A 144,179-nucleotide genomic window follows, 5' to 3' on the forward strand; every position below is an offset into this window, starting at 1 on the left:
GTTTAACTGCCAAGGTTTCCCGAGCACATATCTGTGATTGCAAAGACTCTGCTCTCTACTTCTCTTTTTCCTGCCACCATCTTTGAACCAAAGCCTCAGAACCCTCACACACAGTAACACCTTGATCTCAGCAATGTCTACCACAAAATTCTGCAATGCCTTTGGCCCGACCTTGTTCTGTTCCAAAACAAGACTACTTTCCTTTAGAGGAGATCTTATCAAGACGGTCAGTTTGGGGTCAGTCTAATCTTGATGATGATAAGCAAGACTTTAAGAGGATCTGATGTCAGTTGTAACCTATACGATAACTCCAGACAAGCTGAGGTCTAGAAAGTTAAGATTAAGGGGGGAAGAAGACAACTTTTTAACAGAGAAAGATGAACACACACAAGCAGGCTTCTTAAATATTCCGTAAAAGAAGGTGGCAAATGAGAGGGTCACGCTGGTCACATTGTATGCACACCTAAGGAAGCCCGGAGTCAGGACACAACTCGAAGCAGTGCAGGAGACCCCCGAGCAAACAGAGAGACAGGATTCACATTTTGGATTTTGGCTAAAGGGGAAAAACTTGGAAACTCAAAGTTGGGTGCTTTTTCCCAGGTCACTCCCAGAAGTGCTCCCTTGAAAAACTGTCTTCACCTGTGCTAGTTCCCAGTCCTGAAGTAATGTTGGGTGCCTATGTATGCTAATGGATGAGAAAAATAAATGAAACGTAGAATCCCATGTCCTTGGTGATTTATCGGATAAAAATCTTATTTTAAATCTAGCTAAAGGAAGAAAAGCGGCATGTGTATTTTAAGACTGAGGAATTTGCTGAATTTGCTCCCCAACAATTCTTCCCAGCAATTTAGTTACGCTGTAAACAGTTTAAGAAAAGCTGTCTGGGCTTATGATGTGTTAGGACCGTTTATAGCATCCACGGAAAGAAACCAGACATTGCAATGCTATTGTGCCTGATGACAGGGAATTGAGTCCTCCGTGAGTGACATTGGGATAGGTTTTTCCAGATTGCTAAGAGGTGAAGTTAGCTTTAAATTATGGAGTTTGAGCAGGTCAGTGGTAGTGCACACCTTTAATCCCAGCACTTGGGAGGCAGAGGAAGGTGGATTTCTGAGGCCAGCCTGGTCTACAGAGTGAGTTCCAGGACAGCCAGGGCTACACAGAGAAACCCTGTCTCAAAAAACCAAAACCAAAACCAAAAAAAAAAAAAAAAAAAAAAAAAAAAAAAAAAGTTATGTAGCTTGGAGCAATGTAAGGATACAAGGCAGTATTAGGTGGATTTAGTAACCAAGAGAAAGTACAGGGAGCCAGGCTGATTGGGTCAGAAGTGCTGCTCTCTGTCCTTTACTGTTAAAACACTGTAGTAAGAGACCAGTCACAGCATGCTATTGCAGCAGACTGTGCAGAGGTTAGGGAGAACAGCTGATACTTACCTCAAAGCCTTACCTACCCTGTAACAAACTTCATATGTGTTCTCAGTGTGAGGATACACACAACTTGTTTGCCAGCTACTCTAAGCATCTTGAAGGGAAGTCCTACTTTTTCTGTTGTTGTTTTGTTTTGTTTTAAATTGACCACAGTGTTATTACTGGGTTTATCTTCTTATAGAACAGTCATTTGAGTAAACGTATTTCATAATTCAGAAGACTGTCAAGAATATTGTAGTTTGGAGGAGGGGGTAGATGGCACAGTTGGCGAAGGGCTGTCTGTGTGGGCATGAGGACCTGAGGGCAGTCCCCTGACACTGTGGGTGTCTAGGCATGGAGGCATTCTTGTAACCTGAGAGCCGGGGAGGCGGAGGCAAAACGCTCTTCTCCAGTTTGCTAGACAGCTAGTCTGGCTTACCTGGTAAGCTCCAGGCCAAAGAGCAAGATCTTACTTCAAATAAGTCAGTGTAGCTAGCTCCCAAGGGATGATGACACCTGAGGTTTGTCTCTGAGCAATGGTGTGTGGACACACATTTGTGGACATACACCTGCACACACACATATACCTGCACATATATGAATGTGCACATATGCATACAACCACACAAAAGGAATCCCTAGCACATAATAAATATATTACATGCATTTACTCAGAAAGGGGAAGAGTAATGAAGAAATGGAGGAAAGGGAGGAGGCTAAAAACACGCACTCAGTAAGGTTCGCTGGGATGTATGTATTCAGCAAGAACCATCTGAGTGACAGAAAGAAGAGTTCGTCTAGAATGGCATCATCTTTGACAACTAGGAGACTCCATAAACATCTGTGTTAGTCTGGGTTTCTGCTCCTGTGATAAAACACTGTGGCCAAAAGCAACTTGAGGAGGAAAGGGTTTATTTTAGATTACGATTCTCAGGTGACATTCCATCACTGAGGGAAAATGACAGGAACTCAAGGCAGGAACCTGGAGGCAGGAACTGAAGCAGAGGCCACAGCGTGCTGCTTACTGGCTTGATACTCATGGCTTACTCAGCCTGCTATCATATAACCTAGGACCACATGCCCAGGGCCCCACAGTGGACTAGGCTCTCTCACATCAATTTTTTTTCTCCAACATAATATTTTTGTTGACTCTTTGGGGATTTCACATCATATACCCCTATCACATTTGCTTAGCAGTCTTTTCCTATTCCCCGAACCTTATTACTTTCCTGCAGCAAAAAGTCAAACAACAACTACAAACAAACAAATAAGCAAAAACCCAACAAACAAACAAACAAACAAACAAACATTAACAAAGTCCAATTTGAGTCTATACACTCGATGGGGTGTAGTCAAACTCTCAGCGGCCTGCCCCTTAGATGGAGCCGAGTTCCTTCCTTCCTGCATCCCTGCTGGAAGTCACCTACTGTGGAGGACAATGCCCCAGCACCCTGTCCCAGTTTTTAAGAGTTCTATCCAATGGGTTTCTGTCTAGGAATGGGAGTTCCTTTTGGTGGGAATGGGGAGTAAGGTAGGGGGTATTGTTTGGGGTGGAGGTGGGGGCTGTCACTGAAGTCTTCCATGTATGTCCCTCTTTTTAAACTGTGCACCTGCAGTCATCAATATCACTGTGAAAATAGCTCACAGGTTCTTTATGGACCAAGGGAGCAGGATTTATGGGCTTCCATAATGGTTTCTGGTGTTAGCACAGATGATGAACAGGGCTCTGGTTGTTGTAGGGCCATGGACCCAGATAAGGCCATCAGGTGCAGCTGGGATTATGGACATCAGCATTCAGTGGACACAGACACAGTAAGACCGTGGACCTAGACATGGCCCTCTGCATCAACACAGACCCAGATATCATTGTGGCTTTGGGTGGACAGCTCAGGCCTCTCAGATCAATATGGCCCTTGGTGACAGCACAGCTCACAAACATCAACATGGCTCCCAGAGGCAGCACAGACTTTGGGCATCCACATGACCCCTCCTTGGTGGTAGCCTGGGACATGGACATCAACACGGTCCTGCTGGATACAGTAGGACCACCGACACAGATGTAGCTCTCAACAGCAGCACAGGCCTGCACATCACCATAGACCCAGGGGGCAGCAAAGACCACCCACATCCATGTGCCCCCCCCAATTGCCAGAGGGCATCAACATGGCTTCAGGGTATGGCACAGACTATGAACATCCATGCGGCCTTCAGTCTCACATCAGTTATTAATCAAGAAAATCCCCCCCCCCCAAATTGCTTACAGGTAATCTGATGAAGGCATTTTCTCAACTGATTTTTCTCTTTTGAGATAACTGTAGCTTGTGTCAAACTTCTAAAAACATCTAATGGAAGTACAACTGGGGCTATGAAGTCATGAGGCCTTTGCTTGCAGCCTGTGCTTTAGGCAGAACCTTTTTCCCCTCAAGATACTTCCCCAAACTGAATTATTCTGTAGTAATTTATTAAAGGACTCGAGGAATGTGTCTAACAACAGCATATGTTGCCTCCAAAATCTAAAGAGGTGTGTGTGTGTGTGTGTGTGTATGTGTGTGTGTGTGTGTATGTGTGTGTGTGTGTGTGTGTGTGTATGTGTGTGTGTGTGTGTGTGTCTGACAGAGGTCGTAAGGAGATTCTGGGTGCAACAACTTGTTTCCATCTTTAGAGAAGGTATATTAACACATTTTGACCATCATGCCTATGAGTTTGGCTCGTCTATCAGGCCCCTAATTTTTCTCAGAACTCATCTTCTATTTTTTAGTACATGTGTTTTATTAAGGCTTTTAGGGCGTTGTTTCTTCTAGCTCAACAAGTACACTTGTTATCATGTGACCAATGCCATGGACCAGGGTGACTTCTCGGCAGTCGATATCGATAATTTATCTTTAATTATTGATAATTTAACTTTATCGATAATTTCTTTGGATAAATCTAGATAAAATCTAGATGCTAGAATAATCATTTCTCCAGGAACTGTGTTATGAGAGAAAACAGACTCGATATAGTTGTTATATAAGACCAGGCTTGGATACTATGCTCCCTGAAATAGATGGAGAAATTACTTCTGATCGCAGTTGACAATAGGAAAATATATTCTTCTTTTTTTCTTTTTTGGAGGTTTTTCTTTTTCTTTTTTTTTTTTTTTCCAAGACAGGGTTTCTCTGTATAGCCCTGGCTGTCCTGGAACTCACTCTATAGACCAGGCTGGCCTCAAACTCAGAAATCTGCCTGCCTCTGCCTCCCAGAGTGCTGGGATTACAGGCGTGAGCCACCTCTGCCCGGCTACAGGAAAATATATTCTTTTTTTTTGTATTCGATATAATTTTTTATTTACATTTCAAATGATTTCCCCTTTTCTAGCCCCCACTCCCCGAAAGTCCCATAAGCCCCTTTCTCTTCCCCCGTCCTCCCACCCACCCCTTCCCACTTCCCCGTTCTAGTTTTGCCGAATACTGCTTCGCTGAGTCAGAAAATATATTCTTAAAGATTTATTTATTTATTTTATGTATGTGAGTACACACCATCGCTGTCTTCAGACACACCAGAAGAGGGCATCAGATCCCATTACAGATGGTTGTGAGCCACCATGTGGTTGCTAGGAATTAATCTCAGGACCTCTAGAAGAGCAGTCAGTGCTCTTAACCCCTGAGCCACCTCTCTAGCCTGGAAAACAAATTCTTTAGTTCAATATCTGCATACCAGGTTCTAGACTAAAAATGACTGTGTCCTAGTGAGTTTTCATTGTGAACTTGACACAGCCTGACAAAACTTAACTGGAGTTACCTGGGATGAGGCCTTTCTCTATGACTCCTGCCTCCAGGTTCCTGCCAAGAGTTCCTGTCCTGACTTCCTTCAGTGATGGACTGTTTGGTACCTGAAAGTATAAGTTGAAATAAACACTTTCCTCATCCAAGCTGCTTTCTGCAATGGTGTTTATCACAGCACCAGGAGGCAAACTGCACCAGAAGTCACCTCCTTCTGGTGTGTATAAATCTACATTCATTCTCCAAGAGCAGCCTTGCTTTTTGTCATCCGCCCAATGAAAAATATAAACAGAAATGTTTAGTTATTAGTACATTTTTATTCAGGGAATGTCTCATTTCCATACAGCAGGGTAGAGCAGATGTTGTACTAGCAAATTTTGTGTGGGATCCACTCCTATCTCTGCCTTAAGTTCCTACTCTTTCTCTATCAAAGCTTTAACATAGGACAAAGAACCTCCTTTGTCCTATGCATTTAGCTGACACTGAAACTCCACAGTCTGTGCTCTCAGGCTCTCTGATTAATCATGTTTTTCTCTGTACTTACAGGATCTATGAATTACTTTAAAAACAGCAACACACAGGGGATGGGGAGATGGCTCAGCTGGTGAGGGACTCGCCTAACACACCAAAGGACCTTGGATAATATCCCCATCATTCCACGAAAATGGCGCACAGCAGAATTGTAGCGCTGAGGAAGGAGAAACAGACAGATCCCTGGGGCTGGCTGGCCAAAACAGAGGATAAGTGAGAGATCTTGTCTTAGAAAACAAGGGTGGATAGCAACTGTGGAATACACTGATGTTGATCTCTGGCCTCTACATGTATACACACACACACACACACACACACACCTTTCTGATGTTTCAGAAACACTCCAAGTTGGGATTCAATGCTTTGTGTTTGGCCTTTTCTCTCTGCCCTCTGGGGTTTTTTTATAAGACTGGGTCATTCTAAGTCATGTGACTTTGCACTTAATCTTGTTGTCATAGTCACCAAATCTCATGACCATCTTCTAGGATGCTTCATCTGCATTCCATCTCATACTCATGGGTAATCTCAGACCCAGTCTTCCAGCTAGCAAGAAAGCTGTCCCTGGGATTTCTCTTCCCCCACCCCCACCCCAAGCCAATCCCCTCCCTTTTAAATTACATTAGTCAGGAGTCTTAGAGGAAAGAGATGAAACCCAAAGAAACCCAAAGAGGTAATTACAGTAGGTTGAATGAAAGTAAGGTTTCTATTAATGCAACAAGACATAGAGAAACTTGCAAAGAAAGACAGTGGAGCACCCTGGAGAGGCCACAGGAGGAATCCTTTGTCATTTCCAAGCAGGAGAGAAGCAGGGAAGACTGATTCAAACCAGTACACGAGGTAGTGCCTGGAGGGAGGGGGCGTGCCTGGAGGGAGGGGGCGTGCCTGGAGGGAGGGGGCGTGCCGGGAGGGAGGGGGAGTCCTGGAATGAGAATGTGGCCTTTGCTCTAGGAATTGGTAAGCTGTCACTAAACTGAGGTGTAACCAGGAGAACTTGTCAGTCAGACCTTCTCTGCACTTGGGTTTTCCAGGCTTGTGTCAGGGCTTCTCATTGGCCAGGTCCAATTGGCCAGGGGAAACCCAGTTAGCACTGGTGATGAAGGTCAAGCTACAGCGTTGAGCCGAGTGGAAAACGGAGAATAGACCTGAAGGTCAAATAAGGGCCAGAGAGCCTCATTCTTTGTTCCCCACTGCTGTCTCTTCTGCTCTGAATAAAATTTTATTTCTCTAATAGATACACAAAGCTCATTAGGAACTCCTAAAGCTTCTTGTGTTTTTCTACACGTTTTCTTTTCTTTTTTCTTTTTTTCTCTTTTTCTTTTTCTCTTTCTTTCTTTCTTTCTTTCTTTCTTCCTTCCTTCCTTCCTTCCTTCCTTCCTTCCTTCCTTCCTTCCTTCCTTCCTTCCTTTCTTTCTTTCTTTCTTTCTTTCTTTCTTTCTTTCTTTCTTTCTTTCTTTCTTTCTTTCTTTCTTTCTTTCTCTTTTTTGAGACAGGGTTTCTCTGTGTAGCCCTGGCTGTCCTGGAACTCACTCTGTAGACCAGGCTGGCCTCAAACTCAGAAATCTGCCTACCTTTGCCTCCCAAGTGCTGGGATTACAGGTGTGTGCCACCACTGCCTGGTTTCTACAAGTTTTCAATTCCACCACTTCAGTGCTGATCAGCGAGTGCTAGCCCATCTTGAGAGGCAGTCAGGAGCTAGCCCTAGCTACGTCCTAGGCAAAACTAGGTGATGTGGTCTTTAGCATGAAAGCTTGTTAGACTGATGTTGAGGGCTGAGATCCTATCTGGGAATCAAACAGAAGGTGAAGTAGGCAGGCCTTCTCCAGTGGTGATAGCACAGGCTGGGAGCTTCCCTCTCCTGCAAGTGACTCTCCAACCAAAGAGTGCTGTGCATCTCTGACAAGTACTGACTTGAAAACCGAAGGGCACGCACTGTTAAGAGAAAAAGAAGCAGCTAGATCCTTGTGGAACTTAGATGTGAGGAAACAGAAGTCAGATAAATTAATTCAAGGGATCTACTAACTATTACAGTAAAACACACAGTAGAGAAGGATGCTCAATAGCGAACTTAAAACAGGAGACCCTAGCGGGGAAGATTAGTTGGGGAAGATTTCTCAGTCAGACAAACTTATCTCTGGATCTTTGGTCAGCAGGTATGAGAGCCATGAAGCCTTGTAGGCACCACTCCTTTGAGGTGAGAGAGTTCTGCCTACCTCTCTATTAGAGGAGAGTCTGCCAGGTACCAGGCCTGGGCAGGACAGAACCATTTGAAAGGCTGCCATGCTGGAGCTGGGATCTGTTTCTGTGTTGGTTGCTAGGATTTATGTGTGTTTGTGTGACAATGACAGACTGACAGAGAAAGAAAACGTTTCTTTTTGATTCCACTGGTTTTGTGTTTTGTTTTGTGCCAAACTGTCTCTGGTTTCACTTGAGGTACTTTACACAACAATCATGGCACTTTAGGCGGCACGTGGGCAGACAATCTTTAGCAGTATGCAAGAACTTTTAGACTCCCTTCTTGTGGGGATCGTCAAAATCAGAAAGGCACTATAAAAGCTAACGACATCTTCATCTGATGTTCTACAGGGGAAAGCTGCGTCTGTGGTTGGCGGTCCACATTGGCTGCACTGTTTAATCACCGCTGACAGACTTTCAGGAAGAGAAATGAAAACAGCAGAATGATCCATCTGAAGGCCCACAATCTTTCAGAAAAGGAACCGCTGCTGTCTTGAGGGTTACCATTTCAAAGATGTCACTGCAAAGCCCTGGCTGCCTGGCACATGGGCAAAACTAGTTTTAGGGAGTCAGGTCTGGGCTGGATTCTGCTTTTATGGGAGTTAAGTAGATTTTATGGTAGAGATAGGAGAGGACAGAAAAATTAATTTGGAAAATTTCCACACCAACGAGGCATTGCGTGCCAAGGTGTGCACCTCAAGGGTTGGCTTCTTTCTGCGAGCCAAGAGGAAGTCTCTAAAAAGCAGGAGAAGGTGTTTTCTCTACACTGAGGCAGCTCTGGTGACATTTTGTGAGTAACATCTGTTCTTCCCTCCATAAAATAATGAGGCACTCTGTGGGCTAACAAGATAGGTTACAAAAGTAAAGCAAAATAACGCATTTTTGCAAAACTTGATGAAAAATATTATTTCAAACCGTTCAGTTCCCAGGAGCATTGGCTATGGAAGACACACACACTTTCCTTGGCATCTTTGGCTTTCTTTGCCTGGTCTGTTTTGACACCCCCGTTGCCGGCAAGGTTACCCGAATTCTTGCGAACATCAACTTTTCCTTTTGCCCAGTGGATACTCTCTCTCCCTTCTTTGCAGGGCCTTTTATAGGCTTGGGAGAAGACTGGTTAGCTGATAACCTCGCCGTGCCTTGTCTTTCTCTTTGGCTTTCTTGCCTTAGCCTGTCCTTCAGCCTTCCGTCTGGGCATGGCAGCAGAGCTGGGAGGGACAGTGAAAGTGCACGCTCAGAAGCACTCGATTATGGCCCTCACTTATTTTCCCTCCTTTGTTTTTTGATTTGTTTATTATTTTGTTCCAACATTTAAGCCTGGAATCCAATCTTAGCCAGTGAGAGCAGGTCTCAGGAAGGAAGCGTGTTGGGTCACGGCAGTAATCCCGCTACGCTACGTGGGAGGTAAAGGCGGGAGGAACGCTGTGAGTTGAGGCCACGCTGACAGCATTTCCAGGTAAGCTTGGGTACAGGGATCTGAAGCGTTCCAGACACATGCTAATCTCTCTTCGGTGCTCTCCTGTTCCTTGTTGGTACACGAGTCTGCTCAGAGTTTGCTAACTAAAGACTGAGAGCACAAACTCCGATGTAAATGTATTAATCATTAGTCGGGGTTCTTTAAAGAAGCAGGACATATAGATGTAGATGTGTATATGTATATGTATGTGTATGTGTATGTGTATGTGTGTGTGTACGTGTATATGTATATGTACATGTATATGTATATGTATATCAATGTGCCATTCAGTCTCTGCTTCCTCTGTAAGAGGGGAACTGAGTCAGGATACCAGTGATCAAAGGAGACCTCAGGCCGTGGTGAGTGCTTAGAGAACAGACTCTCAGGAGACAGTATCAGTGAGTCAGCTGATTTAATGAGGAGGAGCAAAACTACTTAAAACTTTGGAGAGTGAGTAGGGGCTTTGGGGGTGAGTGTATATCGTTGGCCAGGGTGCTGAGAATGTCTCATTTGCATAGGAGGAATTCCAGGTGCTGCTGGACATGACCTTATAAGGGGAGAGAAAGGTTAACTTGGCTACCAGGCTATGTGATCTGCTCTGGAGGACAAAGGTGGAAAGATTTCCAGGGTTTGGACATACCTTGACCCCCTCTTGTTCTGGCCCGCCTCATCATCCTTGCCCTCAGTCCCATAGCTCCCTGGATATGTGTGTGTGTGTGTGTGTGTGTGTGTGTGTGTGTATGTGTGTGTATAAAACACCAAAATCTACACACACACACACACACGCCTATATATATATACACACTCATATATATACATACATACACATGTGGGTAGCTGTTAGATTGGTTTACAGGATGCATGCAGGTCTGGTATTCCAACAATGGCAATCTCACACTGGAGAGACTGAAAATCCAATAGTTGCTCAGTCTAAGAGGCTGATTTCTTAGCAGTCCCAATCAGGCACAGAAGGACTGAGGATTTTGGGAGAGCTTCTGGTCTTCAGTCTTTATTGGAATCCCAAAGAAGTAGGAGCCCTTATCTGTGGAGGAATAATACCTCAGCAGCAGGAGAGATGGACTTGCCAGGGAGAGAGAGGGTAAGCAGGCCCAAAGCAGTTTCCTTTCTCTGTGATCTGTCACCTGCGCTGCTACCAGAAGGCGTGGCCCACTCAGGGTGGGTCTTCCTGCTTCAAATAACCTGATGAAGAAAGTCCCTTAGGAGTGTCCTGAAGCTTGTGGTTTAGATGTAGTCAAGATGACAACCGAGATAACCCACCACAGTCACCCACTCCTCAATTCCATTCCTGCCTTCCCTAATTACGATCGATCTGTGTGTGACTTGGGGTGAATTCCCTGATGTTTCTTAGCTTCACTTTCTAATTATAAAACGGAGGGCAATAGTAAGACTTGCCACTTCCGGCTTTTGTGAGGACAAAGCGAGATGTACCACCATAAATGGAGGCCCCGATGATTAGGTGCTCTCCCCTTTCACATTGTGCACCTGACAAGGAAATCTCACTCTGAATGTAACACCCATCATACTCTGCCACACAGAGCAGGGATTCTCCGAGTCTTCTCTCTCACGTCTGCCCCATGGCCGCAGTATCCACCCTCCTTCCCTCACTGTCTGTGATGATCAGCCGGGATCAGCGTCAACCCTCATCTGCCCATGAACTCCAGCAGCCTCTCCTCCCCTTCTTTATCCCTTGCCCTTTCTTTCTATGAAAAAGTTCCTAATAGGAATTAAATATTTTTTGTGGATTTTTTTTTTTGTATTTTTGGAACGAGTTTGTATGCCTTCTTTAGAACTTTAAAGTTATATGAGTATGACACTACACATTCTGACTCTGGAAAGAAGACAGAGAAAGATAACAAGTTGCTGTGTACTGACGATGATTAGATTTTTTTTTTTTTTATGGTTTGGTGGCCTAGACATGAAATGTTTTCCTAGCTTAGAATAACTTGTCTTTCGAGGTTCTTCCAGAGATACAAAAGATAAGCTAATTGACACACTAGCGACTTGTAACCTAACACAATTTGCCAGTTACCTTCACTGTTGATAGTCTTGAGATGACAGCCCAAGACTGATGTTCAACACAAAAAGGCACAATGATCTCTATTTCTATGTTCTAATTTTTAGAATTTATTTGCATTAGTTTTTTTTTTAAACTTAGGTTCTGGATCCAAAAATAAGGCTCTTGGTTATACGTAATATTTTATTGGGACTCTGAAGGCATGTTCTTTTAGTTGTTTCTTCTTGTTGTTTTGAGACAAGGCCTTACTATGTATTCCTGACTGGTATAGAGCTTGGTTTGTAGACCAGTTTAGCCTCAGACTCATTGGCTCTGTGTCCCAAGCACTGGAACTGCAGGTGTGTGCCGTCACACCCAGCCTACTGATGGCATTTTAATACATCTTTCTAACTTGATTTTGAGACTATTTTTAGATGTGCAGACAAACTGGAAAGCCATCATGGAGACTTCTCACACCCCTTTCACCTGGCTTCTGGTGACGTTAATGGTTCCAGAAGTTGACATTTGTGCATGACTGTTAACTAAAACACACTATTTAAATTTTCCATTTTTTTCCACTTGCATTTTTCTTTTGACTCCAGGACACAGCAGAATACTATATGCATCTGGTCCTGATGGTGACATATTCTCCTCCAATCTGCAACTATTTCTCAGGCTCATTTTTCTTTTTATTAACTTAACACTGCTTTAAAAAAAAAAAAAGCACTACTCAGATGTTTCATAGAAAAATCGCTCAGTTTGTGATTTACCTGAGTTAGGGAATTTTTCAGAATAGCACAGAGGGGAAGAACCTCTTTTCATTGTAGGGTGTCAGTGATACATGATAACAATTTGTAGCCATCAAGTTATTACCAGAAATGACAATCACTTGGTTAAAGCAGTGACTGCCAGATACCTCAGCCATAAAATGAGTACACTCTCTTCCTTTTCATACTTTGTATTCATTAGAAATGAGTTACTAAGTTTACTTAACATTTAAGCTCTGGGTTGTGTTTTAGATATGAAAGTATCACACAGAAAGGCCTCATTTTAAACACTTGGTCCTCAGGTAGTGGTGCCCTTAAGGTGATTAGATAAGGGTGCGGGCTAATCCATTGATGAATTCACAGCTGAAAGGACTCTAGCAGGGAGGGTTGACTCAGAGGAAGCCTGGAGGGAGACATTTTTGTCCCCAGAATCTTTCTCTTTGGCTTTTTTTTTTCCCATGAAGTGAGCAACTTTCTCACCAGGCCTATCGGCCAGGATAGGAACCAGAGAACCATGGCCTGCAACCTTTGAAACTGTGAGCTGAAGTAAATCTTTCCTCCAGGATGGTTGTCTGAAAGTATTCTCTCAGAGTGTCAACGTGTAATGAACACAAACTGTTTTATCTCCTGATGGGAAGGTATCAAAGAGTGTGTGGACTTGTGTTAAAATAAGCAAACCTTTTAATATAGACTTTGAGGCTATCTGTGCAACTGTTCTATTTCTTGATAAAGTTTGACTCACTCATTTTAGCATTTAGTCTTTAAGTCTTGTCCTTAATAATTAATGAGTTCCAATATGTTCAAATGCCAGACTTGGCTTGAGCATTTAAAACACTAACACTCACTCCTAGTGACACACTTCCTCAAATTAAGTCACACCTTCTCCAGCAAAGACACGCCTCCTAATCCTTCTTAAGTCATGCCACCCACTGATGACTAAGAATTCAAATATGTGAGCCTTTGGGGGCCATTCTTATTTGCACAATCACACCAATGCAGCTCCTTTGGAGTGACCGTCCTCTCTTTACCCCAAAGTTTATGAGAACAATTCCAAGCAATAAAGAGCGTGATGAATCAACTTATCTAACATGCTTATGTTTTATAATTTTATAATTTTAAAAACTGTATAAAAGTAATGCATACTTTTTTGTTTGATGGTAGAGAAATGTGTGGTATGGAATGTGAACCTTCCTCGGTGGTACTTGCGTATGAATATGTGAGAGCTTATCTGCTTTGATGCACACTGGTGAGTTCTTGTGCCTACTCTTGGGCTCATGAGATTTTTCCAGTAACCAAAGGTTCTAAGACTGACTCTGCGAAGTGACTGATAATGAGTACTTTCTGTCACATCTGGTACTGTTCAGAGTCAAAAAGTAAAGTCATACATTTTCTTGACAGCGGTGGATGTGGAACTCAGGATTTTCCAGGTACATGAGTCTTTCTACTTTGATGATTCAGGGCCTGCATTCAGATCAATCTGCAGAGCAATTATGGGTGGCTATGGAACCTACAAAACACCTACGAGCTGGTATATTACTTAGGGTTTTTATTGCTGTGACAAAACACCGTGACCAAAAAAGCAAGTTGGTGAGAAAATAGTTTATTCAGTTTACACTTCCAGATCATAATTATTCATCATTGGAAGACTTTAGGACAGGAACTCAAACAGGGATAAAACCCAAAGGTAGGAACTGAGTCAGAGGTCATGAAGGAGTGCTGCTTACTGGCTTGCTTCCCTTGGCTTGCTCAGTCTGTCATCTCATAGAACCCAGGACTATCAGCTGAGGGGTGGCACCATCCACAATGGACTGGTCCGTCCTCAATTGATCACTATTGAGAAAATGCCCTACATCATGCTTGTGTTGAATTGGCACATAAAATGATTTCATGCTTGTGTTGAACTGGCACGTAAAATCAGCTAGTACAGTTGTTAGTTGCTATAGGGTGATCTCAGCTGCTGTAGCCACAGAAGGAGGGCACTTATGTGTTAGAGGGAGACCATAATCCAGATGTTTTTACTGGACATGTTATACCGTAGAAGTAGAAAGCTCTTTAAAACCAGCATGCAAGCAAGCACAACAATAAAACAAAAACCGCAAACAAAGACAATCCCAAGTCCTGATACCAGCAAAACCCCTGTCCAATCAGGCTGCAGTAGAAATTTTGCAGGGACTAACAAGGAACCCTAGCAGCCAGAAGGACAAAGCAAAGATTTTCTTATGAATTTCCTAGCTTTACAAAGATTTGAGGACTAGAAAAAAAATCAGCATTCTAGAACCATAAAAGCAATATGAGGCTATGGAGAAAAGACTCAGAGGCAGATCACTGGCTGCTCTTGCAGCAGAGGTTCAAGTCCCAGCAGCCCATATCTCCAGTTCCAGATCTGACTCCCCCTTTTTGGCCTCTGAAGGCACTTGGCATGGTTACATGCAGGCAAAACATCCATATATATATATAAGTAATTTTTTTTTAAAACAAAAGAAGTATTGATAAGATGTGTGCCCTGAAGATGGGGCCTAGGGAGGAACTCCTGGATTTTTTTTTAGTAACTAACAACAAGAGGTGGCTCTGGGAGAAAGAGGAAGAGGAGCATCTGACATCAGAGGTGGAACTCCCACAGTATTAGGCAAGAGAGCAGCCAGGGCCTGTTAGTTTTCAGTTACTCAGCATCAAGAGGAGGACCTACTACTGCTGCCTATCAAGGTAGCCTATGGAGATGACCCAGGGTACTTTGAAATATAGCAGAGATGATCTTTTTTTTTTTTTTAAAGATGATTGTCAGCCACCATTTGGGTGTTGGAAACTGAACCTGGGTCGTCTAAAAGACCACAAGACCTGCTAAATTCCAAATCATATCTCAAGCCCCAACAGCACAGGCTGTAAGCACACACTATCATGTAGTTTTGTTTCTTTTAAATTAATCTTTTTATTGTTTGAGTAATACAAACTCCTTTCTGTACTGGTAAGGAGCCATACTTGAATAGAGTAGAACTTGCTAACATGTGTAGTCACAGCCCTGATGCCCAGTGTGGGCTGGCCCAGACAACTTGCATCCAGTGGTGCCCAAACAGGTCCCAGTTCTAGGAAGAGCTGTTACTCCTTATGTATAAAGCAAAATGACTGATTGCAGGTGTCTTTTTGGATTTGAAAGTGTTTTGATATTAACGATACATCCCACGGGACATTCTTAACTATTGTAAAGGTTGCTTGAAGAACATTTGAGATAGATTGCTTTTCTTTTCTTGTTTTCTTAAGATTATCCCTTCTCTTCCATATTTGTAAGTACTCTAGGTGATTCACAGAACACGAGCATATCAGCAGATGGTCTTAACACTGGGAACAGACTTCATGGCTGTTTGAGTGGATACAATTTGCTACGGATTTTTATTTACTCTAAGCTTTTTCCTTTTAGAAAACATGAATAGTGAGGTGGAGATACAGTTTTCTGGTAGGTCACTTACTGAGCATGTCTGAGGCCCTAGCTTCAATCTCCAAATCCTCAGCATTTTAATAGGTGATAAGTTATGAGTTACACATTATTAGCAAAAAATGGTTTGGGGTGGGGGTCAGGACATAGTCAACTTGATTATTCATTCATTACTTAGATAAAGTTATAGTTTGTGTACCATAAAAGACAGATCTTAGGCGCTCAGTTTGATGGCTTTGGTCAGTTACAAGCTGCCCTCCCCATGCAAAACAAAATAGAAAACATTTTCATCACTCCAGAAAGATCTGTCATGCTGCTTCTCAGAGGTTCTGACCCATCCCCCATAGGAACCGCCTTCTGACTTGTATTGTGCACTGATTTTGGGAGGTCTTGCGGTTCAGAGTCACCTAATCATGTTATAATTGTACAGACATACTGTAAAGTACCTGCTCCCTTGCTAATGGACCCTGGGGATGTTTCTCAGGTTAGACTGTTTTAAATAAAACTGTCACAAGGGCTCATTTTGGTTGTCAACTTGATTGGCTCTGTGATTAAGAGGTACTCCTTCACTGGATGAGTCTATGATAGTTTTTTAAGAAGGACTGACTGAAGAGGAAGATCCACCTTCAGATTATATAGCACCTTCCACGGGCAATGCAGTCCAAACAGGTCTGTTGGGAAAACAATACTTTTTTTTTTTTTTTAAATTATATCAGAGACTGGTTGGTTGGTTACCACCAAAGTGTGTGTGTGTGTGTGTGTGTGTGTGTGTGTGTGCTACAACCTAACCCGTAAGGTTATTGTGTCATGCTTATGGTTAATGTGGTTTAAGGTGTCAAAGCTGAGTTGGGCTGCCGGTCGCTTCCCTCCTTTGGAAGCTTGCATGGCTCCTTGTGATACCATGAAGCTAGTCCTCAGGGAGAGGGAATCCGGGTCAGTCCCAGCTCAGGGGAAATGCATGGTGTCATCAGTCATAGGAACTGACCTTTCACCTCTGGAAGAGGGGACCTAGGGCAACCCCAGTATAAACATCCTGCTTTTGCTTCTTGCTGGTAAGTGTATCTACTCTGTTGCTATCACTGCTGTTGCTATCCTTTGTAACACTGGTACCCAGTGACGACCTGTAGCTCTCTGGGCCTTCCACAGGCCTTTGGTGCCAGGCAGGGACTGCTGAGGCCTCCAGCCTCTTGGACTTTGTACTTGCCAAGTTCTAAGCCTCTTCAGTGTGTAGAATTTACATACATACATACATACATACATTTCATTCATTCAGCCGGTTCTGTTTCTCTAGAGAACTCTGATTCATTCATTCATCAGGGATGAATTGCTAAGGACATTCATCAATAACTCAAATTTCGCTCTCTCTTTACCAAAATCTATTTTGAAATTATTTATGATTTACTGAAAGTTTAAAAAACTAAAATATCATAAAACATATACTCTTGGTTAAATGACAGTACCGCTTTGTCATTTGTGTGTGTGTGTGTGTGTGTGTGTGTGTGTGTGTCTTCTTTTTATACTTGTGTGCTTGTCTCCCCTGAACTATTTGAAGACTTTAACTCTTAAATTATGGCCCCTTTATACCTGGATAGTTCAGAGTATATTTAATTAGAATATGAATCTTATAATACAATTATATACCAATTTTAGTAAATTTAAAGTTGACACAATACTCTGATCTACCCCATAGTATTTCGATTTTGTTGTCATTGACTCAATAATGTCCCCATGCTCATAGAGTCAACTATTAATTTGAACCGTCACCCTTTTTGGCTTATCTTAACCTGGGACACTTCCACAGCTTTTCTCTGTCTTTTATGATATTGGCTGTTTTGACAAACACAGTATCCTCTTCTCTTTCAACAACATGTTCCTCATTTTTAAGTTATCTTTATTCACGGACAGAATAAAGAGACTGAACTATTTATTTAAATAGTTCGGGGAACACAAGCACACGTGTATAAAAAGAAGGCATCCACACAAGAGTCTCTGTCTCAGGTCAGGGCCTGGGATAACCATCTGCCTTACGTCGGTGATGCTCATTGGAGCTACATTTGAATACATACTGCCCCACTTCCTTTCTTGCCTCCCAGCCACACCCACAGTGTTTAAGAGTAATGTTAATATGTTTTCAAATGTCTGTCAATGTTGTCAGTACAAAATGTACTGTAGTATAGGTTGACTTTATTTTTACATATTTTAAATAGTTTAAAGTTCATTGTCATGGGTGAAGCTGAATATCTTTTCAACATGTGTAAAAATCATTTTAATGTCTTTGTTTTTTTTTTGTAAATTGTTCTTGTATTTGGCCTTTTTTTTCTGTAGAAAGTTTTGTCTTTTTATGTAAGTTTAAAGTTCTTTTAAAATTAGAGATGTTAGGGGCTAGAGTGATGGCTCAGTGGTTAAGAGCACTGGTTGCTCTCCCAGAAGACCCAGGATCAATTCCCAGCACCTACATGACAGCTCACAACTTTCTGTAACTCATGGGCTAGGACATCTGACACCCTCACACAGACATACACACAGTCAAATCACTAATGTACATAAAATAAGGATAAGTTTTATTAAAAATTAGGGATGTTCACTTTTTTTCAATGTAGTAAGGAATAGATTTTTTTTTCCTTTTCAAATGGTTACCTAGCTGCCTCAATAGTTAAACAGATAACCAACAAGCAATTATCTTTGCTTAAATTGCAAGATATACACACTAACTTTACATACATTAAATATTAATATGTATTTTACTGTATTTCTATTCTTTCTAGTCTAGATTTGTTTATTTTAAGTGTATGAGTACACTGTAGCTGTACAGATGGTTGAGAACCACCATGTGGTTGCTGGGATTTGAACTCAGGACCTTTGGAAGAGTAGTCAAAGCTCTTAACTGCTGAGCTATCTCTCCAGCAGCCCTGGGCTGTCTATTCTTTATACCAGCTACAAAGGCTCTTCGCTGTGTTTTACTATCTGGTAGAACTAAGTCTTCCCTTTCTAAGTATTCTGGAATGTTCTTAATGTATAAGAAAATTATATGGACCTCATGATCAACTTTTTTCACATACATTAAAACAAAGCTCATTGAAGTGTGTGTGTGTGTGTGTGTGTGTGTGTGTGTGTGCTGGAAGGTGTGGGGTGGAATTGAGTCAGGGTCTGAGGTAGAACAATGTGGCCTCATACTAACTAGGAAGTGATGGGACAGCCTTGAACTCCTGGCACTCCTGGTTGGAAATTCTTATATTCTGAGATTCAAGATATGTGCCACCACATCCAGCAGCAGCTCACTGAATTTCTTCCAAAAAGTGCTTTAACTTTATAAATCAACATCGGGAGAACTGGCATGTGGATGATATTGAAACATCCCAGATAGGCACAAAAACAACCGGCTTGTTGTTGTTTTAAATCTCATTTTGTGTCTTTCAGGAATATTTTATAATTTTTTCAGATAGATTTTGAACATTTGTCATTTTTGAAAAAAATTGTTATTGAAAATGGGGGTTTGACATCTGTTGGGGTTTTAAACTTGTATATATATATACATATATATAATACATATATAATATATATACACATATACATATATTTGCACATTTATTTTATATCCTATTACTTTTCGTAACTCTTTGGTTAGTTTGGGTGATGTTATCATTGGTTTTCTAGGGCAGAGGTTAGCAAATGTTTTGTATAAAGGGTTTCTATTAAGTCAGCATTTTCCAGACAAACAAAACCAGGAAAATATAAATCTGAAACTATACATATGTATCATGTGTCAAGCTCTCTCTTAAAAGGAGGTAGGGTGTTTCTTGATTTTGAAGATAATGCAGGGGTCATGGTAAGCAATAAAGGTTCTGCTTTCATGGGTCCAGTAAGTCTTAAACACCTTATGAATATTAACTTATTCAGTCCCCAAGCCATGAGCAGATGAACACATTTGAAACAGTAGGAAGATAAAACATGCCACTAAGGACAGCCAGTGAGGGGTGCAGGGTACCAGACTAGGAAAGCCCTGGAAGCCTTGCTAAAGAGCTGAACTTTAGTCTAATTCAGGGTGGTGGTTTGAATATGCTTGGCCCAGGGATTGGCACTATTAGGAGGTGTGGCCTTGTTGGAGGAAGTGTGTCACCGTGGGGGTGGGCTTTGAGATACTCTCCTAGCTGTCCGGCAGACCATAGTCTTCCCCTAGCTGCCTTCTGATCAAGATATAAAACTCTCAGCTCCTTTGCCAGCACCAAACCTGCCTGGACACTGCCATGCCCCATTTTGATGCTAATGGGCTGAGCCTCTGAACCTAGAAGCCTGCTCCGATTAGATGTTGTCCTTTATAAGAGTTGCCTTGGTCATGGTGTCTCCTCACAGCAATGGAAATCGACAACCATAGAAAGGTTTTTAAGAAGAAGATGTGTGATCTGACTCATGCTTCCAGAATCTCCCTCTTCTCTGACAGAGTGAGATCTTAGATCGTGGATCTGAGGGAAGGGCTGTGCTGGCATGGCTAGTCATATGAGTAGAGACATAACATGGTACGGACTATTTAAAGCATGGGTCTCTTTGGAACAGAAAGTGCCCAGGGAGAGATGCTTTCTGAGAGGTACTATCAGTGAGAGGCAGGAAGCAGGTAGCCAGGTTAGATCAGTAAGCAGGAAAGATGGGAACCCAGGACAACATTGGCACACAGTGTTAGGAAAAGGAAGAAACTAGTGTTTTGAATATTAATATAAAATCAGGTTGCATTAAAGATTAGTCATTTTCCCTGACTTTAAGTGCATTCCTATCCCAGACACTCAAGATGTCTAAGTGAGGAGCCAAAACCTTGTCTGTCATCTCTGTGAAGGGAATCAGGGGACAGCTGAAGAGACTTCCCGCTGCTGGTGTGGGTGACATGGCGATGCCCACAGTGAAGAAAGGCGAACCAGAGCTCAGAGGAAAGGTCCGCCCTGCAGTGTAATTCAACAGCGAGAGTCACATCGAAGAACAGGTGGGTGTTTCTTGATTCTGAAGATAACGAAGGGGTCGTGGTAAGCAACAAAGGCAAGATGAAAGGTTCTGCTATCACAGGTCTAGTCGCAATCACAGGAGTGTGCAGACTTGTGGCCTAGGGTTGCACCCAGTGCAGGCAGCATTGCACGACTCCCCAGTGTATTTGTAAAATACTTTCATTAAAAACTCTTTGCTCTGAAAAACAACAAATGTATTCTTATTTGACTTTTACCCATCTCACATATTTTTTGAGTGTTTTTTATTCTTGTTTGCAAGTTTGTGTGTGCAGCACCTGTGTGTAGTACAAATAGAGGCAGAAGAGAGAGCATCAGATCCCCTGGAACTGGGGTGACAGAGGGTGCTGGGAACTGAATCCTGGTTCTCTGTATAAAGAGCAAGTGCATTTTAAGCAACAAGTCACCTTTCCAGCGTCACACATACTTTGATGTCTTCAGTGATCATTTATTTTCCCCTTAAGCAATTGCTTATTGGACAATTCCTCTCAACACTTTATTATATATTAGGAACACACTGAGGTTCTAACCTGGGGCAAGTAATTATCAAAGCATTAATGACAACTGCGGCTTTCTATGTGTCAATCACTGCTTGACTGTTGTACAGACTCGAGCATTTAATCCTAGTAACAGCTCTTGGAAATCAGCAGTATTTTATTGGTGAAGAAATAAGTACACAGACATATGTTTCCCAATATTATCCAGTCCATAAAAGTAGCACGTATGTGGCGAGGCTGAAAACAAATCTAGGTCAATGGTTGCTCCTGAGAGCAGGTTCTTACTCAGTTCATTCATGTCCCTAATGAAATAAGAAATTACTGCTGTCCAACCAAGTCTGGCCTCACCTCCTGTGTATATAGAGACTGTAAGCAAAGAATCATTTTGCAGTTCTCCCTCCCTCTTCCCTCCTCCCTTCTCCTTCTTCCCTCCTCCCTTCTCCCTCTTCCTTTCTCCCTTTTCCCTCCTTCTCCTCCCATTTCCAAGAAAGGGTCATATCCCCAGCAACTTTGAATTAGCTATGGCTTTGAATTTGTTATTGTTGTGTATGTAGCCAAGGCTGGCCTTGAACTCTTGACCCTCCTGCCCCCACCTCCCGAGTGGACCCCACATCCAGCTCTTCCTTTTTGTATTTTTTCAATCAACTTAAAACAACAGCGATAGAAGAAACAGTCTTTCGTCGTACATGAAAACTGTAACCGAATTCGAGGGTTTTGTGTGATCGAGTTTTGTCGTAGGCCAGCCTGTCCGTGTGCATTATTGCTCAGGGTTTCTTTCATTGTCCACTGAGAGCGGAGAAGCTGCAGCAGAGGCTCTCCGACCCAGACAGCCCCCTTTGTCCCTCTGTAGAAGAAAGAACCTGCAGCCCTCTCCCTGAAGGAATTCACTGAGGGAAACAAAGGTTAAGCAAAGATGTGAGTATGGTACTCAGACTTAGTACTCAAACTTAGTACTCATACTTAGTACTCAAACTCATATAAGAGCTATGATTGCTTTGTAGAAGAATCCAGTAGACTTCCATCTTGACAAGGATAGGAAAAGACAGAGAAAACACAGAACTGACTGACTCAAACACGGAAAGACAAACAGTATTGAGATGGGACAGGAGATTAAGTCTGAAGCTGTTGGATCACAATGCAAAGGTTGGCAGAGCCTGGGCTGCTGAGTAAGTAACCTGTGTGGCTGCAGGAAAAGAGGCGGTCAAGGGCCACACTAAACAAATACGTGTATGGGCAGGGCCTGTCACTCAGTGGCTAAGACGGCTGTATCATCATCATCTTCTTCTTCTTCTCCTCCTCCTCTTTTTCTTCTTCTTCTTCTTCTTCTTCTTCTTCTTCTTCTTCTTCTTCTTCTTCTTCTTCTTCTTCTTCTTCTTCTTCTTCTTCATCTTCTTCTTCTTCCTCCTCCTCCTTCCTCCTCCTCCTCCCCTCCTCCTCTTCCTCCCCTCCTCCTCTTCTTCTCTTCTTCTTCTTCTCCTCCTCCTCCTCTTCCTTCTCCTCCTCCTCCTCCTCTTCCTTCTCCTCCTCCTCCTTCTCCTCCTTCTCTTCCTTCTCCTCCTCTTCCTCCTCCTCCTCCTCCTCATCCTCTTTGTTCTCCTCCTCCTCCCCTTCCTTCTCCTCCTCCTCTTCCTTCTCCTCCTCCTCCTCCTCCTCCTCCTCCTCCTCCTCTTCCTTCTCCTCCTCCTCTTCCTCCTCCTCCTCCTCCTCCTCCTCCTCCTCCTCCTTCCTTTTCTGTTTTTGTTTGGTTGGCTTGGGTTTTGAGTTGAAAGTCACCCTGTTCTAGGCTGGCCCAATTCCCGGGCTCAAGCTTTTCTGTCCCCTCGTCCCACCAAGTAGCTACAACTGTAGGCGTGAGCCACCTTGCCCAGCTGTTTCTTCCTCCTTTTCAGAATCTTTGTGTGTGCATGTGTGTGAGAACCTTTGCTTGCCGTGGCACGCATGCGGAGGTTAGAGAGTCGCCTTGGGGATTGGTCCCTGCCTTCCACCTAGCGAGAGTCAGTTTGTGTTTTTTGTTTTGTTTTGTTTTCTCTTCTCTACTGTCTGTCAGGCTAGCTGGCTGGTGAGTTTCTGGATTTCTCCTGTCTCTATCTCCCATCCGGAAGTAAGAGTGCCCAGATTACAGGCGTGCTTTACCCGGGTCTGGGGATTCAAACTCAGGTCCTCATATGTGTACAACAAGCACTTCACTCATTGAGCCTTTTTCCAGCCTTGCATCATCATCATCATCATCATCATCATCATCATCATCATCATCACCATCATCATCTCCTCAGCCTCCTTCTCTTCCTCCTCCTTTTCCTCCTCCTCCTCTTTCCTTCTTCTTTTAAGTATATGAATCATCTGTCTTCACATATACCTAGAAGAGAGCATCAGATCCCATGACAGATGGCTGCTTGATAAAATGATTTCTTCTTAAATCAGAATATAACAGGACCGTGAGAGTGTCTGCTACTCCGCTCACCCTCAGATGTTCCGTGTCCTCTTCGTTGGCTGAGGACTTCTGTCTTTTCTCCCTAATGACAGTAACCACTAATAGGCCTATAAACATTTTATGACCTACACAAATTGGCTAGTTCAGTATGAGTTAATGTATCGGCACATGTCATCATAAGACAACTTACATGTTTCTTATCTCAAAATGTATCACTATAAAATGCAGTTATAGTGGCAAAACTATGGTTTATAGTTTTAAAAATATACAACAATGAAAATAACAGAGTCCATTGATCTTTGTATACATTTAACTTTAAAGCCACCTGGCATCTCCCCCCCAACCCCCAACCCCCCACCCCGACCCCTGCTGAGGCTGGGGTTGTGGCTCAGTGCTTGCCTCTGGTATGATCCTCAGCATAAACTGAGCTTGGTGGTGCAAGCCTGTAATTCCGGTCCTTCCAAGCCAGGAGGATCAGAGGGTCAAGGTCATCCCCAGCTGCTCAGTAAGTTAAAGGCCAGCCTGGAATGTATGAGACTCTGTTTTTAATTATGCAATTTTCCATTCTGGTGGGTGGTGGTGGAGAACATGGGGGCTGGATAGTGGGCCCATGCCTTATGAAGAGTGTGGAGGAGGACTTCAGCCTGAGGAGGGTATTGTGCCAAGTTCCCTGTCTAGGAAGGAGACCTGACAAGGCTCAGTGAAGAATCCAGTCATGGGTGGTTCACTGCAGCCATTGGGCCCCTTAAAAGAGAACGCTGATATTGAACTGAACGGAGCTGAGCATTATTGAGGTTTTGAAGGATTGTTTGGTTGGATCACTCAGAGAGATGACGGAGCATTGAGTTGCTGGAGGGAGCATTAAGACTGATGTCATTTTGCTCTGTACCTGACCAAGTTCACAATCAAGACGAACTAAGCACGCAAGGGCAGGCCTGGTGAAGTGAGATTACCGTGAGGATTACAGCAAACATCTGGCACCATGAACTGGTTTCCTGGAAAGCCCCTAGCTTAGACTAATTTTTCCCTCTTTAAGATTCATACATAATTTTGATTATACACCCAACACAGCTTTTATGGCATTTCCTTTTTGATTGTGTCTTTGTTCACGTCACTAATCATGAGAGGGTAGGGCTGTTTTATTTACTCGTAGGTGTGTTCTCAATGGCTGACTCATAAGGTAACTTCTTGAGATATCGAATTAGACATTTTTCTTCTTCCTTTTTCTCCTATTTGGAGAACAGGCTTTATACATCATCACCTTCACTGGGGGAAGGCTTGCTACCTTTGTCAAAACTCGAATTCAAAATGAAGTTTGAGATGACACAAAGGATCCTACCAGAGTCTGGAAGGGAGAGCTTTATCTGGAGAGTACACTGAGTTGGAAACAGGAACGTGAGGGAAGAAAGGGTCTGGTAATCTGAGGCAGAAAGAATAATACATTGCAGGAGGAAGTGACTGGGTGTCTGCTTATTTCCTGGGGTGGGAGGTTTGGAAAGGTAGCCCGGACTCTGTCGCAATCCAGCTTCATATGGATGTGAGGATCCTGGAGTTTATCTTGGTGATGAGAAAACGGTAATGGCTGTTCATTTGCATCTCATTATCCTTCACGACAAGTATGCATCACTCTGTGTCATAGACTTTGTGTAAATATTACTACCCTCTCAGACAGCCAGGAGACGGCACAGTCAGTTAAAAAGCTTTCTTCCTACTAATTAACAATATCGCCTACCCCTATACCAATTAAATCCACTCTTGCTATTTCCTTGGCATTGCCTGGACTCAGTTCTCATTACCTTTTACCTAGATATGTCACATGAGTGTGTAAACTGGTGTCAGCCTGATATTTCCTCCTTCAGTCTACCCTTCCTTCTCTCTAAGCATGTTCTGCCCTAAATCAAAGCTGATGTTCTAATCTTCCCCCAAACCTATGCATGATGGAGCCAATACTTATCCTTGCTTGCAGAATAAACCACACCTTGTTAACTTGGCGCTTTATGCCTTCCACAAGTTGACATTTTCTTAGTTAGGGTTTCCATTGCTGTGAAGAGACACTATGGCCAAGGCAACGCCTATAAAGGACAACATCTAATTGGCGCTGGCTTACAGGTTCAGAGGTTCAGTCCACTATCGTCATGGTGGGAAGCACGGCAGTGTCCAGGCAGGCCTGCCGCTGGAGGAGCCCAGAGTCCCACATCTTGTTCCAAAGGCTAACAGGAGAAGACTGTCTCCCACGCGGCTAGGAGCAGGGACTCAAAGCCCATTCCAATGGTGACACACTTCCTCCAACAAGGCCATGCCTCCTAATAGTACCCCTCCCTGGGCCAAGCGCATTCAAACCACAATACTAAGCATTTCAGTGTTCTCCCTCATTCCACACTCCTCTAGCCTCAGCCTTAGCCATCTTCCTCAATCTGCTTTGTTCCCACTACTTCCTCTAAATCTCTTCTGTCCCAGTTTTTTCTTTTTAATAGGGTTGACCTAAATCAATCAGCAGCAAAAAAGATCACACTCCAAATTTAGTTTACTTAACACAGTAAACATGCATTACTTCCACAGCATCTGTGAATCAGGAGTCTAGGAGCATCTCAGTTGTGTGGTGGGATCACTCATGAGAGTGCAGTTTTCTGAAGGTGTCACCAGAGAGAGGTCTGTTTCTCAAGAGACTGACAGTTGGTGTCTGGTTCTCTAAGGCTTCCAGAGCATTCCATGACAACTGGCTTCCTCTGGAGAAAGCAGTCCAGCAGATCAAGGCCAAAGTCTTAATATCAGGATCGTAGTTGAGGGTCACATACTATCAGATCACTCTTTGTACCAGCTCTGAAGTAGCGGAGAGAGACACAGACAAGGACATCAGGAGGCCAGGCTCAGGAGAATAATCGTGAGATTTGGCTGCTACATTTTTACTCGATTCTTTCTTCAATCTCTAACTCCATATGTTCCCTACATCCCCTGTTCTCAGTAGCTCAAATTCTTTAAATGTTGGATAGCCTGGAGACTGCTTAATAAAATCCTACTTTCTCTTTCCTATATTTATTTGGTATGATGAAATGACTCTGAAAATTGCATACCAAATGACATAGAGTTGAAGAACTTTTTTCCCTTCTAAAAATCCTAAACTTCGTTGCTGAGATGTGTGTCACTAAGAAGAGTGGATCCCCTTCTTGTTTGGAGGATTTGAGTAATCTGCATTTGACTTAGAGAAGTGGCCTTGTGCTGCATAATTTTATGTCAGTTTGTCACAAGCTAGAGTCATCTGAGAGGAGGGAATCTCAATTAACAAACCGCCTCCATAAGATCTGTAAGTTTGCTGGGTGGTGGTGGCACACGCCTTTAATCCCAGCACTTGGGAGGCAGAGGCAGGCAGATTTTTGAGTTCTAGGCCAAGCTGGTCTACAGTGTGTTCCAGGACAGCCAGGGCTATCCTGTCTCGAAAAAAACCATAAAAAAAAAAAAATCCATAAGTTCAGGCCTGTAGGGCATTTTAATTAGTGATTGATAGGGGAGGGTCTAGCCCATTGTGGGTGGGGTCATTTCTGGACTGGTGGTCCTGGGTTCTACAAGAAAGCAGGCTGAGCAAGCCAATAAGCAACACTCCTCCGTTGTCTTTGTGTCAGCCTCCTGCCTCCAGGTGCCTTCTCTGTTTGAGTTCCTGTCCTGGAGTCCTGTCCTTCAGTGAGGAACAGCTGATGTGAAGTATAAGTCAAATAAACTCTTTCTTCCCCAATCTGCCTTTTGGCCACGGTGTTTCATCACAGCAATAGAGGTCCAAACTAAGACAGGCTTCAATTTAGAGACCAGGGGTTTATAGACACAATTCTTTGCACTGATTTAAATTTGTGTTTCCAAAGAAATAGAACTTTGAGTCTACTTTTCAACTCAGGATCTGATTTGCTTTGAGCCTCTCAAGCACTACTTCATTTAGAGTTTATACTTCTTCTCTGAGTGCAGACATTTCTTCATCCTTTCTTAGTGATGAGGGCCACAGTCCTTCTCCTGTGTGCTGTTCCTTTTTGCATCAACTTGCTAAAGCTAAGGCTGTTAGACTAATCCTCAGTGGTTTTTATCAGATGGGCACATCAACAACTAGAAAACATTGCAGGTTGTATAACCTACCTAACTACCCCCTTCCTTCCTTCCTTCCTTCCTTCCTTCCTTCCTTCCTTCCTTCCTTCCTTCCTTCCTTCCTTCCTCTTCCTGCTCCTTAGACTCTTCCATGCTTCTTGAGTAAGGGTATTTTTGTAGAATTTTTTGTCAGCGGATTATTCTTCCCTTTTTTTTCATGAATGTTTTGAAATCTATTTTCTTCTTTTTTATTAAGATTTTATTTTATTTTATTTATATAAGTACACTGTCACTGTTTTCAGAAACCTGAAGAGGGCATATGGTCTCATTACATGGTGAACCACCATGTGGTTGCTGGGAATTGAACTCAGGACCGCTGGGAGAGCAGTCAGTGCTCTTAACTGCCGAGTTATCTCTCCAGCCGGAAATCTATTATCTTATTGATGATGTTTTCAATCAGTTTTTAGAAAGTCTCCTTTCATTATTACAAACTCTTCTCCCTCCAAGTTTCCAAGGCTTTTATATTACACCGCAGCTCAGTAGTGAAACAGTGCCCACCCAACTCCCCCAGCTGCTAGCAGACTCCTTTGGCTGTAGCTTTGAAATCATCCTATTTGTCAAGTGTTACTGAAAAGCTCTAGAAAAATTCTAAATTCTCTTATTGGTATTCTCATAGCATGTAGCTCATTTCTCTAATCTGACACTTAAACTCATCCATATTTTTCTTTGTGTTTTTCTTCTGTACCAGCCTCTGGAGAATAAGGGCTTGATTGTTCATACTTGTATTCTCTGTGCCAGGCATACCTAATTACTTAAGGGATTCCCAGGGTAATGGGAAAAATACACAAATGGCATATGGAGGATTTGGTACGGGCTCTATCTTTGAATAACTTAGATTCTGACTGGCTGTTGGGCACCTGTACACAGCACACACCACCGTGTCTGTGAGCACCACTGTGCCATTCTCATAACCATCTAACCATTCACACTGAGAAAACACCTAGGGCACCACTGTTTCTCATTAGTTACTTTTATGCGTGGGCAACACTTAGGTATTTTGTGAGGTTTTATAAGCTTCCTTTCTGACACTTGCTTCTCTACAGTTTCTTAAACTGAAAACAGCCATTCATTAAGTTATTGTGCATGCGCTAGACTAAATGCTAGGGATAACAGTTTCTGCATGATAGGGGCGGGACAGGAGAAGAATGCTGTCATCTGTAAAGCCAGTCTGCTTCTGGGAGTACGGCCAGCATTAACACAACGCACGATTGTTATTTCTGAATGTCCCTTTGCAAAGAACAGCGTTTCTCAAACTTTCTTTGACCAGACCTAACATAAAGAAATACATTTTTTATCGCCATCCTTGTACATATCTACAAAAAAGAATAATTTTTCTTAAAACTCTTTTGTCACACACTCTGAGCTTTTTTCCCCCCCACTACATTATTCTTATTAAGAAATTAATAGAATGGTGGACCCGTCTTCCTAAATCGATTTTTACAGAACTCCTAGAGACCACAATCCATGGCGGCTTGAAATAAGTTATCTAATTGTAGTCTTTTTTTTTTTTTTTCTTGGTCTCCCTTCACTCTTGTAAGTTGTAAATGTTGGCTCTGTGGCGGGGCCGTTCCCCGTCCTCCCCCCCCCCCCCGGTTTCTTTAAGAGGGTGGTGCCGACCCATCCAGGGGATGGCGGAGGGGCAGGGCCCACTGAGTCCGTGGCGCAGGCCTGGCCCGCTCTTCCAGTTCTTGTGAAAGCTAGGGTGTGTGCAAGCGGAGCTCGCAAGGCCGAAGCGGGGGCAGCTCCAGACCGACCCGGAGGACCAGCACTGTCCGCCCGCCGCGTTTCCGGCGAGTCCGCGGGGGTCCGCGCGTGCGCAGAGCGTCCCCCGGGGGAAGAACCTTTCGATCGCCCCGCGCCCGCGCGCGCGCCCGGGAAGCCAAAGTCCGCGGTGGGCTCGGCGCGGCGGCGCGCGCCAGGGGGCGTTCCCGCGCGGCCGGCCCCGCCTTCTCTCGGCGCCGAGCTATCCTCCCAGTCTCCCCCGCGGTTCCTGCACTGAGGTTGTCGCCGGCGCGTCCCCTATCCCGCGGCTCGCTCGCCCTGCCGGTGCCATGGCGGCCTTCAGCAAGTACTTGACGGCGCGGAACTCCTCGCTGGCGGGGGCCGCGTTCCTGCTGCTCTGCCTACTCCACAAGCGGCGTCGCGCCCTCGGCCTGCACGGGTGAGGCTCGCGGCCGCGCCGCCTTCCCGGGCCCGAGCCGGGTGCTCCGGGCGCGCGCCTTGCCCTTCTCTCCAGGTCCCGAGCTGCGCGGGTGCCCGCGGAACCGGGCCAGCGGTCCTCGAGCCCCGGGGCCCTCGGCCCGGCGGCCGCCGCGCTATTCCCAGACGGCGGGAGGGAGGAGGGCGCGCCGCGTCCCTGCGCCCCCTCACCACCTCCCCCTGTATGTCAACTTTATGGGTGCATTCCGGTTTTGCCATCTCATCGCCACGGAACGCTAAGGTTTGCGTTCGGGATGGGCACTTCTCGACTCCGGAGTAGTGGCGGTGGATAGTGGCCAGGGGCGTTCCTGGGGTTTTTCTGGGTCCAGTGGGCACGATTGTCTTCTAACGCGGTGCCCCGTTTTCCGGAATTGGTCAGTGAATGCCCTGACATCTCATTGGGAAAGGTTGAATTGACTCAGCGGTGTGCGGAGGACAAAGTTTCCTCCCACGGCTTTGTAGGTGAAAGGTGAAAGTGTGTTTTGGGTGAAGATCACTTGTTAATTCCACCGTACAGCTTTCTGCCTGCAGAGAATGTTAAAGTTTACTTTGAACTTTTGGGAGATTAGGAAAGAAGAGAGAATTGAGTGCTGCTGGTGGTATTACAGGCACAGTTTTATTTCTTGTTACACATTTGATTTCAGCGAGCCAAAGAGAGGTTACTTCCTAAGCATTGCTGTTAGTCTTTGGATATTTAATATTCAGTCTTAGAATAATGCTTTCAGGCATTTTATTTCATCAACCCTCTGGGCAGGTACTGTTGTCTCCTCCTTTCGATTTGCTCCAACTATCTTATTATTAGAATTTGGCCTAAAATACTAGCAGAGAATTCCAAGTACCCTTTAATGTAGGGTCTTAGCTACTTTATCGGCTTCAGCATTGGCCCCTTTCTTCCTAAATCAGCTTTACAAAATGATATTGCCTCCACACACTAACTTTTCGTCATTTTTAAAAAGAGTTCTTGGGTGGGGGGGCGATTAATACTAAATATTTTTCTGTTAGATTGTGTCCTTTCTGCACTCTCGTTTGGGATTAGAAGTTACCAGTTTTTTGGAGTATGCTGATAAAACATTTAATGCTTCCCTTCACTTTTAATTCCTTGAATTGCAGTCTTCGTAGGGAAGTGTTTCAGTGTCTAGAACAGGCATTTTCATAGGGAAGGAACTTGACTGCTAACAGCTCTGACTGATTTAAAAACAGTTCTCTTTACTGGGACATTGTATACATGCAGAAAACAATATACAGCATAAATGTCAGGTTTGCAAGATTTTTGCAAGTAAAAGACACCTGTGCAATCGATGCCCAGCATGAGCAGCAGAGTATTACCGGCACCCAGAAAACCTCTTACGCCCCTTTCCAGTGACAGTCCAAGCCAACAGCTCTACTGGGAAATAACAGCAGTGGAGGTGACATAGGATAATACAATTTCTCTTCCTAAATAATTGAAGCTGTTCATCTGCCATTCCAAAACTCCTTTTGAGAAGCAGTGTGAACTTTTTGAAGATATAATTACTCAACAGGTAGTTTACTGAGCAAAATAGAGTTGCTAATCTTTCACGTTGGGATGAGTAGCAAAATCTTTGTTTTGGGCATTAGATATTTTGAGAGGTGAAGATGCAGATTATGAACAGATAATATGAAACATACATTATTGCAATAAGATGATTGAACTTACACAAATCACTGTTATATAATTATATATTATATAGGCATATATCTAATAATATTAGAATGTATATTAATATATATTAGATACTGTGTACTTTCATGGCCCTATGCTCATCTTTGAACCCCTCTCTCTGGTTTCATGGTCTGGAGGTTATATCAGTCTGGCCTTCTGTCGCACTGGCCCTTTGGTCACAGAGCTAATTAGTTTTGATGCCTGGCACTCCCCAGAGGGTGAGTGGTCGCTGGGCTTCACTTTGTGCATCTTGTGAATAGTAAGTTTGTCTTAGAATGTATATTCTCTTGGGATTGGACAGCTAACAGAACTCGTAGACGCACTTCAGAGGTTATGTTGCAACACTATTCTAAATATTAGAGTAGATAAAATTCTGATACTTTAAAATTCTGTAAATGTAGCTTTATTACCCTATTAAATCACACACACACACACACACACACACGTTTATTATGGAATATTTTACATATAGACGTAGTAAATAGAATAAAAGAATAATAATCCCCTACTCACTTTACCCATACTGTTTCATCCATCTGTGTGATCCCTACTCCTTTTTATAGGTAAAACTTATATTTATCGAACTGTGCAATTCTTAGTTACTTGTCAAACGAATGGACACACTTGTAAATCCCTGTCTTATGAATTGGGACATTTTCGTCTCCCCAGAAAGTTCCTTTGTATTTCTTTCTAATCATTTCCTACCGCGGTTGTGCTAACTTTTCCCACTTTACTCTTCCTTAAGCAGTGGACTCTTTTACCTCATGGGCAAAAGTCACTAAAACAGGGTTGTTTGTTTAGGTTCTGCTGTTTCCGTGCTACATGCTGTGGAGACAGATCTGTGACATTTAACAATCAGTAAGCCCTCTTAAGGAAAGAGACTTAAACATGAAATGTTAAAGTGGAGATGGTGCAGTAGAGTGAGCGTGCAGGCTCTTTAACACTAGCTTACCTGTGTTAGTGGTGTGGTCCGTGCTTGAGGTTTGTTATTGAGCCACATGCAGTTAACCTGCAGTCTGTTGAGGGCACGACGCTGCCTTTCTTTGGGGTCTGATTGTGCTCTGTGTAGGCTCAGCCCCTCCTCCTCTCTGTTATTTTTTCTTTGGAGACTTAGCACAGGAAAGAGCTTTCTGATAGGTGCTTTCCACCATTTCTAACTCCAGACTGATGTACCCACCCTTTGCTTTCTGACACTAAGATTCCTCTTCTCTAGCACCCGTTTCTTAGTTTTGTGCAGGTCTATTTTCTTGGCCTCTGCTTACATCAGAATCTGAATTTCTAGAGTCTTTGGACTTAGTCAGTGCTTATTTTTCCAGTTTACTTAACCTTTATTTTTTGCTGTACCTACTAGGCCTTGTCCATGCTAGACAAGTAATTTACCACTGAGCTAGGGAGACCTTAAGTGATATTTAAATCTCTCATTTGGATATGTCCCAGGATAGGCAATAAATGTTACAGAGGAGATAAGTGATATAGAACTGTGGAAGAACTTTTTTAAAGAACAGTTGGCGGAAGTTGAAGAAGCAAATAGAGGCCTTATCTTCATAGAAGTCATGAGTGTACCCCAGAGCCTGTAATGTGATTGGAAGAATGGGAAATCAGTAAGGCTTTCCCGAATACAAGGGAAGGGACCAGTCTCCATGCCACAGAATTTTACTATCTAAATAAGTAAGCCATGAAAGACTGAGGAGGGAAGAAAGCAGTTTCCCTTCCCATCAGTGCTTGTGAAACAAAGTTCAGATTTCCCATCCGAGGTTTCAGAGCTTTCCTCCATCTGGTCTCGTCTTACCTGGCTAATCTTGCCTGCCAGTTGCTACTCTGTTCCAAATAGGCCAGTTTCTACACTGTTCTCTGAGCAGGCTCTCCTCAGTCCTGGCTTTAGAGCTTTTATCCACGTGATCAGTCTTATCTGTAATTTCTCTGTCTCCTTTGTTCTCCAGTTCTTTAACATTCTTAAAGGGCTAGAGAAGGGTCACCCTGACTTGAAGTATTGAGCTGCACTTGATGATCTAAGCAACCATGCACGAGTGCCTCGCCTCTGTACTCTGCTTCTCTGGGGGTGATCTAGCTGGGCGTGTCTTGTACACCTTCGCCTTTTGTCCCTTTAAAGCCTTAGTCTATACTTGGTGGTACAGTTTCCTCCCCAGATCTTTCTGCAGTTTCAGGAGCACATAGTTCTCTGACTCAGATCTTTGCTTCTGCTTTGTTTTGGGTCCCACCCGCTTCATCCTTTGAGCCTGTCTCATGTGTGTGTTGCTTTCTCTGCATCTAAGCCTGATCCCCAAAATAGCTATAATAGAAAAGTTCTGTTAGAAAGTTAGTAGAATTAGTAGCAAAGATTGCATCTCAGCTTAGTAGATATCTTAAGATTTTCTTACTTAGGACCTTTCTTGTATCTCCGCACTACTGGAAACTTCTTTGCCATTCCCCCACCTGAGGCCTAGACCTGAGCCAGGCCCTGCTGTAGCTCTGCATGCCCTCCTACCTAGCAGTTACTTCTTGCACCCCTCCCACTAACCCTTGGCAACTGTCCTGCAGACTAAATTGTCCTTTCCTTATTTCTGGCCGGCTTCACCTTTCTTTTACGAGTTCACTGAGGGTTCTGTGTGAGTCTAAGGCATGTGGGGGACTGGGTCTGGATCACACCCTTAGAGGGAACCGCTGAGCAGAGCTGTGTGGTTGGCCTTACTTGGGTTTCTAGAATAAAAGGAGATGCTTACAGGAAGCATACATTAAAAAAGCATTAAAAAAGCATAAAGCAGCAGCAGCAGCAACAGCAGCAGCTGTGTAGTGAGCCCAGTTGTAGTACCTCAGATGAGGGTTGTGAGAAGTGTGCCTGTGGTAGAAGCGGTCCAGTCAGTTGCCATTCTCAGGTTTTGGTCCGTTAGCCTCTGTGGGCAGTGCTCTGTGTCAGTGCACTCGCCTGTGCCGTTGCCTGCTTGGCATGTTGTTTCTGTGGCTGTCACACTGCTGTCACACTTGCTCCTCTTCAGTCACTGAGGGTTAGCTGACAGTTAGGCCTGTTGCCGTCCAGTTTCAGGAGCATCCTTTGCGAGCCTTCCTTCCCGGCTATACTTCTCTCCTTAGCGCTCACTATCACCAGCCTGCTGCACATTGTACTTATATATCTTGTTTACTGTAGGTCTGTGCTGCTGGGATGTCATTATGCTCCACAAAGGAAGAAATTTTTCTGTTTTGTTCATGGGTATAGTCCTAGTGTGTTGATTGGGTTTGACAAATTGTTCTCAGAAAATAATATTTAGTGATTGTACCACTGAGATGCTGATTTCTTAGCGCATGGTTACTGTTAATTTAAACAGTATAACTTTCTTGTTCTAACCCTAACCCTAGCCTTTTGGGAACTAGACCTCTTATGCCTTCTATTTGTAAGTTCAGAAACAATATAAGTGATAGAGTTAATGTATGATTTTTAAAAACCAACTTTTGACAGTTAAGGAGTAGAAATTAATATTAAAGATAAACTAAAAATTACTGATATGACCATAAATATAATAAACATGGCTTTATTTTTGCTTACTCTGTATTTATATGCCCTTTACAGTTATAATGACATGTTTTGCTATTTTCATTTAAGGCAAAATCCTGTTTTTCTTTAAGACCTTTATGATTATAGTTTTATGGCTTTATCATATTTTACTTTACCTTTTCTTGTAGTGTATTTTCACTGTGAAAGATTTGTTTTTTCTTGTAGTGCTGGGAATGGAATCCAGAGCCTTTCTTGTGCTAACGGGTTCTACAACTGATCCATCTCTATGAATTTTTATCGATAGTATTGTATATTTTTGTTTCTTTGAACTAAATTGTGGAAATAGGATTAATAAATGCAAGTCTATGGATGTCTTTATCATGATGGAAGGGGTGTGGACATTCTAAATCACACAAATTGATGTGACTTTTTAAAATGAGTCATGCATAATGGAAATGCTATGAATTCGTGTTAGTATAATTTACCATTATTGAGGGATTTTTCTCTTTTAGAGGTACAAAATAATATTGAAAAGTCAGTTTACATGTGTTTCATAGATTGGCAAGAATGAGGTTTTGTTTATTTTCATTCTGCAGCAGCATCTTGGCCATGAAGTAGCTTGGCATAGTTAAGGAGATGGCCTCTGGGGTTGGGGAAGGGTTCATAGGTTTAGTCAGCCATGCCTCCTTAGATCTGTGACTTCTTATAAGTTTCCACACCTCTTTGAGCCTCAGAAGAATAGGGATAAAAGTGTTTATTTAAGCCGTCAGTTATGTGAAGATTGAGTAAGAAAACATCTTAATCCAGTGCTCAACTCAGAAGCTATCATTGTGCCTACCAAAAGAAAACTAAAAAGATAACAAAATATCCCTTTGTTAACTTCCTAGAAATTATTGAGGCTTCTTAAAAATGTGTCTCAAGTGTATCAATGAAAATGTCCTTAAATAGTTTTTAAGTTGGCAAATCCATTTACTTTTAGGGAATTACATTGGTTTTAGAGACATAGTTTCAGGCCTTACATGTTTCCAGTTGGCATCTCCTAAATAGGATACTCTGTATTTCTCCACCTGATAAAAAGATGGCCTAAACTCATAGTATCCAAAATGTGGTCTTGCAGGTGCAGAATAGAACTATGACCTCCTTTGTAGACTATAAGCTTTAGTTAAAATAGCATGAAGTTGCATTCATTTTTATGACAACCAAATAGTTTTCACTGTCTACCATTTTCAAGTTGTTCCTTTGTTGTCACTACTGTTTTTGAACCTTGAGTATTGGTTGGGGATACACATCCTCTTTGGTGTATTACTGTTGGGGGAAATATTAAAAAAATGAACCTGCCAACTCCCCACCCCCCCTGCTTCTCTCAAACCAGGACACTGGGCCCCCACTGGGTGCTCTCAACTCAACAGTATCTCTGCCTGCCAACTCTTCAGGGGCCCCTCATCCCCACCCTAAGTTCCTCTCACTACCATACAACGCCCCACGCCACCCCATGGTCAACTATCACAACACCCAATTACCCAGCAGAATTAAAACTCTTAAAGCTTGTAGTTAATCAGATTTATGTATCAACAAAATCACAATTTACAAGATGCCAATACAATAATTTCAGAGCCAATTGATAATGATAAAAGCTTTATCCCAATTATTCTAACCTTATGATATCATAACTGTGGCTGGTTCAAGCCACGCTGGTTCCAGTCCACCTCCATTCTCCTTCCCCCTTCTCCACGAGACCCTCCATCTCTCCCACGCTTAGCTCCGCCTCCCTTTTCCCTGCCCAGTCACAGACTTCTTGCTTCCCTAATGCGATTGGACAGGGAAAATCCTGCAACATATCACACCATCTAAAACTTTTGATCCTTTAGTATTTGTTCTGTATATTTTCCTCATAAATTAAAAAAAAAATCCGATTAGAGTAAGTATAGGTAAGTCATAACCTTTTTGTTACTAGATATTCTTTGAGAATTGTTTTGGCTCTTGTAACTTCTGGTGACAGACCTGTTGTTTCTTACTGAGTGAGCAGAGTCTTTTAGAATAATTCTATTAGAACTGGAGGGCAGGTTCTTTCTGTCTGGGTCATGGAGCTGTCAGCATGAGGCCCAGAGCCAGAGGTTCCTTTTACATTACAGAAGCAGGAGAGACCCTGGTCTAGTCTAACTGTTAGTGCTAGAGTTGCCACCATCACTTCAGAGACCAGACTGACTCTAGTCTGACAGGTAAACTCATTTAATCCTAACATTTACTATGTTCTCAGGCCATACTATACCTTTAGAGAAATGCATTATAATACTGTCTCAGGATCCACACATCTAGGGCCTGACAAGTATTTTCCACCTCTAATCTTTCAGAGTAGAATACACACTGTAGCCATGTGGGAGGAAAAAAAATACATTTTTTGAGTTATATATAGCAGTTACATTCAAATTTATTCAAAATGTTATTTCTGTATTTCTTTTGTAAAGTTATAAGGACTGTTAGAGGTTGTTTAAAATGGAATTTGTACTGTGTCCCAGGGCATTGGACCCTTGGTTAAGAAAAATCAAACCATTCTTACTAGAGTCACTTTGGTTGTAGGCGTCCGTGCCAGCAGGTAAGCATAAGGACATAGTACTTGGACTGTTGCCTGTGTTCTCGAGTGGACACTGTAACACCTTATGGTATTTGGTTAGGAACAACTTGAATGTTTTGTTTTGATTTTGTTTTGCTAATTTTTTGAGATAGGATCTCATCTAGCCCAGGTTGGCTTTGAATCTAGGTAGCTGAGGATGACCTAGAACTTTTGATTTCTTGTCTCTGTCTCCTAAATTTTAGGATTACTGGCATATGTTACTATGGTTTTGTACTTTTTTAAAAAAAATAACATGTCTTAACCTTTTGCTACTATAGCAAACATGAGTGAATGCAATGGAATATATATATAAATGGCAAACGAAGCTCGTCAGAGCATCGTCAGAGCATGATGCCCATAGACAGGTGTAGCAGCCGCAGCACCGCACTGGCAGCACAAGGCAGACATTAAAGCCGACTGTGTGATTTACTGCACGTGTAAGTTACCTTGATGACGTCCTCGTTTTAGTCTTAAGTCATGCATAATGTTTTTTTTCAGACCACAATTTAATATACTTATTATTTATTCACATATTTTGAGACAAGATCTTACGGAACCCAGGCTGGCTTTGAACTCAGCTGTGCCATTAAGGATGACCTCAGTTCTTGAGCCTCTGCCTCCCATTTCTCAGGTGTTGAGATTGCAGGCACGCACTGTCAGCCCTATTGGGACGTGTCATGTCTGTTGGCATTAACACATTGATGCAGTGTGGAATGACGCAGCTTCTCAGGCCTGTAATGGCTTAGCTGCTGTGCTGTGTTTATTTGCCATCCACTGTATGCTCTCATTTAAAATGTCTGTGAAACTTAAGCCTGTGAAGTAAGGAACACGGTGTCTCTAAAGAAGAAAGTAATTATTTTAATGTAGTAAATAGCACTAGACTAGACATGGGAATAGTTTTAAAATTTTCTTTTAATGCTTCATTATCTCAAATATTAACCATTTTTGAATAACTAAAAGTTTTAATACACTTTAATTTTGAATACTAAACAAGAAAAGGAAAAAGCACCTATCATTTATCTGTTACATTACATTTCATTGATCCTAAAACTATTTTGTTTTACATTACAGCAAAAATACTATGTATCAGCTTATATGGAGGACTCTAAATTCAGACTTATTACTGTTCTTCAGTATATCATAAGCTTAGGAAAACAAATACTTGTAATAGCATCATGTCTTTTCCTCATTCCAGACCAAAGGTTGGAGATCAGTAGGTGGATGTAAACCAGCTTCTCAAAGGATACTGAGACTTTGTCCTCTTCCTGAGAATTGAGAGCTATGGGCCTGCTCTGAACCTTAGCATGTGAGAATATAGTGATGGAGCAAGACACTGACGCTAACCCTGGCCCTCACGCCCCAGCATACCACTGCACCCACACATTCACACACATGTAAATGTATCACACATGCATACATGCAATAAGAAAAAAGACCTTTCAAGAAGAGCCATGCAATGTAACATTTCAATACCATCTTTCTTTTCCTTTTTTTGAAGATAATTTTGTAATTATATTTATGTACAGAAAACATAGTGTACATTTAACCCAATTAATGGCAAGTTCTTTAGCTTTTGTCTTTTCCAGCGTGGCATCGTGAGCCACAGACTTAGGACCCAGGACGTTGCCTCCCCAGTGGTGGCGGATCTGACATTATAATTGGTCCTAATAGCTTCCACCAGCGTAGCCAGAGCACCTTGTCTTCCGAGTTAACCTGTGTGAAGGCAACAGTGGTGCGTGTCTTCCTGTGGACGCCCAGGACGTCCTGCCTGCACGCCCATCTTTCCACACAGGGCAGGCAGGAAAACCACCAGCTCAATGGGGTCTACACCATGGGCCATCACCACCAGCTGAACCTTCTTGTTCTCCACTGAGGTGGTGACTGTGGTGACTCCTGCTCGGAGGACAGGCGGTCTCTCAGTTGGGACGTCCCCTTTGCCAGCGGCTTTCTTCTCAGCATGACCCAGTAGCCATTGCTTCTTCTCCTGCTTTGTCTCTGGCCTGTACTTGTGGGCAAGCTTAAGCAGCTGGGTCGCTGTTTGCCTGTCCAGGGCCTGGGTGGACTGGTTAATGGCAGGGGGGACTTTGCGTGGCTCATAGAGGATGGCTCTTTGCCGCTGCAGCCTGATGCAGCGGGGCCATTTGACGAAGCGTGTTAGGTCTCTTTTGGGCTGGATGTCCTGCTCAATGCCTTTTAAAGTTCTTTTTTAAAGTTTTTTAAAGTTCTTGGGCCTTTTCTCAAAGGATTGACCACCTTTTTTGGCCTCCTATTTCTTGACAATGGGGGCTGGGGCCACCTTCTTCCCCCGGGCCTTCTTTCCTTTGGGCATCTTGCTGGGCTGGAGGAGCGAGAAAGCTCAATGTCACTTTCCTAGTTCAGTCTCAAGCACTCCTACGAAAAAGTCCTAATATTATAGTTCGAATACCATGCTCTGTTTACCTGTGTCTAGAACTATATTGAATTAAGAACTAGATTTAAGGTATTTTCAATCATAGGATTCCCTTGACTTTTTCTATCAGTTATGCCCTAGATAGGCAGGCTGTTTAGAGCGAGAGAGATGGAGGTGGGAGAAACCAGTGTAGAATAAATGGTAGCATATAATTTTGTGTTTGGTATGGGTTCAAAAAATAGCTATCTCCCTTGGAGAAAGTGGGATCAGTATGGGGTAAAATATAAAATTTACCCAGTGCATTCTGTTGAATGTTGTTTCTTAATAGGATAGACAGTGAGCTTCTCACTTTGAATGAATATTATTTCTAAGACTAATCTTGTGGAAGTACAAATAATAGAAAATCTACACAACCTAAGAATTCCTAGATCTGTTAGGAGTGTGGTCTTTTGGGAGAGAACTTGGAGTTAGGGAGACTCATTTCATATGCTTATTAATATGGGTGCATTTCACCTTTGGGCCCAATCTTAATTTCTTCTACTTGTGGGATCAAAGGTGTTCCAAGTGTGGAGAACAGCTTGAGCAAAGACACTGAGCAAGGGCTAGTAGGGACATGAAGATTGGAGATAGTGCCATAAACTTTAGATTTTAGAGAACAGAAATCACGCCTCTAAGATGACCGAATGGCCTTTCTTGAGCACCAAGAAGAGTGGAGCTTGATCTGTGAATCCATAAGGAAAAACATGTTTTATGTTAGATTCTTTGTCGTCAATAAGTCAAGTCTGTTTACTGACTAAAATATGGGGATATACTGTTCACTTTATAGGAATATATTGTTAGAAAACTTGGCATCAGTGTTACGAAATGTAGCTATTATTGGTAGCATTTGACTTTTTAGATTTTATACTTTTGGCCTCAGTTGTCTTCTAGATCTTAGAAGTCAGACAGTGTTAATGGAGAGAAAAACTTGAGAATTTTATTGAGTTGACTTGTGTATTGGCTGTGTGTTTTTAAGCACTTTAGCCATCAGTGAAAGTGGTTTGTGTCCAGGGAGTTGTCTAGAATTCTGACTTTATTTGCAATGAAATACAAATAGCTGAATTCCTTGGGAAAGTGCTAGGTGGTAGGAGGAAGTGAATGCGGCAGTTAGTTGAGCTCTGTTTTGAAATGGTGCTTATCAAAAACAATCATGTCCCGTGGGTCTCAGGAAAATCTAGTGTCCTTGTTCCCTCAGATGTCTTGTTGAGGAAGCTGCTCGCTCATTCACTTGTCCTGTCCCCTTGCCACCCTTCCTGGAGTTAACCACTTGTGTATCTGGTCACTTAGACTTATTTCTTCCTCATAGACAGATTTCAAAAGTCTTGGTCTGAAACTAAATTTAAAGGAGAAAACAAAATGCAAGTTTAGAAAGTATCTACCGTATGCCAGGCAGTGTTAGGCATCAGTGATATGGAGATGAACAGGACAGGACCCTGTTCTCACAGTGAGGGGCAAATGCGTTGTGGATGAGGGCAGCAGATACTTGATATTTTCTCCTTGAAAGGAAAAATCGGGCAGAGAAGACTTCTAACTAAGATAGTGTTGCTGGATAGTTTGTGATCCTGACTGGCACAGTTTAAAACTGAAGGGCGATATATTAATCACTTTATAGCACACAGGAGGAAGGACCAATCTGACCTTTAACCCAAGAAGTTAAACACAAGATGGCTGTGAGTGGCCATGTGGGGCCAGAGCCCCTCAGTACCAAGTGCTCTCAACAGCAAGCCTTCTCTGCGGCTCTGATTTGTTTTTTGAAATAAGTTCTCATTATGTAACCCAGGCTGGCCTGGAACTCATGGCCTTGCTTCAGCCTGGGATACAGATGTGTGCCATGATGCTTGCCGAGGAGACTCCTTTTAAGCAGCAGCAGTGACGTGTAAAGACACAGGACAGTGTGCGAGCACTTTATAAGTGGGATATGGTAGACACTGCCCCCTCACAGTTGAGCCTGTTGGCTTTAGTGTGTCTTCAGCATGCAGAGTCTGTGCCCAGTAGCAGATGAGCCTGGTGGGCGGAGCCAGGGCCTGAGCTGCCTAATGCCACACTGTAGAATTTGGACTTGGTCTGAAAACTGGGCTTGCTTTAAAAGCTTTAGTTACAGACTATACATCCTCATGGTATAAAATTAAAAAAATAAAACCCAGAACTACTGACAGGATAAGAACAATCTAGTTTTTGTTATGTTTTAGTAGCGTTGCTTTACACGAAGCAAATGTAATACTTTATAATGCTTTATGCTCAGTAACTGTTACAGCTTTGAGGTTGTCTGTTCTTTGTGGATTTTCCTTAAATCTTTGAGTGTGATGCTTTTTCTTGGGATGGGATGGGTAGGGGGTGTTATCTGACAATTTACTCAGTGTCTCATCTTTCCAATCCCTTACTGTTTTTTTCTTTATCTCCCTCTTGATTAGGTAATCAGTTTTGAAAATTTATGTTTTTCTAGGAAATTAGACATTTCATCCAAGTTTTTAAATTATAAGATATCCAGAGACAAAGACTCCTTGTTTTAAAATTGTAATCATTTTTTTTGTCTTGTGCTTTTGTATTCCTTTTACTTTTTTAATTTTGAGGGCGGGCCTCACTATGAACCCCAGGCTGGCTTCCTGGGCTTGCCTCAGTCTCATGGCCTTGGGATTAAAAGGCAGGCACAGCCTTACCTCACTGTTAGTACTAGATTACCAGGGGCTTCATTTTCTGAAGAACTAACTCTTGGATATTTATTGCTTAAGGTTGACAGGTTTTCTGCGGATTGTACATTAGGTTAAATGAGATTACTATAAGATACGTGCTCTAAACAGAGAATGGTGTAGAAACTTGGAGGAAGAAAGTCATGGGGAGAGCCATTGGCAGTGGACATGAGGGCACAGGAGAGCTGATTTGGGGGCGGGCATGGGAGTACAGGCACGTCTTCAGAATTCTGACTATTTTCTTGGATTATATACCCACAAGGAGAATTGCTGGATCATATGGTAAGAATTCCACTTTTAAATTGTGAGGAATTTGTGTTTTCTTTTTAATAACGTAGGTTATGTTCTTACTAGCTGTACAAGAAGTCCCCCTTTCTCTTCATCTTTGCCAACATTGCTATCTTTTGTGTATTTGGTAATAGTGATCCTATTAGGTGTTAGGTATATTTCATTGTAACTGTTAAAAAGTATATATTCATTCTTTTTTTATTTCTGTGTGTACCTGTGTGAGCTTTTGTATACCATGCTTGTGCAGGTAAAGGGGGAAGCCGTAGGTGGTGGGGTTACAGGTTGTTGTGAGCCATCTGATGTGGACTCTGAGGGTAAACGTGGGCCTTTGAAAGAGCAGTAAATCCTTTCAAGTGCTGGGTCCTTCCTCTAGCTCTCAGTGTAGGTTTTATTAGGATTCTGTTGATAATAAAGTTGAACATGTTTTGATGTGTCCATTAGCACTAATACATCTTTTGAGTATTGGCTGTTGCTAATTTTTGAATTATTTGTTTTCTTGCCTTTTTAAAACATTCTTTATGTTTTGAATGCCAACTCCTTACTAAATGAATGGTTGCAAATATTTTCTCTCATTCTGATACCACTTCTGCATTGAAACAGTTCTATAGTTTATAATCTGTTTTAGACAATCCTATAATATATACACTTAAATTATTAATAATAACCCCAAGTACTGTTTTTTAAAGATTTATATATTTTTATTTCATGTGGTTTTACATTTTATATTTTATAGTTATATTTTATAAGTGTTTTGCATGAATGTTTATAAGTGTTCTACATGTGTGCCTTGTCCCCATGAAGGCCAGAAGAGGGCACTATATCCCTTGGAACTAGAGTTAGGTTTTGAGCCATGGAGTGGGTGTTGGGAACTGAACCTGTGTCTTCTGCAAGACAGCTCTTAACTGCTGATCTCTCTCTCCAGCCCCAGCTTGAGCACTTTTCAGAATGAAACATCTGGGCAGTGGTTGCACACACCTTTAATGAGAGCACTTAAGAGGCAGATGCAGGCAGATTTCTGTGAGCTCGGGGCGAGCCTGCTCTACAGAGTGAGTTCCAGAACAGCTAGGGCTACGCAAAGAAACCTTGTCATGAAACAAACAAACAAAATAAAACAAGAAACAAACAGACAAACAAAAAACCCTTAAAAACCATCGTTTGACTTAGACTTAGGTTTGTCTTTTTTTTTTTTTCTCAGTCTTGTGTGTCTTGATGCTGAAAATGAAATGTGCAGATTGATTGAACACAGTGTAGCCTTGGCAGAAGAGGGTTGCATGCATATGGCCCTTGCGTATACATGACTCGGAGCTGCGCATCACAGATGCCCTCTCAAGAGTGTCTTGTTGCCTTCCTCTGAGCAGTGTGTGTACAGCCCTTCTGCCTATGTTTAGAGTCTGCTTCAGACATGTGAATCCCCAGGTCTTAACAAGAGCAGCACACATTTGGATAAGCCTGAGCAATGTGCAAGTATGAAGACATTTCCGTTCATCACACAGCAGTCTTTACAATACTTACTTAGAGCATGTCTTAGATTTTTCTTTACTGCTGACCAAGACAACTTTGAACAAGTGTTCAAATACTCTGAACTATAGGGAATGAGTCTCATTCAGACCACCACAGAAAATCTCTCTGATTAGCTTAGTGTTTGATCTGTTGGAGTTCTGCGTAAACTTGCTTTCCTCCTTCTGTTCATGGATGCAGAGTCCGTATTCCAAGAATGCTATACTTTTAACTCCAGAGAAACCAACCTCACTAAGTGCTCATCTCATCAGACGTCTGTACTGGAAGGAAATTCACGGAACAGGAAAGTAAAATGTGCTTAGTGTTTTGTTGAAGGGGCACAGGATAGTCCAGTGTGTTATAAACAGGGTGTAAGCCAGGCTGATGATGCTGTGTAGAGTAGGGACACACACTATTACTCAGACCATGAACCTGAGCTGCTGTTTCCAGGTCACTTTCCTCACTTGTAATGTGGGTTTGACAGATTCTTCTCCTTTAGATAGCTAGCTTAGATGTGGTTACTCATGTGATAGAGGGCGCGGATTCTGAGCGTGTGAGAGGACACAAAGTAGAAAGGTTTTTCTAGTGTGATAGCTAATCTCATTTGTCAGCATGACTGGTAGAGAAACACTCCTAGAGTCGATGCAGTACTGGACTGTGTGTGAGGGCATTTCTAGAGGAGATTCACTAATTGGGTGGACCTGCCTTGAAGCACACCTTCCACACTGGGAGCTTCGAGGAGGTAAAGGGACAGAAGGCAGCTACTGCCTTACCCTCTCATGGTCTTCATGCTGCATACTGCTCTGCTGTCGGGGTAGACTGTAGCCTCTGAAACTGAGACAAAAGAAACCTTCCCTGGAGTGTTGTAGAGGTATTTAATCCCAATCCAGAGTTTCTAGCCTGCCTTGATCATTCAGTTCCCAGATAAAGGACACAGACAACCTTTATATTTATAATAAGCCTTAAATAGCACAAGGGCTAGGCAGATATCTAACTTCATGCTATTAGAATCTACTTTCTTTTTTTTTTTTTTAAGATTTATTTATTATTATATGTAAGTACACTGTAGCTGTCTTTGTTTGTTTGTTTGTTTGTTTGGATTTGGTTTTTTTGAGACAGGGTTTCTCTGTGTAGCCCTGGCTGTCCTGGAACTCACTCTGTAGACCAGGCTGGCCTCGAACTCAGAAATCTGCCTGCCTCTGCCCTCCCAGAGTGCTGGGATTACAGGCGTGCGCCACCACTGCCTGTCTTAGAATCTACTTTCTAATGATAACCCCAAGTTATTACTTAATTGGCCAGTCCTCAGGACCATGTTTTTGTGTCTCACCTAACCCATGGGGACTTTCTTTTCCTCTTCCACCTTTCTCCCCTCTTGGTTCTCTTCTGACTGATGCCCAAGCCTGGGAAGCCTAAAACAACCCCCAACCACCCCATATCTCTTCTGCCTAGCTATTGGCTGACAGCATCTTTATCTACCAATCAGAAATAACTTGGGGGCAAGGTTACTTAGCTCACTTGGGTCTACTGCAGACTCTCTCATCTCGAGGGGCTGCAGTTAGCATTAGAATACACAGTAGAAGACCAAACCTCAACTCTTGCGTCCTGCTTCCCACCCCCAGGGTATTTTAAACACGCGCAGCTCTGTGTCACCTTATTAAAATCCCATTGGCCACAGCTAATGTGGCCAAGCTTTGGTTCAAGATTGGACAGGGAGATTTTCATCATTCTGTGGGAAGACTTACAGAAAAAAGTATACATGATATGTGGGAGTTAACACATGCACATCTACATGCGCGCGCGCACACACACAATGCCATCTGTTCATAATGCTAGTAACCTAACATTTAATGAATCTTTTCTTTAAACAATACTTAGTATAAATTAAACATCTCTGCCCTGAAATTATCTGAAATAATGAAACCTTTGAGCACCCTGGGATTTTGCACCTGGTAAAATGTATATAGCAGATATTCCAAATTTTGAAAAACTATGAAAATCTGAAACACTTCTGGGCCCAAGCATTTTATGTAGCGGGCACTCAACCTGTAAAGAGGCACATGAACTATTCTTTTTTTTTCTTCACATTTCTGGTTTTGTTATTGTTTTAAAAGGTACACATTATGTAATCCATGTTAAAATAAATTAAATCTACAGCATTAATTCATCAAAATGATCACAACTGTATAAGGTTAATTAACTGCATACATTTTTCTGCTGTCCTTTGCAAGCTTATTTTAAAACACATTGCACTTGAGAATTTCAAAAGATCATATAAAACACCATTTACAGTTTATTAATACGCTTATGAGAATCAAAGTATAGGGACTTTTTTTTGTTTGCATACAACTAGGACTTTGGTCTGATTACCTTATGGCACATAACTCAATCAGATTGAGTTCTGAGTTAACATTCAAAGCCTAAAACTTCATTTTCTGTTTATATTTATTCAACATGGAATTTGCAGAACTTCAAAGGTAACTCTTAAGTCTAAATACTTATGGAAAGCTAAATAACTTTTGTGCTTGCTCTTCTGAAATTTCAGGCTTGTTACTACATTCTAACCTTTTTAAGAACACAAACACTGAAGATAATAGACTTCATTTTAGTGACAATTTGAATAAATGTCCAATATTCTGTAAAGAATATTACATTTGATCATTTACTGGTCATTTCAGTGCTATTTCTTTCATTGACATTTTGAAAGTGCAATTTAATGTTTGTAGTAGCTTTCAAAGAGCAAATTTGAAAGACATCATACAAGCAAAAATAGTGTTTGGAAAGGTAATGCAGAGTGGCAGGTGCGCTCTGTTCCCTTGAGAAAACTGCATTTTGGGTCCATCAGCAACCTGCTAACTATGGTCCAGTCCAAAGAGCAAATTTGAAAGACATCATACAAGCAAAAATAGTGTTTGGAAGGTAATGCAGAGTGGCAGGTGCGCTCTGTTCCCTTGAGAAAACTGCATTCTGGGTCCATCAGCAACCTGCTAAGTATGGTCCAGTGGCTTCTTTCCTAGAGAAAGTCTGTAGCCAGTACTCACAAGCTCATTATTTAGTCCTGAGAGGATATTTCCCTCACTAAGGAATTGCACTGTGAGTGTTGTAGGTTTGCTGGGTCCTTCTGAATGATCAAATTTTGCTCTGAGGGATCCAGAACCTTCTCTCTTGAACCCAGACGGGCTGCCTCGAGGAGAAAAACAACACAGACTTGGTTCAGGAATAATGGTAACTCAGTCTCTGGGCGTAACAACTAAAACCTAATCTTGTAAGACTTATTAAAATCTGATTCCTCTGGTGGTGAATCCTTGAGATCCGCCATGATACTAGGAAACTCTAGCAGTTACATCTTGCCCCTCTGCTGTCCTGGTTCCAAAAGGATATGAACTATTCTTAATGGGTGAATTTTGCCACTTGGTTATGAAAAAGGAAAATAACCATTTGGAGAATTTTATGTTTTTTGACATCTTAGAATAACTTTAATTATAGAAGCATATAACAAATAAAGTAAAGCTTGCTTATTTATTTATTTATTTATTTATTTATTTATTTTGCAGTAAGAAAAGTGGAAAACCGCCATTACAGAATAATGAGGTAAAATTTTCGAATGACCTACTTTGGGGGGTGATTTGCATTTAATCAGTTTTGTTGGGTAAAATAGAATTTTAGAGTTAGAACACAAGTTTTAAAATCTCACTTCCATTTGACTACATACAGGAATTCTCTGTCTTGCCTAGTGTCTTCTGGTATTACTTGTATCTGTTCATTGAAAACAGTCTTCTGAGGAGACAGTTACTAACTCTGCTAGGTTTAGCCCGTGATGATGTGCTGCCCATGTTGCCTTGTCTTCTCCCTTTTACTGAGACAGGATCTCACTATGTGTACAGTCTAAGCTGGCCTTCAACCCTTTTCCTCCTGCCTTAGCCTCCTTATGCAGGCTTTAACATGTGTACGACTGTGAATAGAAATGTTTTCTTTAAATATTTATGATATCATATCGTTTTTATCTTTTAAAATTTTTGTATACATGCCTCTGGACCTATCCTAGCATTTCTTTAGACATTGTTCTTAAAATAGAGTGTAGTTACCCAAAGGAGGTTTTTGTTTTGTTTTTTTTTATTCGATATATTTTTTATTTACATTTCAAATGATTTCCCCTTTTCTGGTCCCCCATTCCCCGAAAGTCACATAAGCCCCCTTCCCTCCCTCTGTTCTCCCACCCATCCCTTCCCACTTCCCTGTTCTGGATTTGTCTTATACTGCTACACTGGGTCTTTCCAGAACTAGGGGCCACTCCTCCGTTCTTCTTGTACCTCATTTGAAGTGTGGATTATGTTTTGCATATTCCAGTTTTCCAAGCTAATATCCACTTATTAGTGAGTGCATACCATGATTGATCTTTTGAGACTGGGTTACCTCACTTAGTATGATGTTCTCCAGCTCCATCCATTTGCCTAAGAATTTCATGCAAAGGAGGTTTTTAACTACAATAAAGTACATCAACAGTGTTAAATTAGTTGATGTGAACACCATATTGCTAATATTTAGCCTAACTGATATTATTACTTTAGTTATAACTATTGTTCACATTGTTATTGGTAAATTATAATCTATAGGTATCTTTTAATCTTTCTGATAACAGATCCTCTAATAATGTATTCACCAATTGATTTTTTAAATAGTAGCTTTATTTATACTCCTTATTTTAAATATTCAATGTTTCAGTCAGAATTTTAGTTATTATTTAGTCCAATAGTTATTAGCATACTTATCATAGAATCGAATGGCTGTCATCACTCTCTTATTGGTAGTACCAAGTGAGCCCTGAGGTGCGCCTTGCCCAGGTGAATCTCCACAGTCCCCAGTGCCAGACTGAGTGCCCTGCCACACACTCCTGCAGCCGCACCATGTGCCTCAGCCCCGACTCAGTTTGCCAGCTGAGTGGATCGCAGCTGCTGCATTTGCTGCTGGGAAAGTTACGCTTGGTTACTTGGCTTATAAAAAGTTCTACATTAAAGATAATTACACTAGTGCTGTGGTGAACCTTGAGATCCAGAAAGACAATTCCAAGGTTGAACTTGCCTTCAAAATGGAGGATCTGGGAGATATGGACAGGCACTGAAGCTGCTGGAGTCCGAAAGTTCCCCTTTCTGTCACGGAGCTGACAGAAACACAATGAAAAGATGGAGGCAGTGTGGAACCTCTGACCATCCAAATAGAAACTTAATGGAGTCTCAGTGCTACACCCCACTGTGTTGTGATGTTACCTCGTGATTTAATTGGAATAGTGATCACTCTGGTCCCCCAGGTTCTAGATGTAGCACCTTGCACATAGTAGCTTTCATATTCATGCCATCCACCTTTCTATTGAAGCATCATGGTGGACATTTGGTCAGTGAAGGAGAAAAGGAAAAGAAAAAAGAAAAAGCTAAACCAACCTCATGGTCTAGGAGTTAGTTTGGTCTTATAAGGAACTGTTCCTTTAAAATAATGGTCTTAGTATATTGTTGTATCTCAGGGTTAACAAAGTAAATTATTTTCAGAACCATGTATATGTCTATTGTACCTGTAAGTTTAAAGACAACTTACCTCTTCATATTCCTTAGCTCACCTAGAGAGTGATAGTGGTGATGAGCTCGCACTGATTTACTACAGCATAGGAGAAACAGGCGGTGACCTTGACTGTCCTTGTGGCTCAAATGACGACCTGGTCAGCTTGTGCTTTTCAGTCAGAATTAAAGGAATGTTGTTCTTCTTAAAGCCAGCCACATAAAATAGCAATAAAAGGAGCAACAACTTAACAGAAGTTTTTTAAGTTCACTCCCTCCCCTTAATCTCATGCCCTAGTAGCACTTACTCCTTGTTACTACCATATCCCGACCCCTGGCAACCGCTCATCTACTGTTTGTCTGTTCATTTGCCTGCTCTGGGCATTTAACATTAATACAGTCATTCAATGTGTGTGTTCCCGTAGGCCTTTCACTTAGCATGGTGTTTTCAGGGTTTCTTCATGTTGTTACCATAACCATATTTTATCCTTTTGGTGCTGAGTAGTATTCTGTTTTGTGGGTTATAGCACCCTAAGGGATTTTTACATTGTTAACATAAGCACAAAGCTTACAAAATATGCAGCTGTGAATGTACCAGGGTTTTTTTTTAAGATTTATTTATTTAATGCATGTGAGCACACTGTCTTCAGACACACCAGAATGGGCATCAGTTCCCATTACAGATGGTTGTGAGCCACCACGTGGTTGCTGGGATTGAACTCAGGACCTCTGGAAGAGCAGCCAGTGCTCTTAACCCCTGAGCCATCTCTCCTGCCCCAAATGTACCAGTTTTGAGGCAGATAGATATGTTTATTGGATGGTCTATGACTTAGTATGGAATTGGGGCTATGTAGTAACTAAGTTGACAGTTTTTTTTTTCTCAAATAAATGCTATTTGTCCCTGTGCCAATTTATTTGCTTTTAATATCTGTACTTAGTATAGTTTTGGATATAATTCTTATACCTAGTGTATATTACCATACAGGCTATTACATACAAGTTTAATTTGCCTTCGTTTTCTTTCTTAGAATTATTTCTGGAATTGACTTATTAATAAGTACCAAAGTGACTATTACCTGGTTATATCCCTTAAGCCCCGCCCCTTCTCTCTAGTTTGGTCTGTCTGTCTCTTTGTCCACGGTGACTATCCAATTGTAGTAAAACTTACATTTCTCCATTAAGGCCACTCTCTCCCACCCCACCCCCTCTCTTTTCTTTGAGACAAGGTCTCCATTTGTAGCCTTGGCTGGCCTGGAACTTGCTTTATAGTCCAGGCTGGCACTGAACCACAGAGGTCTATCTACCTCTGCCTCCTGGGTATTGAGTTTAGAGATAGACACCACTATGCCTGACCTACTAGAAATGTTTTAAGAGAGGGATGGATTTAGAAGGACAACTCGAGGGAGATGGTTCTCTGTTCACCTCATGGTTGGCTGGGGGTCTGGCAGGGGCTGGCAAGGATGTGTTCTGGAGGAGCCTGGAGTTTGTCTTTCATAGTCTCCCAGGCTAAGGATAGTAAAGGAAGCAAATACTACCAAAAGCCGGAGTTGCCACTTTGTCCTCATCTTTGTAGAGGGTTGTGCTCTGTTTTCTTGCACCTTGAAAACAAATCTCTAAGGGAGAAGCCATTATCTTATCTCAAATCTCTGTCCTGACAATGAATTTGTGACCCTTGTATGTCCTTTAGCCCAGTCCTGTGTAGGTACCCCTGCCTTTTGTCATTCCTGTTCTTTCTCCAGCGTCTTGATGCTGAGGGTGCCCTCCAGTGTCCTTCCGGCCCTGGGTGTGTGCCCTCCAGTGTCCTTCCGGCCCTGGGTGTGTGCCCTCCACTGTCCTTCCGGCCCTGGGTGTGTGCATGCAGGTCTGCTGTCCTTTGTCCTTTCTCCACTTTGTCACTTTCAGTGTGGAGATCTTTCTGTGTCTCCCTGCCCAAATTACTCTTTCTCATGACTCTGGCTTGTTGATCGTGTAATTACTTCTTAATTTACTTGTGTCTGTGTTCCCCTTATTAGGAATGAATTGAATATGGTAAGGAGCTTAGGAATTTATAAGAATCCACAGATTATATGTTGAAAACATTAAGTGATAAATCTGGTAACTCAGAAAGGTTACTGTTTTTTTTTTCTTTTTTGTTTTTTCTAGACAGGGTTTCTCTGTGTAGCCCCAGCTGTCCTGGAACTCTCTGTAGACCAGGCTGGCCTAAAACTCAAGAGATTCGCTTGCCTTTACTTCCAGAGTGTTGGGATTAAAGGTGTGGGCCACCACTGCCCAGCAAAAGTTGGGTTTTTTGTTTGTTTGGTTGGTTGTTTTTGTTTTTGTTTTTGTTTTTTTGGAGACAGGGTTTCTCTGTGTAGCCCTGGCTGTCCTGGAACTCACTCTGTAGACCAGACTGGCTTCAAACTCAGAAATCCGCCTGCCTCTGCCTCCCAGAGTGCTGGGATTACAGGTGTGCACCACCGCCCGGCCCAGCAGACATTTCTTAAAATTAGGGACAATCATGTTTAGGATTTTTAAAAAAGGTTTCTATTTATTAAAAAGGTGCAGGGTTCAGGACAGTAGTGTGTGTGTATTGGTGGGGGCATCCATGCCAACCATGCCTGAAGTCTTGGATTCGACCCTATCACTGCAGAAGATAAACTAAGTCAGTAGATGCTTGGTCCTTTCTTCCCTGTGCTCCGCAGAGCTCCAGCCACACTGGCTGCCTTGTCCCTTGAGTGTGGAGACAGGCTTTGTCACCTGCCTTTACTCTCTCAGAGAGCTAGTCTCTTTTCACTTGTTAGGTAATTCTGTTTGCATACGGAGAGCTGCTCAAGGGTGCGCTGTAAATCCAGGTGTCCATCTTAATAGTTGTCTGCAGTGACAGGAAACGTGGCCCTGTGATCGCTGTCATCTGTTGCAGTCCCTTACATGTGTGGTGCTGTGCTCACTGCATCATTGCAGCTCTCTGAACCGAGGCTCTTTAAAGATGCCTTTGCTGTAGCTACCATCTTAAAAGGCTTTTTCCTCTCCACATGTAGAAAGAAGGAAAGAAAGAGCGAGCTGTGGTGGACAAGGTGTTTTTATCAAGGCTCTCACAGATCCTAAAAATTATGGTCCCTAGAACATTTTGCAAAGAGGTAAGTCTTCAGAATTATAATACTAAATGTTCAACTTTTCTTATTCATGACTATTTAGAAAGATCAGTCCTAGCAATTCAGATAAAGTGTTTTTATGCAGATAAAGAAGACTATTAAATATGTCTAAATTGTCTCCAGTATTGATGGTGTAACATCCCACACTGGTCACTTTCTAGCACCATCTGCCCTAGTGACGTGTATGATAATTACTGGCTGTGTGGCACCGCTGGGTCAGCACCTGCTGCTTCACGGCTTTCCGTCTTTTCCCTTAGCCGCAGTCCTCTCCTGTCCCTCGGTGTGTTTACTGTGTTCTCAGACACAGCTATTTTCACTATTGTAGACCTCCCCTTCCTCTCTTTTCCACAGAGTGCTGCTTGACTAAATTTGTTTCTTCTTTTGTATAACTTTTGCCTTAAAAGCTCAAGTTGAAAGCCCTGAGAAAATCCGGACGGCATCAGAGATATTCAAGAGGTTGAAGCTCATTTACTCTGTCTGGACAAAATGTTAAACTTCATCGCTTGTTGTTTAGTTAATACAGTAATCATTGCCAATGTTCTTTATTAAAGTAGCATATTAAAAATATATAAGAAAATCTTAAGTTACCTATCTAGTTTCCAAAAATTACTTGACTTGCCTTTGAATCCTAAATGAGATCATTAGTTAAGTGCTCTATAAGGCCTTTGACATATACGTTATAATTTTAAGTTCCCTTTAAGCTCTGTTAAAATTTATTATAGATAAAACACACAAAAGATGTTAATAAATATTGTTAGAATAAAACTCTGAAATTTCTTCACCAAGTTACTGTTTCTTTTAACATTCTGATATGTATTTAGTTTACTCTACTGGTTTATTTTAGACAGGCTATTTGATACTTATTGCTGTTATGCTGGTATCGCGAACATACTGTGATGTTTGGATGATTCAAAATGGGACACTGATTGAAAGGTACTTGTTGATTCCCTTTTTTCTTGTGTGAAATAGTAGTTTGCCTTGTATTTAAGTGTTGTTGTTATAAGCAAAAAAAAACAGGGGAGGGTAGATAAAAAGTACTGAAGTCCAGTTATGTGTTTGTTCATCTATATAAACAGTTTTTTTTTTTTTAATCTTGTGTCAGGCACTGTGATATGTGATGGCAGGGATCTATACCAGTGAACAGGAGACATTCTGTAAAGGGGTAAAGACAAGTAACCCAAAAATTAAAGTGTAGTGTAACAGGTGCTATTACAGAAGCTTAAGAGAGCAGGCAACTCTTAGTGTCTAAAATTAGTAAGATAATTTGGGGGGCTGGAGAGATGGCTCAGCAGTTAACAGCATTGTTAGCTCTTCCAGAGGTCCTGAGTTCAATTCCCAGCAACCACATGGTGACTCACAACCATCTGTAATGAGGTCTGATGCCCTCTTCTGGTGTGTCTGAAGAGAGCAATGGTGTACTCACATACGTAAAATAAATAAATAAATAAATCTTTAAAAAAAAAGATAATTTGGAGGAAAATATCAAAACATTTGGTGAGTCATGTAGTGAGCAGTATTACAAGAGAAAAACAGACTTTTTGATTCTAAAGTTAATTTTTTCATGTTTTTTTTATTATATTTCCAACATTATCTTAATCATTACAATTGAAATTTTTGGATTTAAAGTTGAAAAATGGAGGTTGGGATATTTCAGATTGTTGCAACACTCATTTGTCTGTTAATTTAATAGTATAATACTAATGATAAGGTGAACATTTTTATTGGAATTCTGTTTCATGGCGCAGTGTTTTTATCATATATGTATTAAAATAAATAATCTAAGGTAACTTTCTAGATAATGTACCCACACTTTTGAAATCTTTTAAAATAATGTTTTTCATTTCTAATCCTTGATCTGTAGGAAGCATGCTTTATGCCCATGATTTTTGGCTCATTTGTATAGGAAAGCGAAAAGGGATATTTGCTGAAGATAAAAGCCCTATGTAAACATGTATGGGTAGATTATGTAGGCTTTAAATTGAGCACTCCCTGAGGGGATGTGCATCTTCTTTGAAGGCTCTGGGTTTGTTCCCTACTGTGGAAGGAGAGAAGTGCTTGTGTTCGTCTCCTTGGTGGCATTCTGAAGAGTCAGGGTTTATTGGTTATGTGATCCGTGTTGTTGGAGCTGAGCGACAGGCTGGGCTTTGTCGTTGCCCCTGTGCACAGCTCCTTGCTTGTTCTGCCTTTTAGTAAGTAATTACAGGTTTTTGTTTGCCCGCTGTTTGGACTCAGCTCCAGGGTCTTCACAGTGCTGCAGAGTCTCCACAGTATATATAATGTAAAGTCTCCACAGTATATATAATGTAATATTGCCAAGTACACACTTGCACAAAACTTTGTAGTTTTAATTTTGCATTTCTGTTTTCACCCCATCCCGTGCCTCTAGTTTCCTGTATCCCTGAATTTTTTTTCTGCTATATTTCCCTGTTTACTTTCTCATTTTGGTAGACATCGTCTTTTTCTGAGAAGGGACAGTAAAAGTTTGAGCCCTTATGAATCTGAAAATGCCTTTCTCTGCTTACACTTCAGTGATAACTGAGCTGTGTCTATGCATTCCAATTGAAAATCACTTGTCGTTAGACTTTGAAAGTGTCACTCTGCAGCTTTTAGTTCTCAGTGTGGCTGCAGGATGCAGAATCATCTGTAACATCTTAATCACTGATGCCTGGGCCTCACTCAGGATTACTGGTTCAATTAGCTGTCACTGTTTGAGACAGTGACAGCTAATCAGGTGATTGTAATTTGCAGCAAGGTTTAAAAATCACCTGTCATATCTGACACTTTACTTCTATTACCTAGAAATTTTCTCCAAACTTTCCAGAGAATCTTTTATGTAACTTTATTTCCAAGAACTAAAATTTTTAGGGATTCTTATTTTTATAATAGACATACTTAGAATTAAGGACTTTTTTTTTAAATTTCTGAAGCCGTTCCTTTTTTTTAGTTATTTTGTTTGTTTTGTCACTAGTGCCCAGTATTATTTCTGTGTCCTTAACAGTCCTTGTTTATGTTAAAAGATTTTCTTAAACAGCTTGAGATTCTTGGCTGTAAATTCACACTTAAGAGTGAAGACTTTAAAAGCCACTTAAGGCTTGTTGATCTCTCTTCTAAGGTTGAAGGGTGGCTATAGGAGTCTTAAGTGTATGCATATGTGTGCATGTGCAATGATAGTTTTTGGTCATTCGCTGTTTATGTAAGGTATAAGCCCAAGTAGTTTGAGGCCTTAGTATGATGGATAACCAGAAGACATTTCTAACCTTCCATATGATTTGTAAAGCTTCACATTTTTTCCTTGATAATTTTATTGATAACTTTGTGTCTCTCTAATTAGTATAGTTTTCTTAAATGGTACTGGAAAAATATACAGTTTATGCCTAATATAAATATTATATTATCTGGATAGAATCACATAAAGAATGATACAGAATTGAATATTACTTTTCTCTTAAAGAATAAAATGAAAAATTATATTCTTAAAGATTTTTCCTTTCAGATATTATAAATTCAGCAATTTTATGTAGTAGGTATTTCTATTTTTTTATTGAATTGATTTTCTTATATATTTAGTAGCATAAAAAATTAATTGCCAAGACTAGGTGGTTTGTAATTTGATGATGATGGACATAAGCCAATTTATGATTCTGTTAGCCTAGTATTCAGTTTTAAATTTTAATTTTGAAACTGAAAATAATTATTTTCTACGAATTTTCTTGTTTTATTTTATTGAAAACAATTCTGCTGTTGATGTTGTGTGTGATGGCATATACCTGTAATCCCAGCTTTACGGAGGCTGAGGCAGGAGGACAGCATATTTGGGGACAGCCTGCATTCTGTTGCAAGACCCTGCCTAAAATAAAATCAAAATGTTAGTAATTTTTTCACCGCGAGTGGTCTTTGAGGTCTCAGTAGCCTTTGCCATTCTCCTCTCTGGTCACAGCATCTCTTCATACCACTAGGAAGTAACTAAAACAGCTTCCTATGCAGTACAGGGTTTGAGCTTCAGTCATATGTGGGACTTTGACACTTGGTTAAGTAAAAGTATGTATTAGTTGCTTGGTTAAAAAAAGTTTAAATATGGCAGGACAATAATGCAGGACAATTTTATTTGAAAAATTAATATTTTTTTGACTCAATATTAAGTCACACTGTGAATGAATTTGTCTTTTCCTTTTTGGCCCTTCTAAGTAGTAGGTTTAGTGTTCCAAGAGATTTGTTAGTGATATTAATGTGCTGTATTTTACTTTTTCATATTTAAGGCTTATTTGTTAGTAATGGCTGAGAAGTAGAATGGGCACAGTCATCTGTAGGGGTGAAACTGGCGATGCCAGTGTGGGCGAGGGTCCTCCTCACTGTGCTGCTCGGGCCAGCCGCAAAGATGCGTGCATTGTTTTCTATTTTGTTATGAGCATTACTTTTAGAGTACCAGGCCATCTTTCATAATGTCCTCGAGTCTTCGGGAGTAATGGTGACTTGGTTATTCTTTCTTTACTATTTTTCTTTTGCAGTGGGATAATAAGCAGAAGTGTGGCTTTATTCAAGGAATCCTTTTTTAAGTTTATAGCAGCTACTCCACTGGTAAACAGTGCAAGCGGTGGGTGGGTGGGCGGGCGGCATGCGCAGCACCGCATGCTCTATGCAGTCTTAGTGGTTCACAGCATGGGCAGCACGGAAGCTCGTCGTGCTCTGTACTGTGATTCAATTTTAGCTGAAACTTACAAGCTTTTTTTTTTTTTTTTTTTTTTGGCAGTGCCCTAATTACTTCTTGTTTAAAATAGAATCATTGCTATAAGCAGTATCTTTGTACTGTTCCATTTTCCCTTGTCATTCAGCTTTTTAAAGACCAGTATTTCTTTTTCAACAAGAATTGAAGAAAATTTGTATATTTTTTCCCATTAGTATACGATAACAATTCCTAAAAGTTTTGTCAAGAAAATAGAGCATGCTCTAAAGCCCTTTTTGATTTTTATATATTAAAATCTTTGAAAAGATCTTTGGTAAAGATGATAGCTTTGCTTAATTCAGATTTTCCTACCTTCTCCCTCATAAAAAAATAAATTACTTCCTTATCATATACAAGTCAGCTATTTGGGAGTTCTAACAAGTTACTTGCTGAAGTGTTTCTCAATATAAATATTATGCATGTCTCAATATATAGATATTTACAATATATCTATATCTAGTTATAAAATTACATTTGGGAATATTAATAAAAATTCTCTGAAAAGAAAATTCTATGACTATACACAAGATTTGTGGTCACATCACACAAGATCTCATACACAACACACACACACACACACAATATATACTCATATAATGGCTTTCAATCTCTTATTAAGAGTTTATTTTTATTGTATGTATGCTGCAAAAGCAGCAGTGCTCTCATGGCTGAGCCACATCTCCAGCCCCAGCCCATGAATGAAGTAGTGGAACTCTTATTTTAGATTCTTTATATGCATTTTAAAAGTAGGTAAATGCATAAAACAGACAAAAAGCAGATAACGGAGGAAGTGCTTTTGTCGAACTGTGTCGAGGGACCCGGAGCTTTGAGACTGCTTTAGATTCTTCTCGCGTGCCAGCCAGCCTCAGGATTGGCCGGTCAGCCCTCTGGTTAGGGCTCATTACTCACCTTAAGTTTTTTTTTTTTTCTTTTTAAGATAGGGTCTCAGTATGTAGCCCTAACTGACCTGAATCTCAGTATGTAGACCAGCCTGGCCTCAAACTCACAGAATCTGCCTGCCTCTGAGGGCTGGGATTAAAGGTGTGCACATACCATACCTTTTTTTTTTTAAAAAGGCAAAGCTTTATTAGAGTCTAGTCAGGCTGTCTTGGTTGCCTCTACTCTATTGGTTAAAGTATTGAGTAGTAGCAACGAGAACTTGTGCCCACAAAGTCTACACTGCTTACTCTCTGCCCTTTCCAGCTGGCTGAGGTAGGCTTTCTACCATCACTAACTGGTTCACTTCCAGTGAGAATCAAGGATGCAAGCAAATACTACTTTGGTTTAATCTGTAACATCCCAGAATTCCCGAGTTTCACACATGCTCACTGAGCACATGTTCTGCTTCCGCAGTTCTGCCCCAGCACATCTGTGTCCAGTAGTTACCTTTTTCTTCTTCTAGTCATCTGTAGCCAAGTTCAAGCAAGTTGTTAAAATGTTTCAAAACTTGTAAACATGTTTGTAAGATTTCTTTTCACTTTTTCTTATCACTTAATAACTCAGTAGGCATCCCCAAGAATGGTTTAGAGCTCTAGGTTTTCTTGTGTTACATGTGGCTCCTTTTGCAACTAACACGTGCATGTGGTGGTTTGCAGTGGCATCATTGGCCGTAGCAGTAAAGATTTCAAGAAATACTTATTCAACTTCATCGCTGCCATGCCTCTTGTAAGTGCACTTCTTTCAAACTCTTCTTTGAGAGAACTTTACACCTCATTATATCTTGAATTTGTACTAGATTTGTGATACTAAATTCTAATGTTGTGTTAAATTTTGTATTTTAGCTTCTAATTTTTTTTTATTGTAAACCATTACACTTAATAGAATACTTTAAATTTTGTTTGGCTTGTTTTTATTTATGTTAGTATGTGTGTAACACACACATACATATATGTTGTTTTTCTTTCTGTTTTTTGTTTTTTTCTTCCTCTCTGCTTTCTTCCCATTCTCCCCCTCCCTTCCTTTCTCTCTCCTTTTCCTTTTAGCTCCCTTCTGACCAGGTCTCTCCATGTTTAACCACATTCTGTTAAATGACAATAGTGCCTCTCCCTCTTGGGACAACTGAAAACATTTCCAGATTGTGAAATTGGAGTAAAATGGGCAGATCATCCAGGAACAGTTGATTGAAAACATAAATGATTGTAACTTGAATCTCTGTTAAACTAGAGTCTATTCTCTGAATTATTGTAGAAATTAATATAGCCTGAAACCCAAGTGGTTTTCTTACCTTGGTCTTTATTTTTATTTTCTTGGCCCTATTAGACTTTTAATGTCCAGATTTGGGAGGAGAAAAGAGAAGTTTCCTTGAGAAATCTAATTAATTCTAGTGTAATAAAGGGTGGGCATCATAATTTTTAGACCTTTTCAATGAAAAGCTAATATAAGTGACAGGAATCAAAGGCTGGAAACACCATATAAGAACATTTTTAATAAAGTAGTTTAAATAAAACTGGAAGGATTGATTGAATTGTGAGATAGACTAGTAAAGTGGTTCTAGAATAATCTGGAATGAGCATGTAAAGCTCATACCTTAAAACAAAGCTTCATGGCTGCGACCGGAAGCCGCTGTCTAGGCTGCAGTGTTGGTAGAGCGGAGGTAGACATGCGGGATGTGGACTGTGCAGCCTTCTGGGGAGAAACTGGGAAGGTTGGCATTTCTGATTACCCAGAAGGCTCTCAGAATAACATGTTAAAGTTAAGCTCCAGGTAGAGGCCAGACAGAGGTCATTATGCACATGTGGCTCAGCTTGTTGTTTTGCAGCTATAAAATCTAAATCAAGAGAACAGATTTGCAATATGGCCTGAGTTATGAAAATCAGAACTTGTAGATACAGCAACTGATAGAGAAATAAACTGCAATTCAGTAAGTAGAAGTTGAAGCAAAACCAATAATCCTCGCTTGTTTGTTTTAGATCTCTCTGGTTAATAACTTCTTGAAGTATGGGTTAAATGAGCTCAAACTGTGCTTCCGAGTCAGGCTCACTAGACACCTCTATGAGGAGTATCTCCAGTAAGTGCAACTCTACTCTTAACTAGAGATGTTTAACCTGGGCAGCAGTGTTTGTGATATTAGACATTTTCTTGTTTATTGGATTTCAAGAAAATGGCTCTCTGATCAGGAGTCCATTGGGAGTGACCTGTCAGTGGTGGGCTGTAGGCCCAGTGCTTCCATTAGCAATCAAGCCTCCCTACTCCGGGCTCACTTCCCCATAGCTGGTATACGTTAGGACAGTCCTTAGCATGTCTACACTGCTCTGCTTGTAAACGTTTACACTGTGGGTAGGATGTGAATATGCATGGTCTCTGTAATCGCGTGTTCTGAAGTCACCTTCTATTTACTGTTTCAGAGCTTTCACCTATTATAAAATGGGCAACCTGGATAACAGAATAGCAAATCCAGACCAGCTGCTGACACAGGATGTAGAAAAATTTTGTAACAGTGTAGTTGATCTGTATTCAAATCTTAGTAAGGTAAGTTTACATACTTAATTAGATTGTTAAATTTTGAATCTGAACAAATTTATATAGAATTGATTGCATGGAAGGGAGTACCATGTAAAGAATGTTTTTAAAAGAAAATTAGGCTAGCTACAATCATTTTAATTATATAATCAATTTAAAATTGTATTTTTGTCAGCTGTTTGGCTTAGAATTGAAATTAGTGTCTTTAAAAAGTTTTATGAGAATTGTGTGGACTGATTTCAGACAAGTGTTCTTATCTGTTTACTTCTAGCACTTCTTACAGGTTGACTTTTTAATTTATATTTCAAATTATACATCTATAAAATGAGATAAGGGACTTCCTGTTTCTTCAATATCGTCCTATGTGAAGAAAGTATCTGTGTGTGTACACATGTGTGTACATATGTGAGTGAGTGTATGTGTGTGTGTGTGTGTGTGTGTGTGTGTGTGTGTGTGCACTTGTGCATGTGTTTTGATTGTGTTTCCATGTGCAGGTGCCATGGCATGCAGCTTTGGACGTGAGTTCTTACATTCTCCCTGGATTTGAGATAGTATCTCTCTTGCTGTTCATGCTGTGTCTGAGCTAGTGGCCCACGAGCTTCTGGTGGTTTATGGTCTCAGTTTCTCATCTCCTGAGGGGAACATGCTGAGATTACAGGTGCTTGTTCTAGGTGTTCATCTCTTATGTGAGTTTTGAATCAGGACTTAGGTGGTCAGGTGTTCGTGGCAAACACTTCACCCACTGAGTCATTTCTCTAGTACTTCTCTCTTCAGGATTATTAATAGATCTATGAAGCCAATTTTGAGAGAAACTGTTACATAGCCTTTCCTGTTGGAACTTGAACAAATGTGTAGCTCATAAAGTGTCATACCTGTAATAGAGAAACATTCTGAAATTATTTATGAGTACACTGTCACTATCTTTAGACACACCAGAAGAGGGCCTCGGATCCCATTACAGATGGTTGTGAGCTACCATGTGGTTGCTGGGAATTGAACTCAGTACAATTGAACTCAGAACAGCAGTCAGTGCTCCTTACCTCTGAGCCATCTCTCCAGCCCCCTGAAATTATTTATAATCTTTCTATACACTATAGTGTATTCTCTGTTTTAAACATCAATTTAATTCTTGACTTAAATTATAAATATTATTTTTGGGCAGTAACCTTTATATATACTTGAATTAAATTTTATTTGTTTGTCTGGTTGGTTGGTTTTTGTTTTTTTTTAATACAGGGTTTCTCTTAGGCTGTCTCTGAACTGACTGTATAGACCAGGCTGGCCTCAAACTCAGAGATCAGCTTGCCTCTGCCTCCTGAATGCTGGGATTAAAGGTATGTGCCACCACTGCCTGGAAAAATCTTAAAGTATTTTGTTTCTTAATAATATGAAACAGAAAGGGAAATGATCATCTTGGAATGAGCCAGTTCATAAAGTCAGACATTTGTATGAGTACTCATGTGTTTATAAACACAATTTGGGTTCCTTGAAAAAGGCTAAAGTGCACACTGCTTTTGAAACCCTGGTTGAATTGTTCTTGGTGAGCAGCAGTACTTAAATGTATAAAAACAAGTATTTATCAACAAATAGGCTTCATAGACCCACTTGATTATTTCATGTATGTAATTGTTGGGAAGACATTTTACAGATGTATCAATACCAGAAAAACGTGAAACAGATTTGGAATTATAACTCAAGTAATTTTGTTTAGCATATATATCTATATTACTGTGTTAGTAATTATCCTGAAAGAGCTGTCTTGGTGATGAAGAGGCATCTCCCACACTGGTGGTCAGTCGGCCAGATATCATTTGGGATATCTCCATGTCAAGGTTCTTTAGAACTTTATTTATTTTTGTATATTCATTGATCTAAGCACTGTTATGGTCTAATTATTATACATGGTGACAGTCCTACATATTATGTAGTAAGTAATGAATTGCATTTTATGTTTAACATCTTGTATTAGTTGTCAGTCTAGGCAAGCTAGTTCTTAGATCTAATTCTGTTTATTCTAATGTTTATTTTACAGCCATTTTTAGACATAGTTTTATACATTTTCAAGTTAACAAGTGCAATTGGAGCTCAGGTGAGTCCATTTTTATTCTTTTGTCTGTATTTGCATGTTTGCATGCGTGCGCACAGACACATATACTTGTGCGTATGTGAATGTTATAAGACAACTTGTAGGAGTTTTATATTCTTTCACCATGTAGGATCCTAAGGATTGAACTCAACCTTGGCAAAAATTGTCTTTACCCACTGGGCCATTTTGCTACTCCTGTTCCACATTTTAAAATCTACAATACTGTGTTTTGATAAATGTGAAGGTCTAAGAATTTCTTTTAATCCTGGAAACATCTTCATATTATTCCTAATATGATCTGATTATGAAATAGCACTATGCTGGAGGCTTTAAAATAAGTATTCTAGTTTGGCTTTTTAAATTAGATATATCTTTTCAGTGGGAGGGGAGCCCACATCACAAACTTTATTGGTTCAGTAATGAACAGCAAAGAAAATGTTAGCTATCACTCTGGGGGCATCATGTAGACGTCCAAACCACCCTTGGGGAAAAAAAAACAATTTTTTTCAGGCAATAATTACCAGAAGTATTTAAACATGCATTTTATATATTGAACATACATGTGCTTATTGTTGCAAAGTAATGCTAATGAGAGATTTGGCAACAATTAATTTTAATAAAAAATTAAAATAATATCAGCAATATACTCAGAATGAGATACTAGTTTCAGAAGTATTTTATAGTGATAGATTGTTGGCTAGCCCATGAGCCTTATTTTCTTTTCTCTGATGTGTGTGGTGACAAGAAAATTTTTTAAGACTCATTGACATTTAACTTGAATAATTTTAATGTTACTCTTAAGTATTTAAGGCAAACCATGTAACAGTGTGTTGATCTTGTGTGTGTGTGTGTCTGTCTGTCTGTCTTTTTATTCATTTTGTAGTTGATTAATTTCCTAGTGTTTTGTTGTTGTTGGGTTTTTTTTTGCTTTCCTTTTGTTGGAATTTCTTGTTTTTCTCTTTACTACCCTGTGATCAGATATAATTATTTTGCACCTGACCGCACCATAAGAGGGAACAGACCAAATGTTTCTAGACTTTATCCTGTAATTTATATGCCTGGTATTTTTCATATTTATATGTATAATTCTGCATTGACATTTTAAACATACAGTTAGTACCTGCAGCTCGTTTGCTATAGTTACTGAAATGTGTTGAATCAGTCTAATATAATTTTGAAAAATATGGCACATATATTCCTATACATTGTTCTAGCCATAAAAGGAGAAGAAGGGAAATTTCAGTGTGTTTAAAGCAGTAGTTATTCTGGCAGTTATAAGGAAGCTGAAATGTCCACTAGTGGATGTTTCAAGGAAGTATTTAGTGCCCGGAAGAACTGAAGCTGACTGAACTGTTTTGAGGAGATTCTTAGATGTCCATTAGATGTTAAACTTGTCAGATGTAAGAACAGCCCCATTGAATGGCATGTTCAGGAAAACAGTTTTGATTAGAGCAGAATATGAGAGGTATGTAGAAATGAAGGGTGTTTGGGGACTCATTGAAGCTTCTTAAGATGGACAGTGGCTATGGGGTCGTTTACAGAGTTATAACGTAGAAAAGACAAAAGCATAGGGAAGGGCTGATAGCTTGTTTAAGGATTGCCCTTGAGACACCTGTAGATGTTGGGGTGAGGATGCATAGTACAAACTTGGCAGTGAAACACTGTACCCAAAATAATGGAACCGGAAGTGTAAGTTTAGGATGAGACGAGCTAAGGAAGGACCCTAGAGGACTGCTGACATTCAGAATGTAAAATAGCTCTGAGAACTGTTGAGAACAAGAAGTTGGGTTCCAGCAGAAGAGCCGTAGGTGACGGAAGGTAAGTCCATGAGAGGTTTGGGTGATCAGTTGTTGAGGACAGAGCTGTGGGAGTTGGGGGATGTCAGTAGAAGACGTGTAGAGATTAGCATGTGATTTCCCAGGAAAGAAGAAAAAAAGACTAAGCCAAGCTCAGCTTCTGTGGGCTGGTTACTTACAGACCCACGCGTGGATCTTCTTACCGTATATGTCCTTGAGCACTCTGCATCTTCTCCTTCTCTGACCACAGGGCCCCGCAAGCATGATGGCCTACTTGCTTGTTTCTGGGCTGTTCCTAACTCGACTCAGAAGACCCATCGGTAAGATGACAATTATGGAGCAGAAGTACGAAGGAGAATACAGATACGTTAATTCACGGCTTATCACTAATAGGTAAGGAGAAGCATTTTAGAACATAATGAAATTTTATTTTTGTGGATATTTATGTCATTTATATTGACTCGAGAGTCTAACAATATAGCTACTAAATAGTGCGGATTTTTACTTGTTTTGAAAATAAGTATATCAAATGATGCACAAGAAGAAGGAAGGAGAGGCCCCTGGTCCTGGAAAGTCTCCATGCAGCAGTGTAGGGGAATACCAGGACAGGGAAGTGGGACGGGGTGGATTGGGGAACAGGGGGAGGGAAGAGGGCTTATGGGACTTTCTGGGAGAGGGATCCAGGAAAGGGGAAATCATTTGAAATGTAAATAAAGAATATATTGAATAAAAAAAAGGAAAGCAAAAAAAAGCATTATGAAGAATATTAATTTTATAAAGTAGAAACCCTGTGTGTTTCAAGTACTCTTTATTAGCTGCATAGTTTCCTTGATTTACCTCTTCATGTTTTTTATTGACTGATTTTCTGTGAATTTTATTTTAAAATTTAGTTAGGATAGTATTCAAATTTTATACGTAGTCAATGAAACTTCTGCCTTAACTTACCCACAGACATTTTAAAGTTGTGACTGTTTTGCACTGTTCAGTAATTCTGATATTTTCCAGATAGTGTGTATTAAGGGGAGGAGTGCTGGGCATCGAGCCTCAGGATCCTGTGAATGCAGGCCGGAACTGCATTCTGGACAGTTTTGAGATCTAAAATAGGAACTAAAAAATGTAGCCATTGAAACCATCCATTTTAGTTTCTGTTTCTACCTATTAATTATAAACTATGTGATTTTAGCAAGTTATTTGTAGCTTCTTTTCTTGTAGTTGGATAATGAGTTATGATGATTAACTCTATATATGCTTCTGGCTCAGGTTTTCACTAGGAGCTAAGGTGCTCTGTAAATTTTCTGGGGCTTATCTGCCAACTTTAAATCAATTTTGAGGGTCCTAGTGTTTAATGTAATACTGTGTAGGCTACTCTATAGGAAGCCACAGAGTTACTTAGGAGGTAATTCTATTAATAGTTTCCTCTTTCCTTCCTTATATTGATTGTGTATGTAGAATTTCATGCTCTGGGAGGCAGGATCGTGGGTTTATAGTAAAAAGGTGTTTGTGGTGCTTTTACTAGAAACAAGCATGTTCCCATAGTAGAGGTGTTGGCTGTGTGCTGTGAGGACCCTTAGCACAGCGCGGGTGGGCACGGCAGGGCTGCGGCTGTGGCTCCTGCTGCTCTTCTCTCTGCCCTGCTGTAACCATGCTTTCCTCTGCTTAACTCTTGGGATCACAGAACAGATCGGCACAAACAGCTGCAAGCCTCACCACCAGAACAAAAGAAGAAACTGCTTCTTGCTATTTCTTTAAGAGACCCTGCCCCTTTCCTCTTTTCTTTTTCCATCATCTTATTCTTTCCTGGGTCTTACTCTTTGTTTGTCTTACTGTGTAACCCAGGCTGACTTTGAACTTAATTCTCCTGCCTCAGTGTACTGAGTACTGAGGTTTTACGTATGCACTTTGATTATATGTTGTGCACACATGCACAACGGTGCCCATGTGGAGACTTCAGTTCTCTCCTGCCACCTTGTGGAGTTCTGGGATGGAACTATGTTTGTCGGGCCTGCATTCCAGTGCTGCCCTCTCACAAGCTCCCACATAGGCCCTTAATGTGTCTGCTGGGTGTTTAGGATTCTGGGTAGATACTTACTTTCTGGTGCTATAAGAAGTACATTGTGGAGGCTAGAAAGGTGGCCCTGCAGTCGAGCGCTCTGATGACATTTGCAGAGCATCTGGATTCAATTCCTAGTCACCACGTGACAGCCCATAGCCGTCTGTAACTCATAAGTACTCTGCTTGGGCAGTTCCATCTTATTTACAGGGCAGAGAGACTATAGACTTCAGGTTAGACAGGAGCGATGACTTCAGATTCGGAACTATGCTTGTTATGTGAATGTGAAGAATTTACCTAACTTACACGTGAGCTTTCTTCATCTGTGTGGTACTGTGTTCCCCACTGATGGTCTCTGTGGACCATGTAGGCCCATTCCTGCCTTTGTGGGGAGTCGCTATGAGGACTACTGTGGCAAGGATGAGAACAGCCTTGGTGCACACAGACCTCCTGGTGGCATGGCGGGCAGCGCTGTCAGAGGCTGTGTGGCAGTGCTTCACTACTTGTAGTTTTCTGTTATTTCCCCCTCTTTGTCTGGTTTAGGTCTGTATTTTAACTCCTGGTCTGTATGTCTGTCTCAGTCTGATCGTCCTCTATAAGGTATCTTCCTCTTCTGCCTTATGTACCGTGTGTGCGCATTTGCTCACTGCATCTTTAAGAGCCAGGGTGTGTACAGGCGGGTTGTAGTCCAGTTTGATCTGGTCAGTTGTGTGCTCTTGTGTTCCTATAGCTCAGCTAGGAACTGGATTGCACTCCCTGGCTTGGCCTGTGCCAGACATTCTCTCAGTGACAAGATGTCCTTTTATTATTGTCTATGTCTTTTATTATTGAGGACAGATTCATGGAGTTAGTTCTTTCCTTCCCCTGGAGTGCAGGCTCAGTGAGTGCACGCAGGTCAGCAGGCTCAGTGAGTGTACTCAGGTCTTGGCAGGCTTGAACTTTACCTTGAGCCGTCGCCCCGCCAGAAGGTGCTCACTCACACACAGAAGTTCACTCACTGACACTGCGCTTCAGTTACATGTCAGCCTGACACAACATTGACATTAATTGCTAAATTATTTTCTTTAATAGTGAAGAAATTGCCTTTTACAATGGGAATAAACGAGAAAAGCAGACAATCCACTCAGTCTTCCGAAAACTGGTAAGATAAGCACTTGATGGTCACATGGTTATTCTATGCCTTCACATATGTATGAATACATGTTAAAGTTATGTTTTCTAAAAGCCGTTTTTCTATATTTGCTGCTACTTTGAGTTCAGATCGTTACACTCATTCAGAAGTTATTCCTCAGCAGGTAGGTGACTTAAGTGCTAACAAGAATTAGATGGCAAGCGAAAGATCCTGGGTGAGATCTTGCCTCCAGGGAGCTAGGATTTTAGCAGGAGTTTGTCATGTTGAATACATATTTTAAGAATACTAAAAAGTTGTCTTAGGCTATTTCAGAAATGATACTTTTGCCAACTAACATGACTAGAGTTTTAGAGTCTAAAGCCCCCATCTTCCAGTAGCCTTTAAAGCACTTTTCAGCCAAATACTCACAACTGATACGATGTTCCCTTCTCTGACAAGGGTAATCGGAATGGCTTCCATCCTTCCCTTATGCTTTGGTGATTGAGAGTTTGTGTATGTAGGTGTCTTGGCGGTATTGGAAACAGCATTGTGCTGTTGTGTGTAATTATTACATTGTGTGTAATGGAAGCAATGTTAAATAAACATGGTTCGATGCAGTGTGTTTGGCACCTGAGCCCTGTTGAGCATTGTACTCACTGTGTGGTGTATAACAGGGTCAGGACTCATAGCCATTCAATATATGTTTGTAAATTAATTATGCTTTATCCTTTTGGAAAATTAGTTTTTTATTTGTCAAGAAAAACCCATGCTTTGTTTTGTTTCCTGTCAGGTGGAACACCTACATAATTTCATTTTCTTCCGGTTTTCCATGGGTTTCATTGATAGCATCATTGCCAAATGTAAGTGTGCTTTAAAAGAGATGGTGCAATATGATTTGTGGGAAAAGTAAACTAACAGCACTTTAAATCTTGCCTATTTGGTTCCAGATGTTGCCACAGTAGTCGGGTACCTGGTCGTCAGTCGTCCGTTCCTCGACCTGGCGCACCCTCGCCATCTTCACAGCTCGCATTCAGAGCTGCTGGAGGTAAGTACCTGCATGACGGAGGGAAAGTCAGAACTAGGGCTTTGTTCTGCTTCAGAAATGTGAGCGACTTCTAATACTCATTTGTCTTTAAGGATTACTACCAAAGTGGAAGAATGCTTTTGAGAATGTCTCAAGCTTTGGGTCGTATAGTTTTGGCTGGGCGTGAAATGACTAGATTGGCTGGGTAAGATTTGTACTAATATGCAACTAAATAGAATAATTTTTAAACATCTATTGCTCTTATGAGCTGGTACCCAGGTGAGATTAAAATTCCGGGAGGCACTGACCCTTCGTACTCTAGGAAGCTGGCTCTGAGAGAAAATTAAGGAAGACTTTTCTCAGTGACCTTCTCATGCCTCCTTCCTGAGGGCAGCCTTGTGAGCAGTGTCTGTCACGGACACTGGCCTTGGATACGGTGGGGAAATAATGACATTTGGCAGCCTTCTTTTTTTTTTACAGAAATTTAAGTTAGGGAGTAGAAGTTTTACATTTGAATATTTTTGTTCTCAACTATAGATTTTTACCCCCTAAAGATTTATGCTGGTATCTGGGTTCTTTTTTTACTCTTTCACCTACTCCCCCAAAAAGCATTTTATTAAGGCGTGATTGGTATGTTAAAACATCATACTTAATGCATGCAAAATTCATGACTATAGGGACAAGTGTTCTGTGATGCTGTAACACCAAGTATAAATGCACCGATCACCTCCCAAGGTTTCCTCTGGGAGGTTTCTGCTCGTTTTTAATAGCAAACAGCAAACAAATAAACACCCTTTTACTTCTCTGATAAGAAAACCTTCTCTCTGACCTTCTTAGACTCCCCAACTTTTTATCACGGAACTATTTCTGTTGTCTGGTGGTTTTCATCAAATATTACAAAATCTTCATCATTTCCCCTCTTCAGAATATGAGAGCTGGATGTCCTCAGTTTCCCCCTTTGTCGAGAAGCAGTATGTATCTGTGCATCCTTCTCTCTGATAGAAAGGCCAGTCTTTTATGTGACAGCATTCACTGCAGCAGCTCGGAACCCAGCCTTCCGGTCTGCAGGGTGTCCTAGCAAGAGTGTTGGTGACCATTGTCTGCCTCTGAGTGGGGTGTGGTTGGGAGGAGGGTCCTGGGAACTTCTTCCTTGTTTTCCTGTCCCTTGTCTTTATAGAAGCAAAGTAGGACATGTGTGTTGTTAATACTTTATGATGATGACACTTCCTTTAAGTTATGTCTTTAGGCTAAGCTACAAATTTAGATATTTCAGTTTATATAGAAGATGTAATAACCTAGACTTTTGATTATGCTTTCTATTAAATTTTAGTTTTACGGCCCGGATTACAGAATTAATGCAAGTACTAAAGGATTTAAATCATGGAAAATATGAACGTACAATGGTGTCACAACAAGAGAAGGGTAAATATAAACATCATGTTTGCAGTCTCGGTTGTAAGCTTTTCCTAGTATATGATATCTTACTAATTATTTTCTATTAAGGTATTGAAGGAGCACAAGCCAGTCCCTTGATCCCTGGTGCTGGAGAAATCATCAATGCAGACAACATTATAAAGTAGGTACAGGGAAGGCTGCGCTGTGCTCTGCACATGTGCTGTCCTGCATGGCAGTCGCTATTCACTTGTGGTTACATGTGTGATTTAAAGGTGACCCTAAAAACATTACACAGCGTTGGTCTGCTGTTGACTTAAAAGTTAAGTTTATGATTAATGTGTGTGTGTGTGTGTGTGTGTGTGTGTGTGTGTGTGTATACACACACACACACACATATATATATATAATTTGATGTTTTGATATTACCTACATATTACATATTGTTAAATAATTACATATTACATATTAAATATTGTTAAATAATGTCCCTATTTCAGCTAATTATTATATCTTTTATTTCTACACCTGAATGTGTGCAGTGTATGTCTGTTATTTCCTGTGTGTAAAGCGTATTTTTAACTGTTGTTCCTGGGCTGCTGGTTAGACTCCTAGAACTCACTCATCTTCCTTCATGGTCCTTGAATGACAGACACCACCTTCATTTCCTTTTCCGAGGCCCTAGCAGCTACTACTGCATTCTACATATAAGTAATATATGAACTATGTTTCTTTTTTCTCTCTCATTTTTCTTACCATAATGCTCTCTATCATAAGAAGATAACCAATTAAGTTCTTTTAAAAACACGTTTGTGGTTTGAGGAGTTTAAAGTGCATATTTACTTGTGTGCTTGTGCGTGTCCCTGCTTATATGTATGTGCACGGTGTGTGGGGGTGCGTGTGGAGACAGAAGAGGGCATTGAATCCCCGCGGCTGGAGTCACAGATGGCTCTGAGTCACCTGATGCTGTTGCTGGACACCAAATGTGGGCAGAGCAGCAAGTGCTCCTGCCACAGAGCCTCTGCCGTACTCCAGACTCAGGGGGCTTGTTTTGTTTTAAGGCTGAATATTGCTCCTTTGTGTGAGTGAGTACTTAACACAAATCCAGCTGAGAGACATTAAGGGAATTCGCAGCTGGCTAGGCAGGGAGGGAGAGCGCGCTACTGCCCTAAGGCAATTACTTTATTTCCTTCGAGAGCCACGTGGAATTAGGAGTGCCTGTCTGAAGCAGCAGACTTAGAGCGGTTAAGTGAGGGCCTCCTGGTGTTTCCCAGTCATTGCTGCTCAGTCCATTCTTGCACCAGGGGCTGAGGGTCCCTCTGCTCTGCTGCCTGCCAGCACACGGCACACACTCTAGTCTTTATAACTGCCATCCTTAACGAGGTGATGCTCACTGCAGTTTTCATGTGCGTTTCTGCACTGCTTAGAGATCTTGAGAACCTTTTCGATTGCATTTTGTCCCCTGAATATATTCTTTTATGAAGTGTCTGAATGGGTTTTTGCTGTGTTGGGTTATTTCTATTTGGAGTATTGAATTATTTAAGTTCCTTACATGTTTTAATTTCCCTCTTTTTGCTAATGTACTTTTTAGGTTTGATCATGTTCCTTTAGCAACACCAAATGGAGATACCTTGATCCAAGACCTTAGTTTTGAAGTAAGTTTTAAGATGTTCAAATGAGTTTAAATCATCTTCAGAATATGAATTGAAAAATTGAATACTTGAATTAATTTTATATAAATCTATATAATCACATTTGAAACTATTTCTTTGAACCATCTAGAAATTTCATTTTTCTTAAAATGGACTGGCTTAAAGTCTCAGTGATTACTACTACATCAAGTCTGTTCTGCTGGTGACATGGCTCAGCAGTTAGCAGAAGGCACAGGAAGCCAGCTTTTGTTCCCAGCATTCATGTGGTGGCTAAGTGTCCATGACTCCAGTTGTCAGATCTGACATCTGTCTCTGGTCTCTGCAGGCTCACACACACACACACACACACACACACACACACAGTGCACTTATGCTTATTCAAGCATGCACACAAATAAAAAAATCATCTTAATTCTTTCCAAATAAAATCATAAGATACATTTAATTAGAATATCCACGAATGTTGCACATTTAAATATGCAAATTAAACTTTAATCTCATTAAATAAAACAATCTAAATCAAAGTCTCTCTTACCCTCCTCTGCTTTACATTTTATTTATATATTTTGTGTGACCTCCTGTTTCTTTATCCTACTCTTAGTTTTCGCCACAGTGCTTAGTCTGTAGTATACAGTTTAATTTACTTTGTTACTGTGAATATTTTCGCTGACACAAGTTATACACAGTGTCATTTAAAAGATGAGAATAAAAGATGATGTATCTATCTAATCATTGGGGAATATTTAGATAAATTATGGTATATTCATACTATTCATATAGTATAGTGTGTAGTACATACAAAGTACATTCGAAGTATGTACTGCAGGCGTTAAAAGAATGGGCAAGGGGGACCCAAATACACTGACCTGGAAGAATATTTGTGACAAATTGTTAAGTAAATATAGACTTTTAAGTAAAAGAATCTGCTCTACAGTATAGATAGTATGTTAATAGATGTGAATATGCACAATTATTATTTTCAAGAATCCTCAGATTTTTCAAGCTTTCAATTTTTGTATTCTGATTAAGACTATATTAAATAGTCTAAGTAATAGTCTTTAAGGGAAAAAAGGAAACTCAGTAAAAATTGAAAGTTATCATACACTTTATAGTTGTGCTCAACACATTTACAAGTAAAATTAGAAGCTCAGACTTAGCAAAGACCTCTTTGACTCTAAGGAAATATCATATGTACATATTCATTTAATTTAGTTAATTCAAAGAATATTTGTCTTTCAGGTTCGATCTGGGGCCAACGTTCTCATTTGTGGTCCAAACGGCTGTGGGAAGAGCTCCCTCTTCCGGGTTCTTGGTGAAGTACGTACAAGCTGGTTTCCAAAGCCGCTGTCCGTCTGAAATACTGTTAGGCTATGAATTCCAGTCTCCTGTGCTCTTCCTTTGCTTTTAGCTGGTTTCCAAAGCCGCTGTCTGTCTGTAATACTGTTAGGTTATGAATTTCACAGGCTTCTATGTTCTTCCTTTGCTATTACAGCTGTGGCCTCTTTTTGGAGGACGTCTCACTAAACCTGAGAGAGGAAAGTTATTTTATGTTCCTCAGGTAAGACTTTTGTTTGAATTGTTTTGTAACCTTTAAGATCTTTTTGTTTAATATTTTAGAACATACGTTTAATGACTCTCGCTTTGTCCCTGCTAGCGACCCTATATGACCCTGGGAACACTGAGAGACCAGGTAATCTATCCAGATGGAAAGGAAGATCAGAAGAAGAAGGGCATCTCTGACCAAGTAAGGGCTGTTTCCATCCTGTGTGCACCAAGCACGCCCTGCTTCACGCCCTTTGTCATTTTAACCGTCGTATAGTGTGGCCTAACCTGTAAGGTCTTAAGCCACTGCTGGAACTCTCCAGGAGGTGGAAAAAGACAGCTGCTCTGCTCATTACTCGTGGCTTGTTTCAACCACTGTGACAGTGCTGTATTCTCAGCGGCCCCCGTCCTTTGGTTGTATGATATTGTACTGTCATTAAGCTCCTAGACATTTCAAGGGTACTATGGCTAGGGCCTGACTGACAGTTCCATTTCTCTCCTGAAGAGCGCCTAGCTGTCCAAGTGCTTGGCTATGGAGATACTGAGCTGGTCTAAAGGAATATGGTGAACCAGAACAGGACCTTAGCTTCTAATACACTTTGTGGTCTTTTGTCTGTGCGTAAAGGTGCTGAAGGAGTACTTGGACAATGTGCAGTTGGGCCACATCCTTGAGCGAGAAGGCGGCTGGGACAGTGTTCAGGACTGGATGGATGTACTCAGCGGAGGAGAGAAACAAAGAATGGCGGTCAGTGTCTCTGAAACGGGGACCAATGCTTGCTTAAAGTAACTGTCAGAGTCCAGAATTTGACTAATCAGACACAGGGCTTTGTCTTATACTCAGCAAATATTATAGTGTTAGTTTAAATTATAATAAAAGTGCTAGAAAATGTTTAACTTCATATAAATTTGAAATTTTGAAAATGTGTTAGTAATGCTGCTGTTTTGTGAAAGGGGAAGCTGTAGGTGTGTTACACGCACAACTGTGGCGTTGCTTTCTAGACTGCGGCTCTGTGAGGAGCATCCATCCGTACAGCATCTTCAGGAACTTGCCCTAAATTGCTCTTTCCTCTCATTCTGGCTGCTGTCCCTGACAGCTGAATAAAATACCAGGGTTATTTTGAAAAAAGGCAGCATTTATTCTCCTGCTGTCCTCTCCCTGTTTGTTACTCTCTAAGCTCCCACAGAACAGCCCAATTTCAAGTTCTTAATGCTTCCACTGTCTGCCCAAACAACAACGTGGTCAGGGCCATGTGGCAGGACCCTGCTACTGTCTGGTGCCAGTTTCAGTGATGAACACCATGACCAAGACCAATTTGAAGGAGAAAGTCTGTTTTAGTTTTTATGTTACAGTTCATCTAGTGAAGTCAGGGCAGGAACTCAAGGTAAGAGCCTGAAGTAGAAACCATAAAGGAATGCTTTACAACTAACTTATTTTGAGGAGATGGAGACTGACAGACAAGACAGACAGACAGACAGAGACATACACACACACATACACGGTGAGAATCATTTCATGGAGCAGAGAGGCACTTGTGAAATGCCGTCAGTGCACCGCTTGTGATCATGTCTGAGGCCTCCTCTTACTCATGCACAGAGGTGTAAACCTTAGTTCACTTAGTTATCTAATTGCTACATACTTGAATAGAGCAGCCCTGTTAAGTGTCAGGTATATTGTAGCAGTTTAATCATGGTTTCTGCTTTAGTGAATCTTACAGCTAAAGCAACCAACCAAGGAAAGATGAGTTCAACTTTGCCAAGTGATGTAAGCAGACACTTGAAAGATGTCTGGACCAGAGTCAGATATTGGGACTTAAAACAATAAGCCTGCTGTGATAGCATAGCCATGGTCCAAGCATTCTGGAGTCAGAGGATTGCCATGGGTTTAGGTCAGCCTGGGCTATCACAGTGAGAGCCCCTATTAAACAGAAACAAACAACACAACAGCACAAAGAGAAGGAAAGAAGAGACAGGAGGAGAGACATGCCAGAGCCTCTGAGGCCCAGGGCATCTTGCTCCTAGTGGGAGAGGCAGTGCCGGCTGGATGCTGAGATGAGAGCGTGGCGGGAGGAAGGGATAGCACTTGGGGCTGAGAAAGGGGATGCTGTGGAGAATTCAAGTCAAGTGGGGTTGAGTTACATAGGTAGTAGATGCTCCCTGGTTCCACGGAGACTAGTGAAAAGCAGCGAGGGAGGACGGCCTGTCACGCAGGCGGAAAGTGAGTGTTCTCCGAGATGAGGCATGGCAGAGACGGAAAGAGAGACGATGAGGGAGGGTAGGAACAGGGTCAGAGATTCCGCTCCCAGCTCTGCGAGAGAAGGGGATCTGGGGATTTAGTTCTGAGGAACCCCACATACTCACACTGAACGGCCAAGTGGGAAAGTTCCACAGAGGATGGAGAAAGCAGTGAGGGGAAGACCCAGTGCCCTGCTCTCACGGAGTGAGTGCCTTGAGGAGAGTGTTTCTCAGAAGATAAGTTGTTAGGATTAGGAACATGCCTGTTGGTTTTGCAACATGAAGGTCTCCATTGGGGACAATGACAGAACATTTCCAGAAAATAGAATACATTTGGAATATAAGTGAGGGAAAATATTCTGCATTCCTGCTAATGAAACACGTGTAAGCATCAGCACTCCTGAGTTCACGTCTAAGACCAGCAGCTTTCAGAAACAGCCCACTTCTGCCCGACCAGGCCTGGCAGGCGCACTAGTGGTGCTTGGTGGACCACCCACAGATGCCGTTACTACAGCAGCAGTCGGGGGTCTGCATCTGAGCCACCTCAGTCTGAGTTCTAAGGTTTGGCTAAAGCACAAAACTAGTTTGTCTGTTGAACTTAAGTCTTAAGACTCAGTTTCATCTCGCACCAGTGTTTGTTTTGTCTTAGCAATACATATTTCTCACACATATATTTCTCTTTTTGTTTAAGATGACAGTAAAAAGAAGTCATTTTATTTATATTATTTCTATCTCTGGGGTGATGCTTTTTAGTTAGGAATAACTTTTATATTTAGCTCTGGAAGACTCCAAAAAGCATATTTACTGAAGTAAGTTTATCCTTTTTTATTACTTTTATCTTTAGGCCACCCTCTACTTATACAAATTATTTCATTTTTAATACATTATTACAATGTATAATTAATACATTATTATTTTATGCTTTAGATGGCAAGATTGTTTTATCATAAACCGCAGTTTGCCATCTTGGATGAATGCACAAGTGCAGTTAGTGTGGATGTGGAGGACTACATCTACAGTCACTGTCGGAAGGTGAGCGGCATGCACGGGGCGGTGCTGGAGGGTCTCTGCCGGTCCACTGCCAGCCTGCACCAGAAGGGAATTCTAAACAAGATTGCTACCAGAACGGAATACCTTGCATTGTCTTTAAACTGGTAACTAATGTATACAACAGAGTGCAAGGAGTTATCGGTACATTGTAAATACAACTTTATAAGGTCTGGAGACATGGCTCAGTTGTTAAGAGCACTGACTTCTCTTTCAGAGGTCCTGAGTTCAATTCCCAGCAACCACATGATGACTCACAAACATCTGTAATGGGATCTGATACCCTCTTCTGGTGTGTCTGACAGCTATAGTGTACTCATAAATAAATAAATCTTTTTTAAAAGTTAAAAAAATATGCAACTTTATAGATATGAACAGAATACAAGGAATTATCCATGCATTCTAAATTTAACTCTCTTTAGCAATTTTTTAGTTTTGATACAGTATTTAAATCTGTTCTCTTTTACATCCTTACACTCAGTTAACCAAAATAAACCAAAAAACAAAAATCCCCTGATATTTCTTTTTTGTCCCATTAACTTTACCTGCATATCATTTTTTAATTAAGAAGAATCAATAGTAACCATATGGTAACTTAAATCTTTTCAAATTCATATTTTATGTGGGCATATGTCTGTGGCATATGTGCCTGTTGTGCTTGTATGTGCTTGCATATGTGTGTGTGTGTGTGTGTGTGTGTGTGTGTGTGTGTGTGTGTGTGTGGTGTGCATGCGTAGGATGCATGTGGAGGACAGAGTGAGTCTTGCTTTGCCAAGGCAGGGTTCTCACTGCAGGTGCAGTCTGTTGACTGAGCAGTTCAGCCAGCTGGTTTGCCCTGTGTCTGCACTGTAAACCTGAGGCTTCCAGGCGGCCCACGTGCCCACCAGCCAAAATCCAGTACTCATGCTGGGACAGCAAGTGCTCTACCCACTGAGTCATTTCCCTGTCCCTTTGTTTGTTAGTTTTTAATTTATCTGGTTTATTTTACCCGGATAGTATTATCTAAAACAAGTTTCTTTTAGTTGATAAATAGGAGGCAGGCTGTGCTCCCATTATTTAAATTCTTGTTCACTAGCCCTGATGTACTCTTGTTAGATTTGAGAAATAGTAGTATATTCTATTATTCTGTGTGAATAAATGAGTTACAGAAGTATTTTAACAGTTTATATTTGGGAAGTTTGCAATAAATAAGTCATGTCATACATACACACACACTTGCATGTACAGGCACACGCACACACATACACACACACACACACACACCACACACCACACACCACACAATTCCTGCCATTTGGAGGATGCCACGGATCAGCAGCATTAGCCGTACCTAGAAGTTGTTAGAAATGTGGCGTCTCGCGCTTTGTGAAGTAGAACAGTGCATTATCAAACTGTCATCCTGACTCAGGTGTGTGATAAAGGCTGAGTGACTGTAGTGTGCTGTCAGAGGGACTTCAACAGTCTTCTCCAGTGGAAGACTGTTGATTGAACTATGGAGTGTATTTCTTTAATGGCTTATTTCTCTTTAGTAATTTGTATGTGGTTTTCAGTTTTATAGGCATTAGAGATGTTTGTAGTGTTTGCATGCATAAGACCATATAGACTGTTTCACTTGAAGGCTTTTCCTTGACAGTTCTATGTGGTTGCCTCTTTTGATTTTAAGATGTGTAAATCTGTAAAATACATTCCATTTGAGGGAAGAAAAGTTACTTGAAGTTTCGATGATAATTTAACATTGTACTGGTTTGTGAAAATGAGGGACTGGATCCTTAAGTTTAGAACCTTTAAAGACTGTTGATTTGGAATATGTGTGCATGCATGGTGCTCTTGTAGGCCAGCTGACAGCTGTAGGAGTCAGTTCTCTTCATCATACCAGTCCAGGAATTGATTCAGATTGTCAGCCTTGGTGGCAAGTGTCTACCCACTAAGGCGTCTTGCAAGCCCTAAACCTTTTCTAACTACAAAAGTGTAAATTTATAAATGAAATAGAGCAATACTTAAACTCAATGCGGAATGGTTGATGTTAAAGAGAACGGTGGTGCTTCTTTGCCTAATCTAAGCCATGAGCATGAGATTTAATTTTGGAAAGTAGCATTTGGTGTTCACATCTTACCATTTAAATTTTACTTTTGTATTTTGGCTTAAGTAATTTTGATACACATTATGCCTACCCTAATTAAGGTCTAATCCAATTACAAAGTCAGGGATAGAATAAAGTCTCAGTAGGCTTTTAATACGGCTGTATTATAAAAGCTGATACTGCGCATGTCTTCTTATGCAAGTCCTAACTAATCTGCACATTGGCAGCCAAACTTGTGACAGTTTACGTGATACCACTGGGTGTCAGCAGAATTATTTAGTCATAAAATTTCATGATAGAAATTATCATAATTTACTTAGGCTAATCTTTTAAGATTATTATCGAAACGAAAATAAAATTAGGGTCTAGAGAGATGACTCAGTGGTTAAGAGCACTTGCCGTTCTACAAGAAGACCTGGGTTCAGTTAACAGCATCTACATGATGTCTTACAACTACCTTTAATTCCAGTTCTAAAGGATCTCGCACCCTCTTCTAGCCTCCGAGGGCACTGTGTGCAGGTGGTAGATTTACATATATGCAGACTAAAAACAAAATATATATGCATATATGTATACAAAATATAAAACATATGCAGTCACAAAACAAAAATAAAAATAAATAAATCCTTTTTAAAAATAGCATAAATGGGGGAGGGGAGGTGGCATAGGGGTTTCCAGAGGGGAAGAACTAGAAAGGGGATAACATTTGAAATGTAAAGAAAATATCCAATAAAAACAAAGTGCTCAGAAAAAAAATAAATAAGATGAAACTAAAAATCATGGTGAAGGTTTGTGGATTCTCCCAAATGTGAGAGGTGTGTACTGAGGATCAGCCTTAAGGCAGTGTCTCTCCTCCTCTCTGTGTGGCTGGGTGACTCCTAGGCAAGGGCGTGGACTGTCCTGGGCCTTAGCACTGTGTTAGCAGCACTTCTGGTGTCTCTCCATTAGATGGCAGTTTTGTTCTCAGCATACCAAAGCAAGTCTTAAGTCATTACCAGAACGTACATGGTGGGGGAGGGGGAAAGAAGGGAGGGAGGGAGCCAGCTTGCCCTTCACTTGAGAACCACTGACCCAGAACAACTATACTGATGTTTCTCCTAAACTCTAAAAGTCTGAAGTGTTTTAGAAACCCTGGATCAGGACAGAAATATTTGTAATATGTTCTATAGCAAACTTATTGGGTAGCAAAATCTAATCCAAATTTAGAAGGTTTTTTAAACTTTTTGTCTCATTTATGTTAGTATTTGTACACATTACTGCAGACACATACAGAATTCTGCCTTAGAATGTTCTAGAAGCAATGGAATAATAACTCCCAAGTCTGAACCCCAAGACACATCCCAAGATGAGACTCTGCAGTAAGAAGCTGTACATTGGAAGCACTGGCTTCCTGATTTTAACCTTTTGCTGTTCTTATCTTACTATTTGATAATAAATCAAGTGTAGGGGATATATTTTATCATTAACTCTTAACTGTAGCCACTGAACGTGGTATCTAACAACTTAGAATGTATGTGTGTTTGTGGCTTGTCATTACTCATGTAACCATAAACCCTTTCTTTGAATTAGGTTGGCATCACCCTCTTTACTGTCTCACACAGAAAATCCCTCTGGAAACACCACGAGGTTTGTATTTCTTTCCTTGTATGGAATGATGAAAGTTTTATCTTAGGTAAATAAGTGAATTTTGTTGACTATTTTACATTTCATGGTCCTGTCCCTGGGTAGGCATACATTTTAAGGAAAAGGGTGTATAGTAGGACTTTATTTGGGATTATCGTTGTCAGTTTTGAAAGCTAGAGTGGATATTAGCAATCTCTAGCTCTCCTAGATTTGAGAGCAGTTAGGTCTCTAGTGTTATAAGTGACTGCTGTGTAATAGCTATGGGTAAATGAGCTGGGTTGTTATCATTCAGGTTTGACAGAAAAGGAGAAAATTTTAACAATTAGATGGCAAAATTTTGTTACCATTTTCAGTAAAGGTCAGAACTATAAGAGAAAAATAGCATAATGGCAGCTGTGTTTGTGGTGTAATAAAACAGGATGCCTGTGCATTGACTAAGAAACATACAAAAATCTGTTTTAGTATGTTTCCGAAATGGGGAAACATACCTGTTCTTAGTTTCTGACTTTCCTTTTTCTCCCATAGTACTACCTGCATATGGATGGTAGAGGCAATTATGAATTCAAAAAGATCACAGAAGATACGGTTGAGTTCGGATCATAGAGACCATCTCAAGAACTTCATCTGCTTCAGAACAAGATAATGAATGGAATGCATTTGTAAATGCAACATGTATTGTAAAATAAAGTTAAGCTTGTTTTTTTTAAAAAAACAAAGCAACAAATTGACTAGATATAGGATAATTGAAACATGTTAAAACATTTAATATTGTATAGGATATTGCTAATTGTGTATATGTTGGTTTAATTATTAATTATGTACTAAGAATGTCCTTATTCTTGTGGTTAAAAAACCTGCCTGAATTAAATTGGGCTTAAATCAGAGTAACCTGATTCATCCTGGGATGTAAACCATTTGAAGTCAGCTAATTTGACTTTTATGGCTCTGTCTCTTTCTTTAATGAAGAACCCTATTTAAAACTGGGGTCATTGGCTGTTCTGTTCTAACAAAGTAGTCTTGAGTTTCATTTCTTGTGCCCCATGGTAGTGGGAGCCAAGCCAATCACAATGTTTTATTGAAACCGATTCTATCGTTACAGGATAGCATTTATTACGCAGTGGCAGATTTCTGTAGCTGCTACATTTATTCTCATTCCTCACACATGCCTTGAGGTGCATTGGACTCCAGGAGAGCCATTTGGGTTTTCTTTAGCTAAACAGTAAATGTACCTGTCTCAGTCTGTTGGACTGAGTCGTATTGGAGGTTTTCGTGGTGTACAACAGTGTGTATGCAGTCGTGCTTACACCTGTGGTTACTACACGCTGTGCCAGTCTTACCAGTATTTGGGATGTTCAGACACAACCCTCCTACGTGAAGCTGAGGATTTAGGAGGATTTTGGATTTTGTGTAGAGGTGGACAGCCTCACCAGACGTGGCTGTGTGATGGTGAGCACCACATGGCTGTAGAGGCACTCCGTGAAGTACTGCACTGAGCACGTGACATGCTGCTGTCTGTGGCTGTGGTCCCAGTCTGTAACAGTGCTGAGAGGTGTCAGCCACAGTTCCTAGGCTCTGTCTCCGTGGCTGTGGTCCCAGTCTGTAACAGTGCTGAGAGGTATCAGCCACAGTTCCTAGGCTCTGTCTGTCTCTGAGTCCTGTACAGCTGCCTTGGGATCAGCGCTGGCTCCCCAGAACCGTTAGTCACTAACTTGTTTGCACAAAGGAGGACTGAGAGTGGACGTGATCATAAATAGTCGTGAAATCAGTTTGATAAAGTGGGCTCTGAAAGGCGCGTTTGATGGTCTTGTTTCTTCATAACTCAATCACTGGCTACCAAGATAACCCTGATGTATTGATTCCATAAATGCATCACATTCAGTTTTACCATGTCTCCTTAGCAAACTTGTACACTTATTTTCTGTTCAGATTAAAAAAAAAAAATGATAACCTACACAACCTGTGCCTCTCCTTTTTATTCTTGAACCTGAATGCTGACATTCAGAAAGGGCTTTTAGCACCCAGATGGTCTTTTTACATTACCTTATTAAGTGAACTTTAAAATTTTTTGTTTTTAGATGGAGTCTCACTGTGTTTCTCTGGCTGGCCTGGAACTCACAGACATTTACTTACCTTTTCCTCCTGAGTGCTGGGATTAATGTTAACTTTTTTAAATGTGAATTGCTTTCTTAGAAAATTCTCACCAAATGTGTATACGTTGCAGATGCTAACAGCTAGCTAGGAGACCCTACAGCCAGTGTGTCCTGGAAAGGCTTTAAGGCACAGGGAAACTACAAGTTTTCACAATTCCAGGCTACCACAGGCTGCCAGAAGTGTCCAACCTTTTGTCTGCCGCCTGATTATTTTCTTGTTTTACTCTAATAATGAAGGGCTCACCGTTTGAGGCAGAGAGAGTAAAGGCCTCTAATGTGGTGATGGTTTTCTCAGGGCTGACTAGAGAGCAGTGCTTCCAAAACATCACAAACTGCACTGGGAAGGCTAGTTCAACCCCAACAAGAAATCAGGCAGTAGATGGAAGAACTTAGCAGATGGCCTTGTGCAGATCAAGTTTGTGTAGCTCCGTGTCCTGCAGTTCTTTCCTCTAATAGGACAGCGTGTAAGCCGTGTTGCTCAGCGTTGCTGGAGTGAGCTGTTGGCTCGCAGTGATTGGTACTTGCTTTACAACTATGGGGTGAGCACAGCCGTCCTGTTTTCTTACATGATTTTAAAGCTTTTAGGTTTTTTTTTTAATTTTCCTTTTTTTAAAAAAGTATTTTATGTATGTGAGTACACTGTAGCTGTCTTCAGACACACCAGAAGAGGGCATCAGATCCCATTACAGATGGTTGCAAGCCACCATGTGGTTGCTGGGATTTGAACTCAGGACTTCTGTAAGGGCAGTCAGTCAGTGCTCTTAACCACTGAGGCATCTTTCCAACCCTTTAAGCTTAGTTTTTAAAACCTTGAGCTGTGCCTAGTGACCAAGTCCTTTTTGTTGGATTTGACATTTCTAATTTTGAGAAGTTGCTCACAGTGTTTTAAACCTGTATCACTCATGTTTTATTTGTGAAGGATCGAAATGCTTGACATCTATAAGCATGCCATGTGTGTGTGTCATATTAGAATGTTCCAGAAAGTTCTCTTATTCTCACTTTCTCTCTCTGTTACACACACACACACACACACACACACACACACACACACACACACAACCAAAAACTAACCCAGCCAATTTACTCTGCCCCCAAGGGCAACCATTTTTCACCCTTATTTTTTAAACACTGTGACTAGTTTTTTGTTTTGTTTTGTTTTTGTTTGATTGGTTGGTTTTTGAGACATGGCTGGTCACTGCATAGCCCTGGTAGGCCTCAGACTTGAGGCTGTCCTTCTGTCTCTGGCTCCCAAGTACTGGGACTGCAGGCGTATGCCATAGCTTGTCAGCAATGGGTAGTCCCGACCACCTACCTTCCTGCTTCACCCCACATAGAGTTGAGCCATCTTTAAAACCATGTAAATACTCTGTTGCAGCATAGGTACAGAAATGTCCTTACAGTTAAACACTGATTTGTTGTTGTTGTTGTTGTTGTTGTTGTTGTTCATGTCCACAATTACAGTCACTTGAAATCAGGAACTAGAAATTTATCACCACTCAAAAGCCTCGTGTACATCTTTTTCTCAGTTACTGACCCTCTCTCTACTTGTATCCTACAGTCTAACTTTACCTGTTTTTTTTCTTTCTAACTTTTTTTTACAGATGGTACCCTTTTGTACATGATTTTATTCTTTCAATACTGATTGAGAGATTGAGATTGACCGATGGTGTGACAGCAGTTCCTTCTCTTACTGCTGTGTCTAATATCTGTGCTTTTCCCCTAGCCTGAGTGGGCGCTGGGTTGGTTTCTGCTCAGATCTAGATCAATAAGCCATACAGATATTCTTAGATGTGTTCTTTGGTGTATTTTGGAATGGGGCTTTTTTAAATTAAGGCTCCGCTCAAATTCCCTTTTGTTACCACCGTAAGGGTTTTTTTTTGTTGTTTGTTTGGTTTTGGTTTGTTTTTTCTCCCTTTCGTGTCTGTACCTGTGGGCAGGAAGTCCTCATGTCTTCCTTCACCTTGCTGTCCCGTGGTGGCAGTGAGGTGGGACTCATCAAGGTTACTCGCTGTGTCCAGATCCTCTTTGGGAAGGGTTTGTGTACTCTCCAGGCCCTTTCAAGGTTAAATAACATGTCCTGTTGATATTTCAGAGGTTCTCCATGTATTCCTAGTATGAAACTTTAATTAGTTAAATGCTCTAATATCAGACAAAGTAGATTATAAGTAAAGAGACATTTAATAAAATGGCCAACACTGCAACAGTGAAGTGTAACAATTCATTAGTCTGTGCCTAATAATACAAATTTGAAATGTGATAGAATAAAGCAAAAAATGGTCAACTGAACTATGGTTTTGAAGGAAGCTAATAGAAGAAATGAAGACACACTGTCCCCAAACCAGTGTAGAATCATCTGAGCATGACTAACCAACCCTACACACACACACCCAGAAAACGCAGAGTTCGTGCAACCCTGAAACATGGAAAGTCCTTTCCTTAGGACTTTACGTTCTGCCCAGTAAATGTTTTGTGGCCTTTTGTGTAGAGATGGCTTTTACCTCCTTAATTAGCTTTATTCCTAAGCATGTGGGAATTTGTTGACTATAGTATCAGTTGTATCTATTTAACATTTATTTTTATTAATATTTTAGCATATAAAATAATAGGCTTCACTGTGATATTTTCATACATGTGCATTGTTGTGCTTGGTGTAGCTTTCCCCCATCACCCTCTCCCGCGGCTCCTCTCTCAGAGGTGTCTTCCAAATAATCCTCCCTTCCCTCCCTCCCTTCCCTCCCTCCCTCCCTTCCCTCCCTCCCTCCCTTCCCTCCCTCTCTCCCTCCCTCCCTCCCTCCATCTGTCCTTTCTATCCATCCTAGATTACACATAAGAAGCATAATTGTCTTTCTGAGTCCAACATTTCACTGAACATGACACTCCAGTTCTGTGTTTTCTTGAGATTGGTATAATTTCCTTCTTTATCACTGAATAAAACTCCATGTTTTCTATATTCATCTATTGGTTGATATCTAGACTGATCGTGTATATTGGCTATTAACACTTCAGTTTTTCATTTTTGCTATAGTAAAAATGCAATTCACTACTAAATATATATATATATATATATATATATATATATATATATATATATATATATATATATATAGTAGCGAGTTGCATTTTTGTAAAGATGGTCCTGTCCTATCCCGTCTGCTCTTTATAACCGGTGTCATTGTCGTCCGTGAAACAGCGGCGAGTCCATGCCACCTCCTCGAAGTAGAACTTATTGTGGTAAATTTGGGGGTTTGTGGGTGATATAGAAAAAGGCTAGGTCAGGAGGGGCTTATACAAGTTTTATCTGACTGGTGTGTGGACAGGGTTGTGAGGTTGCATATACTTACTGGATATATGAGAATTTGGATTTGTTAATGGCAAGCTAGTGGTCCTAGCCCACTGTGGGGGAGAGACAGTGTGAGCCGCCCCTAGCCCACCCTTCTCTTCTGTGGTCAGTAGACTACAGCAAAGTTCCACTTGTGGTTAAACCACTTCCCAGGCTTTGAACAATCCTGAGGAGCATGCAATGTTGTTTTCTATAGAGCCAAATAGAGAGAGCACTGCTTCTTGCTGCCTTCCCTCTAGCATCTGACACCACCCGTGTTAGCCTTGACAGTCATTGTTGTCACAGGGACTGAGCCTTCATTGTGCCAGCCACATTTATGTCAACTCACTACAAGCTAGCGTCATTTGAGAAGAGGGAACCTTAAGTGAGAAAATGCCTGCATAAGATCAGGCTGTAGGAGATTTGAAGTGCCAGGGTAGGGGGGTACCCAGAGAGGTCTTCAGCTACTCAGAGGAGAAGGGGGAGGGGAAGGAGAAGGATTGTGGCAAAATGGGATATAAAATGAATAAGTTAAAAAAAAAATCAGGCTGCTGGCAAGCCTGTAGGGCATTTTTATTAGTGATTGATGTGGGAGGGCCCAGTCCACTGAGGGTGGTGCCATCCTGGGCTGGTGGTTCTGGGTTGTATAAAAAAAGCAGCATCCTCCATGCCCATCATCAGCTCCTGCCTCCAGGTTTCTGCCCTACTTGAGTTCCTGTCCTGACATCCTTCAATGATGGACTACAATGTGCAAGGGTAAGCCAAATTTGGTCAGCAATGGTAACCCTAACTAAATTAACCAGTTGTCTGGAATCTGAGGCCCTCTGCGGATGCTCTCTCAGGCCACCCTACTCTACAGGCTCCAACACTCCAGGCTGGTTGTGCTGTAGGCCAAACTCATAGGTTCCACATCTTCTGTCTTCCTCTCTTTTCAGTCTATTTCTCCCTTTAGCAGAACATGTCTACAGTGGCTTCCCGGGAAGGGCGTATGTTAGACATAACATAAAAGCTATGGTATGTCTAACAGTCTCTAGATCATTCTACTCGTGGAAAGTTCTGCTGGGATACATTTAGTAAGAATTTATTTTACTGTGTGTGCATGTGCACACAATTGTGAGAATGAGTGTGTGTATACTAGGTTAACCTTGGATATAATGATGTATGTATGTATTTGTCATGCATTTCTGTGAGTGTCCTTATGTGCAGATACACACGTGCGTGTAAGCCAGAAGACAGCTGTAGGTGACATTCCCTAGTCAAGTCATTCACTCTAATTGGCTTGAAAAGCACCATTTATACTAGACTGGCTGGCTGGCAAGCTACAGGAATACTCTGTCTCTGACTCCTCAGTGTGCGATTACACATGTGCACTGACCTACCGCGTATTTTAATGTGTTTTAGGGATTAAACACAAGGCCTTGCTCTTGTAAGATGCTTGCTTTATGACTGAGCTGTGTACGCATCCCTTCATCTGGTTTTGTATTTTTGTAGTACTTTTTGTTTGTTTGTTTTTGTTGTGGTTTGTTTGGTTTCTGTTTTGTTGGGTGTGTGTTTTTTGAGACCAGGTCTCTCATTGGGACCTGAAGCTCATCAGTTAGGATAGACTGGCTAGCCTGTGGTCCCAGATATCTCCCTGTCTCAGCCCCCCTGATGCTGGATTAACTTGCACATGCCAGCACGCCCAGCTTTTTATTTCTATGCTGGATATCCAACTCAGGTCAGTTAGCCACAGAGCCATCTCCCCAGTCTCCATTTCTTTAGAAATAGTGTGTGTGTGTGTGTGTGTGTGTGTGTGTGTGTGTGTATACCACTTTAGTACAGGTGCTCCTGGAGGTTGGACAAGGGCGTTGGATGCCTTGGGACTGAAGTTAACAGTGGTTACGAGCCACCTGACGGGGTGCACGTGCTCTTAACTGCGGAGCCGACTTTCCAGCCTGTCCTTTAAAGGTCTGCAATCATTATTCTCTTTACTTTGCTCTTGAGAAGAGCCGGCGTTCTGACTGTGTGTGGCGGTTACCAGTGGATACCCTTCCTCCTCTTTCCTCTGTCTCTACTTCTGTGCTGCCCTGTCTCACTCTGAGAATGTTCTCTGCCCCCTCTGGCACGTCTTAGTGTTTCAACCTGTTAGCTCTGCAGTGGCAGATTTTCTTCCCTTTTATGTAAGCCATAGATAAGCATCCCCTGTAGATTCAAGCCTTTTTAGTATTGGGTAGTATCCTTTTTCCTGGGGTCTTGGAAGGAAAAGAAGGGCAAAGTGTTTTTCATTTTTAGCTGGAGGTACTTGAAAGTTCCTATATTCATATTTTTATGTGTTTATTCTGCAGCATTAGAGCTTAGTATATCTAAGAAGGCTCAAACTAATGGGCCATGATTCTGGAATGTTTTTAGAGCATCTTAGACTTGGAATGTTAATGTACTTTCTTCTGTGGGCTCATATGTTCATTATGGTCCTCTTTCAGAAAATTCAAGTCATCCTATATTAAAAATATATGTGATTTTGTGATCGAGCTTTGAGGTAGACAGTTCCCTACCACATGCTTCCTCCATGATCCCCTGCCTCACCTCAAGCCCAAAGAATGAGGACCCACTGACCATAAACTGAAACTTGAAAACTATAAAGAATCAAAATTATCTTGGGCGACCGTCTTGGCTCCTATGGCCAAGCAGCCAGGCTCTGCCAGGAGAGCGTCTGACCTGCAGGGAGTCCTGCAGTTAGACAGAGCCCTGCGGTCTGAGGTCGCCACCATCTTGGCTCCTATGACAAAGGGGCCAGCTCAGCCAGGTATGCAGAGGACACCAGAGTGAAGGATTGCTCAGGACACAGCCCGCCTGAGTTCCTTCTGCACGAGTGACCCGCTGCGGGGGAGCATCTGACCTGCAGGGAGGCCCGCGGTTAAAAGGAGCCGGTGGTCTGAGGTCCCCACCATCTTGGTTCCTGTGGCCAAGCAGCCAGCTCTGCTGGATGCGCAGGGAGCACCTGAGTGGGAGATCGCTTGGGACACAGCCCTCCTGGGTTCCTTCTGTGTGCAGAAGCTGGGCAGCTCTACAGCTGTCTGGGCACATATCCTGCAGGGGAGCGTCTGACCTACAGGGAGCCCTGCGGTTAGACAGAGCCCTGTGGTCCGAGGTCACCACCATCTTGGCTCCTGTGATCAAGCAACCAGCTCAGCCAGAGACCTGTGCCACATCTGACATGGGGAAGATCCCACTTCTTGATACTCTCTAGAGAATCAGCAGGAGCAGGTTATTCAGAAGAAGCAGGGCATTTAAGAACCAGCATCAGCAGAGCATTTGAAATCCAGAAGCAAGCCCTGTCCTGGGCTGTTTGCCCTACAGAGTGATTGGTGCTTGGAGGATGTCCTCACAGTGTCCACCATCTTCACTACCAGACAGGCAACACCAGGTACACAGAGACAACCTGAGTATAGCATTGCTTAGGACAAGGCACACTAGGGCTCCAACGGCACCCAAGAGTAGGGCAGCACATCAGCAATCTGTGCCAGGGAAATCCAGTTATCCAGGGGTGCGGAAATAGCCTTACAGGCCCACAGGAGGTTCAAGTACCAGCCAGTGACACCTGGACCAACTAATGCCAGAGATAACCAGATGGCAAAAGGCAAATGCAGGAATGCTACTAACAGAAATCAAGGCAATATGGCAGCATCTGAACCCAATTCTCCAACAACAGCAAGTCCTGTATACCCCAACACACCAGATAAACAAGATTTGGATTTAAAATCACTGGTCATGATGCTGTTAGAGGAACACAGAAAGGACATAAATAAATCTCTTAAAGAAATACAGGGGAACATGAATAAGTTAGAAGTCCTTACAATGGAAACACAAAAACCACTTAAAGAGAATATGGGTCAACAGATAGAAGCCAATAAAGAGGAAATGCAAAAATCACTTAAAGAAATGCTGGAGAAATTGAGTCAACAGGCAGACGTCATGAAAGAGGAAACACAAAAATCTGTTAAAGAAATACAGGAAAACACAAACAAGTGAAGGAACTGAGCAAAACCACCCAGGATCTAGAAACAGAAGTAGAAACAACTAAGAAATCATAAAGGGAGACAACTTTGGATTAGAAAACCTTGGGAAGAAATCAAGGGCCATTGATGTAAATATCAACAACAGAATACAAGAGATAGAAGAAAGAATCTCAGATGCTGAAGATAACATAGAAAACATTGACTCAACAGTCAAAGAAAATGCAAAAAGCCTGTAACCTAAAACATCCAGAAAATCCAGGACACAATGAGAAGGCCAAATCTAAGGATTATAGGTATAGATGAGAGTGAAGATTTTCAACTTAAAAGGGCCAGCAAATATCTTCAACAAAATTTTGGAAGAAAACTTCCCTAACCTAAAGAGAGAGTTACCCATAAATATACAGGAAGCCTACAGAACTCCAAACAGACTGGACCAGAACAGAAATACCTCCTGTCTCATAATAATCAAAACCCCAAATGTACTAAACAAAGAATATTAAGAGCAGTAAGAGAAAAAGGCCAAGTAGCATATAAAGGAAGACCTATCAGAATCACACTGACTTCTCACCAGAGACCATAAAAGCTAGAAGATCCTGGGCAGATCTCATACAGACTCTAAGAGAACACAAATGCCAGTCAAGACTACTATACCCAGCAAAACTCTCAATCACCATAGATGGAGAAACCAAGATATTCCATGATAAAACCAAATTTACACAATATCTTTCCACAAACCCAGCCCTACAAAGGATAATAGGTGGAAAACACCAATACAAGGAGGGAAAATACACCCTGGAAAAAGCAAGATAGTAAACTTCCTTCATCAAACCCTAGAGAAGATAACCACTCAAATATAAAAATAATATCAAAAATATCAGGAAGTAATAATCACTAATCCTTAATATTTCTTTTCATCAATGGACTCAATTCCCCAATAAAAAGACATAGACTAACAGACTGGATTCGTAAACAGGACCCTACATTTTGCTGCTGCTTACAGGAAACACTCCTCAGTGTCAAAGACAAATACTACCTCAGAGTAAAAGGCTGGAAAACAATTTTACAAGCAAATGGTCATAGGAAACAAGCCAGAGTAGACATTCTAATATCAGATAAAATTGACTTTCAACCTAAAGTCATCAAAAGAGACATGGAAGGACACTTCTTACTGGTCAAGGGGAAAAATCCATCAAGAAGAACTCTCCATTCTGAACATCTATGCTCCAAATGCAAGGGCATCCATATATATAACATTTCATCCTAAAACAAAAGAATATACCTTTTTTTCTCAGCACCTCATGGCAAAATCGACCATATAATTAGTCAGAAGACAGACCTCAACAAATATAAGAAGATTGAACTAATCCCATATAAGTGATTGAACTAATTCACTATGGAATAAGAGTGGTCTTCAATAGCAACAAAAACAACAGAAAGCCCACATACACATGGAGGTTGAACAATACTCTACTCAATGATACCTTGGCCAAAGAATAAAGAAAGAAAGAAATCAAAGACTTTTTAGAATTTAATGAAAATGAAGGCACAACATACCCAAATCTATGGGACACAATGAAAGCAATGCTAAGAGGAAAACTCATAGCCCTAAGTGCCTCCAAAAAGAAAATGGAGAGAGCATACACTAACAGCTTAATGACACACCTGAAAGCCTTGGAACAAAAAGAAGCGAATTCACCGAGGAGGAGTAGAAGACAGAAAATCATCAAACTTAGGGCTGAAATCAATCAAGTAGAAACAAAGAGAACCATACAAAGAATCAACAAAACCAGGAGCTGGTCCTTTGAGAAAATCAACAAGATAGATAAACCCTTAGCCAGACTAACCAAAGGACACAGAGAAAGTATCCAAATTAACAAAATTAGAAATGAAAGGGGAGATTGTTATAACATCAGAAACTGAGGAAATTCAAAAAAATCATCAGATCATACTACAAAAGCCTATATGCAACACAACTGGAAAATCAGGAGGAAATGGACAATTTCCTAGACAGATACCAAATACCAAAATTAAATCAGGATCAAATAGATCATCTAAATAGTCCCATAACCCCTAAAGAAATAAAAGGGGTCATAGAAAGTCTTCCAACCAAAAAAAGCACAGGTCCAGATGGTTTTAGTGCAGAATTCTATCAGACCTTCAAAGAAGACCTAACACCAATACTCTTCAAATTATTCCACAAAATAGAAACAAAAGTAACACTACCCAACTCGTTCTACGAAGTCACAATTACGCTGATACCAAAACCATGTAAGGATCCAACAAAGAAGGAGAACTACAGGCCAATATCTCTTATGAATATCGATGCAAAAATACCCAATAAAATTCTTGCCAATCGAATCCAAGAACACATCAAAACGATCATGCACCATGATCAAGTAGGCTTCATCCCAGGAATGCAGGGATGGTTCAATATACAGAACTCCATCAATGCAATCCACTACATAAACAAACTCAAAGAAAAAAAAAACCACATGGTCATTTCATTAGATGCTGAAAAAGCATTTGACAAAATTCAGCATCCTTTCATGCTAAAAGTCTTGGAAAGAACAGTAATTCAAGGCCCATACCTAAACAGTAAAAACAATATACAGCAATCCGGTAGCCAACATCAAACTAAATGGAGAGAAACTTGTGGCAATTCCACTAAAATCAGGGACTAGACAAGGCTGCCCCCTCTCTCCATATCTTTTCAATATAGTACTTGAAGTCCTAGCTAGAGCAATTAGACAACATAAGGAGGTCAAAGGGATACAAATTGGAAAGGAAGAAGTCAAACTATCACTATTTGCAGATGATATGGTAGTATACTTAAGTGACCCAAAAAAACTCCAACAGAGAACTCCTACAGCTAATAAACAACTTCAGAAAAGTGGCTGGTTATAAAATCAACTCAAGCAAATCAGTAGCCTTCCTATATTCAAAGGATAAACAGGCTGAGAAAGAAATTAGGGAAATGACACCCTTCACAATAGCCACAAACAATATAAAGTATCTTGGTGTGACTCTAATCAAACAAGTGAAAGATCTGTATGACAAGAACTTCAGATCTCTGAAGAAGGAAATCAAAGAAGACCTCAGAAAATGGAAAAATCTTCCATGCTTGTGGATTGGCAGGATTAATATAGTAAAAATGGCCATCTTGCCAAAAGCAATATACAGATTCAATGCAATCCCCATCAAAATCCCAACTCAGTTCTTCATAGAGTTAGAAAGAGCAGTTCTCAAATTCATCTAGAATAGCAAAAAACTCAGGATAGCTAAAACTATTCTCAACAGTAAAAGACTTCTGGGGGAATCAGTATCCCGGACCTCAAGCAATACTATAGAACAATAGTGTTAAAAACTGCATGGTATTGGTACAGTGACAGGCAGGTAGATCAATGGAATAGGATTGAAGACCCAGAAATGAACCCACACACCTATGGTCACTTGATCTTTGACAAAGGAGCTGAAACCGTCCAGTGGAAAAAAGATAGCCTTTTCAACAAATGGTGCTGGCTCAACTAGAGGTCAGCATGCAGAAGAATGCGAATTGATCCATTCTTATCTTCTTGTACTAAGCTCAACTCCAAGTGGATCAAGAACCTCCACATAAAACCAGACACACTGAAACTAATAGAAAAGAAACTGGGGAAGACCCTTGAGGACATGGGCACAGGGGGAAATTTCCTAAACAGAACACCAATAGCTTATGCTCTAAGATCAAGAATCGACAAATGGGACCTCATAAAATTACAAAGTTTCTGTAAGGCAAAGGACACTGTCAAGGGGACAAAACAGCAGCCAACAAATTGGGAAAAGATCTTCACCAACCCTATATCCGACAGAGGGCTAATATCCAATATATACAAAGAACTCAAGAAGTTAGACTCCAGAGAGCCAAATAACCCGATTAAAAATGGGGTACAGAGCTAAACAAAGAATTTTCACCTGAAGAACTTCGAATGGCTGAGGAGCATCTTAAGAAATGTTTGGCATCATTAATCATTAGGGAAATGCAAATCAAAACAACTCTGAGATTTCACCTCACACCAGTCAGAATGTCTACGGTTAAAAACTCAGGAGACAGCAGATGTTGGCGAGGATGTGGAGAAAGAGGAACACTCCTCCACTGCTGGTGGGAATGCAAGTTGGTACAACCACTCTGGAAATCAGTCTGGGGGTTCCTCAGAAAACTGGGTATAACACTTCTGTAGGACCCTGCTATACCACTCCTGGGCATATACCCAGAGGATTCCCCGGCATGCAATGACTCATGCTCCACTATGTTCATAGCAGCCTTATTTATAATAGCCAGAAGCTGGGAAGAACCCAGATGTCCCTCAATGGAGGAATGGATACAGAAAATGTGGTATATTTACACAATGGAATACTACTGAGCAATTAAAAACAGTGAATTCATGAAATTCTTAGGCAAATGGTTGGATCTGGAAAATATCATCCTAAGTGAGGTAACCCAATGACAAAAGAACACACATGGAATGCAGTCACTGATAATTGGATATTGGCCCAGAAGCTCTGAATACCCAAGACACAATTCACATATCAAATCATTCCCAAGAAGAAAGAAGGAGAGGGCCCTGGTCCTGGAAAGGCTTGATGCAGCAGTGTAGGGAATTATCAGGACAGAGAAGTGGGAAGAGGTTGATCAGGGAATGGGTGGAGGGAAGAGGGCTTATGGGACTTATGGGGAGGGAGGAACCAGGAAAGGGAAAATCATTTAGAATGTAAGCAAAGAATATAGAAAATAATAATAAAAATGAAATAAAAATAAATAAAAGCAAATATATTATTCATGAAAAAAATTATCTTGGGCTTCTCTAGTCCCCATCCTGGGCACTTGGGGGATAGTAAAATGTCATCAGATAGTATCTGAGATCCACAGCAGAGATTTCCCTCCTTTCTTTAACCCATTACCTGATGTCCCCACTAACATGTTTGGTGACTATGTTGACTTATGACTATCTTTTGTTATGTAACAATAAAAGTTCATTTGACTATGTCAAAAATATATGTATTATCAATACTTAAGTTTTGTCCCCAATTTTCTTGTTTGTTTTCCATTTTTGTTGTATTCACTGTCCCCACTCTGTGTTTTAGCCAGAGCCATTTAGGCAGTGTCCTACTAGGAATGTACAAAATAATGCAGAAGCCCAGATTTGATGAGACCTATTTACATCGTATAACCTGTGCCCAAGGTGCAGTTTGAATGCTTCAGGTCAGGTGTTCCCTCTTCCCCTTCTTCTGGTGAACTCTTTGTCTTTCAAATAATATATTAAAACACCTTTACAAGTTTGAGATAGATGGTTCTTATGAGTTCCATCAGTCAGTCTCTCGGTGATAATATTTATACACCATTAGAATGACTTGTTTGACATTTTGCCCTACAATTTAGCAAGTTTGTAAGAGTTGAGATGATACCTGCCATATTTAAATAAAATCCATGATGTCTGGCATGTCGAGTTAACAATGAATAAATGAGTGAATCTGAGTGCACGAGCTGGCAGAAGCAGGGTACGCACCGCTGAGGCCGGAACAGGGAAGCCTGCTGTTCTCACAGCTGTGGGTCAGGTCTGCAGTCCTCCGCATGTCTCTGAGAAGCTGATCATGGGGTCACAGCTCTGCTGTGAGCATGCACGAATGGCTTGCTTTGGGGCTAATAAATGGTTCCTCAATTGGGGGTGCGGGGGAGGCCTGGAGAGATGGCTCAGCCGGTTAAGAGCACCAGCTGCTCTTCCAGAGATCTTGAGTTTAATTCCCAGCAACCACATGGTGGCTCACAACCATCTGAAATGGGATCTGGTGACCTCTTCTGGTGTGTCTGATGATAGCTACAGTGTACTCACATACATAAATCTTTTTAAAAATGTTTTAAAAACCTTGATATTGGCAATAAGCAAAGTCAACACCATCAAAACATGCGTATGAACTGCTGTCATTTTGGGGCTAACTGGGGACTTAGCTCATAGGTATTACAATAGGAAGAATGTTAAAGAAAGTTTAAAAAATGGTTTCTCTCATCAGGTCTGCAGCTCTGTCCCCTTCCATCCCATATCCCTCACAAAGGCCACCCCATACCCCTCATCCACACCTTGGTGAGGGCCATTGGGAACGGTGGGTTACATGGTTAGGGAGATCACAGAGAGCAGTCCCTCCAATTCCAGTGTCATAGACAGTGTTTGCAAGTTCCGATTCTGCCTCTGCAGGTTTGGCTGGTTCAAGAATTCCATCTTCAAACGAGTTTTCCAAACAGTTTACTAAAGAGGCTGCCCATAGACAGTGCGATTCTTCTAGCTATGGGCCACAGACGTCACAGGCACCTGAGATAGAGCCTGCTCAGTCCTTCTGGCCACCTCCTCCCTCGTGGGTTTTCATTGGTAATCATTTATGGGTGTAGCGTTTTGTCTCTTTCATTTATGGACTTTTTAGTAATTTTATAATTTAGCCTGAGTGTTCTTGTCCAGTTAGTTGTCTATGCTTCTTGGGAACCATAGATGGCGCTACCTGTCATCATGGTCAAGACACTGCTGTCTGTGTGAGGGGAAATTGTCCTGTCTCTTTTCTCTGACCTGAAATGTTTGTCAGACAAGATTGATTACTATGTTAAAGCACTTTTTTTTTTTTTGGTGGTGGTGGTGCTTGAAAATGAGGGTGTACGTCAGGAACCTCTCAGTGTTTCCTTAGGCCTCTTTTTGGAAATTTATTACACACCTGCAATTCCCAAACCGGGAAGATCATGAGTTTGATAACTGCTCGGGCACGTGTGAAATCTTGTCTCAGAGGGAAAAGAGTACTGTTTAACTTAAAACGCATCACAGTTTTCTCAGTCTCACAGTTCCTGGGTTTCCTGTTCAGTGCTTTTGTTTTCCCCAGAAAAGAATGATTTCCTAAATTGTTTATTGACACACTCCTAATATATAGTCACAGGCTAAAAGGAGATGGTCTTTTTAAAAAAAGAAATCAATGGTTTTGAATTCATTATTGTTTGTATGAGTGTGCACGTGTGGTCAGAGGCCAGATTTGTGGAGTTGGCTCTCTCCTACCCTTTTACTGGGGTCTCAGGATGGAACTCCGGCCCTAGACTTGAGCTGCAAATGCTTTTACCCACTCAGCCACGAGATGAAGATCTTCAGAACAGTTAGTTTACAAAACAAAACAAAACAAAACCCTGCTCTTGGGATCCTTTCTGTTCCGTAGGGCCAGTCCCACAAGTGCCTGCGTGACAGACCTTTGCCGGAGTGTGCAGTCTGCACAGGATTTTATCATGCGTTTCCTGCTTTTAATTTGTGTTGAGTTCAGAAGTGGCTGCATTCTGACTTCTCCGAAGGTCGGGAATGCCTGTTGTGGTCTGTAACCACCCCAGCCAGCCTCCTTGAGAGGTAAATGGTAAACGCTGTGATGACTGCACTTGTTAACAGATCGGGCCTCAAACTGGACGCTTTAGAACGGTTTTCAGAGCTTCTTGTCAAAGGCCTCTGGTTAAGTAAGTGTTTCTTGGGTGACACAGGGGCCGCTCATCTGGGGGCAGCTTGGAACAAGGTTGGATTCGCTGACGTTGGAAGAAGGTGAGGAATGACTTGAAAGCGTGCTGGCAGATGAGCAGAATTAACCCAGGCAGCCGGAGCTGTACACAGGATTTCATCTCGGCCAGCGAGCAGCTTCCCTTTAAAACCAAGTGGCACGGCTTAGCCGATAAAGGGGAATGAGATAAAACCGTAGACAAGTGGGCCTCTGCATGCAGAGCAAAAACAGCGGGGCAAGCAGGAATCTCAGGACGTCAGCTTGCTATGTAGCATGCGGCCGAGGGAAGGAGAAAGAAGTCTCACCGGCTTTTCCCCCACAAAACTCTGAGCAAGGAGTCAAGCACCATTGTTTTAAAACTTCATGTTATTTTAAGAGCACGAGTTAGGTAAACTATTGCAGATCTCGGGACTTTGATGGGAGGGACCTGTGAGTCCCCTCTCTGGGTGAAGCGGTGGAAGGACATCCTTTGAGATGTGGACTGCTTCTCGCTAGTCTGACTTTTCACTCTGGACTCTTCTCCCGCCCGGTCAGCGGCAGCAGCAGCGGTTCTGTGGCCCTTGTCTCGGGAAGGAAGGTGGCAGCTAGGAGTGCGGTTCCCTGTGACGGGATGGTCAGTCAGGACTAGGACATGGATCACACCCGGAAAGGACTGTGGCATCAGATAAACTGATCCATCCACTCCTCCTCAGACTAGGAAGGTGCCACCTAAGCTAAGGAAGAAGAGGGCGTTAGAAGGGGGCGATGGTGGTCACTGTGGAACTCTGCCTCCGAGCCTGATGTAACTGTTAACCCTCAAATCACTGCAGCTCTGATTACCCGCAGGGGAATCTTGAACCTGAGCCACTAGCATTCTCCGTGGAGGTGAGGGAGGGTGCACAGGGCGCCTCCCTTCCCTCCTGCTGCATGCTTGGACGGGTGCTCCGCATCAGTGGTGCAGCGCCCAGAAAATTGCCCAGGCTTCTGTGAGTCACCCCCACCCACGCTCTACGTCATCCCGGTTAAACTCCTTGGTTCAGCACTACATTTAGATGTGTCTTAGATAGGGTTAATATTGCTGTGCTGAAACACCATGACCAAGAGTAACATGGGGAGGAGAGGGTTTATTGGCTTACGTGTCCAGAATTGTAGGTCACTAGAAGAAGTCAGGGCAATTCAAACTAGGGGGACGGGAACCTGGAGGCAGGAGCTGATGCCGAGGCCATGGAGGGGTGCTGCTTACTGGCTTGCTCCCCATGGCTTGTTCAGCCTGCGTGCTTTTTTTTTCTTTTTTTAAAAAATAAACCCTAGGACCACCATCGCAGGAATATCCCACCCACAGCAAGCTGGCCCTGCCCCCATCAACCGCTTATGAAGAAAATGCTGTACAGGCTTGCCCGTCGCCTGCCTGATCTTACAGAGGCATTTTCTCTCTTCTCGAGTAATTCTATCTTCTGTCAGGTTGACCTAAAATAAGCCAGCAGCAGGGGGACTTGTTTCTTTGTTCTGTCACTGGTGTCCTGTCTGCAGTGAATAGATGTTGCTTCATAGCCCTTAGGAAAAGCCACCCAGCAGTGGGGGATCGCTGGCATGCCTGGAATGATTCCTGCTGTCAAATAGGGAACAGGGGTGGGCATGGGGCCTAAATTTAAAAAACGGAGTCTTAAAAATTAGCATGTCAGTAGGGCGGTGGTGGCGCATGCCTATAATCCCAGCACTCTGGGAGGCAGAGGCAGGTGGATTTCTGAGTTCAAGGCCAGCCTGGTCTACAGAGTGAGTTCCAGGACAGCCAGGGCTATACAGAGAAACCCTGTCTCGAAAAAACCAAATCCAAAAAAACCAAAAACCAAAAAAACAAACAAACAAAAAAACAAAAAAACAAAACAAAACAAAACAAAACCCAGCATGCTGTGATAGCCGTGTCCTTGGGCTCTGTGCCCTGTGGTGAAGATCATGGCGGGAACATGGGGTAATGAGGTGCGTAGTGAAGGCTGAAGTCGGGGGAGTGACTGTTGCAACTGGAATCTTGTTTAACCAACGTGCTGGCCAACTTCCCTTAGACTGAAGGGGCCTGGGAAAGGGAAGAGGCGTTAATGATTACACCAGGGTCTTGGCCTGAGCCAAGCTGTCATTTCTTGAAATGGAAAAGATTGGAGAGAACTAGATTTGAAGGGGGCATGGAATTAGCTTCTCTTCGCATGGTTTGGACGGTTTGTTGTGTAAGCAGCATGACAGCTCTGAACTTTAAAACAAGTTGGGGCTACAGTACATATTTAGAAGGCATCACACTTAGATGTTGTAGGCTTAAAGCGTGTACACTAGATGGCGCTAGGCCCTGGGCTTGGACGTAATGCCAGAGTAACTGCTTGTGCAGGTGGGCCAAGCACTAGGGCGACTGGGCATTGACAAGTCAGAGGGCAGAGAATGGTGTCCAAGGAATAGGCCGTTTTTAAAGTTGAGAAATAGTGTGGGGGGGGGGGGAAGGGGTTGAGATAGAAAATGATGCATTCTGATAGGAAAAGCCGAGCAAAGGAGAGGCCATGCTAGAAGAGGGTGATTTCAGGGGCAGAGTCGTGAAGAGAATTTATCTATACTAGGAGTTCTTGACATCTCAAGTTGCCGTTATAGATGCTGTTTTAGTCACGGTGCATTTGCTGTGACAGAGCACTGTTTAATTTAGGGATCTGTTCCAGAGAGTAGTAGTAGAGTCCATGAACATCACGGTGAGGAGCACGGCAGTGGGAAGGCGGGCAGGCATGGAGCTGGAGCAGTAACTGAGACCTTGATTCACAAGCATGAGGCAGAGATGGGGGGAAGGGAGGGAGGGAGGGAGGGAGGGAGGGGGAGAGAGAGAGAGAGAGAGAGAGAGAGAGAGAGAGAGAGAGAGAGAGAGAGAGAACACACTGGGAGTGGCACAGGCTTTTCAGCTTTAAAGCCCAACCCCAACAGCACACTCCAACAAGGCCCCACGTGCTAACCTAACCATATCTCCATATCTCCAGTCCTTCCCAAATAATCCCAGCAACCGGGAACCATGCATTTGAACACATAAGCCCATGGGGCCGTTCTCATTCAAACCACCTTAGGTGGCTTCTACCTTTATGCTTAACTTCCATATTAGTGATAATACAATGTGAGTTTTGGTTATTTTTTTTTAACTACAAAGAACAGAAGGCTTGATCACAGGGACCAGAAAACCCAGCTCCAGCTTGCTTAAATGATTAGTTGGATTTCCAGTGAAATGTCACTGGTGGTGGCATGTGGTGACGCATATTCCAGAAGTCTGTCACATCCCAAAATTGTCTCCTCATTTTGCTGCACAGATCATCTGTATGCACCACCCAGTGAGAGCATCCTTTTGTGTATGATTAATAAGGGCTCCTGCTATGTTAAACAAATGTACATACTAGTCATTGGAAAGAGTGTCTTCTCAAATAAGATTGATCCCACTGTATTAAAGCCAAGATTAAAATAAAGAAAAAACCAGGGAGGCCACAGTTGGGAAAAGATAGCTTGTTAAATGCAGATGTCCTGGAGCACGCAGAGAGGGCCTTTGGAAATGAGTTTTCCCTGAGGGGGCAAGATGATTGTTTAAGATACTGCGACTCAGACTCCAAAAATTCCAGTTTCTTACATATACACCAAACAGCAATTTAAGATGGAAACCTTATCTGTAGAGAGCATTCAAGTTTAGTATTAATACTAAGCTTGATCGGGCCCAGCACAGGTAGGGAGACGCTCAGTGTGGCCCACTAGAGGGCAGCAGTTCGGCTGCAGAGCCCATTGTGTTGATTTAAGAGCGGCTGTTTAAGGTCCACTGTGAGGAGAGGGGGCGCCTTGTGCAGCAGTAACGTTGGGAGCAGAACCTTCTGATCTCTGCATCACGGCCACACCGCATCTATAACGACTTCCTCCCGCTGTTCACAGCTGGGTACCTTATTATATCCAGACCTGCTTTCAGTCTGCAGATAATTCAAATTCCTTAGATTATGAAGCTAGGGAATTACATAATGCTATAATTATTCCTGGCAGAGAAACGCAAGGTCAGGCCTGAGCTCCTGTAGCCCGCTTTGCCCTCCGTGTGGTACACGGAGCTCTTTGTCCTGGCTAAGACACGTGAGCAGGAACTCAAGATAAGGGCTAAGGCCCCTTCTCTGAGGACAAGAGCAACCGCCTGGCTTTTCTCTTTCCGAACTCCGCTGCACACACCGGTTGCTATGGTATCTAAAGCTGCCCTGGTACAAGCAGGTTCAGCCCCCGCAGTGGGGCAGACCGACCGAGAGCATGTTTGTTATAGAGTAAACAAAACCGAGCAGTTAGGAGGGCTGCTGGCAACCCCAGCCTTCCCCAGAGGGGAGCCAGAGCAGGTTAGCCCAGCAGCCAGCTCAGAACCTCGTCATCCTCTTCAGACTGTCGTTCTGTACAGAGAAGACTTTTGCTGCATCTGAAGGACTCGCTCAGTTTCTCCATTTTAGAAGTCACTGAGTCAACTCAGCATGACCAAGTCCTTGTGTTTAGTTTCCCCACATGGGGTCTAACTTGATCCTTCCACTTTTATTATTTTAAATGGCATTTTAGGCTTTAATATATACAGTTTTCCCTCTTCCCTTCTCCCTCCTGCTCCGGCCCACTGGCTCTGGCCCCTGTTTGGTCTGGCCCAAAGGTTTTTCATTTGTTTCTCGTTACCGGTGGTCGTGAGGCACCATGTGGTTGCTGGGATTTGAACTCATGACCTCCGGAAGGAAGAACAGTTGGTGCTCTTAACCACCGAGCCATCTCACCAGCCTGATCCTTCCAGTTTTTAATCAACAACAACAACAACAGCAGCAACAACAACAACAACAACAGGCAGGTCTCTTAGAGCCTCCACAAAGCAAGTGAGTGACTTTGGGGAAAAACCGTTCTTACTAGATTACAGCATTTTCTTCCTCCTCAGTAAAATTACATCCCTGCCCTGAGGCTTCCGGTCTCTCTCAGTAGGCCAGTCTTGTCAGCCTTGGTCATATGACTTGTTTGGCCCTGTGAACCTAAGAAAGGAGCAGAAGTGTTGAGACTATGAATTTGAATGAGTCCAAGGATCAAGGGGCAGGATTACATGGGAGGGACTGGAGGGAGGAAAGGGAAAGGGGGAAATGATGGAATTACGATTTTATTTATGGAATTATGATTTAAAAAGTGATTTTTAAAAAGTGGCTTAAACGTTGAAGGTGCAGCTGCCTGTTTTGCTTTCATTTGGTTTTTCAGGGTGTGTGTGCGCGCGTGTGTCTGTGTGTATGCATGTGTGTGTGTGTGTGTGCATGTGAGTGTGTGTGTGTGTGTGTGTGTGTGTTCACCTTTGCTCTGATCCAATAGAGACACCTGCTTTGTTTTGGGAATTGCAATGAGAAGACACTGTTAGGAACTACCACCTACCAACATTCACGAACATGTAGTGTAAGTGAAAAGTATATATTGTTTGTAAGCCACCAAGACTGAGGGGGTCAACTGTTACAGCAACAGAGTCACCTAATACAAAAACCAAGGAGTAAATAATAAACGGAAGATACAAATGTGATCGGCTCAATTCCCAATCACCTTTATTTATATAAAAGCATATTAAATAAATTATCTCAATATATACAAATAGAAACTATATAAATAGAAAATCCCATATACAAAACCTTTAAAATTTATATAAATATATACAATGTTGACCATAAACATTTTTAAGTACCTTAAATCATAAAGCTATATGTAGTTTCTTTGTATAGTAGTCGTATAAAAATAGAGTTGGCTGTCAAATGTTTAAACCCCATTATTGTCAGTTAAAGTGCTAAATTGTAATAGAGTACAAATCACAAAGATGCCCCAGGCAGAAATATCCTGCATTTAACATGTTTATGTGAAAGTTTGCTAATTGCTTCGGACTTCCAAAAGTACCAAGTAGAGGGAACAAAACCCAAATACCGCTTTACAAGAGTACAGCTGTCCACCCAGTTCCCACTTTCCTGCTCTATAGCCCGTGAAATCAACTTCTCAAAGGCTCTCCAAGAGTCCACCCAGGTTATATGAAAGGCATCTGTCCACCGGCTTTGCCTGGGTGACCTAGTGTCTTCCTGAGTGCAGAGTACACAACCTAAATAAAGCATTTGTGCAAAAGGTGTTGTAGTGTTAACCAGTTTGTACCGTTCAGTACGTCCTAAAGTAAGAAACGCTAGTGTTGGAATCAACGCATTAGCTGGAGAAGCAGGCCACGAAGGGAGTCTTTCTGAACTAGGATCCTCAGGTCCCATGCTGCAAGTCCTCAGTTCCCATCAGAGGTCTCGTAATTGCTGTGCAGCTAATGTGAGACTTGGCAGCCTCAGCCTCTCCTCTAGGCCAAGGGCGACGGGGTGTCCTTCCTTTTCTGTCCCGCTCCGCGCCTTCTGCGCTTGCACAGAGATATGGATAGGATGATGATAAAGACGGTGACCAGGAACACCACCGCTCCCACGATGATGAGTGTTTCTGAAAAACAAAAACAGAGAAACAAAAATAAATCAAAGACGTAAAGTCAACTTGGAGTTTCAAATCCCACTTGCTGGTGGGCATGACCCCCAAACTATAGTGCCCTGCTTCTTTGAAACTCGACATTCATTTCTTCCACTCTTTCTCTCATTCTTTAGTATCCAGCATTCCTCCTGCATGTATGCCTGCGTGCCAGAAGAGGGCATCAGATCCCATTAGGGATGGTCGTGAGCCACCATGTGGTTGCTGGGAATTGAACTCAGGACCTCTGGAAGAGCAGTCGGTGCTCTTAACCGCTGAGCCATCTCTCCAGCTCCTCTTTCTCTCATTCTTAGGTTAAGAATTGTTAAGAATTTACCTGACCTCATGTGCTCGAGAGAAACTGACAGTGGCCCACAGCATTAAATGAGCTGCAACCCAAGGTTCCTACACTAGAGAGGAGCCAGGGAGTTGGATGTAAGAACATGCGTTCGAAACGTAGTCAGAAATGACCCTGAGTTTGGTGGCAGAGGTTAGAACAGATGATAAACGGGAAGCCAAGGAAGGGGAGCCACGGTGCTGATGGCGGGGGTGAAGAGGCGGTCGTTGGCTGGGGTAGTCAGTACCCCAGAGGGTCTATTTTGACAGAGAAGAAGCAGGGAAACAGGCAGAGCCTGAGGCATCAGAACTAGAGTAGGGCTTAGGAAAGGGACGAGTAAAGCTTGTGGTTCAGGAGCTGGCCCAGAGGGGAATGGGCTCCAATGGAAAGAGAACTTTCTGTTAACAGCAGCGAGAAGGCAAAATACCTAAATGTATTATTGTTGCATTCTTAAAATTATTCTTAGGCCGGCATACAAAGTAATGGGTTTAATTATGGCATTCCCATAAATAACATGTGATTAGACTTTGTTCCCATTCATCCCTGGCCCCCGTGTCCTTTGACCTCTTTCCAGTTTCTTTCCCCAGACAGCCCCTCCCCTCTACTCGGCACATCTCTTTTATTAACCCTCCCCCTTTATATTTCTTCCTTTTCTCTTGTGGTCTCCTTATATAAATATATACATGAATGTGAATTTAAATCTAGCTTTCCACATATAAGAAAAAGATGTGGTATTTGTCTTCCTGAGTCTGGCCTGCTTGGCATAATGACTTGAAACTTTAACAGAGCCAGGCCACAGCTACTGTCACCTGACCTGTGCCCTCTGACGGCATTCAGAGTCCCTTCCTGTGGGGCCCAGAGCAATCATCACCAGCTTTACACAAACACACACACAAACACACAGCCCCTATACCAACAGTCCATCACAGGTACACTAAAAAATTTGTCACGTTCAGAAACTAGCTGGTCCAGAAACTCCTCCTCCTGTGCCCCACGTCCCTCAGATCATAATGTCAGTAGGAAAAACAGGCAGAGAAGACTGTGAGGTGACACCTAAGTGTCCAAGTGCTAGCTGCAGTCTGCATACCCAGGACCCCAGAGACTCTGGCTCATTGTAAGTGCCCAGAGAAGTGCTTGCTGACCAAGGGAACCATGTGGACTCATTCCTAAATGCCCCTAAAGAGAATGCAGAATCCCAAAAGAAACCCCGAATGTTTGAACCAAAGAGGTGCGGGCTGGCTTCAATGTGGGGCAGCGGAGCCTCCCAGGGCACTGAGGACCGCCATGGCCACTCACCTCCCAGGATACTCTTCCATTGCTCGGTGCACACTGTGATGCTTTCTGGGCTCTTTTGGTTGTTTTTCCTGGAGAAAATCACAGCTTGTACAAAAAAGCAGTAGCTTACCCCTTCTTCCACATCAATCATGAACGTATTCGTGTTTGTAGTGTTTGTTTTCTGTGGGAAGACAAGCGTTCATAAATCACAGAGGAAGGCAAAACCAGGGCTCTAAGTCTATGCAGACATCACTGACGCACGAAGGATTAGAAGTCACTTGGCTAGTCTGTAACCCCTGATGACTGACTGCTAAGGAGGCCTTTGCCAAGGCTGAAAGACAGGCACACCCAGCCCAGCTCAGCCCCTTTTTTTCTGTAGGAAAAAAGAGATGGAATCACCAAAAAAGGCACAGTTAGGGGCTCAGTGGTAGAGAACTTGTCTAGTATACAAGGCCCTGGGTAACAATCCCCAACATCACAGAGAAGCATGTATGAGTACACACACACACACACATATACATGCACGCATACATATATAGGCACACGCACCACACATATGCACAAACTCTCATGCGCACTTGCACACACACATATTCCTGCACACATGCACACACATGCAAATTAGTTAATAAGTCATCCTTCTCCTGCCCATCCCCCCACCCCCACCCCCGATCCCCAATATGAAGATGTGGGAGAGGGCAGTCTGGTCTAGCTCTTTGACTGTGTGACTGGAATCTCTGGAAGGACCCTGTGCAAGGGCACAAGGCAGCTAGCTGAGCAGTGACAGGCGGGAGGGTCTGTGCTGCACACCACCAGGCCAACCCCTGTTCCTCCATATTTGAACTGGGAAGCAAGCATGCTGTGGAGAATGAAGGGTCTATAAAAAAAAAAGGTAGGGGGATAAAAGTAAATGGACAATCTCTCACCCTTCCGGTGCTTGGGCCTTTCCGATACGTAAGTATATAACCCAAGTCCTTGCCGAAGACTTGCCGCAGGGTGAGGAACGCACCGCCCTTTCTTACTAAGGTAAGTGAGTCTTTTACAGACACATTCAGTTTTGTACCACCTTGTTCAAACTGCTCAATTACTGGCTGTCCGAGTTTTGCTGAAATGGAAAAAAAATTACCTCACTTAGAAATTAAAATCAATGCAAAGAAAGATCACTGAGTTATCATAATTGACACCGCTCAACTTAGAAATTAAAATCAATGCAAAGAAAGATCACTGAGTTATCATAATTGACACCGCTCATACAGAACATCTGTACAGAATTGGCTCCAGCAGTAGGAGTGGTGGCGGCCCTGTAACTGAGTCTCAAGACAACACGTAGCCGTGCCATCCTCTGGAAGCACACGGAGACCCTTCCTCACAGACACTAGAAAACGTGAGAAGGAGCTGGTGGAATTCATTTTGATAATATACTTTAATAGCTCCATTAACATATTGGCATTTTAACATGCACTCAATATAATGGCTATTATGGATATTTTATATTTTTCAAAAACTGGCATGTATTTTTCACCTTGGCAACATTAGCCACATTTCAAAAGTTTGGTGGCCGTGTGTGAGGGTCGGCTAACCAGGCTGTTGTACAAGAAGTTTTCAAGCTTCCATATTTTAGCTACAATGAGTTAGGGGCTGGGAAATCCAGGAAGGGCTTTTGAGGAATCTTTTTTAAGACTTTTAAAAGTTTTTTTTTTTTTTATTTTTATGCATGCATTTTGCCTGTTGTATGGATGTGTATGTACTACATACATGGCTAGTGTCCACAGGTCAGATGGCATCTGATCACTGGAACTGAGTTACAGATGGTACAAATACACACATCAGGCACATAGACATTTTTTAAAAGTCCATTATGTACACGTTTGTCACCCTCTAAATTTGTTAATTTTTAATGTTTTCCTGTAACAACTTCTTGATCCCCCTCCCCCAACCCCCCAAGGAATCTATTTTAAGCTCTTGGTTCCTGATTCAGTTACCTCGTGTGCTCTGGTCATGTGATGGTCAGACAAGTCCTCACTGTATACAAGTCTCAGAACAGTGTGTGTGTGTGTGTGTGTGTGTGTGTGTGTGTTCTGTTGTTTATCACAAAGGATTTGGTCTGGACTGCTAAGAGCTCAAGAACAACGAAGGGTAATCATGGCTGGGGAGAATGATTGTCAGTGAGCCTGCAGGGCGTGGGCGTGCCTTGCTGAGACACAATGGTAAAGATACAAAGGAATCTAGGAACGAGGCTTATCAGCGGGGACCCTAGGAAGACAGCTATATTCACTGGGTAGTTAGACCATTAGAGCAAACACCAGAAGTAAAATCTCAATGGCCCTTCATCCTGCTCACCATCCACGTCACTGAACAATCAGAAGGGCACAGATGGGGAATTCCCAAACCACAACACTTGTGTTTTAACCAGCAGGCCTTGCAGAAGAAGTAGAGTTTAGTCTTCCTAATGGACTGTGTGAGCTTGTGAGATGTCTACTTAAGAGAGAGAGAGAAAGAAGAAAGAAAGGAAGGAAGGAAGGAAGAGAGAAAGAGAGGGAGGGAGGGAGGGAAGGAAGAAGGAAGGAAGGAAGGAAGGATGCCTCTCCCCACCCTGTGTACGCACGTGTGCATGCGCGTGCGTGTGCGTGCATGCATGTGTGTGGAAACCTAGACCAAGAGTGAAGGCATTACCAACCAAGCCACTTACTATCTCGGTAAGGTAAAAACTTTGGAGCATTTGTAAATGGCGGTTCCACCCCGTGAAACACAAGCAGGTCCTTTCCATCAGTTGAGTTCCTCCATGGGACAGATAGGACCTTTGCTTCATAGGTCCAGTTCACATCCTTCACGATCTCGTCCGTGAGGTCGCACTCAGTGTCTGTGGTTGCGATGCATTTGTTCTTCCAGTTTCTAGACCTATCGCTAAGGGAAGGAAGGAGAAAAAGAAATGGGCGGTTGAGGTCTGTGTCTAACAGGATGACGGCCTTCTGCCGGAGGATGCAAGTTCACCCCAGCAGCCTGGTTGGCTCTGCTGGGCTCCTTTTATTTATTCTTTAATGTGTGTGAGCATGGAAGACCAATGCACTAAACAGCCTTCGCAGTCACAGGCATAAGTGATAGAGCTGGGTTTTTCCGCCTTGTTATACCACAGGCTAGCCTTAACTATGAGAATGAGACCGCATCTCCCCAAAGACCAGAGGAAAGCAATACAACTGGCGCCTGTTTAACAACGCCTGAGCCTCAGAGGGCAAAGGACGCGTCTTTCTTTTGTAAGGCACCATCAAAGCGAAAGTAACTTGAAAAACTTCTGCTGAAAATAAAATTCTTCGAAGGGACAAAGATGACCATTAGCCAGGCACCACTGCATGTTGCCTGATACACTCCCATCAAGTGAATCCCGGCAGAGCTCTGAGGTCCACATCATCTGCTAGACAGACCTCGGCACTCAGGCAAAGTTCCAGATCTCTATGTCACCTGCCTCTTCTCTCCCTTCCTGGTCACCACCCCACCCCCAACCTTGCGGCCTCACAGCTCTGCCTGTGTAGCCTCTCTTTGGACCAAGAGTGCTGGCTCTCACCTCCCTGCCAATCAGCAGGGCTTCTGTGATGCCGAGTCCGGGACCCCTTCAGGGTGAATACACACTTCCCATGATCACACACATTATAAAGAATCCAGCACCTCCTCAGATAAAAGCAAATGAGTTAACACGTACAAAGAGCCCAGCGGAATATCTGGCATATAGGAGAGTCAGTGGTGGACTAACCATTTATGACGATCGTAACAGAATCTATTATTGATAAGACTTTATTATTCAACATAGATGTAGAATATGATAAAACAGCAAGCAGGGGAGTCACATATATCTAAATATGTATTCTCTACTCAGAAGAGGCACAAAGGAGGATTCTCCAAAGCCCTACCATACTGAAAAAGCCTGAGTGCATATATACATAGATCCTTTATCCTCACAGTCCCAAGCTAACATAAAGTTGGAATATTTTAGTTTCTCGTATTTTTGAGCTTTCTTCTATGATAGGTATAGAGAGGCTATTTGGATCCACAAATGACCAAAATGTACCTCGATTGCATCTTTTCTATATCAAAAGCCAATGGCATCTTAATGGTTTCTCTCCATCAGTATGACAAACTATTCAGTGGCTAGGCTCTGGGTGACGTCATACACCTGATAGATACAGTGCTTTGTTCCACTCAGCTCACAGGTAGGACCACTTTCTCTCTGAAAAAAAATTTAGGACAGGGGGCTACATCACGCTGTGACAACAGGTCAACGAGGAGATGGCGTTAATGAGGTCCCCCCCCAGCCCCCAGTGTTGCTAAGAGCACAAACCACTTTAAAAGTTCTCAGGGTCCCTCTAGGTTAGCCGAAAAACTCCCCAAATTTGGAAATAAAAGTTCCTGCCTAATTTCCTGAGGAGTTCCAACAGAAAACAAACATTCACTAATTGAGTTAGAGGCTGTGTCTGGAAGCTTCTAAATTCAGCTTTGAGATTCAGCACACGCAGTGGACTGTACGGCACAAGCCGTGGTGTGGAGCTAAGGCTGGGCCTCCGATGCGTCCCAACCACCACTGAGCCTGCTTTCAGAGAAGATACTGTCAACACTCAGCCAAGGGGCTTGGGTCCCTCAGAGCTGCCCTTCGGCCGGCACCTCACAGCCAAGCTCCATCAGCATAGGTGGGCGTGGGGGACAGGGTCCCCCGGATAAGGTGCTGCCTCCTCTGGGAAGCAAATAAAGGAGACCCAGGAGAAGTGATGAGCAAAGTTTTCCCCTTCCTCCCAGAAAAGGGCCTTGCGCAGACTGGCAGAGCCCCCTGCAGACGTGGCACACCTCGGTTCCAGGCAGCCTGGGCGCACATCACCAGCACTCAGTGTGAGACCCTGACTTTCCGGAGTAACAGCTTCATCTTTAAAGGTTGCTATGACACCCTTAGCCCCGGAATCCCCTTTCCCATGGGAAGGGTGAATCTGAGTCTGCGGGCATCCCCAAAGGCGTCCTGAGCCCCGATATTTGCAGATCATGAGCCGTACTCATCTCAATGGTGACCACCTTAAAAACTCCAAAACTTACAGCTAATGAAGGCTTCTATTTCAAAAATAGACAACCCAAGATATATTCCCAATGTTGTTCCAATTAATACAAGGTATTAGAAAGTAACCATTTCTCTGAAAAACCTAATCTTCATATCTAGAAGGAAAGGGTCTCTCCTAAGGTAAATGTCAGGTCTGTATAAGAGAAATTGGTTACTTTAATAACTCTCAACTGTGAGAATATGAAATGGGCAAGTTTGAACTTGTGTTAAGTCAGGGTGTCACTCTATAGCTGGCGTTGGCCTTGAACAAACATGTATCCTTGAACTCATAATCCTCCTGCCTCATATGACCAGGTTGTACAGGGATTACAGGGTACCATCATTACCACTTCAACTAAATTGGGAAGAGAGGGGACATGGATTATGGATGGGACCTAAGCCTTTTACATGGTAGACAAGAACTCTACCCCTGAACTGTATCACCAGCCTTTGAACTGAGAAGTTTGATTGCAATGGTAATTATAGATTATGAAATTTATCTCTAGCTATGCATAGTTATGCATGATATATGCATGCATGCTCACACACACACACACAAATTCTCTCCCCTTTTGGTTTGGCAATAGCTACCAGAGTTCACTTTGAAAAAACAAGAAAGTCATTTAAAAGCCCCACACCTGAGAGTTGCATCCTAGTATTAAATAAGGCTTAGCATAAGCTTTGACAGAACAAAGGGTTAAAATGTGTTTGCTTTTTGCCTACGATACTCTTGTGTCCTTTACATCGTCACTATTAAAATAATTTCCACACCAGGCAGGTTTCTCGAGTTCCTCATCTGTCTCCTAGAATCGATCAGAAACCAAAAGCTTGCCAAGATTCTGTGAAAATCATCAAGGAAGACATCTGGCACACCCTGGTTACTTAGATTGAACGTGCTGAATTACTTGTTCCCGGAGAGCTGTCAATCAGCGAACAGGTGTGAATGGACCATACAGCTCCAGACAGCACAGGATGCAGACAAATCCTTCAGTGTTTCCTAAGCACCTCAGTGACTCAGGAATTTGGCCTCTGCCAAGTTGTGTGTACAACCAAATTTTAATTCACACAGCCCATAGATTAATGAATCAAGCATTGCTTCGGGGCGGCGTAGACACTGGAATTCCTCCTGCCTCTCTCTGACATGCCAGCAGCAGCTCAGTCTAGACAGCTAGTAACCGGAAAAGGGCATTGGTGCTTAGAAGAGACGGGCTATTGCCGATGGCAGAGCACGTTACAAATGCCTGTGTAAGTGGGCTCACTCTCTGCAGCTTATATATACACTTATTAATTTTCCTATAATTACCCTCAAAGAACTAGACATTGCGTCATGTATTTATGTATTTATATATTTATTTAGATACAGGGTCCCATGTATTGCAGGATGGCCTGGAACTCCCTACATATGGCTAAGAGTGACTGAATTTCTATTTCTACTTTCTCCCGAGTGACACAGTGACCATGGTGACAATTCTATGCTGGACTGAGGAACTAAACCAGGGCTTTAAGGGGTGCTTGGCTTGGTAAGCACTCAACGGACAGAGGTACCCCCGCCCCAGCTCCTGTCATCTCAGTTTAGCGTATGGATGGATATGTTTCCATCTGATGGGATATGCCAGTAGCCAGCAGGTTACCATGGAAACTCTACCAATTGGTAAACAGCCCCATCCAACGATCAGCTCCAGAGGCCATAATAGCTCATGAGAGTGGGAAGAGCAAAATCATTTGTTATCTTCTTTTGTTTTCAACCTGGCTTACCTTATCTGAACAGTGTAGGTATAGTTGGTGGGTTTGGGTTGCCATTCCAAAATTGTCTTGAAATCAGTTGATATCCAAGTTAAATTAAACGCTTTCTCTGGGATGCCTACAAACACAAAAGATCCGTAATTGTATGCGCTTCTGTGTTCTCAGCCTTGTGCTAACAGCCTAAAAGACTTTCCCAGCCCCCACCATCAAATGGGGCACATTTTTTTTTGTTGTCAGTCACACACAAAGTTGCTAACTTGTAAAGAACAGAGGGTGTGTGTGTGTGTGTGTGTGTCCTTCCTCCCCCCACCCTGCCCCTAGACCCATATAGTCCTCTAGGCAACACCCACACTGCAATCCGTGAAAACGGCTGACAATCCTGGTCCTTTTATAAACTATGCAAGGGAAAGTCCACTTTAACACACCACGGAAGGCGGGCCCAAGGTGCCAGAGAGTCCCAGACACTTCTGAAGCAGTCAGGCTCCAGGAGAGGCAGCAAAGAAGGGTTTGAATAAGTTCCAGACAGGACTCGTCCCCCACACACGTGTACAGGGCTCGTTCCCCACACGCGTGCGGGGCAAGAATTCACATAAACAAAAAGAGTCTAACCTGACCTTTTCCATTGTAGCCTAAAATATCTTTACACTGAATTCTCCCGGAGAACAAGGCAGATGTGCGACCCACGTGTCACCTGTCACATGGTGGGATGCTATTCCATTAAAATACTGTTATCAACGTCTCTTTTTGCAATTCCCGGGTTTCAGCCTCTGCCTCACCCCAACATTGGGTAGATGTGGGTGTGCACTCTGCCTTGCCTGAGTTTACAACAGCGTTGCTTCTATCAGATCTAAACCAAAGGCCACAAGAACACCTATTTATTACGGGAAGGCGCACACCTTGTCAAAGATAAGATGCAAGCCACGCGAAGCACGCCGACTTTGAGAAAGGCGGGCCCACGAGTCCGCCACCTTCAAGGGCCCAACATCCTAAGAAGCTCTGCCCTCAGAGTTAAAACTGGAACCCCAGTTTATCTTATGCAACCACGGTGGACGCACAAAGCAGGCTTTTTCAGCGGCTACAAACAGCCGGGGGTAGCACCAACTACCTTCCATCTCTGAGCTCATTCAAACCCCCTGGGCAAGCACAGCCAAATTCACAGGTACGGCGTGACACCTTGGCGTCCCCGAGGAACCAGAGCAGCGCCCCCCGACCCTCGCTCCCGACCCCTTTCCGCGGTCAGTCAGATCACTTCTCTGTCTGCCGCCGGGCTTCTCAGGACCAAGGCCACTCACCTGCACCCGCGTCCACCTGGAGGAGGAGGCAGGCGAGAAACGTGGGCGCGAGGGCCGCTAGGAGGCGCGGGCGCACGGGGACCGCCATGTCCAAGGGCTGGTGGTGAGGTCGCGGGACTTCTGCGGCGGCGTGGAGGCTACGCTACAGGAGCGAGCGGAGGGAGCGAGTGATGGGTACCGGCTGTACCCGAGCTGCCGGGGTCCGCGCGGGGCGCGTTATAAAGGGCCGCGCGGACACCGGCTCCTCTCCACCCCGCGCCGCCTCCGCTGAGGCTCGCGACTCCCCGCCCCGCCCCGGCCCGGGTCACTCGCTTTCGCAGTGGGCGGCTCCCGGTCAGTCCACACCCCTGCCCCGCCCACTCCCCTCCAGTAGGAAACTCCGAGACCCCGAAAGGGGTGACTCAACCGTGATTCAACAGCGCCGCCGAGCACCGAGCTGCCCCCTTCGGCGCAGGCGGATCCAGGTACTGCGGAGACCCAGGCTCCCGGGCTGATCCCTGGATGACCAGTCTGAGTGGCTTGCTGCGGAGAACGGAGTCGCGTTGGAGCAACCCAAGTTGAAAGTCAAGGGAGCCTTACTTTTCCTCTGCTTTCGATTACACGGAGCCCCTTGAAGAGAATGTATCAAAGCTCCTGGACCACCGCTGGTAGCCGAGGGAGGGCAGTTCCAAAGCCCTGCCCGAGCACGCAGCGGTTAGCAGAACATTGTCAGTCTCTTGGTTCGCTGTACAGGGCGGCGCAGTAAGTGCACGTGTCTGCCATGGACAAGGGCCCTGGGTTAGGTCTGAAGGCCACTTGGCACCCTACTCCCGTTTCCGAGGTAACTGAGGAAGTACAGCTTGGAGCCTGGGAGAATTTGACCATGACTTCTGTAGCTATGGGGTTCCAGGAAGGATGGTTCTCACGTGGAGGAAGACAGAAGTGCGTTTGAGTGCAGAGAAACAAAAAATGAAACGGAAAAGTAAACATTCGGACTTTGCAATTTGTTTGGTTTTTTTCCTTCCAAAACCCTGGAAATGGACCCAGGAGCCCACCCATTCCAAACACACCTCCTTCTAGGCTTCGCTGTGAAGTTGTTGAGGCCTGAGCGTATCTCTTATCCCACTGGTAGCATTTGCTCAACAGCGTGCCAAAAGATTTATTATTCCTGGTTAACTGTCCAACTTATCCCTTCCTCTATGCCAGTGGTCTTCAATCTCCCTAATACTGCGACCCTTCAATACAGCTCCTCATGTTGTAATGACCCCCAACCGTAAAATTATTTTCCTTGCTACTTCATACGTGTAATTTTGCTACTGTTACAAATTGCCGGCTGTCCGTGTACTCAGTGGTCTAACTGCAATGCAGCTCTAGCTGGTCTCTACTCCAGGGACTTGCCTTCCTGACTTCGCCTTCTCCCACTCCCAATGGAGCAAAGGAAGATCGCAGCGAGAAAACTGCTCGAAGAATGATTTTTCCATCCACAGACACTCAAATGTGTTCTTCAGCAGGTGTGGGAAACACTTGCGGTTTGGGGAACTTATTGTTCATAGGCAGAAATATCCTGTTGGCTATTCCTTAAAACAGACATGCATGAAGACACGTAGAGAGCTCAATTTCCTTTTGCATAACCAGTGGTGAAATGCGGCAGATGGGGAGTCTGTAAATGACAGCCCTTCCTGTGCACGTTTATAGAGCATGCTAACAGCCTTACCGATTCAATTTCATCAAGTAATTTACATAATCTCAATTGTGCCCTCTCAAGTCAATTCCCCATTCTAGCTTTTTTAGGGGGAAGGGATCAGGTTCCCCCTTAGCTCTTAGCACAGTTACCAGCACCCAGGAGGGGCTTGACACTCTTGAATCAATGAAGATCTTTATGCAGCCATGCTGGTCGCTGAAAGTTTTCATTAACATTCAAGAGATGAACTCCGTCACTGACAGTTTTTTTCTGGCTGGGAGCCAGGCAGTGAGTGCATCTGATTGGTGAAAAAAAAAAAAAAAGCAAACCTGTGGAGTCCAAGGGCTTTGCTCCCCAGCCAACTCCAGCCGGCTCAAGGTGGCTGAGAGCCTTTCCGGTTTCTAGGACGTTCTAACTGCGAAGAGGTAGTTTCAGAACAGAATGAAGAAGTTTGGGGGCTGCTTTCATTTTTCCAACAACCTACACCGGAGGGTGAGTCAGAACCTGCTCAGTATTGGGAAGCTAAGTGACTGGATAGGCAGGGTTAATTCCTCAAAATGTCGGTCTTCAAGGAAAAGGGCAGGTTAAGATTTATGACAGAAGGTAAAACTGAAAATAATTATTTAAAAAAAAAAACAACCCTGTTATATGTCTGTGAGGTGATAAAATAAGCAATTGAACCATTACCCCTCCCCATTTTTTTTTCAGGTAAAAGGCAAAAAAATGAGAAAAAGCCAGAGGAATTTCAGAGTTAGTGAGAACGCAGAGTTCTGAGTCGGGGAGAAAAAGTGACTCAGCAAAACCCAAGAACCATCTGGCAGGGTTAGTCATGGAGAAACTGGCAGCTGTGATTAAGGATTTTTGTGAAAATAATTATGCACTATCCAACAGTTTATGTTTCGTCCAAAATTAGGTGAAAACGTGTACAGTGAAAATCTTTTATCCTGATCATTCAAAATACATTTGCTAGCTGTTTGGTCATGAATTTAGTTATCACATAGCACCAAGATTTTGAAAAACACCATTTTTATCTGCTTCTTCATTTATTATTTAGTTTCGAGACAAGTTCTCACCTATCTTTAAAAAGAAAACCAAACCCCCCACGATTTTAGAGAATAATCTTCCAATCTAAATCTTGGGATTTTTAGCACACAAGTACCTGTGCTTACTCAAGGCTTAGTAGATTGCCTGACAAGCACACTTTCATGGCGATCAACACATCGTTTCATTATGTACATGCAATGATGACAAATAAATCACAAATGGATCACAGTTATAATCTTAACAACAAAATCCACTTTTTTAAAAAAAAGCCTTTAATGAGTGTTTTTATTAATACTCCACCAGGTGGCTTAAAATTTTTATGACAGCACTTTCTTCAAGAATGCCTTAATCCCATTTCTGAGACTTCTAACTGAATTTGATGTATAGAAATCCTTTCACTAAACAGCCGAATGCCTAGCAGCTGCTGGGCTCTGTGCTAGACTGCAGATACATAGAATAAAACCAAAAGTCTCTCTCTCCCCTGTGAAATATATCGTCTTTTCTACTCAGGTCAAGATTTTAATGGCTTGAATGTTTTTCTGTCAGTGTATGGGTTAGAGAGAAAACAATTCTAATAGTGGTGTTGATAAATTTTCTTCTATTCCCTCCCAAGCAAAAAAGACTCAAGTCTGTCATGGCCAGTTCACCCAGCAGGCATTTTAAAAAGCTTTTATTTATTTTTAATAAATAGCACACGCACCATCGCACTGAGAAGAGACGAGTGAGCTGGATGGCCTGGAGACAGAGTTGCAGATGGTTATGAGCTGCTCAAAATGAGAGCTGGGAACCAAACTCAGGCTGGCTACTGGAGTAGTACATGTTGCTAACCACTGAACCATCCTACCAGTTCTAAACAGGTATTTTTCACTCAGAAAATTACCCATGACCAACATGAAAGCAGGTGTGCAGGACATTCATTCTTATTTGTATATTTGATTTTACAACACTCTGGTTCACAGATGCTCTAAGTTTTGGATTATCTACTCAGCCACCTTTTTTTCTTTTTTTCTTTTTTTTTTTTTTTTTTTTTTTTTTTTTTTTTTTTTTTTGCCTTTGATGATGGTACTTCGTCTTATCCTGAGTGTTTGTTCAAGGAAAACTCTCAAGGTAGAGAGCAACTATCTACTAAGTGTAGTTGTTAGATATATAAGGTACAGTAACATTTGTAATATGTGATTGGTTGTAATTATCTTTTTAACCACTATTGTCTAACTTAGCATATTATAACAGCACAGAATAGCTATATATATATGTGTGTGTGTATATATCTGTGTATATGTGTATCTGTATATCTGTATCTGTATCTTGCGTCCTCACAAAATCCTAGGTAGAAATCTTAACCTCTTGTGTTATGGTTAGGAGGTAGGACCATTGATAGTCAACTAGCTCTAGTGTGGAGCCCTCAAGTATGGGGTTAGTGTTTTATTAAACTATTTGTTTGTTTATTCTGTAGAGTTCTCCCTTTTCTTCCATCATGTGAAGATACAAAGAAGCAGCGGCCATGAGTAAACCAGGAGACAGAATCAGGAAGCCAGTCTTTGCTATACACCAAACTGATCAGAATCGTAATCTGGGACATATGAATTTGCTGGACCACCAGATATAGAGTTCTGCTGTAAAGCCTCTCACTGTGGGGTACTGATGTTACTGAGTCCGAGACAACTACAAAGATGCAGACCTATGCTACAGAGGATGCTTGTGATGTCTTGGCTGTGAATGGCTTCTCAGAAGTTTGTAAACCTTATGGACAGCTGTATGAGAGACCACATGGCAAGTCTTAAGCTTGGACCTTCCCTCCAGCATCTAGTAGGAGTCCGAGGCAGACAGATCTCTCTGAATTCCAGGCTGTCCTGGTCTGGTTTACAAAGTAAGTTCCAGGATAGCCAGGGCTACACAGAGAAACCCTGTCTCAAAAAAACAAACAAACAAACCAAGAAAAGGGGAAAAAGAAAAGAAAAGAGAGAGAGAGAGAGAGAAAGAAAAAGAAAGAAAGAAAGAAAGAAAGAAAGAAAGAAAGAAAGAAAGAAAGAAAGAAAGAAAGAAAAAAGTTAAGTGTTTCTCTTTTCTGCCTCTAGGTAATGAAGATCCTGGTTTGTGTAACTTAATATTTATCGAGGGATTACTTATTATGTATGGGACGATATACCAGGAACTATGTTTGTTTGAATCTCTATCTGTCTATCTATCTATCTATCTATCTATCTATCTATCTATCTATGTATATCTATATCTTTATATGTATATCTCTCACATAGCTTATAGATATACATCTCACTAGTAGACTGAAAACTTCATGCTAATAGTGACTGCTTTAGTTTTGGTAATACACAGGCTTCCCAGGACAGGTTCTCGTGTCCTTTGTTTATGACATAAAAGTTACTCAGGACCCACTGGAGAACTCTCTTCCGACCAGGTCATCAGAGAAGGTTCTTTGGGGGAAAGCAGAGTTTGAGCAACTTCTTTGTCCATTCAGGCCTCTCCAACAAAAGGTCTCAGTGCTTACTTTGGCAGCCATATATAAGAAGGAGAGGTGGGGCCGGGGGGGGGGGGGATGGAAGAAAGGAGATGATGAAGGAGGAGAAGAAGAAGGAAGGATACTTTACAATAGCTGAAATTCCAGTGCTGGAGCCTGAGAAATCTAAGACGAAAGTGCCAATAGAATCAGTGTTTTCAAAGGCTCATTCTGGGTTTCAAAGATGGCAACTTGTATCCTCACAGCAGGGACGAGCGAGTAACCCACCATGGCCTTCTCAGAAGGGCACTGATCCTCTATATAATTTATGAGGGTGGGACCTTTTGACCTAATCATGTATAGAAAACCCCTCCCACCTCTTGATACTACTGTATCCTGCATGAGGTTTCAACACATGAATTTTCAGGTCAAGCTGACATTCAGATCATGGTAAACTAGAGCACAGAGGAAGGGCAGAGCCTGGGGCAAAGGGCTGAGGGCGGTGAGCAGGGGAGGTGGGATGGGTTTTGGAATGCAGGAATCCCGTAGGTGAGAAATGTATCTTCAAAATAAAGATCCAGAGCCAGCCTCTGTGCAAAGCCCGGGGATGGGAGGGAGTCACCAGACTTTTTATCCCCAGGGAAGCTTACCCTGCTGCTTATAGCATGTCAGCAGAATCTAGAACTGAAGAATTAAGTTAAAGTCACATAAAAGCAAACAAACAAAACAGAACCCCCAGCCCACCCAGTGGCGGGGAGATAAGCAGAAAGGACAGCTGTAAGAAAGCAGGAAAGAAACAGCAGTGGGGGTTAGGGGCTGACACGGGCGAGGCAGGGGAGCAGGGGGGAGGTCTTGAGACACGGGAAGGCAGTACCACGATCAAGACCACAAAAAGGTGGGCAGCTGAGACGATTTTAGAGATGTTGAAGCTGAGGGACCTCCTGGGACTGCTAGCACAGAGCAGAAAGTGGGTCGTAGCTAAGAGGGAGGAAGGAGGCTGGAGGGAGAACTCGGGAGTCATGCTGCACAGTCTCCTAGTGTTAGCAACCCTAGAGTGAGTGACAGGAGCTGCTCAGCCTATGGAAAGAAACAAGTTACAGTTTCCAAGCCCAGGAAGCCTTAGAACAAATAGAACAGTGCCTAGAAGCCACCAGCAGCCCAAGTCACATCGCCTGGCTTTGTCACACCAGGAACCAATCACCAGTACTACTAGAAGATTCCAGTTGCTCCTGCTCCGGTCTGGGACCACTCCATGGGCAATCTCGGTTGCCAGAGGAACATCCAAATCTGGGTCCTGTGACCCATCTTGGAGACAGAGTGGGTTTGAAACCACAGAAGTAGGCTGCTAAAGCTACTGTACAGTTAGTGTGTTAGTTACTTTCCTGAGGTTGTGATAAAATAACCTGACAAAATCAAGTCGAAGAAGAGATTTGTATTTGCTTCTAGTTCTAGAGGGATAGGGTCCATTGTGCTGGGCAGGACACAGAAGCCCGAACAGGTGGCTAGACTGGCTGTTAGGAATCAGAGGTCACATTTCATCTACTCACAGGAAGAAGAGAGAGGGAACAGGACGTTGGTGACAAATACTCAAAGCCTATCCTCCGTGATGTACTTCTCCCAGCAAAGCTCTAGTTCTTAAGTGTTCTATAACCTTATCCCCACCCCCACCCCAAACAGCACCACGGACTGGATGCCAAATGATCATACATGAGCCTGTGAGGGACATTTCTCATCCAAGCCATCACAGACAGGAACAAGTCTTGATGCTGGATCCATAACAAACCAGTCTTTGGTGTGCGGCTGGAGGAGGAAGGTGACCTGGGAGGTCTATTCAGAGATATGGAAAAGGACGGAGGGTTAAAGTTTGCAGAAAGAGAAGACCATGAAACTTTACTTGGCAAAATCCAGTTATATGTGTGGTTACAACAGGTCCTAAAAGACACACCCGCTAAGGATAAATTCTCATGGATCTTGTTAAGTGTCTCGCTTCTTTGGGTTAAAGCAAGAGAGGAAGCTACTGTTGACTGAAGAGATATGTATCAGTGATTCAGATCAATTTCACAAACTTTGATTTCTCTATCATCAAGGTTGGTTACTCATGGTTTCAGTCTAGCTTGCTCTGACCTAAGCCTCAGTTGTCTAGGAATTTGCCTTTATCACTACTCAAAAGCCTAGAAACTTGGTGTTATGTGAAACTATTTTTGGGGAAATACGAACAAAAGTCTACTCACCCCAGATAGGGAACTGGTGACAGATCAAAATAACAATGCCTCCAAAGTCCAACTTAATAAACAAAATGAGTTTTTATGAGGCTACTTATAGAAATATGGGTGAAAGATTTCTTGTAGAAGTGGGGATGATTTGAAGGCAGATTTATCACCAAAGCCTACCAAGTTTGAATGAAGACTCACAAAAGCTGGGACCTTGGAGCTCTCTATGACCAGCTTGACAGGTGATAGAGTCTTTCCCCCTCAGCATTTATAATTTATAATTCTTACTGCATTTATAACCATGGGGAGGGAGGAGCCTTGTGAACTTGATAGGTTTTGTGGACTTCCTGAGATTTCTGAGTTGTTTATTTCCTCAGTCTTAAATAACCTACCTTTAAAACATTCCAAGTGTTGGGGGCTGGAAAGATGGCTCAGCAGTTAAGTGCACTTGTAACTCTTGCCGAGGTGTGCAGTTCTTAGCACCCAGAGCAGGCAGCTCATATTGTGGCCTCCATTGACATTGCCTGCATGTAGCAAACACATCCACACAAAATACGCACATGTATGCACATGCACACACACACACACACACACACACACATACACACACACACACACCTTCCTGAGTATTGATGAGCTTCTCTCCCTGGTGGAATTTTTTATTTCAAAGGAGATCATTATCCAACACCCAAATTCCCAGATGCTACCAGCAGGACTTAGGTAACAATAAAAGGATAGCTCAGACAAGATTACAGTGGTTTCTGTCATGGGCAAGATCTTCTAAGAATCTAGGAACTCTATAAATAACTTTTTTCCCTCTCGTATTTCTTCTTAACTGACATCATGTCTCAGGAAAAAGCATATTATCTTTTGGAAACTCAGTGGATCTCAAGACCATGCTATAATCTTCCTTTGAATTCCTTTCCATTTATTAGCCACCAAGTATTACACTTAGTCCTCACAGTAATCCCATTTGGGACAGATAGGAATGAGCCTTTTACAGATGGGTTAACTGAAGCCAAAAGCAGTTGAACAAGTTGTTCAGAAGTCACACAGCTGGATAATGGTGAGCTAAGGTTTTACCTGACTATTGGAGCCCTTGACTACAACTTCATAATCACAGAGCTATACTGCCTGTCTCACTGAATGTGCAGTAACACACACTTCACACTTGTGAAGCTGTGCCTCTCTGGAGTGCCAGGCTTCACAATATGGAGATTTTCCAAAAGAAAACCAAGCCAAATCTGGCCTTAGTCAGGAAGAAAGGGCTCTTTCTTTTGTGTTGTTGCCAGTTTATTTTATTCTTGTGTTTCTACATTCAAGTTGCCTTCCTACCCAGGACAGAGAAGAAGAAAGAAATTGTACCTGAAAATGGCTCGTTTGCCTTGGGAACATGACACACATGTCCCGCAGCAGTGTCTGTTATTCATGGAGAAATGTGGGTCACCATTCCAACTCACAACCTGGGGTAGGAAGGGCCTTGCAGACTTGCTAATTAAACTGATGAGTGTGCTTGATGGTAATCAGTTCCCCTTAACACCTGCCATTCTGCACCACATTTCTCACCTGTCTGCTGTTTATCATCATGATGCCAGCACCCTGGCTCAAGATGGGACTTGTGATGGAATCACCTGCACTTGCCTGGCTCTGTCTGTTCAGTGCTTCCTCCCTCCCTGAGAGCTCCAGAGGAGAGTCTCCCCCAAGATGCTTTCTCCTGTGAGTTGCCCCAGTGGCCCCCAGCCCTGACCTGGCTCCCTAAAGCCACTCACTTCCACAAACTTAGCATAGTCTTCCTAGTGATGACCTCTGAGCCTGCCTCTGGGACAAGTTAAAGATTTATTGTTATCCTTCCTCAAGTGTGTGTGTGTGTGTGTGTGTGTGTGTGTGTGTGTGTGTGTACACGTGTGTTGGAGGCTAGGGAGAGAGTAAGTCTGTCTCACATATGTGTGGGTACCTGCAGAGGCAGAGTTGGAGCCTCTGGAGGTGCAGTTACAGATGGTTGCGAGTCACCTGATGGCAGTGCTGGGAACTGAACCCTTGGAACAGCAGTCTTAACCAGTCAGCCATCTCTCTAGCCCTGTGGGGCGGGCAGGTTAGATGGCACTACTTCCTTGTGTCAGGCTACCTGGTGCTCTTGGCTCTGTGGTCATTCTGTGGTCTTTGGAGCAGCCTAAGGAAAATGTCATCGATGTCTGCAGAACCCAGGAAAAGTAACATGTTCTTCTCCCCATTCCATTGAGGTACTTGGGCACTTGGTAGTCATGTTAAAGGCAACTGCAGAACAAACCCACTGGGAAGCAGTTGTTTTGGAAGCAGAATGTGTTTGTGAGGGGAATTCGACGAAGCAGGAGAGAATGAAGAAGAGTGTAGAGTCTGCGTTGAAACAAACCACAAATAACTCTACCAAGTCTCCAAATACCCACAAGAAGAGAGAAAGGAGAACTGGACAATAGACCAGAAAACGTCATACTGCTCCTGTGATCATGTAAGTCGTGTACATGTAAATCATGCTACAGACTTGGGAGTTCCAGGCTCTTTGAGGCTAGCGAAGTCGGGATGTTTCATCACTCCCTCCACCATGATGCCTCATGATGACAGCAGGTGTGTCTAAGAGCACCACAGAGGCTCTTTCACAGAGAATCCCACACACTCTAACATGCCCAAGGGAACAGCTTTCTTCAATCTGTTTCCTCTCTCGCCTCCGCCTCTTCTCCTGATGCCCCTGTTAGCACAGGCTTGCTCCCGACTCCTTTCATCTCTGAAGATGATGGACACACGAAGATATGGCTCCAGGGTTTTGCTGTAGTTGCTGAGGAAGAATGTTCTGGTCTTGCGCTCCTTCTTTGCCTGTGACTTGTTGGGCAGGATACTAAAATGTTTTTTAGTCAGCATTTCAAAGAAATGCTTGCAAGTTAGACATTTACTCAAAAGGTCCAGTTCTTCCTGGAGCAAAGAATACTTGAGTTATGAGATCATGCTAAGTAGTCTATTTGTCAAGATTGAATGTAGATATGGAAAAGAGCACCAGCTCTTGACACTGAGGGAGAGAAGTTGTGTGTGTGTGTGTGTGTATGTGTGTACATGCACATGTATGCCTAATCATTTGATTTCTCAGAGTCGAAGCTTCTCTATCTCTAACAAGGAGACGAAGACCAGAGCTGTGATCCTGTGTCCTGTGCTCTGCTACTTAAAATCTTGATTTTCTGGGTCAGAACTTAGTCTCACAGCGGACCTGTGCCAACTGTATTGAATCCTAATCCTACATCCGAGTTTATCTTATAGTTTTAATTGTTGTGCTGATAGCTAATGATTATAATTAATAGTTCCCCCAAACATACCTTCTAAAGTGACTTGTTCAAAGCATCGAGTTGCAAGCTGGTTGTGAGAATTTCGCAACCACCACAACCTCCTCATTTCATTTCACTGTAATTAACTCTGACATCCCCATTTGCTCGTGGGTCTGGTTGTTTGAGTTCAGCAATGGCACGTGCAGTAGTGATGGTTAGGCACTCGTAGTGTGGTCCACTGTGACTGACACTCAGCAGTGTGGCCCGATCCTGTGAGGCCCGTGATAGTCAGCTCTTGGCCGAATGCTCAAGTGTCTGCAGCACACATCGCACATGCAGGATAAAGGGCTATAAGACTCTGCAATGGCTCACAGCAACACCGCTTTCCATTGTAAGCAGTGAGGTGACACTCGAAGAAGGGTTTTGGGGAGGAAAAAACTTGAGAGGTACAAACCAGAGAGTGAGGCAGCCGAGGAAGCAATTGTCTGGGGGTTCCCCCCTCGTAAGATCCCTGCAGGCAGGCACACCGGAGTCTCCCTTCGATTGCCAGTTTCTCACTTCACCATTCTTCCATTTTCTTGCTGACACGTACTGAGGAAGTTTCCTCAGCACCCGAGTATTCCCGCCTTGTGATGTAGCTGCTGACAGCAGCAGGACGCCCTTCGCCTGGACAGTTCATAAGCAAGTCACCGTTTTATCAGCAATGATAAGCTCTGTCCCGGCTGCTCATGTTTAGTCATTAACGACACCCTCAGTGTTTGATTTATAGCTCGTGTAAACCCTAGGGAACAGATTCTCCGAGAATCCTCACTTTTCCTCTTGAGAAAACTACGGCTTGCGGAGACTGACACCATCCGCTCAGACTCAGATGCACGGGCGGATAAAGCTGTGGCTCATTCTACAGTCTGGCCCCAGAGCATGTGCGCTTGTGCCGACCCCACCCTGATAGCATCTCGGCCTAAGCTCCCATAAAGAAGCGTGACAGAGCACCCCGAGTCCCCACAGAACACAGAGGGGTGAGAGCAGAAACACGGCTCCCGAGTGTCACACCCACAGCACATGGCGAACAAAAGGGTTGCTGAGGCCTAGGAAAAGCTCTCAACTTCCGGGGACACAGTTTTCCTTTAAATCTCGTCGGGAGATTAAAGGAGTTCTGTACTAAAGGGATGACCCAGACTTTGAAGACTAGTTAATGGGCCTTTGTCGCACAAACAACAACCAAAAACCAAACCAACAGCGGAATGGCTAGAAAGCCTGCAGAGGCCGTTTATTCACAGCCCACGGGAGACCGGGAAAAAAATTAAATTCCCCACTTTGTTTTATTCCCTTTTTCTATTCTCTCCAAAGGTGAATTCAGCTTTCGTTGCTTTGCTGATTCCACAGGCATTAATTAATGTTGACAGAGTGTTCAGTTAACACCGAGGGAGGGTGGAGGAAGAATCCTCCGGGAAATTGATCTGCCCTTTCCCACACCTGCTCAACTGCACCAGCCACTTCAGTAAACAAAACCAGCCAAAGCGGCAAACACACCCCCCCCCCCCAACCCAATCCTCAGGTTCATTTCCCACATGCTCCTCTGAGCGACAGGTGATGCTCTCACTTGGATGGATAAGCCAGCGACAACAGCTGGTTTTATTACACAAAGCCTAAGACCTCGCGGATGTCTTCAGGTGTTGAAAGTAAGGAAAGTCCTCCTCCATGAGCGTTGCAATGACAAAGCTGTTTCAGAGTCAATCCAGGCAGGTTTCAAACACAGTCCCTCAGAGTGAGGCAGTGGGACTGTGGAAGTGCCATGGGTTAGGAGGTCAGCCCCGACAGGCATGAAGGAGACCCTGAGAGCCAGGCTGGCCTCCCAGGCCACCCCTCAGAGTTCCAGGTTGCAAATCCCCATGAGGAGAAGGCTTGGGAAGATGTCAGCATGACCACAGCAGTCCTGTGCTTTCTTGAAACAAATGAACTCTGTACAAAATGTCACTCGATACCTCACATCCTGGAGGTAAGTAGGGACACCCAGCTGGCTACCTTCTGGAAATGCATACGCTTTCTTTGTGTATAAAAACATATTCAACTTTTCAAAACAAACTGGAATTCCAGGAAGCAAAATTTCTACACCATCTACACCAAAAATGGCTAGATTTGGATGTGACTCATCCTGTCTTACAAAACAGAGTGTATCTGTACCTTCAGACCCTGTAGTAGCACCCGAGGAATGCAATTTTGTACAGAAAAAAATGAATACCATGTATGGAATGACTATAATCCTTAATCACCCACATGAACCCAGAAAAAGGGGTAGACAAAGAGCTTGTCAAGTGTATATTTTAAAATTATTAATAGGCCAGACATAGATTATAGGTCCTTCCTGGGTTAAATTACACAGATACTTTTTCAATCAAGCATTAATCTAACAAGAGGAAAGCAGGCTTCAATGGAAAGGAGACAATATCCTGCTCTCCACTCTCTGCCTTGTTCCAGATGGGGAGCAATGGAACGTGAGGTCTCCATGGCTGAAGAGAGGCAGGAGGAAGCTCTTCAGGGTCCTGCAGAAGCTAGAAGCCTGTCACACACCGTCTGGCCATTCTGAAGTCTGAAGTCACTTTACAATGAAAAGGTTTCCCCATGGTTGGCAATCGACACTGTAGTGTCTGGTGGCTGGAAGTCTGGAGAGGTGGCTCAGCCCAGCTTCCCATGGCCCTGGTCAGGGCCGTCACTGCTTTGTTGGGGGCAGGGGTATCACCCCCTCCCACATCACAGAACCTATAGGGAAACTCAGGGTAGCAATGTCTGGATTAGGAGTTCCCCAGATGAACCACTTGTTGGGGGGAAGGAGGCCACTTGTTGGGGGGGATGGGAGGCCATTTTTAATGAACGTGCTCTGTTTTACAGCTCCCGCACCAGGCACTTGGCTGGCACATCACAGATGTTTGTTGACTTGAGTGGAAAAATAGAATCTAGAAGGAAACATAATTGACTTTGCAGGATCATCTCTATGATGGAAGCAGCTGTGTCCTTATCATATAAACGTGTGTGTCAGAACCAAGAGTGACAACACAGGAGGCATACGTTTGTGCTTCTCTCTGGCCAAGCCCTGTCCTCACAGTCCCCTTCCCTCGGCTCCAGATGGCTTGGACGTCGCTCTGACTCATGAGATGCTAGGAGATTCCCATTCCTTGGCTTGTTCTCTGTGGTTCTTAGTGTGCTGTGATGGATCCACGAATTTCTATGGAATTAATGAATGTAGTGATGGTTATTTGCCCTCACGGACATTCAAACCTCAAGAACTGAACTGCATGCAGCCTGGATGGCGTTCTCAGCCACCTTGGGCGTGGCCTCATGGAGGCCTGGATGTTCAGGGTGCTCAGCCTTCCTGCCCTCAGCCCTCCCTGGGCAGGGCTGGGTGTGCAGAGTTGGTTGGTCCTCCTCGGACAGTTGTCAACCTCTTCCTTTGTCTACTAGCTTCATGGCAATGTATTATGGGTATAAGAACTTGGATCCGTGCTACTTCTAAACCGATTTTCAGATCAAGAGTGCGTTCACTGTTCTTTAATATTTCTTTGGAATCATACTTCCTGAGTTTTGTTCTGTTCTTCTACCTCTTTCTCATTTTCCTAAAAGAAAGAAAAAAACTTTAAAATGTTTGGCACTAAGTGTGTTAGGGTACTTTGTACACTAACAAATACCTGAGATAATTCAACATAAGAAGAAGAAAGGTTTGCTTATTTTGGCCCATGGTTTCAGAGGTATTAATCTGTGGTTGCTTGACCCTATTGCTGTGATGATGACACACAGCACATGGCAGAGGGGACCTGCAGACCTCATGGTATCCAGTCCTCTTCCCCATCCTACCTCCCCACCACATTTGCAGCCTACTTCATACCTCGTTGTTGATTTCAGGATAATGCCCATCGCCTGCATTTTTGGCCTGCAGGCATCTGAGTTACCATTCTCTCAGTGCCTGTCATCTAAGTCTCCTCAGCCATGGATGCCAGTGTGAACTCGAATCTAGACACAAGGTGGGTACCTGAAAGGACCTCAGACAACTCATGGCTGCAGATTTCAGCTGGCAAGGCTCAGTGGGAACTGTATGGGTTTGGGAGACAGACACCGCAAAATTCAAACCCCAATTTTGCATGTTCCGAGATCATTTTGGAGGAATTGCTTTTTGTAATTAAACCTTAGGGTTTTTGTTGTTGTTGTTGTTGCTGCTGCTGTTGTTTCCACATCAAACAGGGAAAGGGAAGCCTGTTTTGTATTGTGTTAAGCACAATGGATGATAGGCACCTAGAACCTCATAGATGGAAACTGCTGTTAACGTGCTGGCCTAGCATGTCCTGAACATGAGATGCTGATAGGTCCCATCTTAGTAGTAGGGAATGTGGCTTTGGCTGCCAGCTCATAGCTATGATCTAACTTAAAGGGGAAAGAAAGCCCTCAGGAGGGAAGAGTCACGTTTGCTCTGTAGACTAAGTCATTACTGGCTTCGTCTGCCCACATCTGTACTGGTAGCAATTATAAGCAATTCTTATATGCTCCTTTCTCCCCAAAATACTGTTGCAAAGGAGTTGCGTCTCTTTTCTTACCTAGTCCATGTTATAAAATTTTCACAACTCTAAATCAGACCATCTATTGCTATGCATAAGATAAAATATGGTTTTCAAAATAAATAACTAATTAAATAAACCAGAGCAGCACTTAGAGATCACAAGAATGTTTACTATGGGGATCTCCTGGAAGAGTTGTGAGCTGCCGTGTGGACGCTGGGAATTGAACCCAGGTCTTTGAAAGAGTCGCTAATGCTCTTAACCTCTGAAGCATCTCTTCAGCCCCATAGTAAATATTCTTATTTTACAATGACATAATCTATTATAGATGTAGTGAATTTTGACTAGGTATATACATAAGGCTGAGACATATTTTTAAGAATACTAAAAAATATAACACATTATAAAGTACCCCTTAAAAACAGACAAATTACTTAAAATTTATTAAATGTTATAAATTTATTAACTTTTATTTTGCTATGAAAAATACCATGAGCAGAAGCTAACTTATAGAAGAAAGTTCAGTTTGGTTTATGGTCACAGAAGAATCTATAATAGGCGTGTCGGCACATAGCCGGAGCAGAAAAGGGAGAGATCACATCAAAACAGCAGAGAAACAAAAAGAAATGGTGTGAGGCTGTAAACTCGCGAAGAGCATCCCAGTGATGTACTTCCTCCAGCAAGACTCTGCCTCCTAAAGCTGTATAAACTCCCCAAACATCTCCCAACTCGGAATCCTCACCTTTGCTCCACTGGGAATCAGCATTAGATGGAGTTTCCAACTCAGCCAACCTTTGCTGCTCCAACACTGCTTGCTCCAAGCATGGCGGAAAGTGGTGACCAGAGTTCACATCAAGGGCTTCTCTGAGCAGGGGATTTGGACTGAGCATAAAGGATGGACTTGTAGCAAAAGAAAGAAGTCCTGTGTTCAAGCTGTGAATGTGTTACTCCTCTGTGACCACAGGCAAGACTTGTATCTTCTCGGGTTTTCTGTTTCTCCATTTCAGAAGGAAACTATGGATTGGGTGTCCCTGTGGCTAGTGCTGCTTCTTGATTCTATTTCTCTACAATTGTGCGTCACAGGAAGTGAGGAATGGATCCTGTTTAATGAAAACTCAGTATCTCAGAGCTGGATTTTAACACAGGGCTTTAATATGAAGATGATGAGTCTGGCGTGGGGAAAAATTAAATCTACAGGTGACTCAGAAAACTTGGAAATGGGCTTTGAAAGGAGCCGTGTCAGGGTCTATGGTGATATTATTGAAGAATCCACTTCCTCTGTCACTATTCAGAGAATAAGAAAGAGTTCGTTTGAGCAGGGTAGGAAATAAAAGGCCCATTGTGAGTTGGTGAGGAGGTTTGTCTGGATGTCTGTAGTCAGCTCAGACATTCACAGCCATTATTTGCCCAGTGAACACACACTGTAATCACATTGTTGTGTTTTATTAGTGTTGCTATTTCTAGCAGGAAGATCTACTCAAATGATGTCATAGTTCTTAATCTCCAAATGGAATCTTCTAGTCACCTGTTTTAAAAGAGAGCCAAAACCCAAGCCAAATTTGATGCTGATTGTCTCCCCTTGAGAGCTACATTTCATTACCTTAAACAAATCCAATACAAGGTATCCAGTCTTTGGAATTAGCAAAGTTTTCAGTTCTGTAGCCCCCGATGGTGCCCCTGTATTCAGTTGGTATCTGCCCGGTGGACAGCTTGCACGTATAAGAAAGCTGGTGCTTTGCTGTGGTGAAGCCTTGGGCTCCTGGCCAGAGATGGATTTCAAGTTATTCACAGCCCTGTCACTTTGCCGAGTGCTAACCTCTTTTAAGTCCACTTTCCAATTTGTAAAAGATGACACCACTACCTACCTCACCGAGTCATTGTGAAGATCTCATTCTTCAAATGTATTAAAGTATACAGGCATTAGCAAAGTCAAATTTATAGAAAATGTTAGCTTGTTAGCTTGAATTGTTGGTAGGTATGAGCTAGAAAGAAGAGAGTATTTCATTTCTGCTCATTCCCTGCAATCCACACTGTAGGGCTATGATTCCTGTTAGCCTTTAGCTTCTTTAATCTGAAAATTAGCATCTGAAGCCGAGAATGCTTCTGGGCCACGGCATGAATATTCATTCAACCTGAGATGATGTTAATGAGTTTCCTGACGTCCTGTTAGCCACACCCCGAAGACTGCTACTTCATACTGTTGCGATGTGCTTATGATGTGCTTACGATATGCTTACGATATGCTCACCCAGCCAGGAAGAAACAGTGAAAAGAAATACTCAGCCAAAAACAGACAAGAGGAGTTTCAAAAATTAAATTCCCAGCCTTGTCTTTTTTTTTTAATTGCTATCATCTCATATGTTTGTTTGTATAGACAGTAGCATGTTCTTTACAAAGTGTCTAAACATTGTTGAGGGTACACATATAACTTCTTCAAAGTCTTTCTGAGAAGCTAAACATAAACATCCTCAATATAGAAATATTTTCAAAGTCTCTTCAAACCAGTGAATACAAACACTATCTTCTATTTTCCCAGGCTCCCCTATCAAAGGAACAATCTCTCTCTCTCCCTCCCTCCGTCCCTCTCTCTCTCTCTCTCTCTCTCTCTCTCTCTCTCTCTCTCTCTCTCTCTCTCTCTGTCTCTCTGTCTCTCTCTCTCTCTCTGTCTCTCTAAGATGATAATGGTACTTAATTTTATGTACTGGTTCTCTGGCTCCCTGTCTCTGTCTGTCTCTGTCCGTCTGTCTCTGTCTCTGTCTCTGTCTCCCTCTCTCTCTTACACACACACACACACACACACACACACACACACACATACACACACACACACACACACACACACACACACACACACACACACACACACACACACTTAGCTGTATTCCAGCCTCCTTTTGCTTTTTGCCCTGAGACAGTCTTACTAAGTCATTGGGCTGACTTTGGACTTCCTGTGTAGCCTGAGTAGCCCTTGAATTTGCAATCCTACCGTGTCAGCCTCTCCACATCTGGGATTACAGACCAACACCATCAGACTTGGCTTAAATAAACTGTAAATCTAGACCCTGATAAGCAACCAGGGCTAAGATAGCTTTGCCTCAAATTATTGGAAACGTATTAATATCTTAGAATCTCAAGGGCATTTTAAGCAGAATAATTATTGTGTTCTTGGAAAAGGGAATGAAAAATGAGCTAATCAGCAAAGAAAGGTTTGGCCTAAATTATGTCTAAGACAGGAAGATAAATCTGTTTGGCCTAAATTATTTCTAAGACAGGGACCTAAAATTCCTGGGATCTAATCTTAAGAATTTTAATTCTAATTCTTAAGAATTTTGGAGATAAGTAGCAGCCAAGCATCCAAGTTGGGTGAGAAACTAGACTGGAGCCATAGTCACCTGGGGTTGAATGGGGGTCTTTGAAGTATTTACAGGGTTCTCCTGATGTTTACACATATTCAGTGTCCTGTAGATAGTCCTTCCAGAGAATTCCATAGACATGGGTTCTTCCTAACTTTTTAGGACTTGAGAGCTCTCCTGCCTGTTGCAGTCTGCTCTCTCGAGCATCTTTCTTCTGCTGGGAGACAGGGACCAAAGCAGACCAAAGAAGTTTCTCCTTTCATTCTCTTCTTCCATTTCAACATACAAGTCCCACGTGCAACTTTTTTTCAGCTTCCAAATTCAGACAATAAATTTTGCTTCATGACATGTAAGCCAAAATATGCATCAGTAATAGAATTTTCTAGAGGCACAGTCGACACAGTGGAATGCATTATGGGAATTAGAATGAGCAGGGTCCTGTTAACAGGACAGCAGGTGGCTCACATAAACATATGTCTGAGTAAAAGAAGCCAGGCAGAGAAGGATAGATGCTGTGTGATGTCTGTCACAGAGTCAAGAGAAAGGAAAAGGAATGTGGATGGAGTTTCCCATCTGGGGTTCTTCTGGGGTGCTGGATACACAACTGTGTTTTGTTAAAAAAAACAAACAAAACACTTAACCAATATATTTGCATATCATATATTTTGTCTCTATATATTCCATTCATCCAAACCTTTAAAAAGGTTTATGGAGAGTCAGCGACTCAGCACACTGGGCCAAGTCCCTTCGGACTGTTGCCTGATACCCCTCCCTTCTCGCTCAGCCTTTCTGCATGGTGTGATTGATGTCGGGAGGAAACTCTTCAAGACCTTTCAAAACATTCCATGATAGCATCCCTGATAAGCATAATCAAGGGTTTGTAATTTTGGGGGACTAGTGACTTCCAGATGTCTGTACTATTAATTTTGGAAACTGCTCAAGAAATGGACTGTTCTTGCTGGAATCATGTGAGCCAGTAACTAAACTATGCCCTTTGGGTCGGTGATCAGAAAGAGCCTTTTCTTTTTCTTTAATGGCAAGACCGCTGCGGCGATTGTGGACTGGCATGAGCATTGTGTACTTTGTTTAGTTCATATGAGATCTCTCACCGTTGCCTGATGTTTCAGGGGAGAAATGACTTAGCTAAAGGGATGGCTCAGCAAGGCTACAAGGCGGCCTTTGAAGACCCACCATGCCAGCAGTTTTTGAACGTCGCTCTTTATTTGTATTCGGATTGGTTGACATCTGAATTCTTCTGGAGGTTGTTAAGAAAGAAAAGAAATCAAATGAGTATCTTGGCTCATCTTCACATTTCTTTAACGGAAGAGTAAACCTCGGCTTAAAGCAGTTTTATGTTTAGTGGGCCTCTCCCAAGATCACCAGGAGGACAATCTTAAGATAGTTTTTAAACTCTTGAGTCTTTAAACATATGGGTATGTGGTACTGAGGAGATGCTCTGTCAGTGAAATGACAAATATAAAGATTTGAGGTGGATTTCCAGGTCTCATGTAAACAGTCAGATCCTGTGTTGTGTGCTCGCCATTCTAGCAATGGTGAGTTAGACACGCAGATCTCTGGAAGCTCATTTGGTCAGCTAACATTACGTACTCAGACAATCCCTGGAAAGGTACTGCCCAAATAACAGCATGTTTGTCAAAGTTCCTGACCAGTGAGAGACTCTGTCTCAAACAAAGAATGGAAGGCACCTGAAGAACCACACATGAGGTTGGCCTCTAACTCCCTTCTGCACGTACGTGCCTGACCACACATCTGCACATGTGCACATGCACATTTCTGACCACACATCTGTACATGCACCTCTGCATACTTCTGACCACACAGATGCACATGCATGCAATGTCAGTATATAATTCTAAGCATGCATGCAACGTCAGTATATAATTTTTCTTAATTAAAACTTATGGTTAGAAGAAAGTCAAATCCAGTTTTTATTGCTACTATTGAAAGTTACTAGGGAGTAATGTGGAGATGTTCAAATAGCTTCAAACAATTCTCTTTCAAAATTCCAAGTGAAAAACTATATTTTGCCAAGAATGACAAGTTTCATCTTAAATCTTTAAATAGATGACTCTAGAGTAAATATATTATGAAAAGCTTCATTTAATTATGGGTCAGCTACCAAATGAAATAATCTATCCTTCTATATTTTATGTAATGTGATTGCGGAGCCCTATAACATGGAAAGAGGAGAGTGTAATGGCTTTGTTCGATCTTTCGGGAGGATTTACATCCTTGTGGATTTCTATTGCGCACTAGACACATGTATTTTCTCTTGGCCTTGGTTTCCCACAAAGGGCATCAATAATTTCCGTTCTGGCCAAGTCATGGATTTCTCTGTAGTTCTGTTGTGATCGCTATTTGAAAGCCAGTTTTAAAAGCTCTTCTTAGTTATTTCAAATAGCAGGAGAGGGGATGGGAAGATGGGAAAGCCAGAGGTCTGGGAGAACTCGATGGATACTGTGTCTTCTAGACAAGATGGGAATCTATACTCAGGAACTCTCAGCAGCTGTGGCTGCTGGCACAAAACCCCCACAAGATCCAGCCAGCTACTATTCCAGCAGGAGAGGGAAGGGTCTCACAGCCCCACCCTTAAGGGATGGTCTCCTAGGGAGGGAGAGTCGGTTTCTTTAGGAGTGTTGGTCTTGGTGAGTTGACTACACTCCAGTGGATGGCTTACATCCAGAAGCACATGGAAAGTGCAAATGGAGTTGATGGGTTATTAAATTAAAAGGAGGGGAGAGGGGAAGAGAGGGAGGGGAGAGAGAGAGAGAGAGAGAGAGAGAGAGAGAGAGAGAGAGAGAGAGAGAGAGAGGGAGAGAAAGGAACAGAGCCAAAACCTGTAGAGCTGAGGCTGGATCTCAGAGGAAGACGGAAGGAAGGGGGTGTAAAAGTGCTAAAAACACATTTATGAAATTCTTAAAGAATTGATAAAATATTGAAAAGAAAGAAAAAAGTATTCTCCTTATTCCGCCCTCCTCTCCTCTCCAAATACTGTTCCCCAGGGGCAGTCCATCTGGACACTTAGCCATCTTTGTGGCTGGTACTTCTATGCCACTCATATGTGTGTATATTTTACATTTCTAAAATGCATACATTAAATGACAAGAACAATAGCAAAGTAATAAAAGTGAAAGAATGTGTAAATGAAGCGTTCTTCCATTTTTAAAGTTGATGTTCAAAGCAGTTGAACTTTTGGTTAATCAGTCTTCTGCACTAAGGCAATCTTCTGCACTCCCCTCTCTGAAGCTGGCGTGAGCCAACACCTGGGTCAGTCAGCCCCTGTGGCTTCAAGAACTTCCAGCAGTAATTGTCTTAACAGTTCTCTCTCTCTCTCTCTCTCTCTCTCTCTCTCTCTCTCTCTCTCTCCCTCCCTCCCTCTCTCCTTTCTTTCCTCTCTCTTCCCTCTCTCCTCTCCTCCCATCTTTCCCCCCTCTCCTCTCACACACACCCTCTAAGAAGCTCAAAACATCTGTGTCAGGGTAGAATTTACAAGAATGTAACTATTATTAGGAGGCTAAGAATTGAAGTCCCCAAATGCGGGATTTCTAAGAAGTGACCATCAATCCTCCCTTCTTTCAGAGCAGATGCCATGTCTGATGAAGGGACCTGAGCTGAGTGATGAGGAGTTGAGAGGCTGGGAGAGCCTCAAGCCACCATTGAGCTGACCCACAGTTCTCCACGCCAGCAGTGCGGTGGGAGACAGCGAGAGGCTGAGACACTTGGACCCTTGGCTCTGAGGGAATAGCCTCTCTTCATTAACTTTGAGTAATCTTCTTCTCTTGGTTTCCTTATATTCAAAGTTAACGTCAAGGTTCCTTCTGTACAGCCAGAACTCCTGGGTCAAAGCTGAGACAGTTTGGGGAAACCATTTATTTTTCCCAAATCAGCACTTCGAATTTTGTCCTTCACAAAATTCTGAAGCTCACTGCGTACTGAAAGCACTTCACAGGTCATCTATGTTTATTTTTTTGGAACATGAAATCATTTCATGCTAAGTGAAGTAACATCTAATATGCTCGCCCATTTAATCAGATTGCCAAGACTGTCTTGCTTAGCCAGAGCCAGAGCTTCACATACAGTAAACATCATATCTTCAAATGCTTCTGTCAAAAGCACCTCCCGGAGCCATATCCGGTTCACAGGATCCATTGTCTGTGCCTCCAACTACAAGAAATGACCTGGAGTGCCCTGCTGATCTAGAATGTTATAAGAGATGGCTCAGTGGTTAAGAGCTCATCTCTGCTCTTCCAGAGGATAGGAGTTCAGTTCCCAGCTACCATGGCAGTCAACAACTGTCTGCAACTCTAATTCCAGAGGATCTGATGTCCTCTTCTGTCCCCCAAAGCTCTTTATGCACATAGTGCACAGACATGCATGCAAGCAAAACACACATGCATGTCAGATAAAAATACAGGAAGTCTAGAAGAAGGAGGAGGAGGAAGAGGAGAAAAAGGAAGAGGAAGAGGAGGAAGAGGAGCAGCTCTTTTGGATTCTGACTGGCAGGACAAATACAACACTGTAGATTTTGATTTGTGCACAGCTGCCTACTAGGTATTAGAACCAAGAAAAGCCATCCAACAAGATGACACAGTGAACAAAGGTTCTTGCTTCCAAACCTGATGACTTGAGTTCAATCTTGAGGACTCACATAGTAGGAGAGAACTGATTTCTGCAAGATCTCCTATGACTTCCACACATTCTTCAGTGGTGTGGAATTTATAATGTAATAAATGTAATTTAATGTAATTTAAAACTTTAAAAGAAAAATGTCTCCCTCCCTCATCAGGGAGGAATGCTGTCCTGCCAATTAGAATTCACGGCAGTTCCAGCTCATGGAGCATCAGTCATGGATGGATGTAAGTCTGATTCGGTATGGAAGTTGACCGGAGTGTCTAGGCTCATGCTTGTTGGAGGGCAGGAAGCCCAGTGCCAGGGCCACTAACCCAGACATCTCTCTGGGGCATCACCTCTGTCTTCCATGAACAGCTGAATGTTTTATGGTTCATTTAGTGGTTTTTTTCTATAAAATTCACTGAAAATTGATTCCCTCCTTTGTTTTATTTTTAGGAGAATTCTCTTTTGGAAAACTCCCCTGTGAGTCAATTTTAAGACAAGCAGGAAGATCTGACTGGCTGTTTCATTCCACCTTGAAAAATACTTGAAGCTGCTCACTGAGGAAATTGTGCTTTCTAAACGGCTCATTGCTTTCACTCTTTTTATGGAAAAACTGACTGCGAAGGCCCCGTTGTGATGCGCTTTCAACCTGCAAAAGCCGCTGGGATCCAGATAGTGGGATTTAGGGATGCTTTAGGAGAGTAGAGAGGACCACATGGCGATGGGAGCATTTCAGAGATTCCTACCGCACAGGTCACAGTGGGCACCATCATAATCAGGGATGCCACGGTTCATCGTTCACGCCCTGTGCCGAGAGGCTCAGGAGCCGAGTTCCTGTTGCTGTGGTCTGCTACTTAAAAAGAAGAAAAGATCACATGCTCGCCCTGCCAAGCATGAAACAGAAGCCCAGTTGTGTGGCTCCTGCTCGGTCATCCTGTCTTTGTACCAGAAAAATCTGCCTTGTGAAAAGAGTGAACAGGAGCCCAGAAATGCAGTTCCCATCCTCCACCCCAAATTCACATCACTCTGTTCTCCTTTCATACTACAGATGGCCCCCTACAGAGACATGCCCCCAGTTTACCTCCAAGTAGTCCCCTCTTTGGGTAAGGCATCCAAAATATCCTCAGAATAAGAGTTCTGATTGGCAGGCTGGCATTCTTCCCTAATGAGAAGGGGAGCTGGTTGTTCCCACTGATGAATTAATGCTGTTACTAAGCAACCATTTTGTACATTCGTCCAGCTCTAGCGAGATGATAAAGAGCGAGGCCACTCATTTCCCAGACTTTGTTCATCACCAGCTCACGGCTTTGTCTGAGCCAACTGTCAATATATAAAAGTGTCCTCCAATATACCATAGTGGTAATGGTGTATTCCGAGACAGAATGAAGAAAATAGCCCCTAAAGCAGGCTGAGTTCCCTTCCTGTAGCTCTAGTGAGTTATTCAAGAGGGCAAATGGGCATGAGGAGACCCATCCTCTACAGCATGGTTTCATTCCCTTTAAGTTGTGTTAAAGGGACACCTCCCAGACAGTAGGTTAGCATCATTTACAGATGGCAGACACAAAACTCAAAGAGGTGAAGTCGTGACTGGGTTAAAATCAGACAGAAAGTAAGTAGCTGAGTCAAGTGTAGGGTCCTGGCACAGCATGGTGTAAATCACTCCACCTCCCTTCCCACTGCGGAAGCTGACAGATGTCTGCCCTGTGAAGGAAGTGAGCTGGCTAGCTACATAGGCAACAGCGACTATGAATAACTAAATATTCGCTAATTTAAAATCCAACTGACAAAGTAGCTTAATACGAATGGCATGCTCTTGTAGTGCTCACAAATGTGCTGAGTCTGCCTGGGCCAACACAGAAAGGATGGAGAAAGAATGAAGCCATATCTTCCTAGGAGTGTGAGGAGAAAATGACTCCTCTAATAGCCCCACCTCCAGGCCCATCACACGATGGTCCATAGGCACCGCATGCAGCTTCTTTGCTGCCTAGAAACCACTTCCCACCCTCAACGATGCTCCTCAGCAAGGTTTCTCTCCAGCTGGCCATGGCTCCCCTCTCAGAGCGCCTAACGCCAAGGTGTTAGGAGGTAGTTTCCTGAGTCCCGCCATCTCAGGAACGAGTTCCACCTTGCTGGCAGGATCAAAGTCAAGTCCATGTTCCCAGACCCTGAAACCCAGCTCCTGCCCTGCTTCTTCAGATGTTTCATGTCGGTTAACCAGGAAAGGATGTAAAGAAGGAAGATGCTGCTATCCCGTTATCTAACTATGGCATGCAAGTCAGCATGTGCTACCTGTCTAGACCTAACTGACTACGTGCTGCTTCGCCGGTCCTTTCTTCCTTTTTATTCTAAAATCCAGGTCAGAGTCCAGGAAAGGACCTGACTGCAAAAGCTGACCCAAAGACCCTGAAACCAAGTGACTCCAGTCACCAATGTTAACTTCCTTGCTTAACCCTTGTGTCAAAATATGATTGGTCAATGCAACATCCTCCTCCCATCCCCCTTGCTTTGTGTCCCAATCCTATGAAAATGTTGTACAATGTCCCTTTGGGGACACAGTTCAGATCCAGAACTGGCCGCCTCCCCTCCCCTGAGTGCTCAGAAAATAATGCTCTCATTTTTAAGCTTCTGCATCTGAAGTGAGTTTTCTCAGCTTCTACCCCAAACCCAACAAAGAATTGCACCAGCTGCCCAAGTCATCTCCAGTGACCCCTGAAGGGTTTGTTCCCGGGTTTCAGCACCAATGGAGGGGGCATACAAAGAGAGAGGAGGGATTAAAGGAATGTGGCACGGTGGTGTGGGGGAAGGGGTGCCCAGGCAGGCACCTCTTCCCCCTGAGGGACCACACGCACACAGACATGGTATAGAATAGAGTTTATTCAGGGCAGAGGATGGGAGTTAGAGAGGCAGAGAGAGAGAGAGAGAGAAAGAGAGAGAGAGAGAGAGAGAGAGTAGAGAAGTGGAGGAGTGGAGGAGTGTTGGCCGGCTGTGGCCACGTTGAGAGAGGTGGGAAGGGAGGAGAGCCCAAGGGGCAGAGAGGTGAGAGTGTGATGAGAGAGAGCTAAAGTTAGAGAGGAGGGGCAAGTAGCCCCTTTTATAGTGGGCCAGGTCTATGGGGCGGGGCATACCAGGCTGTTGCCCGGTCAGTGTGGGGTGGAGCTTAGACAGAATACTCACAACCCCCACACAAGAATCAATCCACACACAGTGTAAAGACCCACACAGAGCGGTAAAGCCTGACTTGACCCAACGCGGGACAACCTTGCAGGGCCAGAGCTTCCTCTTGGGGTTCCTAGGCCATGTTAGGCCTGTTTTTACAAGTTAGTACCTCTGCCTGTCCTGCTTCCACAGAAGTTGATCTCAAGGACAGCCTGGATGCTCACCAACTCTTTCTCAGAGTCTGCTACCTCAGGAGCCCAAAGTGCTGCATTGTCCCCCTCCCCCACCTTCTTTGAACCTGCCTTGCCTCTTAGAATGTGAGCTCTGTGGGAAGAAGAATCTTATTTGTTCTGCAACCTGAGCTTGACATGACATAAGCCAATCACCATCCTATCTCTGAGCTACGATGCCTCAGCAGCTTTTGGCTATTACCATAATGGTGGGAATGCTGCATTTCAGGAGAGTAAGCCTTCCTGTTAAGCCCTCTCCGGTAATTTCCATCACTCAACCAAGAGTAGCGTGGACTCCCTCGTCCTCATCTGCTCTTGACCAAAATTCAAGCTTTACGGTTGGTCCACTGAAGTAGTGAGAAGCCCAGAACTTGTGCCAGCAGCAGTGGCAGCCTATGGCCTGAGGTAATGACCGCAGACTATTAGGGGACCCTGAACGCTGATGCTCCTTCCAAACATGGGTTACTTTTCTGTTAGTGTATTTCTGTTTCAACCTAATTTTTAAAATACTGTTTCAGGTACGATGACTGTGTCACTTACACACCCAGCCAAGTGAGCCCCATGGGAGGACCTGTCGGCAACCATATTGCTTTCCTAGATGGAGGAAATGTCATTGAGACTTTGGGCAAAGTGATAATAAGTTGAGGAACTTGGGAGGGCCAGAATTCATTCCCTGAGGTCATTTGGGGGTATAGGGCTCTTTTCTCCAAGGAAGGATAAAGCTGCACAGAGAGAAAGAAGCAAGGAGCAACTGTCTGTGGGATTCCAGCATGCCTTGGCACCGGAGGGTCTCGTGTTGTATGCTGAACTGCTTTGATATTATTATGCCATAGTCGTGTATTTTCGGCTGACTTGCCTTTGATCCAGCTCGGGTCCACTGAGAAGTGTGGACAAGAAGCTCCACAGAAGCCTCCTCCGCTGACTGGAACCCTTAATCCAGAGAAACACTAAGGACAAGGCTCCCCAGTCCCCAGTCCCTCCTCTTTTGACTCATACCAAACTCAAACTGGTTCCCGCTGATGTGATACTGGAGACCTTCCTGTTTGGTGTAGCCAGCTGTATTTATATGACCACCACCGTCCACACAGTCACCAGTGAGGATAGTCCAACTCATCAGGTAAACAGAACACATGTTAGTTTGGTGCTTCTCAGTCTCCCTCTGTCTTCTGCTCACGAGTTCTGACCCTCTGCTGGTGGGCAAGACCTCCAGCAGTCACACAGCATCACGCTTTGCTTATTCCTGGGTAACAGACGGTCCTGGAGTCTTTGTAAACAATAAAACCACACTTCGTTCAGCAACGGGAGAGTCCAGTCCAGGGGTGCAATCCAATTTCTGACCCTGGAATAATGCAGAATGCTTTCTCATTCCAGCTGGAAGCTAATGCCGGGCGGTGGTTAGGTTGGCCACTGCCCAGTCCCTGTAGTTAGGACCCGGGAAGAAGGAAGAGGGGAAGGGAAGAAAATCCCACTTTGGTTGCCATTGTCATATCTTAGTGCCACCCAAAGCTGGCTCCTGATGTCTTGGGATGCTAGGGAGTTCCCTCATCCATGTTTTTGGTTCCAAGTTAGGGCAAATCTAATTGGAGGATTGGCTATCATATCTTCTTTGGCCACCAGGCATGTGTGTGTACCCAACTTCTTGTTGCTAGGATTTCTTAGACACTCCAAGTGACCTTTAGGACACAATCCAGGATAATCCAACACATCTCTGTCCTTACAGACCATTGACCCAACACTCCTTAGGCCTTGTGCCCAACAAACTTGCAGTGCCAGGCAACCCAGCCACACAGTGACAAGCTTCTAGAACAAGTGGTTGGCCAAGCTCACCCTCTGTGTATTCAGGAGGAGAGTAACAAGAAAATGGCCATGGGATATCTCAGGAAAAGTCAACAAAAATCACGAAAGGTGAGGAGAAGACTCTGGGTTAAACTCTGGTGCTCAATGTAGGGCTCATAGACAGTGCCCTTTAGAGGGTGAGGATGCACACACCGTGATTAGTCACTGAGTGCACTCTCCATCAAGGCTTCCCCACAGAATCTTTCCTTCCCAATCTCCAGGTTCTCCTGAGTGGTGAGCAAGCTCAGAAGTCCTGAGATGTGGTCTCAGAAGTTTCCTGGAAACTTCATTCCTGAAGAATCGTAAACAAATTGTGTCTGGGCATCTGGTCAAGGCGCCCGTGCAATGCCTGTTACAGTTTACGGATGTTGTTTAAGGCTCCAGTTGTTGGTATGTACATCCCAATAATGCCTAGCTACTTAAGACAAAACCACACAGCCACGCCTGTGTTTCCCTGGAAGAGAAAAATCACAGAAAAGGGACAGACTCCCAGATGCAACCTTGAAGGAAAAACATTTTTCCCTTGCTATTTATATAATTTGAGGTCCGGATAAGAGGAAGCTCATGACCTCTCTTCTGAGTTCTCTTTCTGAGGAAGGAGGAGGTATAGGCCCAGAAAAGGGGTCCCTCTGCCACTTTAGAGTCAACAGAGACAAAAGCAGGAGGAACAGCGAGAACATTCCCTATCTTCTCTCTCTCTCTCTCTCTCTCTCTCTCTCTCTCTCTCTCTCTCTCTCTCTCTCTCTCTCCTACTTCCTGTGTACAGGTACATGTGCTCATATACACACATGCATGTGGAGCCCAACAGACAACCTCAGCAGTTGTTCTTCAGACACTGTTTATAGTTTATATTTTAACATGGGGGTCACTCGCTGGCCTGAAACTTACCAGGTAGACTGTGCTGGAGGGGCAGTTGAACCCCGGGGAACACATCATCAGTTCTGAGTGCTTGGCACTATGTCTAGTTTGGTTTTCTGGTTGGTTTATTTTTGTTGTCTTTAGTCTGTGCTCTGGGGATTAAAAGCTAATCATTATGTTTGAGATGTAAGTATTTACTGACTGAGCTATTATCTCAATCTTTAATAATGGATTTTTTTTTTGTTTTTAAACATTTTATTTGGTGTGTGTATGTGCGTGCGCGCGTGCACATGAGTGTGTGTGTGTGTAGCGTGAGTGCACGTGCACACACACATGTATGTGAGGTGAATGCACATGGTGGGCTGAGGATCACTGCCTACAGTCTGTTCTTGTACGCCGACCTGTTCAGAGAGGGTTTGCCTTGTTTCTGTCTGTTGCATACTCCAGGACGACCAACTCTGAGCCTCCAGTGATTCTCCTGTCTCCATCCCTCACCTCTTGTAGGGGTGGCTGAGACTCCAGAGGGCACCCTTTACATGTGGGCTCTGGGACTGGAACTCAGGTCATCAGGCTTACGCAGACAGCAGTCTTACCCACAGAGCCATCTGTCCCAGCCCTTTTTTTTTTTTTGTTATTGTTGTTGTTGTTTGTTTGTTTGTTTGTTTGTTTGCTTGAGACAGTTTCACTTTGTCTGGTCTCAAGCTCAAGA

The 144,179-nt window shown here is 42.7% G+C and overlaps 2 protein-coding genes across 5 annotated transcripts; one reads left to right on the top strand and one right to left on the bottom strand.

Annotated features, from left to right (window-relative positions):
• Positions 1 to 29,366: 29,366 nt before the first annotated feature.
• Abcd3 (ATP binding cassette subfamily D member 3) lies at positions 29,367 to 82,960 on the top strand. Of its 3 annotated transcripts, XR_007977419.1 has the most exons (24): positions 29,367 to 29,793; positions 48,062 to 48,098; positions 53,071 to 53,169; positions 54,029 to 54,117; positions 59,500 to 59,569; positions 60,814 to 60,911; positions 61,249 to 61,372; positions 63,396 to 63,452; positions 65,496 to 65,638; positions 68,367 to 68,436; positions 69,197 to 69,266; positions 69,354 to 69,451; positions 69,544 to 69,635; positions 70,761 to 70,852; positions 70,934 to 71,006; positions 72,414 to 72,477; positions 73,714 to 73,791; positions 73,967 to 74,032; positions 74,129 to 74,218; positions 74,642 to 74,761; positions 77,176 to 77,280; positions 80,945 to 81,001; positions 81,524 to 82,547; positions 82,614 to 82,960. XR_007977419.1 is itself a non-coding variant. In XM_052179324.1 (23 exons), exons 1-23 carry the CDS (start codon positions 29,684 to 29,686, stop codon positions 81,599 to 81,601), a joined length of 1,980 nt encoding a protein of 659 aa, XP_052035284.1. In that variant the 5' UTR covers positions 29,367 to 29,683; the 3' UTR covers positions 81,602 to 82,960. The 3 variants fall into 3 exon arrangements, 2 of the variants coding, with proteins under 2 accessions (XP_052035284.1, XP_052035285.1); XM_052179324.1 differs by having other exon boundaries at positions 81,524 to 82,960; XM_052179325.1 differs by lacking the exon at positions 29,367 to 29,793 and adding an exon at positions 30,049 to 30,072 and having other exon boundaries at positions 81,524 to 82,960.
• Positions 82,961 to 104,235: 21,275 nt separating this feature from the next.
• On the bottom strand, positions 104,236 to 114,883 carry F3 (coagulation factor III, tissue factor). 2 transcript variants are annotated; one of them, XM_052179327.1, is made up of 7 exons: positions 114,788 to 114,883; positions 114,209 to 114,350; positions 112,929 to 113,034; positions 108,792 to 109,006; positions 107,029 to 107,207; positions 106,124 to 106,283; positions 104,236 to 104,469 (listed from the first exon to the last, which is right to left on the bottom strand). In XM_052179327.1, exons 2-7 carry the CDS (start codon positions 114,294 to 114,296, stop codon positions 104,336 to 104,338), a joined length of 882 nt encoding a protein of 293 aa, XP_052035287.1. In that variant the 5' UTR covers positions 114,297 to 114,350; positions 114,788 to 114,883; the 3' UTR covers positions 104,236 to 104,335. The 2 variants fall into 2 exon arrangements, with proteins under 2 accessions (XP_052035287.1, XP_052035286.1); XM_052179326.1 differs by lacking the exon at positions 114,788 to 114,883 and having other exon boundaries at positions 114,209 to 114,476.
• Positions 114,884 to 144,179: the final 29,296 nt, after the last annotated feature.

Source organism: Apodemus sylvaticus, chromosome 4, assembly GCF_947179515.1.
Source record: "Apodemus sylvaticus chromosome 4, mApoSyl1.1, whole genome shotgun sequence".
NCBI lineage: Eukaryota > Metazoa > Chordata > Mammalia > Rodentia > Muridae > Apodemus > Apodemus sylvaticus.

Excerpts from the sequence above, each read along its gene's own strand:
- Abcd3 (XM_052179324.1), top strand. The coding sequence starts at position 29,684 with ATGGCGGCCTTCAGCAAGTACTTGACGGCGCGGAACTCCTCGCTGGCG. Across the intron at positions 48,099-53,070 it reads CGCCATTACAGAATAATGAG|AAAGAAGGAAAGAAAGAGCG; the intron begins GTAAAATTTTCG and ends CTCCACATGTAG. Across the intron at positions 74,762-77,175 it reads GAGAGAAACAAAGAATGGCG|ATGGCAAGATTGTTTTATCA; the intron begins GTCAGTGTCTCT and ends TTTATGCTTTAG.
- F3 (XM_052179327.1), bottom strand. The coding sequence starts at position 114,296 with ATGGCGGTCCCCGTGCGCCCGCGCCTCCTAGCGGCCCTCGCGCCCACG. Across the intron at positions 113,035-114,208 it reads CCAGGTGGACGCGGGTGCAG|GCATCCCAGAGAAAGCGTTT; the intron begins GTGAGTGGCCTT and ends TTGTGTTTGTAG. Across the intron at positions 109,007-112,928 it reads ACCTACACTGTTCAGATAAG|CGATAGGTCTAGAAACTGGA; the intron begins GTAAGCCAGGTT and ends TCCTTCCCTTAG.